The sequence below is a fragment of the Rhodamnia argentea genome, chromosome 9 (assembly GCF_020921035.1).
Source record: "Rhodamnia argentea isolate NSW1041297 chromosome 9, ASM2092103v1, whole genome shotgun sequence".
Taxonomy (NCBI): Eukaryota; Viridiplantae; Streptophyta; class Magnoliopsida; order Myrtales; family Myrtaceae; genus Rhodamnia; species Rhodamnia argentea.
The window spans coordinates 17,519,231-17,662,391 of record NC_063158.1 but is presented as its reverse complement, the minus strand read 5'-3'; the positions used below and the strand labels follow the sequence as shown (position 1 = coordinate 17,662,391).

The 143,161-nt window shown below is 39.3% G+C and overlaps 7 protein-coding genes across 18 annotated transcripts; 5 read left to right on the top strand and 2 right to left on the bottom strand.

Annotated features, from left to right (window-relative positions):
- Nucleotides 1–15,936: 15,936 nt before the first annotated feature.
- On the top strand, nt 15,937–18,831 carry LOC115732722 (sister chromatid cohesion protein DCC1). 5 transcript variants are annotated; one of them, XM_048285797.1, is made up of 5 exons: nt 15,967–16,066; nt 16,137–16,757; nt 17,044–17,253; nt 17,332–18,252; nt 18,351–18,831. In XM_048285797.1, the coding sequence occupies exons 3-5, from the start codon at nt 17,090–17,092 to the stop codon at nt 18,451–18,453; spliced, it is 1,188 nt and encodes a 395-aa protein (XP_048141754.1). In that variant the 5' UTR covers nt 15,967–16,066; nt 16,137–16,757; nt 17,044–17,089; the 3' UTR covers nt 18,454–18,831. The 5 variants fall into 5 exon arrangements, with proteins under 5 accessions (XP_030519267.1, XP_048141753.1, XP_048141754.1 ...); XM_030663405.2 differs by having other exon boundaries at nt 15,968–16,066; nt 16,137–16,369; nt 17,042–17,253; XM_030663404.2 differs by having other exon boundaries at nt 15,968–16,066; nt 16,137–16,970; nt 17,028–17,253.
- Nucleotides 18,832–72,069: 53,238 nt separating this feature from the next.
- On the top strand, nt 72,070–76,492 carry LOC115754393 (protein PIN-LIKES 3-like). Its single transcript, XM_030693393.2, has 11 exons — nt 72,070–72,350; nt 72,516–72,694; nt 73,334–73,413; nt 73,496–73,620; nt 73,795–73,916; nt 74,200–74,439; nt 74,661–74,753; nt 75,459–75,559; nt 75,719–75,771; nt 75,882–76,067; nt 76,334–76,492. Exons 2-11 carry the CDS (start codon nt 72,560–72,562, stop codon nt 76,456–76,458), a joined length of 1,260 nt encoding a protein of 419 aa, XP_030549253.2. The 5' UTR covers nt 72,070–72,350; nt 72,516–72,559; the 3' UTR covers nt 76,459–76,492.
- Nucleotides 76,493–80,924: 4,432 nt separating this feature from the next.
- On the top strand, nt 80,925–99,204 carry LOC115754406 (vicilin Cor a 11.0101-like). 2 transcript variants are annotated; one of them, XM_048284871.1, is made up of 8 exons: nt 80,925–81,670; nt 81,798–81,973; nt 82,074–82,154; nt 82,246–82,369; nt 82,409–82,545; nt 82,696–83,189; nt 96,990–96,998; nt 99,190–99,204. In XM_048284871.1, exons 1-6 carry the CDS (start codon nt 80,968–80,970, stop codon nt 83,182–83,184), a joined length of 1,710 nt encoding a protein of 569 aa, XP_048140828.1. In that variant the 5' UTR covers nt 80,925–80,967; the 3' UTR covers nt 83,185–83,189; nt 96,990–96,998; nt 99,190–99,204. The 2 variants fall into 2 exon arrangements, with proteins under 2 accessions (XP_048140828.1, XP_048140827.1); XM_048284870.1 differs by having other exon boundaries at nt 82,246–82,545.
- Nucleotides 85,830–115,154, top strand: LOC115754394 (DNA replication ATP-dependent helicase/nuclease JHS1). 5 transcript variants are annotated; one of them, XM_048284867.1, is made up of 36 exons: nt 85,830–86,559; nt 86,869–87,036; nt 87,114–87,335; nt 87,765–87,827; nt 88,003–88,203; nt 88,312–88,344; nt 88,435–88,496; nt 89,669–89,801; nt 89,970–90,080; nt 90,198–90,294; nt 90,507–90,589; nt 91,788–91,853; nt 92,282–92,437; nt 92,560–92,615; nt 92,710–92,767; nt 92,876–92,986; nt 93,064–93,120; nt 93,791–93,925; nt 94,012–94,266; nt 94,494–94,568; nt 94,642–94,763; nt 94,869–94,941; nt 95,041–95,145; nt 95,247–95,414; nt 97,711–97,780; nt 97,862–98,013; nt 99,940–100,017; nt 100,119–100,211; nt 100,288–100,422; nt 100,860–100,899; nt 100,991–101,064; nt 101,270–101,407; nt 102,599–102,718; nt 103,581–103,744; nt 105,494–105,498; nt 114,991–115,154. In XM_048284867.1, coding segments are annotated over exons 1-35 (4,257 nt in total). In that variant the 5' UTR covers nt 85,830–85,977; the 3' UTR covers nt 105,495–105,498; nt 114,991–115,154. The 5 variants fall into 5 exon arrangements, with proteins under 5 accessions (XP_048140824.1, XP_030549255.2, XP_030549254.2 ...); XM_030693395.2 differs by lacking the exons at nt 105,494–105,498; nt 114,991–115,154 and having other exon boundaries at nt 91,794–91,853; nt 103,581–104,194; XM_030693394.2 differs by lacking the exons at nt 105,494–105,498; nt 114,991–115,154 and having other exon boundaries at nt 103,581–104,194.
- Nucleotides 107,379–109,795, top strand: LOC115754396. The gene is made up of 4 exons (XM_030693399.2): nt 107,379–107,575; nt 107,712–107,808; nt 109,045–109,099; nt 109,224–109,795. Exons 1-4 carry the CDS (start codon nt 107,405–107,407, stop codon nt 109,411–109,413), a joined length of 513 nt encoding a protein of 170 aa, XP_030549259.1. The 5' UTR covers nt 107,379–107,404; the 3' UTR covers nt 109,414–109,795.
- Nucleotides 110,190–115,062, bottom strand: LOC115754399 (WD-40 repeat-containing protein MSI1). The gene is made up of 6 exons (XM_030693404.2): nt 114,566–115,062; nt 112,908–113,234; nt 112,546–112,698; nt 111,311–111,435; nt 111,081–111,176; nt 110,190–110,677 (listed from the first exon to the last, which is right to left on the bottom strand). The coding sequence occupies exons 1-6, from the start codon at nt 114,908–114,910 to the stop codon at nt 110,449–110,451; spliced, it is 1,275 nt and encodes a 424-aa protein (XP_030549264.1). The 5' UTR covers nt 114,911–115,062; the 3' UTR covers nt 110,190–110,448.
- Nucleotides 115,155–129,162: 14,008 nt separating the features above from the next.
- On the bottom strand, nt 129,163–135,295 carry LOC115754403 (NADH dehydrogenase [ubiquinone] 1 alpha subcomplex assembly factor 3-like). Of its 3 annotated transcripts, none has more exons than XM_048285464.1 (5): nt 134,982–135,295; nt 134,687–134,803; nt 133,886–133,920; nt 133,057–133,219; nt 129,163–129,523 (listed from the first exon to the last, which is right to left on the bottom strand). In XM_048285464.1, the coding sequence occupies exons 1-4, from the start codon at nt 135,143–135,145 to the stop codon at nt 133,062–133,064; spliced, it is 474 nt and encodes a 157-aa protein (XP_048141421.1). In that variant the 5' UTR covers nt 135,146–135,295; the 3' UTR covers nt 129,163–129,523; nt 133,057–133,061. The 3 variants fall into 3 exon arrangements, with proteins under 3 accessions (XP_048141421.1, XP_048141422.1, XP_030549267.2); XM_048285465.1 differs by having other exon boundaries at nt 133,070–133,219; XM_030693407.2 differs by having other exon boundaries at nt 133,119–133,219; nt 134,982–135,292.
- Nucleotides 135,296–143,161: the final 7,866 nt, after the last annotated feature.

Sequence of the window (143,161 nt, the reverse complement as noted above, 5' to 3'; positions counted from 1 at the left end):
TGAAGACCACCTCCGCAATAGGTGCCTCCAGTGAAATTGGGGGGCTTCCCTTCTCTATTTTTGAAGACTACCCTAGCACCGTTTAGTGTATATTCCTTGTGTGTTTGGCTGCTGTTTTGGCCGGTTTGGGTTACCTCTTTCGCCATTTGTTTGACCCGTTAGGTAGTCTTTGTTTTGGTTGGCTGCTGTTCTGGCCGTTCTCGTTTACTTGTTTAGTCATCTAGTCAACTGTTCGGTAAATGCGCTTTCGGTTCGTGTATCTTGGTAGGCCATTACACCTTTGCACCCATTAAGACACGCCTATGCATACTAATGGGTATGAGGTTTTTGTGTTCGGTCTTCTTTGTATTTGGCGCTTTGGTAAGTTATATATCTACTTACCTTCCAAAAAAAAAAATAGCATGTATCTTTTTTGTTCGAATGATTCAACCTCAACATGGCCACATAGATCTGTATGTACCAGCTTCAAAGGTTGTTTTGCTCTTCTAGCTTTCCTAACTGGACATGATTCTCAATGTTGTTTTCCAACGATACATCCTTCGTATGGATGATCTAGATAGTCAATTAAAGGCATATCGATCACCATCTTTTTCTAGACCAGTAGTTTTAGTCCACGAAAATTTAGATGCCCGAATTGAAGATGCCATAACTAGTTGTTGTCTTTCATCATTGCTTGAAAACTCAAGAGATTTTTACTCTAAAAAGTCATGGGGAACATCTGGTTCTTTGTCATCTGCACCGTCGTGATCAACTTATTATTGACACCTCTAATTATGCAAACTCAATTTTCAATGTGAACTTTGTGGCCTTTTTCGGAAAGTTGAAAAAGTCCCGGCATAAAGTAAACATCTGCAATAGCAACATTAGTACCATCTTTTGACTTGAGATTAATGTTACCTTTGCCCATCACGAGAATTTTTTATTTAGTAAGAAGTTGACTTCACCGCGACTCGTCTCATCCAACTATAATAATAATTCCTTCCAACCGGACATATGATTGCTTCAACCGGTATCCATGTACCATATGCTGGTGTCTACGATGCTCGAGTCATTCTTTGTACATGCTAGCACCATGTATTCTTCAGCATCAACGGTATGTATGTGCTCCGCCTGCTCATACATCGCTTTTGCATGGCATTCAGATTTGTAATGTCCAAACTTGTTGCACTTAAAACACTTCACTTTTAACTTTTCATGTGTTTTAAATTTTCAATGAAATTTGAATTTCTACCTCTAACTCAAGCTCCTATGCAGCCTTGACCGCCTTGATAGCCTCCTCGGCTTGATGGCGTGACCCGACTTTGCGACGCTTGCTTGGAAATTGAACCAACAGACTTTTGATTCATTCTTTGCTCATACGAGCACAATGAACCTATCAACTGCTCCAATGTTAAGGTTGATACATCTTGCCCTTCCTCCATCGCTATGACGACGTAATCAAATCTTTCAATCAAAGAACTCAACATTTTTTCTACGACACGTACAATGGTGTTCTTCACCATTTACCCTCGGTTGGTTAACGATGGTTTGTACATGATCAAAATATGCCGAGATTGATTCGGAGTCATTCATGTGTAAAGACTCGAAATCACCTTGAAGCGTTTGCGGTCGCACCCCCGGGACATGACCGTCACCTTTGTAGGATTTTTGTAAAATATCCCACACTACTTTAGCGATCTCCACACTCGATACCTTTTCAAATATCATTTCCTCCATGGATTGAAAGATTGCATACAATGCTTTCTGATCTTTCTTTCAAGACTCCACCAAAGATTCTTTCTCTTCCTTTCTTAAAGCCTCAAATGCTTCAGCATCAACCACTTCATTATAGCCATTTTCAACCAGATTTCACAAATCTTGCGATTTGAATAGAACCTTCATCTAGACAGACCAATTGTTGAAATTCTTTCTATTCAACTTTGGAATTGGCAACCGAGCGGAACTAGTGGATGTCACTTCTAGCTACGATACTAGATGTTGGAATCAAAATAATAACGATGGCCTTGGGAAATTTAGAACAATGGCACAAAATAAAGATCGGAAGGAGAAAATCTCTTATTGGAATGCTTTCTGATGGATACTAAATACAACACTCAACCTCACATCCTTATATAATAGCAGAACACATGAAATATCTTTCACGAAAACAGACCTTCAACACTCATTAAATGAGCCATTGAAAAACATCTTCTGACCAAGACTCACGAAAAAGGTCCATAAGATACACTAACAAAATGCCAAATAAAATACAAAGCAATAAATGAAATGCATAAAAGACAAGACAATGAATGTTGAAGAAAAACAAACATGGTCTTTTTTCTTCTTTCTTCAATAGTAGCCTTCTTTCATTTATGACAAATAGTGTATTTTGGCTGTTTACTTTTCTTTTGGGTAAGGTAAGTATTTATTGATATGTTAAAAGCACTAATTACAAGGTGTAGCCGTAAAAAAACTCGATCCTCTATGACCTTGTCCCAGGGGGCCATTATCGGCAATGCAAAATACAAGGCCACCAAACAATCAAAGGATCCAGAAACTAAAAGAAAACTAGCCAAATACCCAAAAAACCAACTTTATGTTATTCAAGGACAAAAAAAAAGCAAATGTCTTTGGGTGACCTCTTTCCCAAGGTCAAACTTGGCTCGAGATGCCCCAATGCCCTTGTTAACGATCCAGCCATTCCGATGTAGGCAACTTTCGGTACCAAGACAGGTGTTTGATGAACGGCAAAATAGGTCTTATGTCTAAAGAAGACATTCCTCACCATCCAACTAAAATGGCATAGCACCCAGAGAACGGAGAGGAGCACGTCCTTGAAAATTCCCTTGCCGTAGAAGAAGACGTCAAGGCTTTTTGCCACGGCCCACCCAAGGTAGCCCAAACTAATGCTAGAGAAGCGTATGGGCGCTAAAGAACAAATGATCAAGAAAGAAGATGCTGTACATTTTTAATTTAGGAAACAGTTTAGTGTAATAAGCCTGTTTGAGCTGAATCCATGTTTAGAATAAACGATGCAGACAATCGATACTACTAGGCTTGCCTGTCCAATGAAAGGTCGATAAAAAACTCCAATCGGAGGAATAAAAAAAAATTGTAAGAATGCCCTTATCTATTATTAGCATCGCATCCGAGACAGTAGGAGTGGCCACGTGAACACGGCGGAATGGCTCCATGCCGCGACAAAAAAAAGCCCGATGTAACTACGCAAACGGGAGATGTGGATATCCCAATTGAAAATAGCTACGCAAACTAGGATAGCGCACAAATCAAACCGTTTGAAATGCCCATCCTCCGCGTGCATGTCCATGAGAGAGCTCAAGACCAAGAGAGATGGTGGGCTTTGAGACAACCCCAAGTTTTTGCGCTTGAGGAATGTAGAGTGGATCCACTTGCACCAACACTAATGAGTCCTTGTTTAGTGACATGCAAGGCCATATGTGCTCGAGCATCATCGCCTTGTCAATCCACTAATCTCATACCTAGTCCCCTCTCTCCTTAGGGAGACAAATGCTACCGTCCAAGGGACCTTAGACCCTCTTTATAAGTGCGTCCCTTCCAAAGGTATTGTCTGAAGATCAGGGGCGAAAATACCAACAAAGGTAGGTTAACGACAGCCCATCTTGGATCGCCTGTAACAAAATTTTAAGGGTTGTAAACACCAGCAAATGATCAACCGAGTTAAAGTAAATCTAGCCGTGATGACATGACTAGGTTCAATTGTTGGCTCATATAATATACTATTGATGCAAAGAGGAACAATGATGATCGTGAGGATTTGGGTACCTACTTAAATGGAACAAAGAAGGTGATAAAATTGGGCCGAAGGGAAAATTTTATTGGAATTCGATTTCCACGCGGAAAATATTTAAGGCACTTCCTTAAGATAAAGCAATGTCAGGGACATTTTCGCTCGGCAAATAGGTGTACGTCATCGGCGAAGAAAGGTGTGCAAATATAGATTAAGTTTAAACCATCAAAAGAACTTAAAGCCAAAAATTTGAGTCTTAGAAAAGATAAGCTGACCATCAGACGATTCCATGACCAAAGTAAATAAGTATGGCATAGAAATTTGATCACAATTGTCTTTTTCTTTTTGAACTTTGAAAGAATCCATGGAGCTCACCATTTATAGCCCCGAGAATCTAGGTGAAGATTTCGACTATAACAAGCTTAATGAACCAAAAAGGCATGTAAGACCATCTCCAAAAAACCCCAATCAATCGTTTCATACGTTTTTTGGGGTCCACTTTGATAGGTCACTTAGGGAGGTAAGGCAACTTCATGATGTTATCTCAAAAGAGCTCTTGGGCTATCAGTTGTTATCACTATTCCTCCTCCCCTATGGATAAAGGAACTTACTAGCATTTAACTTATAGATGGCAAAACCATAGCAACCGATTGGCTAGTATCTTAGTCAAAGCAATTATCAAAGGGTGTTGGGGAGCTCATGAAAGCCAACATAGGAATTTTGGGAGCAAAGTGACCTAATCTATGGGCCTTTGCTATCCAAAAAAGTCCCAAGTTTAAGAACAACAATCATGGGCCTTACCTTGTGCTAGAGAGAGTAAGGTATTCGGATCTCACAACCTTGATATTCCAAATTAGCCCGAATAGCCGCAGAATTCCATCTAATGCATTGAATCCTCATTCAGAATACGGATGGGCTAAATGGACTTTGGGGTGTCGTTTGTTGACAAAGTGATGGAAGTATTTAGTGTTCCCCTCAGCGAACAAATTCTTGATTTCTATTTATAAAAGGAGTCCTCTTGGAGCCTTAGTTTCGAGAATAAAACAATATGTTGCCAAATCAACATTCTGAGTTCTTCATAATCACTAAGTTCAATTCTTAACAAGTTGTTAGTTTAGCTATTTTCAGTTTTTATCAAGGAAACCTGGGTGCGTCATCCAATAGTTAAAGAGCTTAAATGCTTCCTTGAACCCACAATTTTAATAACATTTGATCCAGTCCCTTTTACAAGAAAGACAAATAAAGCCATATTGAACATTCAATAAATGAGATGTATTCTTCTCTTCCTTTTTCTTTAGAGGAGATGGACTTTTCAATTTTCCTCCAATATCTCAAGTCCACCAAATTCTTCCCACCAAATAGAGGAATTCTATCGTGTCCCGGATGGCATTAAAATCACCGCCCACGGCATTTCCAAAATTCAAAACTGGAAAGAACAAAGTCCCGCCCAAAGAGAATGCCTAGCAACAAAAGTGTGCTCTCCATATACCATAAAATAAAAACGCAAGACTTGTTCAAGGCCAGCATACGTAGTCGGCAATGAAAAATTTTTTTGTATTAAAAAAAAAATTTCCGGGCAATCTCCATGGGGTTCCAACCAACCCAAATTCGGCCACGAGGAGAATAGGCGTAAATTAGCGGGCCATCCCGGAAGTATAGTAGAGGAAATATCCACAAAAAGGTCCTGTGATACTTTGGTCTCCAAGATTCCAATGCGGGAAAAACGATTAGATCTAACTAAAGAGCGGACTTACGCTTGTTTAAGGGGAGCAACTAAGGCCCTAATATTCCACACACCAAAAGCATATATACAAATAGGATAGGGAGAGAGGACTACCACTCTTTTTCTTGCTCCGCTTCTTCTTAGACTTAGGAGCAATACGGGAGAAGGGCACATGCCCTCACCAACGAAGGGCAGACACATTTTTTTTGGGGGACCGGGGCTTTGTCTGTTTGTGGCTCGGAAGAAGGATCGAGACCGTTTGCCTTTGACCTTGTGTAAGGTGGGGGAGGGTGGTTGGCTCAACCTCAGCTTCACTTCCTAAAAAAATGGGGGTTCTCTCCACCTTTTTCTAGTGGGGGAGGGGGAATTGGAGAGATCCTAGGAGAGCAAGTAGTTGAGGGGGGGCTTTTTTTGAGAATTCACTAGGTAGATACAGAGGGAAAGGGCAAAATTGGGGGGTTTGGTGTTTGCCCCCGCCCCCTCGGTCTTTTTTTAGGAGGGGGGGGGGGGGGGTTTCCCTTCTGGGTGGATGGGGATTCAGCGTTAGAGCTAGGGCCCCCCTTCTTTCTCCTAACTTGCCAATTGCAACTTTGGGGGGGTGGGAAGTATTGGTAACAATAGCATCTACCAAGTCTCCCACTTGGAGGGACAAACGAGACTCGGCACAAATGGCTGTCCGGGAGCTCCTTTAGTGTGACCATACAAGCCACAAACTTCAAACAAGACAAGGGTCTCCATTCATACTCCACCTCGATAGAGCAAATTTCATCATCCCGGGAGGATGTCAACCGTATCTAGAAGAGGTTGAGTGGCCAATATTTCAATACATACCCGAGCATAGAAAATTCTTCTCAATTGCTCTGTTTGTACATCCACATAAAGTGGTTTCCCAATCGCACTAGCTATAGACCCCGCCGCCAACAAAAAGGAATAGGGAAATTTTTTTTTTTTCCCCCACATAGGTAAAGCATTGTGTTGGCCCTTCTTCAGCACTAGTTTTAGGTGCCAGTTGCTGAAGCATTAGCGGCACCTTGAGAATCGTAATGGGACCCCCATCCACAATCCTCCGGACGGAGGCTTCAGGCTCCGGTATATCCGGTATATGAAAGAAGAAGAAACCGTTCTCATTCATCCTAATATCCACCACATTGCTACCCCAAGCTTTCCTAATTGCTTCCTCAATGAGTTTGAAGGGAAGCTTCCTTCAGACAAAGTAACCTACAAGGCATTCTTTCCACATTGGATTAACATCCTCGACAATAGCAAAGGTGATATCCACAAGGGGCCTGCCATTTACATTTCTAGGCGGTATAAATAGGTTTTTTTTTTTCCCTTCTCTTCTCTTTCCAACCCCGGCCCTTGGGGGAGGTTTGGTTTGTGGTGTTTTTTGGCTGTTTACTATTCATAAATAGTTTTTTTTCAATAGTTGTAGGAATCCTTCTTCTTTTTATGTCTTGATTCTCTTTTCCCGGCGCCTATCATGAATCAAGGCCACCAACAACCAAATCCAGAAACTGTGACAAACATGCTCAAATCCAAAAACCAATTTTATGTTATTCAAACAAAAAGAAGAAAATGTCTTTGGGTGACCTCTTTCCCGGTCAACTTGCTCGAATTCAATGCCCTTGTTGACGATCCAGCCATTCCCTCAGGCATTTCGGTACCAACACAGAGTTATCCAAATTTGGTTGTCAAGCATCCTCCACAGCTAAAATGGAAGTATCAGGAACGAGAGGACACGTCCTTCTCTCTTCCCTTGCCGTTGAAGAAGACGTAAGTGCTGCGGCCCACCCAAGGAGCCAACACTACGTATGCACGCAAGTAAAATGACAAGAAAGAGAGCTGTCTTTAGCACACAGTTGATAAGCCTGTTTAGCTGAAAATTAAACATGAGACAGCGTACTACTTTGGTGTACAATGAAAGGGACGATAACAAATGATCCTAGGAATAAAAAAAAATTGTTGCCCTTATCTATTATTAGCATCCTAGACGAGTGCCACGTCACCTGTCTGCCGCGACAAAAAAAAGCCCATGTAACTACGCAAACGGATAGCGCACAAGTTTTTCTCCTGCGTGCATGTATGAGAGAGAGAGAGAGAGAGAGAGAGAGTTGACACCTTGAAGCTTCCAAGAGGCTTCCATGGCCAATCACTGAATAGTCCTGGTTTAGAAGCCATGGCAAGCTTCGTCTCCACCACTCTCTCTCTCTCTCTCTCTCTCTCTCTCTCTGCTGGTAATGCTCTCGTGGGCATTGGACCTTTTATAATGCTTCTCAGCTATTCTCTGAAGTCAGGGGCGAAAATCGCATTAACGACGCTGGTTGCCTCTCAAAAGAAGGGGGTACTGCTGTCCAGTTAAGTAAATTTATACATTTGTTGGCTCATATAATATATTATTATCAAAGAGGAAAATGTTGAGTGTGCTTTGGACACTAAGGAACAAATGAAGGGATAAAATTGGGAGTAGAAATCATGGAATATTTCCACGCTCAATTTTAGAAACTTATAAAGATAAATAATGTCAGCAAAATTTACGCGCCAACATGTATATATTGCGAAAGTTTGCAAATATAGATTAAGAAAATATCAAAGTACATCCACCAAAAGATTTCAATTTGAAAAGATAAGCTGACCATCATACGGTTATGACATGATATGCTTGCCATACAAATTTATCACAATTTCTTTTTCTTTTTATTTGCCAGCCACATAGTTATGGCTGGCATTTGACCTTAAGGCTTGATTTCGACTAAGCAACATGCAAAATGGAAAACTCATTCCAAATGCATCAATTTTCCGTTTGGGGCTATTGATGGGTTTCGTGATGTGGGCAACTTCTGAGTTTCTCAATTTGTTTGAACAAGTTGTTCATTTTTTTTTTTTTTTTGGGGGGGTCGAAAAAGAACTTACTATCATTTAACTTTCAGTACTGGAAAAACAAACCGAGCTAGCATCTAGACAAAGTAAATCTCAAAGGGGTTGGGGGTTTCGGAAAGCCAACTAGGAGGGAGATGACCTAATCTATGGGCCTTTGCTATCCAGTCCGTACAACATTATGCTTCTCTAGAAGTATAGACAACCTTGATATTCCTTAGCCGGGCCAGAATTCCCTTGCATTCCTCAATCAGATTACGGATGGGCTATGGACTTTGGGCTTCCATTGATAAGTACTCCACTACTAATAAGCTATCGCAGAATAAAACAATCGGCAAATCACTTCTATTCTTCATATCACTTTACTTAACAAGTTGTTAGTTTACTATTTTCGTTTTTATTGGAAACCTCTCCAATTTAAGAGCTATCTTTACATTTTCAATTTTCCTCCCTTTTACAAAAGGACAAATAAGCATATTGAACATTCAATAAATGAGATGTATTCTTCTCCTCCTTTTTCTTTTCTTTTCTTTTCCTCCTTTCTCATCCACCTTCTTCCCCCCAATAAGGTCCGCCTAGTCGAGGCCTGCCCATTGCCTCGTGGCTTCCGCCACCTTTCTCAACACCTAATCACCCTCTATTGCATCTCTCTCTCACTCTCTCGAGCGACGAAGGGGTGATGGTCGGTGGGTCATCTCAAACGGTTGGCAGCGGCAAAGAATAATGAAGGCGGCGGCGATTGAGATGGTGGCTACTGTTGGTAGCTAGAAAGGTAGATAAGAAGAGAGAAAAATTATACTAGGCTCTTTGTTTGGGTTTGTGTAAATTTTTTCACAAAAAATTGAGGCCACTTACTTCAGTGTAGTTACTGTATCTTGGTAATGTGGATTGATCTGAAACCCTCAATTAATTGTTATGTGTTTTACATTTGAAGAAGCATAAGCCAAAATGTAAATTTACTCCCCTTAAATTGAGGGGATCCCATAGCTTAGTGCACTTCTTCTAAGAAGCTACTTCAAACATAATAATCACATAGAGAATATGGTGAGCAATATAAGTTATTATATACAACAATATGTTAAAACAATAACTTTTATGGGACATAATGTGAGTTACTTTGTTAGAATGAGTTTAACAATCTATCGATAAACAAAGCAATCGTAATATATCACAAAAATCTTAGGAGGTAACAACAAGTGTTTTCATCGATACCGAAAAAGATACTTATATGACAAATGATCGACTGATTACACCACATTAGCAATGCAACAAACACCTAAAGGTTCCTTTTACGGTGCAATCACAATAGAATTGTTATCATGTGTGTCCATAAAGCTCAAGGTACTGGTGTGGATGAACAACAAAGTATTCTATTGGATTCAAAGGTACTTATTAAAACAGAATAAATATCATTTTAGGTTCGTTGCTTGATCATTCTAATCTTAATTTATGTTATGATTGTCGGACATCCAGAACTTTTTGCACACCGGACTAGTTCACGCTGGACGTATCGACTATCGCATCTCCCGTATAACACGTAATACCGCGTCTCCCATGCAAAGCGTGAATTTTGAAGTACACAAGTCGGTATTCTTAATTGTGCCGCCAAGAGAAAGGAGGTTGGATGTCCCAATAATGCTCAAAAGGCTCTTTACAGCTGTGATATTATAAGGGACTTTGATCTATGGTACTTTGATAGAAATGGCGAGCTTATCACTTGCGAGGAGGAGGTGTCCATGATATCTCGAGAGATCAATCCACTTTTCAAGAGAGTCGTATCCTTAATGCATTTTGTCGTTTCTCCTACCCAAATCGCAAGCATTTCGAAGATGTTCGATAAACGGCTGAGATCTGTCCATTCATGATCCAACGGTTCATAATCTCCAAAATCCAATCATCTGGGAGATTCATTGAATTGTTCCACCGTTCACGGAGAGGAGTGGGCCGCCCTACAACAACTTAGTAGATACGGACATCGACTCCTCTGGTTTAGTGTTGGATCTGCTTCTGCCCCTTCCATTAATGAGTTTTGTAGCAATTTATGATGGTAAATGATGTTGAGAGCACCGCCACTCTCTCTCTCCTTTCTCCTGATTTTTCTAGTAAAAGTCCGTCAAGTTGGCAAAATTGGCCAACCATGCTTCACCACTTCTAGACAGAGAGATCTAGGGCACTATTTCTAAAGTAGAATTTCTGCTCCATAAGTGCTTGTAGAGAGAAATTCGTTTGGTTATGAGCCTTCATTTTTCTACTTCTGAAACTTTTTTTTTTTTTGTCAAGAAGTAATTTTGAAGCCACCTGAAGATACTTCTCTCAAATTTTGCTCAGAAGCAAAAGCAGAAAAATCAATTTCTATCAAGAGATTGATTTCTAAATTAGAAGTATTGCCATGCGCATCCCTAATTAACAAGTTGTTATGCAATAACTATTTAACATAGGAAGATATTCATATTAGAATATTGTCGAAAGCTAGCAAAGTCGGTGAATACAATAAATAGGAGCAACATGCTCCATGTGCAAGTGTGGAGTTGGAAGGACTCCACCTATCTTGGGTGTTGTGACCCTCATCGGAACCCTAATACTCTTGCAGAACTTATAGCCGGACGAGATGCAAATAAAAGGATTTCTTGTAATAATATAAAAATATGCTTCGATATATTTAGACACTTTCATACACATCTAAACGCATTTTTGTTGGGTTGAAAAAGAACTTACTATCATTTAACTTTTAGTACTGAAAAAACAAACAGAGCTAGCATCTAGACAAAATAAATCCCAAAGGGGTTGGGGGGCTTGGAAAGCCAACTAGGAGGGAGATGACCTAATCAATGGGCCTTTTCTATCTAGTCCGCACAACAATTTGCCTCTCTTGGAGGATAGACAACCTTGATATTCCTTAGCCGAGACAGAATTCCCTTGCATTCCTCAATCAGATTGTAGATGGGGCATGGACTTTGGGCTTACGTTGATAAGTACTCCACTACTGATAAGCTATCGCAGAGTAAGACAATTGGCGGATCACTTCTATTCTTCATATCACTTTACTTAACAAGTTGTTAGTTTACTATTTTCGTTTTTATTGGAAACCTCTCCAATTTAAGAGCTAACTTTACATTTTCAATTTTCCTCCCTTTTACAAAAGGACAAATAAGCATCTTGAACATTCAATACATGAGATGTATTCTCCTCCTCCTTTTTCTTTTCTTTTCTTTTCCTCCTTTCTCATCCACCTTCCTCCCCCAATAGGGTTTTCCTGGTCGTGGCCCGCCCATTGTCTCGTGGCTTCCGCCACCTTTCTCACCATCTAGTCACCGTCTGTTGCATCTCTCTCTCACTCTCTCGACTCCACAAAGGGGTGATGGTCGGCAGGACATCTCAACCGGTTGGCAGCGGCGAAGAATAATGAAGGCGGCTGCGATTGCGATGGTGGCTACTGTGAGTAGCTAGAAAGGTAGATAAGAAGAGAGAAAAATTATACTAGGCTCTTTGTTTGGGTTTGTGTAAATTTTTTCACAAAAAATTGAGGCCACTTACTTCAGTGTAGTTACTGTATCTTGGTAATGTAGATTGATCCGAAACCCTCAATTAATTGTTATGTGTTTTACAGTTGAAGAAGCATAAGCCAAAATGTAAATTTACCCCCTTAAATTGAGGGGATCCCATAGCTTAGTGCACTTCTTCTAAGAAGCTACTTCAAACATAATAATCACATAGAGAATATGGTGAGCAATATAAGTTATTATATACAACAACATGTTAAAACAAGATACTTTTATGGGACATAATGTGAGTTACTTTGTTAGAATGAGTTTACCAATCTATCGACAAACAAAGCAATCGTGATATATCACAAAAATCTTAGGAGGTAACAACAAGTGTTTTCATCGATACAGAAAAAGATACTTAAATGACAAATGATCGACTGATTACACCACATTAGCAATGCAACAAACACCTAAAGGGACCTTTTACAGTGCAATTACAATAGAATTGTTACCATGTGTGTCCATAGAGCTCAAGGTACCGGTGTGGATGGACAACAAAGTATTCTATTGGATTCAAAGGTACATATTAAAACCGAATAAGTATCATTTTAGGTTCATTGCTTGATCATTCTAATCTTACTTTTTATTATGATTGTGGGACATCCGGAACTTTTTGCGCACTGGACTAGTTCACACTGGACGCATCGACTATCGCGTCTCCCATATAACGCGTACTACCGCGTCTCCAATGCAAGGCGTGAATTTCGAAGTACACAAGCCGGCATTCTTAATTGTGCCGCCAAGAGAGCGGAGGTTGGATGTCCTAATAATGCTCAAAGGGCTCTTTACAACTGTAATATTATAAGGGACTTTGATCTATGGTACTTTGATTAAAAATGGCGATCTTATCACTTGCGAGGAGGAGGTGTCCATGATATCTCGAGAGACCAATCCACTTTTCAAGAGAGTCGTGTCCTTAATGCATTTATGTCGTTTCCCCTACCCAAAACATCGTACCTCGCAAGCATTTCAAAAGCTAGCGAAGTCGGTGAATGCAATAAATAGGAGCAACATGCTCCATGTGCAGGTGTGGAGTCGGAAGGACTCCACATGTCTTGGGTGTCGTGACCCTTACGGGGACCCTAATATTCTTGCAGAATTTATAGCCGGACGAGATGCAAATAAACGGATTTCTTGTAATAATATAAAAATAGGCTTCGATATATTGAGACACGTTCAAACACATCTAAACGCATTTTCATATGTTTATCTATATGGATCAGTTCATGATGCAAGTTAGAAATATAGTTTAGAGATACTCTAGATATCTTTCAGATATATTTAGGATATTTCCTCTGATTTTCTATATTTATTTTGATTATGCATATCTGATTTGATTTCTTTTTTATCTTCTTATATAGTCATCTAATAAAGCCTTTAAATAGGCTCTCTATGTGCTCTTTTCTATACATCAAAATTTACGGAAATTCATCAATACAATTTTCCGCATTATTCTTTAAATAGGCTCTCTATGTGCTCTTTTCTATACATCAAAATATGTGGAATTTATTCATCAATTCAATTTTCCGCATTATTCTTAACTGCACATGTGAAACGTAGTATGTCATTTAAACTACCTAACAAACGTGTCCTATTTGGGTTTTAGGTTTCAAAAAACCATGTCACCATTAATAAATGTGTCATGTGTTCAGGTTTCACTTTCACACAAGACGATTATGACACAACATGATACAACACGAAGAGACAAATTGCCAACCATACAAGACACCACCTGAAAATGGTGGCCACATTGCCTCTCTCTCTCTCTCTGTTTGGACGCTCAATACTTTCGTTGAATTTTTTTTATTTGTTTTTCATTTTGTTTTCTCCATTTTATTTTTTCAGCAAATATATATTCTGTTTGTGTATATCTATATCTAGAATTACAGCTCGTGTACCAAGCATAACCTTAGGGCATGCAAATTGAACCTGATTTAACGCTTTCGATGCAACTGTGGACGATAAATCTAGTCGACAGGAACAAGGCCCAAGAGAATTGAGAATCGATTAATTGTCAATTTATTATTGCCATGTCCCTGGGTTTAGTTTTTCCCCGGCTGACACACACCATGCAAGGGAAAGAAAGCTATTGTGGATTACATATGAGTCCTAAAGCTTTCAAAAAAATGCAATTAAATCCTAAAACTTGTTAAAAAGTGCAATTGAGTCCTAAAAAACTTTTGACAGAAAGTGCAATTAAGTCCTAAAACTTTCAAAAATTGCATTCAAATTTTAAAACTTATCAAATTAGTGAAATCACATTACCCTCAACACCTTCGATCACCATTGCTGTCCCGTTTGCTTATGAGATTAGGATAGAAAAGAGCTCCCAAACAGAGGGATTACCTTCTACTAGACTGTTGTATCTCGTAACGAAAACATGGCAACGCATGTTTGTTTGCCCCAAGGTCCTCGTTACATTGTTTTCCCGCATACGCTGCTCTTTTAGCACACATCACGGACAATACTCCGGTTCATCTCTTGTCAGGGTTTCAAATGCTGAAAATAGGTGTCATGAACAAACATGTTAGTGGCAACATAAAATTGCATAGGTTATGTTATTGAGCTCGACAACGGCAAGCATCGAGCAACCTCATCGCTTTACTCGAGCAACCTTCAATGCCCAGTTTTTGTTCATGAAATTGACGCTAGGCAAGTAGGTGAAGCTGTTTTAGGGACCTCTACTGTCAACACCCTCACCGAGTCTATGGCGTCGCAATGCGGGTCTCTCCTCTAGACCTTCGATCGGGGCCATCGTCGAGCATATCTTCCATGTAACCTAATCGACCGCGGAGGCTTTTTTGCCAATATCGGACGCAATTTCAACATGGATTTTTGCTTATTTAAGTACCTCTCTTTTGAATACATTTCTATGACCTGCTCTGCTCGTCATGTAACCAAATTAGCCCTTGATGACTTAACATCTCATTTCCTCTTTGACCAGAAAAAGAAAGAGAGCAAGAGCAATTGTAAAATAACTTATTCCAAGAGTCAAGAATTTAAGGGTGCGCATGGTAACACTTCTGTAAACAAATTCATGCTCCAGAAGTGCTTCCGGAGTAAAAATCTTTTTGGTAATTTAATTTCTAAAGTAGAAATCCGTTTGATAAAATTTTTTACTTCTGAAAGAAATTTCTACTTACGAAGTGAATTTTCACTTCTGAAGTTGTTTTTCCCCTAATTTGATAAGTTCAAAAAAGTAGCTTATCAATTCAAGAAGTACCTTTTGGACAAAAAAAAAAAAAAAACTTCACAAGGTACTTTTCGTCTTACCTTTTCATTACGCCCTCACTCTCTTTTCGATACGCCCTCACTCTCTTTTCGATCGGGCTCGTCTCCGCCGACTTCCATCACCGCCCACCGCCGACCATCGACACCCATCGCCACTAACCATCGCCATCGGCCAACCACCGTTGGCCATCGCCCGTTGCCGCCCATGACCATCGCCAACCGCCGACCATTGCCCACCACTTCCCACCACTCCCCATTGTCGGTCGTGACCACCGACCATCGCCGAGTGTCGCCCACTGCTTGCGGCCGCCCATGATTGCCGACCTCCACCGCCATAGCCCACAGCCCTCCGCGGTTGCCGCCGCCACCAAGTTGCCAAATTTGACCACCAAAATAAAAAATAAATAATAATTTTTTATTCTTAAAAAGTAAATAATATTTCTTAATAATAAAACTTATTTTTTAAAAAAATTTAAAATGAACTAGAAATTTTCGATCACCGACAATAATTTTTCATAGAAGATTTTTTGTTAATAATGGTTTAGAATTAGAAATTTTCAACCGTTACCAAACGAATTTCTATGATCAAAAATCAATTTCTAGAGCATAAGTAGAAAAATCAATTTCCTACTTCGAATATAAGTAGAAAAATCAACATCAACTTCTGATCATAAGTTGATTTCTAAAGCAGAAGTGTTATCATGCACGCCATAAACTTGAGCCTATTAAATTCACTATCTAGGTAGCTAATTGAAGGAAAAGCTAAACTTCAGGGAGCAAACTGCAATTTGGCGAGGGTGAAAATTTTGGCGCCAAAAGGAAACGCGCGGGAGATTAGCTGAACCCCCTCTCTCTCTCTCTCTCTCTCTCTCTCTCTCTCCTTACCCTCCTCGCCGTCGCGGTCTCTGTCTCTCGCGGCCGCCGCACACCAGTCGCGCAAGCAAGGTCAGCGCCGTGTCTTTCCTGTTGTTGTTGGCTCTGCCTCTTGTGATCTAGGGTTTTCCCCCAAATTCAGGGGAGAGAGATTGTCGAGCTGTTTCGATTCAAGCCCTAGGACACAAAATCTTCTCCCCCATGTGAAATTGTTTGGTTGAGTTGATAGGCCTGCTACAGAATGTTGAAGAAACTTAGTCGGGCACACCTGACGCTTCAGACAAATGAACGCCAGGTTTGCCAGAGAACGCCGAGTCCGGAACTGCCGGCGATCGATTGGAAATGACCCAGCGATTCGATAACCCTGGCTGTGGCATCTTTCATTGGTTTTAAGATACATCTATTGCTGCTTTTACGAAGGAAACATGCGTGTCCCTTACTATTCCTCGCTTGTGCCAACTCAATTGCTTTTTGTGCCCCCAAAAGACTTCTGCTTTTGTCCCTGGCTTCTTTCGATTAAAGAAGGAAGATGGAACAGTGCCTGTAGATTAACAATCCCTGTAGAGTGTCTCGCAAGCTTGTTGTAACACACGTCCCCTGTTCTAGTGCTTTATATGCTCTGGAGTCGCTGTCTATTTCTAGTTCTGAAGAGTGACTTGCAAGCTTGTTATACTACACGTTCCCTGTTTCTAGTGCTGTATATGCTCTGCTGTCGCTGTCTATGACTTGCTCAATGAGGATTAGACTGTTAGCAACATCTTAAGTAAGTTGTTTCCCATTGAGCTTCCCAATTTCTGGGATTAAGTGATTTAATACCCAGGAATGAGGGCATGTAATTGTGTTAAATCTAGTTTGACTTAGTTTAGTGAAAACTACAGCAGTATGCATGTCAGGGGACGGAAGAAGGTCCTTTGGCTCGCTTTAGAAAAAGAATGTGTCTGAAATGGGTTCTCTGGGTATCAAGAGTAAGAAGTAAGATATAATTCAACAATACTTTGGACGAATTGCTTATGGTCATTTTGGTTTTGGTTCTTCTTATATGGTGACAGGCTTTGATAAGAGTTGGCCAGAGAGACAGAGAGAGAAGGAGGGCAGATGGAACCGTGTATGCTCAGTATTTCGGGTGGAGCAGAAGCAGTTTTAGATCTTCAGGAAAATTCTTCAATCTCTGTTGCTTATCACCCTCTTTACGGCCCACATGATGACCTAATTCTTCTTGAGCTCGATGAGAAGCTTCTTAATGATGTCATTCACCAGAGGTAAGCAGTAGCTTTTGCTTGTGTCAAACAATTATACCATACGCGTTCCCTTGCTAATTTATTGGGTTTCCTTTCCAGGGTGTTCTTAAGGGGACATCCTGATGAAAATGCAGTTTTCTGTACTCAGTCTAAGACATATGCTGTGAAGTTTGTGGGTTCTTCTAACTCTGTACTCCTCATACCCTCTTCAAACCAAGTGCCAGAGGATGGAGATTCACAGTATGGTAACCAGAAGAAGTGCGATCGTGATGTTGCATCTGTCATCAAATTGGCACCGGGTCATTTGGAGCTTGTTGAGATTGCTCCTAAACTGGATAAGATTAAGCTGCTTCTATCAGAGAATCCTTATAAGCTTGAGGATGTTTCAGCAATGGAGATGGAAGAGACAGAAACAAAGAAAATTGGATTGTATAGATGGCATGATCTTGTAAATGAAGTCCAGGCAAGTGAAGAGGAGCTGAAATCTGGATTGAAGGCTCTTTCAGCAGTAGAGATCGGTGGACATTGGAGGTTGGTAGATGAATCTTGCATTGGCATGATCCTGAAAATGCTTTTGCACAACTCAGTCTTGAATGACTGGACGCTGAGTGCACTCGACGAAGATGAAGTTCTCAATGTTCTGGAAGCAGACGGTTTCCCTCGCAACATAGCACATCACTGTTTATCAGTGTATGGTGATAAGGTCAACAAGGGTGAAGGCAGATGTGTCTGGAGACTAAATGAGAGACGGGTTTGTGTGCATTATGCTAGAGATGTCCTTAGAGATGGGAGAATGAGAATTGATCAATTTATTGACGAGTGGAAGAAGAGGGTGCCTGAGGAGATGCTTGCCAATTTTGAGATGTTAGATGGCGAAGTTTTGAAGGAAAAGCTTGGGGTTGAAACATGGGTACGACCATTTAAGGTTTCTTCATTGCCATCTGACCCATCTGAGCGGTTCTCCATTCTTTTCAAAGAACGTCCCAAATGGGATTGGAGGGACCTAGAACCCTACATCAGGTTTGGGGAAATTACTTGTGCGTAAATTGATATGTTAATTTACCAGTGTTCGTTTCAAAATGTTTTAAGTGAAATCCATATTTCAATGTCTTTTACAGGGATCTGAGTGTTCCTGGTCTTTCTTTGGAAGGTTTACTCCTGAAATTCACCAGGAGAGTGCAAGCTAGCTCTGAAGCAGAACCTGTTTTCAGCGCAAGATAGTTGGCTGACTTAAGAAGATTGAAATTTTCTCAGGTTTGTCCTTTAGCATCCTTGTGAATATTCTGAATGCTCAAGGGAGGTCACCTAAATGAAAACCAAAATTCAACATCCTTCCGCACAAGAGAATGTCCATGCCTCATCATTTTGTTTAAGTTAATGGAAAAAATTTGTGTATGTGTTCTAGAATAACTGCTTAAAACTGACCAGGGCCAAAAGACGACTAATTATGCTCTCCTGGTGGGTTCTGTTATGGCAAGGCAAATCCGGAGATGTGGTTATTGTGTCAGAGTATTATGGCAATTGACTCCCTGTGGTGTATTCTGACTGTCAACTGTATGGCTTTGTCACAAATTGCTCTACACAATTCTGGGCAAGAAGCAACCTCTTAGTGCAAATTACCCATGTCTATTGGTTGGAACCACAAATTATTTCATAAGGCTTGAGACAGTGTGGATATCAATGATGTCTCACACTTGCAGTGATTCAAGGGCAAATCACTTCATATGTTTTAATTGTCCTTTCAACAAAAATGTTCGTCCTTGAATTGTCACGTGGAAATATAGTTCAACGTAAATAGAAATTTGGGAGACTGAACTGCAATTTAGAACACAGGTTAGGGACAAAGATATAGGTTCTTAGTTTTCAATTTAACTTCTTCTACTCGTATCTCTTAGTTGAGTTGGTAAATGATATCGACAAGTATTGTCAAGACTCTAAACAATTTTAAGTACTGCGTGTCGTGTGTCTGGTGTCTTCCTGACCAAATCGAGATGCTCGGATGACGGATGTTTCCGCGAAGCTCTTCAGTTCAATCTTGAGCCCTTCAAGATCATGCAGGATTGAATGATCAATGTCCGGATCATCGGAACTATTGAGGTGCTTAGATAAACCGTCAATCGGTTGTGCACGCTTAACGTAATATGATATGATCTTCGACCAAGAACATTTTCACCGAGAGCATGTCAAGCCATGCACCTGACGTCTGGCAACTCAGGCAAGGTTTGGTGGATACTTCTAGCCAGAGTCAGTAATGCACAATCCAACTTACGACCATCTATGTACTAGTAGTAACTTAATAATTTTTTTTTTTATAGATTTACCACTTGAAACTAAAATCTTAATGCCTTAATTAGAAAGTTTCCACTGAAATTAATAACTTCGGAATAGGAACATAGATCTGATTTGAAGGTACTAATAGTAACTTTTCGCTAGAGTAAGTAATTTACGATCTGACTTATGATTAATTCAATAGTAACTGTTATGCTTTTTTTTTTTTCACAAATTTACAGCTCAGAACAAATCTTAGCGGCTTAAATAGTAAGCTACCAGTGACAGCAGGTTTGTTTTGAGTAAAAGTAAGTTAACACTAGGGTAAGTAATGTACTATCCGAGTTACAACAGTCGATGTAATAGTAGATTATAAGTTTATCTTCTAACGAAAACTAAGTCTTAGCTACTTAAATAGTTAGTTACCATTGAAATTAATAGGTTACCAATATAGCTCAGCTTTAAAAGTAGTATTAGTAACTTATAGCCAGAGTTATCTTACGACAAATAGGACAGTAGCTTATAATGCCCCCTTAAGATGCTTTTGGGATGTTACGGCCACAACAGCCTTGGTTGCACCGTATTGGCTCAAAGCTTTACAACGAATAATGATGCCTCCTCATAGAATACTTTGTACATGAAGCATGCACACGGGAAGCCCAATGCTCATTCTCAGGTCCAAAGGCCGAGCCTGAGACTCTAGTGCTCATGCTCGATTTTCCGAATCTTGGGTCTAGGTCCATAGAGGCCCAACCCAAGACTCCAACACCCAAGCCCGGGTGATGTGGACATCGAGCCCTATCGAGGAGGAGGTGCTAGGGATCCATTATCCTATCCGCTAGGCCCCATCACTCGAGCCAGAGCAAAGGAATTCAAGCAAGCTGGCGGCGTCATGGTTCAAGATCTTTGGAATAGAGACAATATGGATTCGAGACTTAAAGATTTTGAAGCTCCTTGGCGCAACAATATCACTTTTTGGTTACAATGACTTCGAGACGCTTGGAAACGAGCCATCGATCAATACCCACTACTTTAGTAGTGATTGACGACGTTTTTTAGCGTTTCGAAATCATTTAGATGGACTTTTATGTCTTTTTTCTATTTTTAGGCGAATTTTCATTAATTAAGGATATTTTTGTAATTTTGCCTTATTAGGATTAGCACCCTATATAAGGGAGCTTATAAGTTTCTGATAACGCAACTTTGATTCAGAATATTATACAGAGAGATTTTCTTCTTTGAGTTCTCTTGAGGACTAGATCTTATCAAGGTTTCATTGTGGCGATCGAATTTAACTTATCGAGCAATATCGCAAATCCTCTTGTTCATGGCGTTATAGCGTTGATTGGTTGACACAGTTGCGTCAACAGGTCGCGTTCATATCGAGATTACCAATCACAGGTTCGATTGGGGGTTGAGGTTAGCAAATTTGCAACTCATAGATCTTCGTAGAACGATCAACTTCCGCAACGATTCACATCATTTGGTATCGGAGCTGGTTCTACAAGGTCAAGTTATCTTACTTTTACTGCTTTTCGTTCAAAAAACTAGGGTTTATAGAATTAGGGATTCATTGTTAATCGAATCAGAGTTTTGAATCTATTCTTGCTGTATTTTCAATTTTTTTGAATTAGGGTTTTCGGTCCTAAGGTTTCATATTGTATTTGAGTTCGCAAAAAAAAAAAATTCGCCCAAAAAAAAAAAAGCAAGACCGAACAAAAAAAAAAGTTTCGGTAAAAAAAAAAGGGCCGAAAAAAAAAATCAAGAAGGCGACTCGTTTGTTAGGTGGGACCGAATTGAAGTTTCAAAGAACGAAATTGAGTTTGAGATTTGAAAATTAGCAAAAGTTGTTGGATTGTTGAATTGAGTGCTATATTGCCGGATTGATTTCTGATCTTGCTTAGTGATTTAGTCGACTATTGTGAGGAGCTTGAAAAACTGGATCTAGTCCGATAAAGAGCTTGTGAGAAAGAAACGAGAGGTAAAAGGCAAGAGTGTGAGCTTAATTGAGGGAAGAAAAAGCCAAATTGAGTTAAACACAAGAGGAGTGACAAACACCTTCAAAGAAACACGTGAGGGAGTGTTTGGTGAGGTTTCTTTATCTCTAACGTTTTCTTGTAGGTTTAAGTTATGGCGGGTGATCAAGAAAGCGTGAACCAGAACGAGGATGGTTCCAAACAAAGGGACGAGGCGATTTTAGCAGCATCCAAGCAATTGAGCTTACAACTTGAAGCACTTAGCAATCGACTTGTGAGGTGTGAGACGAGGCTCGATGGTGATCGAGAGCCACCACGAGGGAGGCCACAAAATCACGAGATGAGCCTAGGGAACAACCTAGATGGCAGCAATTTGAAGATGAATATGTGTCCGATACGAAGATGATCGAGATGGCGGCTTGGGAGGAGGAACAACGCCGAGGGTTTAGAAATCGAGAAGATGATGAACTTGGTAACATCAAGATGAAGATTTCATCTTTCCAAGGAAAGAATGATCCCGATGCATATCTAGATTGGGAAAAATGAATAGAGATGGTATTTGACTGCCAACGATATTCGGAGCTCAAGAAGGTAAAAATTGCAGCTGTTGAATTCACCGATTATGCTATAATATGGTAGGATCAATTTGTGACTAGCAAGAGACGTAATGGTGAGGCGACGGTAGAAACGTAGGATGAGATGAAAGCGGTGATGAGGAGGCGCTTTATACCAAGTCATTACCACCGAGACTTGTTCCACAAGCTATAGAATCTCACACAAGGCAATAGGAGCGTGGAAGAGTATCATAAAGACATGGAGATTGCCATGATCCGTGCTAATGTGATAGAGGATCGTGAGGCTACAATGTCACGATTCTTGAGTGGTTTGAGCCGAGATATAGCAAGGGTGGTAGAGCCGCAACATTATGTTGAGTTGGAAGAATTGGTGGATAAAGCTATCAAAGTTGAGAGGCAATTGAAGATAGACCAAAATTACAAGAGCAATGGAGGTTCAAGTTCGAATTGGAAGCCCAATTGGAAGAGAGATGAGAAGCCAAATTGGAAGGGAAACAACTCTAAGGCCGAAACTTCAAAGGAGAAGGAGAAGAACGCAGAGTTGGTTCGAATCCGACTGGTAAACGAAAATCCTAACACTAAAACTCGTGAAATTAAATGTTTCAAGTGTTTAGGCAGGGGTCATATCGCAAATCGTGTCCTAATAGAAGGGTGATGATAATGACCGGACTTGGAGATGTTCAATCAAAGTGACAGGAGGAAGAGGATGTTGAGATGCCACCGTTAGAGGACGAGTGATGTTGAGATGCCACAAAGGTGAATTGATGGTGGTTAGGCGTTCTTTGAGTGTTCAAGTTAAGGAGGAGGAGCATCACCAACAACGAAAAATCCGCTCCATACAAGATGCTTGGTGAATGGTAAGATTTGTAGTTTGATTGTTGATGGGGGTAGTTGCACGAATGTAGCAAGTTGTACCATGGTAGAGAAGCTTGGATTAAGGCCAAAAGCACCCTAGACCGTATAGATTGCAGTGGTTGAATGATAGTGGAGAAGTGAAGGTGTCAAAGCAAGTCCGAGTCCCATTTGAGATAGGGAGATATAAAGACGAGGTGATGTGTGATGTTGTACCTATGCAAGCAGGCCATCTTTTACTTGGTAGGCCATGGCGATGATCGGAAAGTACATCATGACGGGTACACCAACCGATATTCGTTGGTAATGAATCGAAGACTTACACTTTGGTACCGATAACACCCTGAGGTGTATGAAGATCAATTGAAACTACAACGTGAAGTCGAGAGGAGAGAAAAGAAAATTCAGAAACAAGGAAAAGCAATGGTTGAAAAGAGTGGAGTGGTAAAAGCCAGAGAAAAGGAGAAAGGAAAGAAAAAAGGAAAAGAATTTCTTTACAAAATCGAGTGAAGTGAGGAGAGCTTTACTCGGATCGACCGATGCTTGTACTTTTGTACAATGAGGCACTGTTTACTACTAACGAACTTGACCCAAGTTTGCCTAGTTCTCATGTCTTTATTGCAGAATTTGAAGATGTCTTTCCCGATGAGATTCCCGGAGATCTACCACCGATTCGAGGCATAGAGCATCAAATTGATTTGATTCCCGGTGCGCCATTACCTAACCGACCCGCATATCGAAGCAATCCCGAGGAGACAAAGGAACTTCACGGCAAGTTAGCGAATTCTGGAGCGAGGATATGTGCGAGAGAGTCTTAGCCCATGTGCCGTTCCTGTTTTGTTGGTACCGAAGAAGGATGGGTCTTGCGCATGTGTATTGATTGCCGAGCAATCAATAACATTACGGTAAAGTATCGACATCCTATTCCTAGACTAGATGATATGTTGGATGAATTGCATGGAGCTTGCATTTTTACTAAAATTGATCCAAAAGTGGTTATCATCGATTAGAATGAAAGAAGGGATGAATGGAAAACGCATTTAAAACTAAATATGGGTTGTATGAGTGGTTAGTCATGACATTTGGTTTAACGAATGCACCTAGTACTTTCATGCGACTTATAAATCATGTTCTACGTGCTTTTATTGGCCGATTTGTGGTTGTCTATTTTGATGATATCTTGATATATAGTCGAAGCCTTGATGACCATATTGTGCATGTGCGAGCTGTTTTTCAGGTTTTAAGGGACGAACAACGTATGCTAACCTAAAGAAGTGCTCTTTGTGACTAACAAATTAGTATTTCTAGGGTTTGTTGTTGGTGCCGATGGAATACAAGTTGATGAAGAAAAGGTGAAAGCAATTCGTGAATGGCCAACACCCAAGACAAGAGGAGAGGTGCGCGGCTTTCATGGCTTAGCCGGTTTTTATCGCAGATTTGTGAAGGATTTCAGCACCATCGCTGCACCTTTAACCGAGATTATCAAGAAGAATGTGGGTTTCATGGGGGAGAAGAGCAAGAGAGAGCATTCAATCCTTAAAGGATAAGCTAACTAATGCTCTTTTGTTGTCTTTACCAAATTTCAGTGCTACTTTTGAAATAGAATGTGATGCTTCCAGTGAATTGGAGCAATGTTAATGCAAGGAGGACGTCCCATAGCTTATTTCGAGAAATTAATGGAGCAACATTGAATTATCCAACTTACGATAAAGAGATGTATGCTTTGGTGCGAGCTTTGAAGACTTGGCAACACTAACTGTGGCCAAAAGAATTCGTGATCCACACCGACCACGAGACTTTGAAGTACTTAAGGGGGCAGCAAAAGTTGAACAAAAGACATGCTAAATGGATGGAGTTCATCGAGACTTTTCCATATGTAATCAAGTACAAGAAAGGTAAGGAAAATGTGGTAGCCGATGCACTTTTTCGAAGATTCGCAATTCTAACTACTTTAGGAGCAAAGTGTCTAGGATTTGAGCATATCAAAGAATTATATACTGATGATGATGACTTTGGAAGAGTATTTGAAGCTTGTGAGCATCCTACGTTTGAAAAATTCTATAGGCATGATGGATACCTCTTTCGTGAAAACAAGTTGTGTTTGCCTAGATGCTCTTTGCGAGAGTTGTTAGTGCGAGAGGCGCATAGTGGCGCTTTAATGGGACATTTTGGCATAAATAAAACTTATGAAGTACTGCATGAACATTTTTATTGGCCACACATGAAACGAGATGTCACATGTGTTTGTGAGAGATGCATTGCTTGTAAACAGGCTAAGTCTACAACTAAACCACATGGCTTGTATACTCCTTTACCTATCCCGACGCATCCTTGGGTTGATATTTCTATGGATTTTGTGTTAAGATTGCCTAGGTCTAAGCATGGTAGGGATTCTATTTATGTGGTTGTAGATCGATTTTCAAAATGGCTCATTTTATACCTTGTCATAAATATGATGCATCGCATATTGCTGATTTGTTCTTTCGTGAGGTTGTGCGTTTGCATGGCATGCCTAGGTCCATTGTTTCTGATTGAGATACTAAATTTCTTAGCTACTTTTGAAAGACATTGTGGAAGAAGTTAGGTACACACTTTTATTTTCTACTACTTGTCATCCACAACGATGGTCAAACCAAGTAGTTAATAGGACTTTAGGGACTTTATTGTGTGCTATCATTAAAAAGAATATTAAGTCTTGGGAAGACCGTTACCTCATGTTGAGTTTGCTTATAACAGGAGCGTGCATTCACGCTACTAAATTCACACCGTTTGAGGTTGTCTATGGTTTTAACCCATTAACTCCGTTAAATTTAACCCCTTTGCCCGTTGATGAGCGTGTGGATTTAGATGGTGCTAAGAAAGCTGAATTTGTGAAGACTTTGCATGAAAAGACGCGGCTGAATATTGAGCACAAGACAGAGCAATATGCAAAGCAAGCCAACAAAGGGCGCAAGAAGGTAGTGTTTGAGCCCGGTGATTGGGTCCGGGTTCATATGCGCACAGAGCGTTTTCCCGAACAACGACGTTCTAAGTTGTTACCGCAAGGGGATGGACTATTCATGGTGTTGGAGAGAGTCAACGATAATGCCTACAAGCTTGATCTTCCAGGTGAGTATGGTATTAGTGTTACTTTCAATGTTTCTGACCTAACTCTTTTTGATGCAGGCGATGATTTGAGGGCAAATCCTTTGCACGGGGGGAATGATGTGGAAATCGAGCCCTATCGAAGAGGAGGTGCTAGGGATCCATTATCCTATCCGCTAGGCCCTATCACTCGAGCCAGAGCAAAGGAATTCAAGCAAGCTGTCGGCGTCATGGTTCAAGATCTTTGGAATAGAGACAATATGGATTCGAGACTTAAAGATTTTGAAGCTCCTTGGCGCAACAATATCACTTTTTGGTTACAATGACTTCGAGACGCTTGGAAACGAGCCACTGATCAATACTCACTACTATAGTAGTGATTGATGACGTTTTTTAGCGTTTCGGAATCATTTAGACGGACTTTTAGGCATTTTTCTATTTTTAGGCGAATTTTCATTAATTAAGGATATTTTTGTAATTTTGCCTTATTATGGTTAGCACCCTATATAAGGGAGCTTATAGGTTTCTGATAATGCAACTTTGATTCAGAATATTATACAGAGAGGTTTTCTTCTTTGAGTTCTCTTGAGGACTAGATCTTATCAAGGTTTCCTTGTGGCGATCGAATTCAACTTATTGAGCAAGATCGCGAATCCTCTTGTTCGTGGCGTTATAGCGTTGATTGGTTGACGCAAGTTCGTCAACAGGTCGCGTTCATACCGAGATTACCAATCACAGGTTCGATTGGGGGTTGAGGTTAGCCAATTCGCAACTCATAGATCTTCGTAGAACGATCAACTTCCGCAACGATTCACATCATTGAATGATGTGGACATCGAGCCCTATCGAAGAGGAGGTGCTAGGGATCCATTATCCTATCCGCTAGGCCCCATCACTCGAGCCGGAGCAAAGGAATTCAAGCAAGCTGTCGGCGTCATGGTTCAAGATATTTGGAATAGAGACAATATGGATTCGAGACTTAAAGATTTTGAAGCTCCTTGGCGCAACAATATCACTTTTTGGTTACAATGACTTCAAGACGCTTGGAAACGAGCCACCGATCAATACTCACTACTTTAGTAGTGATTGACGACGCTTTTTAGCGTTTCGGAATCATTTAGATGGACTTTTATGTCTTTTTCTATTTTTAGGCGAATTTTCATTAATTAAGGATATTTTTGTAATTTTGCCTTATTATGGTTAGCACCCTATATAAGGGAACTTATAGGTTTCTGATAACGCAACTTTGATTCAGAATATTATACAGAAAGGTTTTCTTCTTTGAGTTCTCTTGAGGACTAGATCTTATCAAGGTTTTCTTGTGGCGATCGAATTCAACTTATCGAGCAAGATCGCGAATCCTCTTGTTCGTGGCATTATAGCGTTGATTGGTTGACGCAGGTTCGACAACAGGTCGCGTTCATACCGAGATTACCAATCACAGGTTCAATTGGGGGTTGAGGTTAGCAAATTCGCAACTCATAGATCTTCGTAGAACGATCAACTTCCGCAACGACTCACATCACCAGGTCTACAGAGGTTGGGTCCGTGTCACCGGCTCCCATGCTTGTGTTCGTAGAGACCGAACACGGGAACCCAAGGCCTATGCTTCGGTCAACCAAGGCTGGGCTCGGGGTCCTCGACACTTGGGTTCAAGTCCACGGAGGCCCGACTTATGTCCAAAGATGACAAGCCCCAAACCTTGATGCCCGAGCCCGAGTCCATTGAGGTCGAGCTCGGATCCTAGTGTCCATGCTCGGGTCCTCAACACTTGGATTCGAGTCCACGAAGGCCGGACCTATGTCTAAAGATGACAAGCGCAAACCTTGATTCCCGAGCATGGGTCCTTGATGCCCGAGCCCGAGTCCATTGAGGTCGGGCTAGGATCCTAGTGTCCATGCCCGAGTCCATCGAGGTAGAGCCTAGGTCTATGAAGGTCGGACTTGGGCCCGGGATCCATAAGGCGGAAGCACATGAAGGTTGGGCCCTAGCTTAATTCCATTGAACCCAAGCGTGGAACACTTTCAAGGTCTTGAACTCGGTGTTGACGGACTCAAGCCCAAGCATCAAATCTAAAATGGGCACATGAGACATGGACCCGGCCTTGATGAACCCGAGTCCGGACACCGAGGTCCCAAGCGTGGCCTCCATGAACCTAGGCCCTATCTTAATGGACACAGGCCTAAGTGGTCACGGACACGGGTACAAGCACTAGGGTCTTAGGCTTGGCCTCTGTTAACCTAGGACCGACCTCCATGGACCGAGGCCCAAGCATAGGGAAACCATGGCAAAAGCGTCGGGGAGCCAGGCACAGGTACCAAGGTCTCGACCTTGACCCCCAAGCTTCAACCTATCAAGGCCGAACTTGGGTTCATAGAGGCCGTGCACCGGATCCTAGTGCCTGTGCTCGATTCTTCCGATTGTTCGTGCCCAAGTCACTAGCGCCTGAATAATGCATCTCTAATTAGGAAAGTACAAGAAGATTTTCCTTTCCAAATGACATTCGTTTTCAAATTCTACCCAAAGATCAGAAAATTTTATCATTCTTCTAGTCGAAAAATATTTTCCACAAATGTCAAATTCCCGGCGAAATAAACGGAGCCAACATATATCGTGGCTTTGGATCTCCACCTTGTTGGGAGGGAGCACAACCTCCCATGCTCACCTTCACCATGGGTAATATCCCTCTTAAATCGAACCGTGAAGGCAGTCATTTGGGAATGTTGCGTGACAAAAATGTCCTGGTTTGACCTAGAGAAGGTCAATGATGAACATGTGCTCCTCTTATCGAAAGGCCTTTTCATTCAACCTCTCTGCAGCAACTTGCCGGCCATTAGTCACCCAAAATAAAACCAGGGGGAATCGTTCCCCGTCGGACAGAAGGAGTATATTTCCTTTCTTATGGTCCATCTTTTCAAGATATCAAGAACATCAACTAAAAGATTGGTCGAGGGAAGGGAACTGAACCCATTGATTTCTCGTCTTCTTTTCAAGGGAGACGACGACAAACAATCATAGTTTATGTGGATCAAATGGCCGTCCACATTAATTGATGATTGATGATGGATGAACAACATGATCTCATATGGCAGTGTAAACAATAAAAACTAGTTGCTAATGTCATAAATCAAGTTACAAGCCATCCCACACTTACATTTTGTCAAAGCAGACGGGGTCCATCCATGTTAAGGGAAAAAAAATGAGATAGAGGGGTTTTCCTTTTTGTTACATAAAAAGAAAACTTTAACATGTGTAACACGTTCTTAACATGTCAAAGCAGACGGGGTCGATCATAGTTAATGTTACATAAAGTATCAGACAGTGCATTTTTTCATTCATCTAGAAACTTTAACATGGGTAACACGTTCTAAACATTCAATGATAGAACCAACTCTATATAATGAGAGTAGCACCTTTTTGGTGTTTGTAGAGATAATGGATCATGAGATTCCTGCCCGGGATATTCACAAATATCGATACACTTTGAGAGCAAGACATCAATCAACAATTGATTTTAACACAATTTGTCAGAAAAAAGTTCGACATCTTCATATGAGGACATTACCAAGAGAAAATTCAAGTCCGAATTCATTAATATATCTAACTGGATTTGCCTTCATTGAGAACTTAAATCAACAAGTTATGAATAATCTATATGTTAATTGTTTTAACTCATAACTAATCTCCGATACGAGATTTTACCATCACCTCTCAACAGGTGTTTCGACATAACGCGGATATGAAATATGCAATAACTGAATTGTTGCTATGTGTGCACTCTTTCATCTGTTGTACACCCACATTGGTTAACACTATACCGAAACACAATTCTGAGTTCTCCCATAAAACAGTCTTTCTGTTCATGATATTGGTAGATTAGTTCAATTAATGCTCATAGATGAATCGGTGAATTTGCGTCCACAATGTTGATTTTGATCACAAAAGTGATCGACGGCAATTTTGAACGGGTATCTTAAAGAGTAAAGTTGAACAAAGAATTTAAACTGAGGTTATTAAAGAGGTGTAAGTACCCAAAAAAAATATATATCGAAAAAGGAGGTTATTATATGCTCGAGTGAATTTCCGTCGATAGGTATAGTAATATTAGTAACAGCTCTACCCCTCTCATCTTCTTTTTAATGTAGTATCCACCCAAATAGTCCTCAGTAAATGGTTTCAAGTTACAACCGCCACAATGGAGGTGGCTGGAACCTATAAATGCTTGAAGTTCGCCGGGCCACATGATAAGCCTAGGACGAGGTGGTTGGAACCTATAAATGTTTGAAGGTCGACGATGGTGCAAATGATAATCATTTGGTTTTAGGGAGCTATTTATGGCAACAAATATATATTTCCAAGTTTATTCTCTGTTCGAGTTTCTGAGTAGATAAATGTATTTGATAACAGCATAAGATTTTTACAATTGTCGGCTACAAGAGACCAAAGGACTTGAGACTGGCGGTTGGAGAACCGTGACCGGCGGGCGACGGCCAACAATACAAGAGAGAGGAAGTGAGCGATAAGAAGAATGTTTATTTCTATTTGTGTATAGAAATAGAAAAGTAGAACATTTCTATTTCTTATTTCTATTACAAACATATTTCTAGGTTAAAAATTTGTCTCGAAAATAGAAAAATGAAATTATTTTACCAAACGGATTTATGTTGTAATCATTTTCATGGGAACAAAAAAATAGAGAAATAGAAAGATTATCATTCGCGCTCTTAGCTTCATGCTAGATCTTAAGTAGCACCGACACGGATACGGCACATGGGACACGACACAACACGACGTGCCAACATGTCATTTATAAAAAAATAAAGAATTTCAGCACGGTGCGACACGCTGTATAGTAAATATTTATTTATATTTATGTGTGTGTCAAGGAAAAATTATTTTTTCAGGCATGCAACAATCTTAGCATATTTTTAAGAAAAACTCATATTTTTTTAGAAATTGTCTTACGTTTATAGAATTCTAAATAGGGAAAAAACCACAAAAACCCCGAACTATGCCAATTGTGACACATTTACCCTAAACTCTTTTTTGTGACACCAAAAATCCCAAACTTTTTCTTGTGACATTGAAAACCCTAAACTTATACCCGTGTGACATATTTATCCCAAAATATTTTTTTGTGACATCAAAAATCCTAAACTTATATTCGTGCGACACATTTACTTCAAAAATTTGAGGTAAATGTGTCGCACGAATATAAGTTTGGAGTTTTTAGTGTCACAACAAAAAGTTTGGGGTAAATGTGTCACACAAACACAAGTTTAGGGTAAATGTGTCACATGCGTACAAGTTTAGGATTTTTTGTGTCACAAATAAAAGTTTGGGGTAAATGTGTCACAGCGGGCATAGTTTAGGATTTTTGTGGCTTTTTCCCTTCTAAATAAAGTATTCATAAATTTTCCTCTCTTGACCTCACCCCACCATATCTAGTCAACATTAAGTTATTGTCGTACAAGTTCTACAGACTGAGCAAATGACACGATGGCCAGGGTTTTGGGTACGAAAAGTTTGACCTAAAACACGATGGCCGGGGTTATTGGGGTTGGTGATGGGGAGCCCCTCCGAGCGTATCAAAAAGCAAAGACAGAGGAGAGAGAGAAAGTGAGTCAATGTGTAGCTCTTGTGGGGCCTAATACCTAAAAAACTTTCAATTTTAGTATTTGTGATAATTATATTCAAAATAGTTTTTGGTTTCATAAAAAACTTTCAACTTTTATATTTGTCCAACTTCTACCCCAAACTTTTACTTTTGTCCCAATTCTACCTACCTAGTACAAAAAAAAAAAAAAAAGTCTCAACTTTAGCATATGTCTCAATTATATCCAAAACTTATTTTTTTATCTCATAAAAATCTCCAATTGTTACTTTTTTTGAATTCTACCACCGTTAGCCTTCTCTCCATAATCACCATTAGTTAATCCTACGTAGCATTTCACGTTGTTAATAGATCATACCTCAACAAAATTGATATGAAAAAATCCCTAAGCTTCTCTTCTGTTGTTTGCTTCCTCTACATCTTACCGGAGATACAGAGTCATTCACGATGGCACGTTTCATATTCTCTTTGGCACTAGTAGCCCAAAAAAAAAGCTAGACATGAAGATATTTGGACTAACAATCTAAAATCTCGTCGTCCCCGAAACCTGCTATTTCTAAATTTCAAAAATTCATTGGTAAGTTCTGCGAGAAAACTCGAGTCACATAGGATTAACTAACAATGATTATTGATGGAAGGCCGACGTTGGTAGAATTGGGATAAAAGTAAAAGCTGAGGGTTTTTTATGGGACAAAAAAGTTTTGGATACAATTAGGATAAATGTTAAAGTTGAGGGTTTTTTTGGGTATTAAACCGGTAGAATTGGGACAAAAATAAAAGTTTGAGGATTTTGATGATACAAAAAAAAGTTTTGGATAAAATTGTCACAAATGCTAAAGTTGGAGTTTTTTTGGGTATTAGACCCTCTAGTAGTGCGTTGGAAAACAACGTTTGTGCATGGCGCAATCAGATTACAACTCCCAAAGCTTAACTTTTCATCTTTCATTCTTAGAGATCTACACGCTCTCTCTCCTCTCTCTTTTTCGTCTTCTTTCCCCGGCTCTCTCTCTCTCTCATCTTCGTCTATATGTTTATTTTATTTTTTAAAATCTCTCACTTGCCTCACCTTCCTCTGTTTTATCTTTGTCTCACGAAGCAAGACGACTATCGTGATTTTGGTTGTCTCGCCTTTCCTTTGCCGCTCTCTCGCTATGTTCTCCCGGGCTTTCTTGCTCTGTCCTCTACGCACACGAAGCCCATCCTCTAGCGTTGGCTCGCTCCATCACCGCCTCCCTTTCTAGATCCGTGCTAGCCAGCCCTCCTTTCCCACCGACTTGCTCTTTGCTGGCTCTCTCCCTCTCTCATGGTCCAAGATAGTGGCGCCCTTTTCCTCCTCTTCTCCCCTTTCCGACCTCCGGATCTGCGCTTCCTCTACCCTCCTTCCTCACCGACCGACGTGTCCTTGGCATGTCGCCGGTGTTGACCACGAGTAGGACCTCCGACACGCATTGACCGCTTGAGACCAGCCACGGGTAAGAAGGGAAAAAAAGTAAAAAGAAAGAACAAAAGTGCAAAAAAAAAAAAAAAAAGACATAAAGAAAAGGAATTTTCCCTTTAATAAAAATAAATGACAAAAATGTCCTTCCTCAAGCCTTCTTTAAAATAATGAGAGTACTTCAAGCCCTTATTGGAAATAAGATCCACTTCAGGCCCTTATTGGAAATAAGATCCACTTCAGGCCCTTATTTGAGAAAACGAATGCATTTCGGACCTTTCTTTGGAATTTCCCTTAACATTTTCTCGGATAATAATGTAAGGACTAGTTTTGTTACTAAAAGCAAAGAAAGAGGACTAAAATTAAGCCTTCATAAACGGACAAGGCTCAAAAGTGTAATTCTTTGAGAAACTTAAACATGTAGGTGCCATGTCTCGATTTATCGGTGTTGATTTAGCATATTCCCTACCCATTTTGATGGAAAGTTCAACGTTGTCTTTAAATTTTGCTGGACGAAACTTTAAGGATGAAATTGTAACAAATTGCAAGATGGAGAACAAAACTGAATTCGTGCAACAGTATGAGGAAAAATTTTGTAATTTCCCCTCATAATTATATTTAATTGTGAAGCTTTAGAAAGCAATTTTCATATGTAAGGACAAAATTTAGTAAGTTACGGTAGGAATGTTCTTCTTTACAACAGATATGGCAATAGCCCATATCTTACAACTTATTTTACCCCCCTCGAAGATTATTTTATACTACGTGTAATAACTTATGAGTATAAGAGAGCTGCTAGTCCGACAGTCTAACAATACTGTCGGTTATTTCTTACCACACGATCTCACAATCAAAAAGTGTTTTATATAAAACACGCGGTGATAGTGTGTGGATTTACGATTGATATACTATCCTTGACAAGATCTGTCGAAAAGCATTTCCCTTGTGAGGAAGAAGCATTTAGATCCATATCTTACAACAGAAGTGGCCTTGGTTTGACAAGCGGTGCAATAGCTTATGAGACCCGCTTACCGCATATGAGTTTTAAGGAAGTTACAACAACAACAGCATTGGTTATATAACGAGGCATAGTTTATACATATTACGACGCCCCCTCAAACATTATTTTCTACATGGAGTATGCATTCAAGGTTGGGAAAGTTACCCAATCAGTCTTAAACATACTATATGGCTACCAATATAATCTTAAATATTCTAATTTGGCTAATGTAGTTCTAAACATTTGCGGGTAATTTCAATGTAGTCTTTTCGGCCAATTACCGTCAGAAATCGCCGACGTAGAGATCCACAAGTTATCCATGGCGGTGTGTTACATAGGACAGCCGACAATGACCAAGGCGACAATTAGCCAGAACAACTACATTGAAATTTCAAGCAAATGTTTAGGAATATATTAACAAAATTGAATAGGTTATGAACCGAAAAGCAATATTCACTTGTTAGTAGTCTACGGTCTACGAGCAGAAATATACGGGATAAGTATATTAGAAGTGCCATAACTTTTGTATGGCATTCATTTGAGTGCCATAACTTTCAAAATATTCACTTGAGTGCCATATCATAGTAAAAGTGTGCGGTTGAGTGCTAATTCCGTCCAGTCATCCTACGTGTAAATTTGAATTAGTTTTTAATTCCTACATGTAATTTTTGGAAAAGGCTTGATTTGCCAACGTGGAAAATGTTATCCACGTCGACAGGAAGAGAGGACGTCATTTCTTTGTCTAATAGAGATGACATCGTTTTACTTCTTCTGCAACGATAGATTTAGGGCAAAATCGAGAGATTGGGGAGAGAATTAGGGCAAATCTCTATTCGTCATTCTCTGAACACATCCGTTGGTCTCTCACGCGAATTGGGACTTCCATTCTCACACCGAAAGCAAAGGTTTGTCAATCGCTCCGGATCGTGTGTTTGAATCAACCTTGGTGTTTAAAGCTCTCAAGCAAATGGGACTTCTCACGCGAACGAATCTCGGTTAATTGAAGGAAAAGGTTAGTCATTTGTTGTTTTTTTCCATTGACGACAAAATAATTCAAATCTTATTCAATGTCGTGTTGTTGACAGAGTGTAAAACCGGGGAAAACGAGATCGTTTCTCCATCCGTTGAGAGCCAAAATTAAGGGGTAAAGGTTAGTAAAAATTTTTTCTGTTCAATGGAGAAATGAGTGAAATTTTATTCAATATTGTGTTGGTGACAAAGTACAATAGCGGCGAAAACGACATTGACCGGAATAGGGGATGCTGCTAGTGTGTAAAGGTGAGTGTTCAAGTTCTGTCAAAGAAAGTGAATATAAGGTTCCGAAAGTGGGTCCTATATCTCGTAAGTTAGGGCTTACTGCATCGAAAAGTACTCCAAAATCCATATGATATTTGTCTCATAGATATGACATTTGATTTTATGATAATTCGGTGTCATACTATGTAGGTACGCGTGTGGCATGAGTATTTTTGTTGACTTTTGAACGTATTCTTGTGTAGATATGTAGAGAAAACCAAATCAATCATTTTTCCCACAATTAGTGGCGGAACCAAACTAATTCTCCTATTATTGCAGGCAGCTCTTGAAAAGGGTAAAAATGTAGAAGCGGATGTAGGTGGGAGCATTGATGAACAGGAAACACAGTGTTGATATGAAGTCTTCGTTAATGAACAAGAATCTATTAAAGCACCGACAATTCGGATGAATGAGCTCACTACATCTGCAAATATTGTTGGATGCGCAAGAGAGAACTAATCTCAAGCGCCCAAGTGAAGATATTGATAAAAGAATTCGAGCACTTAAGAAAGAGGTAAAACTTTGTGAACAAGATACTTCTCAACCATCAAGAAGATAAATCTAACTAAACTTCATCAATCCGCACTAAAACTTGTTTCTTGTTTGGTCTCACATGCATCTTAGGCATGTAATTTTCTACAATGGTATCTTAGATTGTTTAATCGTGTGGTTGTAGTTCTTTATTCTAGCCTAACAGCAATTAGCTATGGCTTAACTTTCTGCTTAGTGAGATGCTATGATAGGGCTAATTCATCCGAGATGACCACCCTAAGTTCTTATGTGCTATTTGAAAATTTATCTACCGCTCTCTATTGCTAAGGTTTTGATTTCCTGTTTTGGTTTAGAGACCGAGACCCTTCTAGGTGTGTATCATATCCTTACGCAGGTTCATCCATTTGTTTCATCTGTCTAATAGTATCATGGGGTAGCATTATGTTGTCCCTTTCCAAGGAACCTCGGATGGTGAAGCCCTTTTGTACATGCTTGTATTGCATTTATAGAGAGTATGTATTTAGGTTTGAACAAGTCATCGGTGTCTACATGTCCTTTGCTGTGAGCATCACTTAAGATCTTCACATATCAATGACTTTTATATTAGTGACCTTTATCATTTGATCTTGGAAGGAGGGTTTTATGGGGGGGTGTGGGGGGTGGGGGGGAAGGGGGCACGGAGGCGGAAGACAATTCTTTTCTCCATTATGCCTTGTCATCTTTTGCTCGTAGACTCAAAGAGATCTCCTTTCATTAGAAGATGACATACGAGTAATGAAAGATATATGGCTGGATACTGGTTTCTAGTTGAGCTGACAGATGTTTGGAGTGCGATTACCTTCTTATTTTATTTGCGATCGAACAACCCCTTTATGATGCTAGTGACATTCTTTTTTGTCATTGTTGCATTACTTTAATGATGCTACATTTTTTACAGGTTAAAAGAAAACAGAGTCAAGGCTGTAGGGGTGAGTAAAGGAACTAACTAGACCAAAAACAGAAAACGGACTAAACCGAACAACAGAGTTACCGAGCAAGTGATTTAGACGGCTGAAAGTGACAATTCTAGTGGTCATGTCAATATAACTAGTGAAGATGGAGATTCTAAACACAATGTCATCCATGTCAATGAGCTCGAACATGCGGACTACTTTAGTGTACCTACCTCGCATTTTTTTATGTCGAGGGGTCTCCATTTTCTATTTTTGGTCTAGTTCGGTTCCTATTGCAACCTGGGAGGAGTTCGGTGGTGCTGATATCTCTAGGACACCCAACTGGACATTCCGGTCCAAAAAGAACAAGAAGTTAATAGGTGCCGATATGAAAAACCTAGGAGGGTTTTTGTTTTTGATGGGCGGGGGTTGGTTGTTTGAGGTTTCTGTTTTTTATGGCAAAGGGTTGCCTCTATCTATTTTATTGGTACATTATGGATGACTATTGATTATTAAAGGGGATGTTGTTTATGTGTCATGGCATGCTATTCTAAAAGGTCATGAAATAGAAAGACACCATTTGAAATTCTTGCCTGCTAGATTGTAAGTTGTAGATGCAGCAATGATGGTTTTAATTTAAGAAAGCACCATTTTGCTGGCCCGTTGGAATATGTGCAATTGGTGAGTTTCATGATGTTAAGCTCTGAGGATGTGTTTGACAAAGTCGCACCAACATGTGTGGTTATTAGGAAGTTCATAGCACTTAGCTGTTCACTTTTACAAAGTTAATGAACTCAAGTGTTCACTTTTACGAAGTTCGTGAACTTAAGTGTTTACTTAAAAAATATTTTGGCACCGACATGGCCATTAGTGAAGTTATTGAAACTTTCGCAGGCTCGTCCACTTGTATAGAGCGAACAAGGGTTTTTTTCCCAAAATAGTGCCAAAAAAAAAAATATTTACGAAATTAAGTATAAAAAAAATTGCAAAGGCGAGACCCCACGTAGCACTATTTCATATGTTTTTTGTTACGTTTTCAATTATGTTAAATTTTCAGAGCCCACAAAAAAAAGAAATTCTTTTTTTTAGTGTTGCAAGCATTGTGCGCTATGCCCCTGAAACTTCTCAGGACCCAAAAAAATTACCTTATCTTTTGTATTTGTCGCCAATTTGCAACAATTTTAAGGACGAACTTTCTTAGCGGCAAATTCTACAATGAACATGTGGAAAGTTTCAAGTAAAATATCTTTGTTGGTCTAAAAATATAAAATTATTGAAAAATGTAAAAAAAAAAAAGAAATTACCTATGGAAAATTACCGATGAAAAAGAGTTCGTCGCTAATTTGTGATGAAACATCATATTTGTAGCAAATTTCATCGCAAAATTACATTTCCAACAACATGTTCGTCGCAGAAATCTTTGCTAATAAAGTTCATCCCTAAATTCGTCGGAAATTGGCAACAAATACTAAAAAAGATTTTTTTTTTTTTTGGTATTGCGAAGTTTCAAGGACAGTACTCGCAATGCTTGCAACGCTAAAAAACAAGAATTTCTTTTTTCTTTTGCTCTAAAAATATGAATATGAAATAATTCAAAAACATAAAAAAACATATGTAATTTTAAAAAAATAAAGAAAGAACAAGTGCGATTTGCGGCATATACTGCCGCATAAGGCATGTGCCAAAAGAACCCAGCAAACGACGCCGTGACCTTGAAATAACTCGATACGATGTCGTGTGGAAGCGGTTTAAGGTGGATCAAGACAGGCAAATTAGGGCAAAATCAATTCTTGTCCCAAAATTTCGAGTTAGGCCAAAATCGCTTCTCTCACGCAACTCTCTCTATCACACACTAGGTTTCAATCGATCAAGCAAGTTCAATTGAAGCTCTCAAGCAAATAGGGCTTTTGAGGTGGACGAATCTCGACTCTACACTAGTGAAGGTTAGTCATTTTTTGTATTTTTTCTTGTTTGTTGAATGACTACAAATGAGTGAGAACGACATTGATCGAACGCCCAAAATAGGGGTTACTACGAGAGTGTAAAGGTGAGTAACAAATTATGTTTGCCGTTAAAGTTTGTCCTTTTGGGTACACCGACCGTTGCCTAAATTATTGTTTTTTGAAAGTATTGCGGTTGTGGGGACTGAATGTTAAAGTTGTCGTTTTTATTTAAAGTGTGTTGTGGGGACAGATTAGAAGTTGTCCTCTATCTCATTATTTACTAAAAGTGTTGTCGTTATATATTGTTAAAGTTGACAATGATGTTTGTGTTGTTCTGCTTGCTATTGAAATGATTATTTTCCCTTGTTTGCGGTGTCAATTGGGTGATACAACGGATGCCTTTAGAGTTTGGATAGGTGATAAGTTTTTTTTTTTTGGAGGATTACGATTATGTAGGGGGAAATATGGATTTTGTCCTTGTCGACATTAGTATGCTGTCTTATAAAGACCTTGTCAAGGCTATAGCCGAACAGGGCAAATGCACAATAGGAAAAGTTTACTATCAAATTCCTGGTAAAAGTCTTAGGGATGGTGTCGGACATGTGTTTGATGTTTACTATCAAATTCCTAGTAAAAGTCTTAGGGATGGTGTTAGACATGCGTTTGATGATAACGGTGTGAGAAATATTGTCTACCAACATCTGCATAGTTATGAAATTTTTCCGTATGTTGAACGCAATGGTGATGAACATCGAGAAACATTGTTGGAAGCTCGTCTTGAAAGCGAAGTAGCCGATGATGCATGTCATGGAGGTCTGAGAGGGCGGGAAGGCGAGTCTTCTCACACACCTCGTGTCTTACAGTTATGTACGCAAGCTCGGGTAAGTGGTGGCATTGCTGACGGTGATGGATCAGTACTTGATGAAGAGACCTGAAGAAACCTACCATACTGGGATGTTGACGATGAGGATGATGAAGATGACGAAACACTTGTGCATACACTTTGCACAAGTGATGTCGATGATGAGGATATGGAACTGGCTAGGGCACAAGTGAGGGAATATCACAAAAAGATTAAACAACTATTTCGGGTACTTGATAAGGGTACTTTAGTAAACCGAAATGACAGACCTCCAACATCATTGGATGGTGATGATGGTGAATATAATGAATGTGATGGCAGTAGCTCGGAAGATGAGGATGATGATGTTGCGGTTCAGCCGCAAAGGAAAAGTAAGTTTCCCTTTTTATGATGCAACTAGTGCAAATCCAGTATTATGTGTATCGATGAAGTTTGATGATACGAAGCAATTTAGAGATGCTATTGTAAGGTACTTAATCAGTGAACAGAGGAATATTAAATTCATTAAAAACACCAAGGATTATGTTAGAGCAAAGTGTGCACAAGGTAGTTGCCCTTGGCATAAACATGTTGTAATGAACAAGAGGTCTCGTTCATTCCAAATTCGCTCACTGCAGGAGGAGCACACCCGTAGTATGGCTTTCGATAATCATAGAGTGACTAGTGTGTGGCTGGCCAAGCATTTCTTCAACACCATTAAGGCCAGGCTAGACATTAAAGGTCCTCATCTCAAACAGCTAGTTAGAGAGTAAATAGGTGTGAATGTTTCCAACACTCAATGCAAAAGGGCCAAGTACAAGGTGATACATACGTTGATGGGCACGTGCAAAGAAGAATATGCACAAATCCGAGAGTATGCTAGGGAATGCAGATACCAGAATCCTCCTAGTAGAATTCATATTGAAGTTGTGAAGAAGTCATTGCCTAGTGATGGGATGTAGTTTAATAGGATGTATATATGTTTCGAGGCATGTAGAAAAGGGTTCCTAGCTGGCAGTAGGAAAGTCATTGGTTTAGATGGGTGTTTTCTAAAAGGGTTATGCAAAGGTTGTTGAGAAAAAATCCCTAGATGGTTTTGAAGTTAACAAAACAATCCTAGTACTCTTGTATTTTGAGATAATGATGTGATTTACTTGTTTTGCGGATTATCTTTTGGTACGAGGATGCACAGGATTGAATCTAGCAAAAGGGTTTGGTTCGGATGTTATTTCTAAGAGTCTCATATGCTGGTTCGAGCTCGGACGTTGAGTGGGGATTGCTCATACATTGGAATGACGCTCAAACTCCGAGAGAAGTACTTCACTAGTAGTAATCAGAATTTCAAGAGAAATACAAATTAAGCTTAATTGATACATATCAACGGACGCCATCGAGCTGGATCATCCTTGATAGATTCTCATTGATTGAGATCAATCAAGAATGCGGAACCAAGAAGACAATTCAAGACTTTCTAAATGGAAGAAACCATCTATGGAAACCCGGGATCATAATTGTATGGGTGATTTGATCCAAACGGGGAAGACTTTCCTTTGGCGATCCCCAACGGCTAAGAGATCTTCTTTTTGCAAACATCTCGTCCAAAAGGGTAGATTTGGAGAGATCTCTTTTGGATGCCTTGCAACGGCTAGATTGGAGACGGAAGAGTATAAAAGACATCTCGAAGATGAAGGGAAGAGAGATCGGCGTAAAGAGGGAAAAGTGTTTATAATTCCTTGATAGAGTGTACTTCCTTTTAAACACACTTCTTGATCCATCCATTGTAATTGTGAGGAGGTGTACACAAGAATGTTGAACGCTAGGTGTGAAGTCCCGCATGTTAAGGAGATCACCGATTTGTAACCTCCGAGTACATTAATAGTGGAATCCAGCCGATTGGGTGTCAGCCGAAGAAGTGGACGTAGGCCTAACCAAAGCCGAACCACTATAATCCCTCCGTGCAGTTTTCCTTGTCTCTTACTCTGATCACTCTAAATATTTGGTGATATCTAAACTGCACACGGTTAATACGCATCGATCCTATTACATTTCTAGCATCAATTGAATTGCTTGAGCATCTGAGATTTCTCATTTACACTGTGTGATTTGAATTCCGCAATAAAATCTTAAAATCACACGTTATCACCTATTCACCCCCCTCTAGGTGAATTCTCTAGCCAACAACAATTGGTATCGGAGCGAGGTGCTTGTATTTTGTGAAGTGTTTTTACTTCTGAGCTAACGATCTTTATGGCTAGCAATTTCTTTCCTTCTGGATCGAAGGTGGAAGCAACAACAGGCCACCATACTTTGAAGGAAAAGATTATAGCGATCGCGTAACAAATTTAAAGCATTTCTCGGATGCCGGGATCCTCAAATCCGGGATGTCGTACAAAGAGGAGTAAATCCAGCGTCAGAGACTACAAGTGCTGGGGATAACACGATGGCTACTCTAACTGCAAATGAAATAACCAAGAGAGATGCTCTTGATGCAAAGGCCATTTATTCATTTTATAGTGCATTATCTCCTACTGAATATAGACATATTGCAGATTGCTCTTCATCAAAAGAAATTTGGGATAAGCTTCACGTCACCTATGAAGGAACAGACAGAGTAAAGGAGACAAAAGTCAACTTTCTACTCGGACAATATGAAGCATTCAAAATGAAGTCCGATGAGACAATGAAAGAGATGTTTGACAAGTTCATTGAAATAGTGAATGGTCTCACATATCACGGGCAACCGGGTTCTGGACCTATGAGAATCAACAAGCTACTACGAGCTCTTACAAAGGAATTGGACAACGTTAAAACTTCCATTCGAGAGACTCAAAGAATATCCCATTTGTCAATGGATGAGCTTATTGGAACTCTTCAATCTTATGAAGAACAAAGGATCAATGATGAAACCACAACTAGAGGTAAGAAGTCAATTGCCTTAAAATCTAATGTTGATTCCGATGTTTCAGATTCTGAAGTCGAAGATGATGAAGAATTAGCGCTCATGGTCAAAAGATTCAGACAAATAGCCAAACAAGGCAGGAGTTTCAAAAACAGAAAGGATCTCGGACGATTCAATCGGAGAAGATCATCCGAGACCAAAAATGAAAGCCAAGAAGTCATTTGCTTCGAATGTAAGAAAAGAGGCCACATCAAACCCAATTGCCCTTTGTTAAAGAAGAAGGACAAGGATGAAAAATCCAAGAAAGCCTCGAAAGCGAAAACTTAGAGCGACACCGAATGTGAAAGTGATGAAGAATACGCAAATGTTTGTCTAATGGCAGATTCGGATGATGATATCGAGGTAACTCACCCAAACATCTCTCCCGAAATATCTGCGTATATAGATGAGTTATGTTTAGAATACAAGGCTACTCTTAAGAGACTTTCCGAATTGAAGAAGGAAGTTGCCGTTTTTAGACGTAAGGATATTTCGTAAAAAGATAAAATCTGCTTTCTCGAAAAGGAATATTGTCAACTAAATGAGAAATTTGATTTTATATCTTGCGAAAATTTGCAATTAAAATCAAGGATAGAATCTTTCGAAAAAGAAAACGATTTCTTGAAAAAGGAAAGAAATCATTTTGAAAAGGAAAACATTTCACCGAAAAAGGAAAAAGATATTTTCGCAAAAGAGAATTCTGTTTTGAAAAAGGAAGTTTTAGAGATACACAAAAAATTCTCATCCGGTTCAAAAACTTTGCAACGCATACTTTCCATACAAGTTCCCTACTATAACAAGTCCGGACTTGGTTTTCAAAAGGAAAGTGATGAGAAAAATTATTTTCCAAACGTAAAAGAAAGACTTAAGCGGTGACCTTCCAAACGCGCTTATCAAAGTCATTTTAGGAAACAATTTGTAAGATTTGAAGGTCAACATCCCTCGGGATGTTCAAATTGTGGTGATCCGAAACACTCCAAGAGCTATTACTTAAAGATCAATCGATCAACTCCCGACATTCTTAGATACACTTCTACGACTAACCTCAAAGGACCCAAACAAATTTGGGTACCAAAGAAAAAGTGAGAATCTTTGATCGGTGCAAGTACCAAACAAAAGGAGAAACAAATGGTACCTTGATAGCGGGTGCTCTAGACATATGACCGGTGACACATCCATGTTCATTATTCTCGAAAAATTTGATGGAGGAAACGTGTCCTTTGGAGGCAACAATAAAGGAACGATTATCGGCAAAGGAACTGTGAAGATTGGCAATCTATTCATCAAAGATATTTCATTAGTCAAGGGTTTGAACTTCAATCTTGTTAGTATTAGCCAATTATGAGATATTGGATACAAAGTTTCTTTTGCAGAAAATAAGTGTTCAGGTACAAGTCAGGACAACTTGTCATCATTTATCGGACAAAGAAATGGAAACATGTACCTTCCGGACACATCATCCGAAGACGAAAAATGTCTTCTATCCGTCAAAGACGATCCAGAACTATGGCACAGAAAGCTGGGACATATAAGCTTCAAGCAAATAAACAAGCTCTCCAAAAAGAAGTTGGTGAGAGGACTTCCAAATGCCAGATTTGAAAAGACAAAACTTTGCGAAGCATGCACACTCGGAAAGCAAGTAAGAAATTCTTACAAACCCATTAATGAAGTCATCACTACCCATGATCCGCAACTATTGCACATGGATATCTTCGGACCCACTCAAACACAAAGTATTAGAGGTAAAAAGTATTGCTTTGTTATTGTGGATGACTATACAAGATTCACTTGGGTATTCTTTCTTACTCACAAGAGTGATGCATTCTCATTCTTTAAAACCTTTTTTAGAAAAGTTCAAAATGAAAAAGGTTATTCAATTACTAGTATCAAAACTAATCACGGAGGAGAATTTGAAAATAATTACTTTGCGGATTTCTGTGATCAAATGGTTTTCAACATAATTTTTCTTCTCCTTATACTCCTCAACAAAATGGAGTTGTTGAAATGAAAAATAGATCTTTGTAAGAAATGGCACGAACTTTTTTAATTAAAAGCAAAGCTCCACCTCATTTCCGGGCCGAAGTCGTTTTGATTGCATGTTATGTAATCAATCGTGTTTTCCTCGGACCATTGATTGAGAAAACTCCCTATGAACTCTACAAGGGAAGAAAATCAAATATTTCATATTTTCATGCGTTTGGTAGTAAATGCTATATTCTTAAGAATGCAAGTGATAGGACTGGTAAGTTTGATGAAAGATCAGAAGAAGGTATATTCTTGGGTTACTCCACTACTAGTAAAGCATACCGAGTCTTCAACAAGAACTCTCATACGGTTGAAGAATCAATGAATGTGAAATTTGAAGAAGAGCGGATTACTCGGACGATGGATTCGCAAGAAACAACAAGATCCGAAATTCCGAACACATCATCCGAAAAAGAAAAACCATCATCCGAAGACACGTAACTAGTCGAAACGTTTCAGAACATGGAAAACATCTTGCAAGGCACATCATATGAAGAATCAAATGATGAAGACCTCACTCGGACCGAACATGACAAATCAAATAGAGGCTGGAAATACAGATCAAGTCATCCCGCAAACTAGGTTATTGGGAATATAGATGAAGGAGTCAGAACCAAATCTAGACTCAAGGATACAATAAATGCCTTTGCTTTAGTTTCGAAGGTTGAACCCAAAAGAATCGAAGAAGCTCTCAAAGATGAAAGCTGGATCGAAGCTATGCAACAAGAATTACAACAATTTAAATCGAATGAAGTTTGGGAACTTGTACCCAAACCAAAGAATCATTCTGTCATTGGAACCAAAGAATCATTCTCTCATTGGAACCAAATGGGTTTTTCGGAATAAGTTGGATGATAAAGGAAAAGCGATCGGGAACAAAGCAAGGCTTGTTGCACAAGTTACTCACGGGAAAAAGGGATTGATTATGATGAAACCTATGCACCGGTGGCAAGACCGGAAGCCATCAGATTGCTACTTGCTTACGCTTGCCATCATGACTTCAAGTTGTACCGGATGGATGTTAAAAGCGCATTTCTCAATGGGTACATCAAGGAGGAAGTTTATGTCAAACAACCTCCAGGTTTCGAAGATCCAAAGAACTCAGATCATGTGTACAAATTGAAGAAGGCTCTTTACGAGCTGAAGCAAGCACCTCGAGCTTGGTATGAAAGGTTAAGTAACTTTCTAACTGAAAAAGGTTTCAAAAAAGGTAAAGTCGATACAACCCTTTTTATCAGAAGGGAAGGTAAAGACATTCCGTTTATCCGGATATATGTTGATGATATTATCTTTGGCTCATCTAACCAATATCTTTGTGAGAACTTCTCTCAAAACATGCAGAATGAGTTCGAGATGAGCATGATGGGTGAACTTAAATTCTTCCTAGGGCTACAAGTAAATCGGACTAATCGGGGCATATTCATACATCAAGAAAAATATGCCTTGTAACTAGTGAAGAAGTTTGGTTAAAACAATTGCAAGAAAACAGAATCACCTATGTCTACCTCATCCAAACTAAACAAGGATGAACAGGGCAAATAGGTTGATCAGAAGCTATACATGAGCATGATTGATTCTTTGTTATATCTTACTGCATCTCGACCTGATATTATATTCGGTGTATACATGTGTGCGAGATTTCAATCCGACCCTAAAGAATCTCATATCTCTGCTGTCAAAAGAATCATCAAGTATATAGGAACTAATCCAAATCTAGGATTATGGTATCCCAAAACATCAGATCTTATATTGCATGGCTATTCAGATGCTGATCTTGCAGGTTGTAAGTTGGATAGAAAAGTACTTGAGGCACATGTCAACTTCCGGGATCAATGTTGGTGTCTTGGTTCTCCAAGAAACAGTATACCGTAGCTCTATCAACTGCAGAAGCTGAATATGTTGCACTAGGAAGTTGTTGAGCTCAAATACTATGGATGAAGCAACAATTGAAGGACTTTGGTGTTGAAGCTCACAATGTGGAAATCAAATGTGACAACACAAGTGCTATCAACCTCACAAAGAATCCAGTTCTGCACTCACGAGCTAAGCATATTGAAATCAAGCATCATTTTATTCGTGATCATGTGCATAACTGTGACGTCAACATTCAATTTGTTGATTCTAAACATCAATTAGCTGACATATTCACTAAGGCACTCGATAAAAATACATTTGAGTACATCGGACAAGAGTTAGGTATTACCATAATTCCTATTTGAGCTGAGATCTAGACAGGAGAAATTTCCTCAGAACTTGGAAAGTATCATCCGAAGACCTTCAACAGCTCCAGAGCTTGAAAGCATCTTCTAAAGGAACTTACGGATCTCGGAACGTGGAAAATCAGCTGTAGACAACATCTTCTGAGCAGATACAACAAAAGATTTGATGGTTCGAAATCTTGGCGCGTAAGTCGTTTTTATTTTTGGCAACAAATAAGGTACGCATCAACACAATCTTCCTAAATATTCGGCAAATATTATGTGATTGTGCTGATTGCTCCGATTGAATATTTGATTGCCTTGATTGATTTTAAATTGGTTGAGTTGAAAATATTCTCAAAATCTTTTCTAAGGAATTCCCTTTTGAGAAAACGTTTCATATACCTTAAACCTTCTCCACTCGTTCAATCTTACAAATCGCTCCCTCAGCACTATGAAATCCAAAAACCCTAAAACCCCCGTAGCTCCACGATCGGGATTACCCAACAAATCTCATTCCTTATGGCACCCAAAAATCCCTCGGTACAGAAATCTTCAGCGACCGGTTCTCGCCGGTCCGGGCGCCTTAGACAAAGAACATCCGGAGATGCTCCGGCACTCACCACCTTGCCGAGCGAAGCCGAAGAGCAAGCACGAAGACCGATCGCTCATATGACGGAGATTTCGCCATCGGGAATAACCGAGGATAAACCCAAGAAGATTCAGCAACGAATCTCTTCTACGGTAATCCGTACCCTCGAGGAAAACGCTAGTCTTCCCGTTGATAAAACAATTAGGCTAGCTAGGGGTCCGTTGAATATTATTAAAGGAATGCGGATCAGTGGTAAGTCCGAAATTGATATTCTGGATTTTGTTAAAATAAATGGATTCTTTGATGAGGGAGAAATGCAAAAATTCTCTAAGATGCTCACTCGGATAGAAATCGGGTTAGCTACCGGGGTAGGGACAGAACTTCATAAGAGCAATCCTTCCGGAAAGGGAAAACAAAAGGTAGGAGAACCTATGGAAATTGAGCGTTGAAGTGCTCAAAAGAAGGACGTAAGAGAGGAAGAAATTTACGTGTCCGAACATCCGAGGGATGATGATGATGAATTGATTTATTCCTTCTTCAAGTCTGTGCCCATGAAATTTTTGGCTGATGAAGAAGAGCCGGACAGATTGTTCGGATCAAAAGAACATGAACAATGCTACAAGGCATTACTTGCTAGAGGAGTCATACCTAATGCACTTGTTGATTCGGACTTTTTCGAAAGGAATGGTCTGCAGATTCTTTATCCTCTCACAAACCCGCAGCTTCACAACTTCTGCTCCATATCCACACCAACTTACACCGAACCGATCGACTATTTCTACTCAAACTTCACAATGATTAATAGAAATGCAATTCAGTTTTCCTATAGGGGGCGGAACATCATTCCGAGTGCTGAAGACATGGCAAATATTCTTCGGATCGAGTTGTTGAACTTCACCAAAATCCATGTCTCGGATGAAGATGTCTATAAGAAGCTATCTGGTAACCCCGATCCGTCAAGAGCCAACAAACCACATGTTGAGCATCATCATTTTCCTCCGAGGACCATTATACTACATAAGGTAGTTATCAACCGCCTAAGACCAAAGGGTTCCTCAAAAACAGATGTCTCAAAGTATGAGGCAAAGCTTATCTGGGCCATTCTAAATGGACAACCCTTCTCTCTGCCTCATTTAATCTTTCTGCATATGTGGAGAGCAGTGAAGAAGAACAAGGGTCGGTTGCCCTATGGTTCTCTAATAAGAAGAATTTTTGAGTACCTGCGAATAGTGGTACCTCTAGAGCTCAGATCCATAGAGCTTCATCGTGGAAGTGTGGGTGAGACTATGCTCACAAAGATGGGTTACTGATTTGATATTGGAAGCTGGAGGGATAGAAAGAAGAAAGTGATCCTCCTAGACCTTCCTCGGAAGGAGGCTGCTGTTGAATCTTCACAGAACTAGTCTTCAGAACCATCCTCCGAGTCCACTCGAAAGAGAAGGATCAAGATGATTGTTCACAAATAACCCAGACCTTCTAGCAAAAGAAGAAAACTTGCTAAGGTGCCACTTGACAGAATTGAAAAAGAGCACATCTCGGATAGCTCAAAGAATGAATGATTCGAACTAGAAAAGCTGATCCAAACAATCGCAAAAACAACTTATGAGGATGAGACCGCCATTCAATTGGAATAGCGGGAAAGGGAAAACGAGGACACAAAAGCAGGAGGAGATAAAGAAAGAGAAGAAACATCATATGTTCCAGAATAGGGAACAGAGACAGAGGGGCCACTTCTACAAAAAGAAATGTCCGAGAGGGAGCAAGCCGAAATAGAAACCAATGCCGTTGAAATAGCAAATCTCCCGGATAGATCCGCTTCATCATCCGGGCACCATGCAAGGACTCAGGGGGAGTCAACAAATGTAGGAACTCAAACGGATGAAACAGATAGTACCTCAGACCTTCTTAAGGAAATAGCATAGAGGCAACAAGAAATGGACCAAAAATGGTCCGATCTTTGGTCCTCTCTACGTTCAGAAGTTGAAGGCCTAAGCACAAAAGTAGATGCTGAGGTTGCAAAAATTCAGAGAACCATCCATGATCGTTCGTAATTTCAACTGGGCTTTTTGGACAGCAAGATCCTCACTCTAAAGAAGGATCCGGATTTAAAGCTAAATCAACTATCAAAGTTTGTCCTTATTCAAATACCTGCGGACCAAGCCTCCACTTCGGTTCAAGCTACAACATCTTCTCATCCGGACCAAACACTAAAAGATTAATGTTTTAAAAGAAAATTTACTTTGATGTTTGGATCCGTACTTTGAATCTTTCTTCATACTCTATTCTTCTTTGATTGAAAGATCGACAATTTGAATGCCAGCATCTAATTGAATGATTCATTATTTTCCGAATGCTAGTATATTTTGAATAGATTGCATAAATGGCCCGAATAGGCATTGAATTCAGGGGGAGCAACGTTTTATTACTATCCGACTATGCAGGATACTCCCTATTGCAGATGACAAAAAGGGGGAGAAAATTAATGTTTTTGATGGTGTTATGATTTACATTTCATATGGTGTTATATGCGTGTGTATTCTGGCAAGTATCCTTTAAATACAGGATTTTAGCATTTTCCGTGGAATACAAAAGCATGAACTCTGGAAACATCATCCGAGAAGGAACATCTTCTCCTAAACGGAGCAGGTGAATAAGTTCCACTTTTCACATATTTGAAAGCTACGGCTAAACAGGACAAGTTATGAGTATCCAACAAAGCATGATGTTTTGAGAAGTTACAATCTTCATACTTGCTTGTATTTAAAATTGTTTTATATCTCAATGCACTTAGAATACAAACTTATCGATTGAGATAACACAAGTTCCGAATATTGCTTAACATAGTATATAAATGCATTCTTTCTCAGAACTTATTCTTGCTAAAAGTACAAGGAACGAAACTCCAAAATTATTACTTAGCAAGATTATCACTAGAGTAACTTTGTTGAAGTTGCTCATCCTTTTCTAAACTCAATTTCTTCATTCCTATAGTGGATCGTTTTGTCATCATCAAAAAGGGGGAGATTGTTGAGAAAAAATCCCTAGACGGTTTTAAAGTTGACAAAACAATCCTAGTACTCTTGTATTTTGAGATAATGCTATGATTTACTTGTTTTGCAGATTATCCTTTGGTGCGGGGATGCACAGGATTGAATCTAGCAAAAGGGTTTGGCTCAGATGTTGTTTCTGAGAGTCTCGGATGCTGGTTCGAGCTCAAACGTTGAGTGGGGATAGATCGGACGTTGGAATGATGCTCAAGCTCTGAGAGAAGTACTTCACTAGCAGTAATCAGAATTTCAAGAGGAATACAAATTAAGCTTAATTGATACATATCAACGGACGCCATCGAGCTCGATCATCCTTGATAGATTCTCATTGATTGAGATTAATCAAGAATGCGGAACCAAGAAGACAATTCAAGACTTTCTAAATGGAAAAAACCATCTATGGAAACCCGGGATCATAATTGTATGGGCGATTTGATCCAAACAGGGAAGACTTTTCTTTGGCGATCCCAACGGTTAAGAGATCTTCTTTTTGCAAATATCTCGTCCAAAAGGGTAGATTTGGAGAGATCTCTTCCGGATACCTTGCAACGGCTAGATTGGAGGCGGAAGAGTATAAAAGACATGTCGAAGACGAAGGGAAGAGAGATCGGCTTAAAGAGGGAAAAGTGTTCATAATTCCTAGATAGAGTGTACTTCATTTTAAACACACTTCTTGATCCATCCATTGTAATTGTGAGGAGATGTACACAAGAGTATTGAACGCTAGGTGTGAAGTCCTGCGTGTTAAGGAGATCACCGATTTGTAACCTCCGAGCACATTAATAGTGGAATCCAAACGATTGGCTGTCAGCGAAAGAAGTGGACGTAAGCTTAACCAAAGCCGAACCACTATAATCCCTCCGTGCAATTTTTCTTGTCTCTTACTCTAATCACTCTAAATATTTGGTGATATCTAAACTGCACACACTCAATACACATCGATCCTATTACATTTCTAGCATCAATTGAATTGCTTGAGCATCCGAGATTTCTCATTTACACTGTGTGATTTGAATTCCGCAATAAAATCTTAAAATCACACGTTATCACCTATTCACCCCCCTCTAGGTGAATTCTTTAGCCAACAACAAAGGCGAGGTCTTGGCCACCAGTGGGAGACATAGAAACAATCAAATGTTTCCAATAACATAGGCTATTGTGAAGGTGGAGAACAAAGACATTTGGTGCTGGTTTTTAAAAAATCTAATGGGCGACCTTGAAATAACTTATGGAAAAGGGTGGACATTCATGGGTGACCAACAAAAGGTATTGTCTTTGAACTTTTGCATTTGTATTATTAGATACTAACTATCGCTTAGACATGCTTGTTCAATGTGTAGGGACTTGTGCTGGCAATTGCTAATTTGATGCCGTATCTTGAACATAGAATGTGTGCTCGACACATAAATGCTAATTAGGCTAAGAAGTATAAAGGAGAGCAATTGTAGAGGCAATTACGGCTGATTGCGAAGACCACAAATATGGTAAATTTCAGAATTCAGAAACAAGCTATATTTACATTATTAGCAGAAGCTTTTGAAGCATTGTTCCAAACTAATCCAAAGCAATGGTGTAAAGCCTTCTTCAATGAAGAATTTAAGTGTGACGCCATTGACAACAGACTTTGTGAAGCATTTAATGGCACGATTATAGGAGCTAGGTCCAAGTCAATTATCGGTATGATGGAAGACATTAGATTAATAGTGATGATAAGATTGCAAAGGCTGTGGGATGAATGTTCAAAATGGCCTACATAATGTCGGCCTAGGATTGTGAAAATTTTGGAACAGGGCATTGCTAACAGTAGGTTTTGTCATGCAACTTGGAATGGAGACGATGGGTTCGAGATATTGAATGATGGTGACAAATATGTAGTCCATTTGGACAAAAGGAAATGTTTTTATCGAGCATGACAATTAATAGGAATACCTTGCTGTTGTGACATTCTAGATTTCGATCATTTTCAAAGCTTATGAATGAAAAGATATCTATTGATGTATTTCAATTAAATCTCACTCGGATTTGATTATTCTCGAGTTAATTAACTAAAAGGGAAAGACTAACTAGAGTTTAAGTACGTGGACTAAAGAACTCGAGTGTGGCTTAGCACTTTGACCATAAAGATTACCAAAGGAAGATTTTGAGCCATTAAAGGCCGATCTAAGATTGGTCCTAGAACGATTTGCTAGCGTTATACAATTGAATCACGGGTGATTCCGTTTGACCATAAGTATAATTTGCAAATTAAACTAAACCGATTCCTGACGATCGTGTCCTTAAGGACTAGCGATCAACCCTCGTAATTACATGACAACCAAAGTCGCCATGGCTTCAATAACTCTTAAACGTGACGTTAATAACGAGTCGATACGCGTAACTCATAAAAGCTGCCCGTTAGTTTGAGATGCATTGAAATTAGTATTCATGGATTTTAAGCATGAATTGGACTTCGAAATGGGATATCGAATATTCGAGAATTCCAACAGTAATATTTTGGACGTCACCTCATCGAGGTCAATTAAGATTAGGATTTGCCCCAAAGTGATCGAAAATGGACTGAGAATTGGAAATTACCTTTTACCCCTGATTTATGTTGATGCCTCCAAGATTAGTCAAGGACAAGATGATCAATTTGAAATCCTCCATGTGAATGAAAATTCAAGGGCAAGGTGGTCCAAAGTTATCCCGAGTTATTGGCTAGAGCACAAGAGGTGAAAAAGTCAAAACCCCAAAAAGCAACCATCAATCAAGCTTGTCTTTCCAACTTGTCAATCGCCCTTAGACATATCATTCAAGCTTGTCCATCCATCGCCTAGTCATTCTTGTCCCCCCACTTGCATGCTAGTTTCTTGAGAAAGCTTTAGGCAAGTTTGAAAGAACTCAACACATCTCTTTCTTCCTCTCCCTCATCCAAACATCTCTCTCTCTCTCTCTCTCTCTCACTCTTCTGTTTTTCTTTCTTCCTCTCACTTTACCCTCATTACCAAAGTCCCCTCTTTCTCTAAAGCCCTTGTTGTGAGTTCCATGGCCATTTGTCCCTATGAAACTCGAGAGAATGCCACAAAACAGTGAGCCACCGAGAGACCAAGTCAGCCACCAGTTCCCTGCATTGAACCATGGGTTTATGGGCTATTTTCGGAGAGTTCTTTGGCTTGGTTCAAGGTAAGAAACTTCCTAAGCTTAGTTTAGCATGTTAAGAGGTTGATGTTGAAGTTTAGTGAAAATTAGATGGAGTTTAATAGTTGGTTTTGCTTGATCTTCATGAACCAAACTAGTTTGCTTTTCTAGTCCAAAATCATAACCTTGGAGGCTGTTTAATTGCTGATCTTGCTTGAAACTTGTGGTATGTTATCTCTAAATCCTAGCTTGGTATGTTAGGAGTTTAGTGGTTGAGGTTTGATGTGAATTTAGGAAGTTTAATGGTTGGTTCTTGCATGACTTTTCCCAGAGGATGAATCTGCCATTTCTATCCAGTTGTTGGAACCGTGGACTTCACCGGTTATCTCGAGATTTTCACTTGCTCAAATCAAGGGTAAGTTATCCTTAAACCTTTGCTAGGACTCTAGGTTACTAATGGATGGTTTAGAATTTGAATTGGAGAGTTTTAAGGGCTCTTATCGTGTGAAAAACGTTATAAAACCCAAGAGCTCGTATTTCCGTTTTTCAGCACGCGTCAAAAGTAAAATGGCTCGTTTGAAGTCGTCCGTAGGCCGAATTGAGCTATGTTTTCTCCCACGCGACCATAAGATCATGAGGAACATGAATCTAAGTTTGGTTACTCAAAAAAATGAATAGAATCATGTCAGTTTTACTGGGTGTAGGTCTGGACGTGGAAACCTTTGAGGGGCCAATGTGTGTTTGGCTGTTTTAGAGCTTAAAATGTGAGACCCACGGCTAAATCGTGATGCTTGGTACTCGATAATGAAGTTCAATAAGGAAATAAATGGTTGAGTTGTGGCATGTGATCCAATGATTGAAATTCGAGGCTTAGAGGTCGAATTAAGTATATTGGATGGTGGAATTTCATATTCCAATAGTTTGGACATTGATTGATTGATTTATGAGTATATCTTCACATTTTACGCTGATACATTGCTACGCGGGGTTTGAGTATATCCTGATGTGTTAAACGCGGGATTTGACCTAAGGCATACTAACGTGGGTTTGAGAAGGGCATTGTAACCTAAGGCATATGAACGCGGGTACAATAATTATGTTAGCCTAAGGCATTAATACGCGGGCATAGCCATCGAAATTGGAACCACAATGAGTGAATTGCTATCCTATAAGCTTATGAGCTATCGAGTGCCTAAAGTACGAAGCTTAGTCTTAAATGAGTAATTGAATCCTTAAATTGTGAAAAGTATGTAGTGCCAATGATTCATAACTTTGATTACTATATCGATTACCATGTGTTTATCCTTGTTTAGTATTGCATGTTTTAAAAGTGTTTGGAGGTACTTTTGGCCTAGTTTAGGTTTAGGGTTAACTTGCTGAATCATAAACTCACCCCGCCATGGGATCAACTTTTCAAACCCTAAGCCTTAACCTAATCACCATGCCACCACATTTTGGGATACCGATGGACCTTGAGACCGTGGTGACCAAGTACCCAGTAGGCATAAACTAGGCATACTATAGGAAAGCTAGTACGATGCGGATGAACGAGGGAGGCGATTCTTGGAGACCCCCGACCTTTTTGGCTTGGGCCTATCAAGATGGAGATACGTATTTTGGGCCACTTAGGGAGTGTGTCATACCTAACGAGGTACTTGGAGTTGTGGACCCTGCTAGAGCTATTCACCTAGGTAGCGTAGTGGCCAATTCTAACATAGGACTTGTTGAGATGGAGCTATCGAGATTCGAGCTAGTTGGAGTTATGGCGCTGCCCCCCGACATTGATCTAAGAATGGACACCGAGGCTGATCCAGGACCGAAGAGTAAGAGGAGCACTCCTTTGGATTCCAATCCCGTTTCTATGGAGCCGAAACTATCGACTAACGACAGTGATGCCGATGTTTAGGTGTAGTAGTGACACCTACATTTTGGTTATCCTCTTAGGTTAGCGAAATTAGTCTTGGGTTAGTATACCCTTTTGATGTTATGTATCGTCTATTCCCGAATCTAGCTATATTGTATTCCCTATTTAAGTTTATTGTGTAAAACTAATTTAGTGTTATGATATGTATCATCATATGTTATCCTGAGTCATCTTGTTTTAAACTATATGGAGTTTTATTCGCTTCCGCTTGTACATCTCATATCATGTTTAAGAACACCGTCGTTGTATCCTGGGTTTAATTTATGAAGTTAACGACCATCGCGGGATGTTATCGGTTCCGAAGGGCTCGGAGCGTGACATCTCCGTTGAAGTGGTATCAAAGCAAGGTCAGCTCGATCCAAGTTGGTGGAGATCTTGAGTAATAAGGAGTGATGACCTTGGGATGGTTAGATAACGAGACCTTAGGGATTCACTAGAGTGAGGCACAATATGCATGGCATGTGAATTGGCGCTTGTGAATGACACACTAGATTGGCATCACCTTGAGTGATTAAAAGACTATAGAGCTTCGTACTTGGCATTGAATGTTGTTTGGCTGAAGTTTATCTAATGAGTGGATAACTTGCTGTGGTTATATTAAATTGCAGATGCATCCGGACTTGAGGTATGAATGTGAACTCCCTATTGTGATACCTTTGTTTGTTTGATGAGAATTGAATGCTTTGTTTGTGAATGCTGCTGTGATGAGTAGCATTGAACTGCTAAACTTAATTAGATGGCTTAAGTCTCTAATTCCTAGATGGAATCGTAGTGGTTTAGGTACTGTAAGGTATTCACGAGGATGAGCAACAAAGATAGAAGTACAAGGAGAACGTCTAGTTCAAGAGCTCAACCAATGGAAGACCAAAGGATTGATGGGGTCATCGGGGCACTAGACGAAATAGGGAACCTAATGGACAGACAAACTCAAGAAAGGACCGACACTATTGCCCGAGCCACCGTAGCTACCGTTAACTTAGCAAATGGACATAATGGAAATGGTAATGGGAATGGAAATGGAGAAGGAAATGGAAATCGCCATATGGGCCGCTTAGTAGAACAATTTATGAAGTTGAAACAGGCTCGGTTTGATGGAACCGGAGACCCGAAGGTTGCCCCTTGATGGATTGAGAAACTGGAGAAGACTTTTGAAGTATTAGGGTACACTTAAGAGGAAAAAGTGACCCTTGTTGTTTACCAGCTTAAGGGTACCACTAATGACCGGTGGAAGGCCACCAAGGGAGGAGTCTTCCCCGAAGGCATTGCTTTCAATTGGACCGCCTTTACTAAGGCGTTTATTGGCAAGTACTTTTCGGAAATAGCCCAAGAATAGAATATGGTAGAATTTCAACGGCTCGTTAGAACCGGATGACGATCGATCAGCATGTAGTGAAATTCGCAAAGTTGTCCAAGTATGCACCAAGGATGGTGGAGAACCCATTGGACAAAGCGCGGAGGTTCAAAGATGGGCTAAGGCCCGAACTCCACCGTCGGTTGATACTCTTGAACTTGAGGGACTATAACAAGATGTATGAAAGAGGGTCGGATGGTCAAAAGAGACATGAAGGAAAGAGTTGCTGCTTTTGGATCACGGTTTGCTCTAACAAGGGATAATCGCCGGTTTGGCAAGAGGCCGATGGCGAACAACAAGCGTTTTGTTCCTCCCGCTAAGAGAAATATTAGGAAGCCAGCTTACTAGTCCAACAAGAATTGTTATCGGTGTGGAAGGAGGCATGGAAGTAGACTTTGCCCGAGCGGGACATGTGCATGTTTCAAGTGTAGCCAACTGGGTCATCAAATGAAGAGTTGCCCAAGTCAAGCCCTAGGACCTCAATTTCAAGCGCAACAACCGCAGGCTAGAGCTGCCCCATAAAACAACATGAATAGGCCACCAGCTCAATGAAGAGCTTATGCTGTGGCACGTAAAGAGGTGGAGAATACGCCCGGTGTGGTCACAGGTACGATTACTTTATGTGATCATGTTATCTATGCCTTGTTTGATCCTGGAGTATCGCATTCGTTCGTATCTGCACGGTTTGCTGAGTTGGCTAAAATTGAATTGAAGCCGTTGGATGTGATATTGCATGTTGCTACCCCATTAAAGGATAAAGTGTTAGTCTCGTTAAGATGCCTAGACTATAAGATAATTATTAGTGGTAACGAAGAATGAATAGATTTGGTTGTTTTGACCATGTACAACTTTGATGTTATTATCGGGATGGATTGGTTGGGTAAATAAAGAGCTGTTTTGGATTGTGGTAGCAAGGTAATCCAATTTCATCCGATGGGTCACCCTAGATTCGAGTTTATAGAGAGCCGAGGAGGAATCTCGATCCCTTTAATCTCGTCACTTGAAGTAACTAAGCTATTGGACGATGGATGTCTAGCTTATCTAGATGCTGTGGTTGATCCGATGATCGAGGAGCCGACGTTGGAGGATATAGCCGTGGTGCGCAACTTTCCCGATATCTTTCCTCAATTATTGCCGGGATTACCACCCGAAAGAGAATTAGAGTTCGTGATCGAATTGGCCCCTAGGACGGAGCCGATCTCTAAGGCGCCCTATAGGATGTCATTATCGGAGTTAAAGGATTAAAGGTTCGGATGCAAGAACCGCTGGACAAAGGATTCATTTGTCCAAGCGCATCACCGTGTGAAGCAAATGTATTGTTTGTAAGTAAAAATGATGGGTCATTGCGTTTGTGCATTGACTATAGGCGATTGAACCAAGTAACCGGTCTAGAACAAGTACACACTGCCGAGGATTGATGACTTGTTCGACCAATTGCAAGGAGCATCGTTGTTCTCTAAGATCGACTTGAGGATGGTTTACCATCAGTTGAGGACTAAGAAGGAGGATATACCGAAGACGGCTTTTCGGACGAGATATGGGCATTACGAGTTTACGGTTATGCTGTTTGGTTTAACTAACACCCCAGTTGCCTTTATGGATTTGATGCATCGAGTATTTAAGGAATTCTTGGATCAATTAGTCATTATGTTCATTGATGATATCTTGATTTACTCGAGGAGCTCCGAGGAACATGAGCAATATCTAAGTGTAATTCTATGGACTTTAAGGGAACACTCGCTCTAAGCTAAGTTTAGCAAGTGCGAGTTCTGGCTTAATAAAGTGGCATTCCTTGGACATGTAATCTCCGGGAATGGAATCTCGGTAGATCCTGCGAAGATTGAAGTGGTTACTAATTGGCCAAGACCAACGTCGATTCTTGAAATTCAAAGTTTTTGGGATTGGCGGGTTACTACAAACGTTTCATGAAAAAGTTCTCCTTGATAGCTACTCCTCTAATGAAGTTGACAAAGAAGGATATGCGATTTGAATGGGTAAATAAGTGTGAAAGGAGTTTTCGGGAGCTTAAGCATAGGGCGACGACCGCACCAGTGTTGACGATACCCTATGGTCCTAGGAGGATATGAGATTTATAGCGATGCGTTCTTGAAAGGATTAGGATGTGTTCTGATGCAAGCACGGAAGGATAGTCACTTATGCGTCGCGACGCTTAAGACCTCATGAGATAAATTACCCGACGCACGCTTTGGAACTTGCAATGATCATCTTTGCATTGAAGATTTGGAGACATTACTTGTTCGAAGAGAAGTTTTAGATCTATACCAACCATCAGAGTTTGAAGTATTTGTTCTCCCAAAAGGAATTGAACATGAGGCAACATCAATGGATGGAGTTGCTTAAGGACTATGACCGTGATATCCTATATCATCCTGGGAAGGCAAATAAGGTTGCGGATGCGCTTAGTCGGAAGTTGAGCATCGCGCATTTGATGATTAAAGAATTAACCTTATTGGAAAGAATGAGAGATTTAGAGTTCAAGTTCGAAGTTTGTCATATATCCAGTTTGTTGGCTACAATGAGAATTAAACCCGAGATTCATGAAAGAGTTAAGGTTTTGCAATCTACGAACCCCGACATTCAAAAGATCCTGGAGATGGATGCTGAGAAAAGGAAACCTGATTTTTAAGTATCCAAGGACGGAATCTTGAAGTTTCGTGAACGACTATGCATACCCAACATTGAAGAGCTGAGGAAAAAGTTCTTATCGAAAGCCCATTGGAGCAACTATAGCATTCATTCGAGTAGCACGAAGATGTACTAGAATTTATGACAGCACTATTGGTGGAATGGGATAAAAGTGGATGTGGCTAAACACGTAGCTAAGTGTTTGACGTGCTAGCAAGTAAAAGCACCGCATTGTAAGCTCGGTGGTATGTTGCAACCTTTGGAAATTCACGAATGAAAATGGGAACACATCACGATGGACTTCCTGATGGGATTACCTAAGAGTCAGAGAGGTCATGATTTGATTTAGGTAATCGTGGATAGGTTAACTAAGTCCGCACATTTCCTGGCTATGGGAAAGGACTTTACCATGGATAGGTATGCTTAGTTGTATATACGACATGTAGTTCGTCTTCATGGAGTTCCAGTGACGATTACGTTAGATAGAGATCCGAAGTTTACAGCTACCTTTTGGAAAAGCCTGTAGAAAGCTATAGGAACGAAACTACAATATAATATAGCTTATCATCCTCGGACGGATGGACAATCCGAAAGGATGATTCGGGCGCTTGAAGATATCTTGAGAGCCTGTGTGATAGATTTTAAAGGAGGTTGGGAAGAATAGCTGCATTTAGTTGAGTTCACCTACAACAACAGTTATCGATAGAATATTAAAATGGCAATGTTTGATGCATTGTATGGTAGAGCTTACAGAACTCCAGTATGCTGGGATGAGGTTTGTGAAAGGAGTATAACGGGTCCAGAATTAGTTGAGCGATCGGTTGAGGCGGTGAAGGTTATCAAAGAAAGATTGAAAACTACGTAGAGCCGCCGGAAAAGTTATGCGGATAAGCGACGGAGGTCTTTGGAGTTTCATGTAGGAAATCATGTCTTCCTCAAAGTATCACCAATCCGAGGACTACCTCAATTTGGAAAGAAAGGAAAGCTAAGCCCGAGATATGTAAGTCCTTTTGAAATATTAGAACGGATTAGAACTTTGGCCTATAGGCTTGCTTCACCGCCAAGTTTGTCACAAGTTCATAATATATTCCATGTATCGATGCTGAGGAAGTATGAACTAGACATGACTCATGTTCTGGATCATGAAGTCATAGAGGTGGACGATAGAGTATCGTACATGGAAAGGCCAATATGGATCGTGGATAGGGAAGGAACAAGTCCTAAGGAGCAAGACGATTCCACTAGTGAAAGTGATCTAGAGAGGACCATAGAATAGGAGGAGCCACATGGCAAAGCGAAGAAACGATAAGATGACAGCACCCCCCTTTATTTGTGTAGTTGGGTTTGCTGTAAATTTCGAGGACAAAATTTCTGTAAAGGTGGAAGAGTTGTGACATTCTAAATTTCAACCCTTTTTCGAAGCGTATGAATGAAAAGATATCTATCAATGTATTTCAGTTAGATCTCACTCAAATTTGATCACTCTCAAGTTAATTAACCAAAAGGGAAAGGCTAACTAGAGTTTAAGTACGTTGACTAAAGAACTCGAGCGTGGCTTAGCACTTTGACCATAAGGATTTCCGAGGGAAAATTTTGAGCCATTAAAGGCCGATCCGAGATTGGTCCTAAAACGATTTGCCGGCGTTATACAATTGGATCACGGGTGATTCTGTTTAACCATAAGTATAATTTGCAAATTAAACTAAACCAATTCCCGACGATCGCATCTTTAAGGATTAGTGATCAACCCTCGATAATTACATGACAACCAAAGTCGTCATGGCTTGAATAATCCTTAAACGTGACGTTAATCATAAGTCGATACGCGTAACTCTTAAAAGCCGACACATTAGTTTAATATGCACTGAAATTACTATTCATGGATTTTGAGCTTGAATTGGACTTCGAAATGGGACATCGAATATTCGAGAATTTCAATAGTAATATTTTGGACGTCGCCTCATTGAGGTCAATTAAGATTAGGATTCACCCCAAAGTGATCGAAAATGGACTGAGAATTGGAAATTACCTTTTACCCCGATTTATGCTCATGCCTCTAAGATTAGTCAAGGACAATATGGTCAATTTGAAATCCCCCATGTGACCGAAAATCCAAGGGCAAGGTGGTTCAAAGTTGTCTTGAATTATTGGCAAGAGGACAAGAGGTGAAAAAGTTAAAACCCCAAAAGCAACTATCAATCAAGCTTGTCTTTCCAACTTGTCAATCACTTTTACACATATCATTCAAGCTTGTCCATCTATCACCTAGTCATTCTTGTCCCCCCACTTGCATGCTAGCTTCTTGAGAAAGCTTTAGGCAAGCTTGGAAGAACTCAACCCACCTCTTTCTTCCTCTTCCTCATCCGATTATCTCTCTCTCTCTCTCTTCCATTTTTTTTCTTTCTTCCTCTCACTTTACCCTCATCACCAAAGTCCCCTCTTTCCCTCAAGCCCTTGTTGTGAGTTCCATGGCAATTTATCGCCGTGAAACTCGAGAGAACGCTACAACATCGTGAGCCACCGAGAGACCAAGTCAACCACCGGTTCCCCGCACCGAACCATGAGTTTGTGGACTATTTTTGGAGAGTTCTTTGGCTTGGTTCAAGGTAAGAAACTTCCTAAGCTTAGTTTAGCATGTTAAGAGGTTGATGTTGAAGTTTAGTGAAAATTAGATGGAGTTTAATAGTTGGTTTTGCTTGATCTTCATGAACCGAACCAGTTTGCTTTTTCAATCCAAAACCGTGAACTCGGAGGCTATTTAATTGCTGATCATGCTTGAAACTTGTAGTAAGTAATCTCTAAATCCTAGCTTGGTTTGTTTGGAGTTTAGTGGTTGAGGTTTGATGTGGATTTAGGAAGTTTAATGGTTGGTTCTTACATGACTTTTCCTAGAGGGCGAATCTGCCATTTATGTCCAATTGTTGGAACCATGGACTTAACCAGTTGTCTCTAGGGTTTGCACTTGCTCAAATCAAGGGTAAGTTGTTCTTAAACCTTTGCTAAGACTCTAGGTTACTAATAGACAGTTTAGAATTTGAATTGGTGATTTTTAAGGGCTGTTATCGTGTGAAAAATGTCATAAGACCCGATATTTCGTATTTCCTTTTTCAGCGCACGTCAAAAGGAAAATGGCTCGTTTGAAGTCGTCCGAAGGCCGAATTGAGCTCTATTTTCTCCCATGCGACCATAAGGTCATGAGGAACATGAATCTAAGGTTGGTTACTCAAAAAAATGAATATAATCATGTCATTTTTACTGGGAGTAGGTCTAGACGTGGAAACCTTTTTGGGGTCAATGTGTATTTGGTTGTTTTAGAGCTTAAAATGTAAAATCCATGGCTAAATCATGATGCTTGGTACTCGATAATGAAGTTCAATAAGGCAATAAATGGTTGAGTTGTGGCATGTGATCCAATGATTGAAATTCGAGGCTTGGAGGTCGAATTAAGTATATTGGATGGTGGAATTTCATATTCCAATAGTTTAGCCATTGATTGATTGATTTATAAGTATATGTATACATTTTACTCTGATGCGTTGCTACACGGGGTTTGAGTATATCCCGATGCGTTAAACGCGGGATTTGATCTAAGACGTACTAACGCGGATCCGAGAATGGCATTGTAACCTGAGGTGTACTAACGTAGGTACAATAATTATGTTAGCCTGAGGTGTTAATACGCGGGCATGGCCATCGAAATTGGAACCACAATGAGTGAATTGCTATCCTATAAGCTTATGAGCTATTGAGTGCCTAAAGTACGAAACTTAGTCTTAATTGAGTAATTGAATCCTTGAATTATAAAAAGTGTATAGTGCCAATGATTTATGACTTTGATTAGTGTATCGATTACCATTTGTTTACCCTTGTTTAGTATTGTATGTTTTAAAAGTGTCTGGAGGTACTTTTGGCCTAATATAGGTTTAGGGTTAACTTGCTGAGTTATAAGCTCATCCCATCGTGGGATCAACTTTTCATACCCTAAGCCTTGACCCGATTACCATGCCACCACTTTTTGGGATGACAATGGACCTTGAGACCGTAGTCACTAAGTACCCAATAGGCAGAAACCAAGCGTACTACAGAAAATTTGGTACAATCCGGGTGAACGAGGGAGGCGATTCCCGGAGACCCTCGACCTTTTTGGCTTGGACTTACCAAGATGGGGATATGTATTTTGGGCCACTTAAGGAGTGTGTCATACCCGACGAGGAACTTGGAGCCGTGGACCTCACTGGAGCTATTCGCCTAGATAGCGTAGTGGCCGATTTTAACATAGGACTTGCCGAGATGGAGCTACCGATACTCGAGCTAGTTGGAGTTATGGCGCTACCCCCCGACACCGATCCGAGGATGGACACCGAGGCTGATCCGGACCTGGAGAGTAAGAAGAGCACACCTTTGGATTTCGATCCTATTTACGTGGAGCCGAGACTATCGACCGACCGTAGTGAGGCCGATGTTTAGGTGTTGTAGTAACACCTACATTTTGGTTACCCTCCTAGGTTAGCGGAATTAGTCTTGGGTTAGTATTCCCTTTTGATGTTATGTATCATCTATTCCCAAATCCAACTATATTGTATTCCATGTGTAAGTTTATTGCGTAAGACCGATTTAGTGTTATGATATGTATCGTCGTATGTTATCCCGAGTCTTCTTGTTTTAAACTATATGGAGTTTTGTTTCCTTTTGCTTGTACATCTCGTATCGCGCTTAAGAATACCGTCGTTGTATCCCGGGTTTAATTTATGAAGTTAACGACCATCGTGGGATGTTATTGATTCTAAAGGGTTCGGGTGTAACAACTAACATGCCATTTCTACAATCAAAAGGCAACAATTCAATGCAGAAGATTATGTGGACGATTGTCACAAGAAAAGCAAGTATCTTGCTTCATATGCATTTATGATGTAGCCTCTAAGAAGTAACAAGTTTTGGGAGAAAATAAATCATCAACCCCCAATACCTCTCCCAATGAGGAAGCAAGTTGGAATGCTTAAGAAGAAAAGATGACTAGAGGATATTGAGCTCTCATGGTAACAGAATGAGCGGGGCTGGTGGAACAATTCACTGCTCATTATGCCATAGGGAAGGGCATAATAAGACCGTTAGTCCAACAAAGAACGGCCAACAAGGACAGCAAGTCAACACACAATCGAGTAATGATGCGGGGGCAGGTGAGGACACCAGGGGAAGTGGTATTGGAGGACAAAGTGCCGAGACAACTCATTCGATGCGGAGAAGCAAACTTGAAGTAAGTTGTTTGAAAGCTGTTGCACGAAAGCACTTGTTTGTTGTTGTTGTTGAAATACATTAATCATGCTACATCATTTATAGGTTAGAAAAAGACGAGTCGGCCTACGGGGGCAGCTAAGAACAACATAAGAAGCAATGCTATAGAACAATGCGCGGGGACTAGTCAATCGACACACGGGAGCAATGTTGGAGTAACCTATTTGATTGGTGATTTTCCTTTTATGTATGTGTTGTTGCATTACATTAATTATGCTATGTCATCTTGCAGGTTCCCAAAAATCCAACTCAAGCTGCAGGGGTAAGTGAGCGCACCAAAAAAAGCAACGATGCGGGACAAAGCGCAGGGACAAATTAGTCGATACAGAGTACCAAAGTTCATGTGAGTTGGGTCATTGCTTGCTTTTGATGAAGTTGTTGATGCACTTGATTAATTATGCTAAGTACTTTTACAGGTCTTAAAAAGACAAAGTCAAGCTGCAAGGGCAAGAGCTGCTCAATCAAGAGAGCGGAGCAAAATTTAAGTAAACTTTGCAATTAGTCTTTTGACTTTTGACTTTTTTTTGTTGTTGCTTTAGTTTAATTATGCTATGTACTTCTTCAAGTCAAAAGAAGGCGGAATCAAGCTGCTGAGGTAGTTTAGGGCACCATAAGGAGTAGTGGTACAAGACAAAGCGCAAGGACACCTCGGTCCAACACGGAAGAGCAAAGTTCAAGTGAGATATTTAATTGGTTATTTTCTTTTTTTATATACGGGTTGTTACATTATATCAGTTATGTTATTTGATTGTGTAGGTGACAAAAACACCAACTAAGGTTGTAGGAGCATGTGAGGGAATCGTTGAAAGTAATAATGTCGAACAAAGCATAGGGCCAACCGAGTCAGACAATGTACAAAAGAGGGGGCCCAAAGATCGGGTACAATGAAAATTAAGTTAAAAACAATGCAGTGTATGTGCTTGGTGCATGAAGTAATTATGTGCCTTATGTAGGTTAGAAAAAGTATGTAGGTTTTACAAAGAGAGGCACCAAGACGAATACATGGTATAATTGGGAAAAGGATAAGAGAGCATAGCTATGGATTATTTACATACATGAAAACCGGCATGGTTATTTTCTATGTAAGGAATAGTTGTATGTATTATGTATTTCTAAGTTATTTCATAACATGGTAACTAATAATATGGTTGTATTGTAGCCTAGGAGGAGTTCGGAGGTACTAATATCTCAAGGACACTCAACCGGACAAGCTACACAAGCAAGAACGAGAAGTCAAGTGCATGCACCGATAAAAAAAATTAAACGATAACAACCCATGTACGATCGAAGAAGCTGCCAATGGCAGCTCCAAAACCGAGGGTACCAAGGCCACACCTCCAAAGCAAGCACCAAAAAAGGCCCCACCCCAACATCGGCTCCATCTCGATCAAATGATCCTCCAGCAGATAAGACAGTCAAAGAAGAAACACCATCTAATGATAATGTGCCTAGAGTTCCAATCCGAAAGAGTGCATGGCTCATGAATCGATTCAAGACAGTTCAATGTGACCGCGTTATTGATCTTTAGTAGTGAGGATGTTTTGAGGGCTGGCGATTTATGCTATGTCTATTTTTTCGTGGGAGGGGGTTGGGTTTTTTGTTTTTTATTGGAGCTAACTCGGTGGGTTTCTATTTTTATGGCAAGGGCCTTTCTGTTTTGTTAGTACATTATGGATCACAATTCATGTATAAAGGGGACACTGCAGCAACATGGTTTGATGCAAATGTAAGCTACAGCAATATGGTTGTATTCTGAAATTTTTGCTTGCTATATTGCAAGCTGCAGCAACATGGTTTCAATTTAAGGAAGCACGATTTTATGGTCCATTTTGTGCAATTGGTGAATTTGATGCAAATGTAAGTCATTTGGTGTGATGTTGGCATCATATTAATGATATTGCATGTCAATTTCTCAATCTATCGCCAGGATGCATTTGAGAAAGTGATACCAATATAGCCAATTATTAATAAGTTAACGCATCTATCCGTTCACTTTTACAAAGTCTAAGCACTTACGTGTTCACTTAAGAAAAAAATTAGGACTCATATGACCATTCGCAAAGTTATTTGCAACTTGTACCGCACTTGAACAACCATAGGAACCAACGAAAATCCAGCAACAGCTACCGAACAGAAATGGAAAGAGAGCATCTCTTGATGCTGCAGAAACTGTTCTACACATGTATGCCTTACATTTCTCGTCCATTGAAGCAAATATAATGCATAAATTGGACCACAAACAAATTGCTCAATCAGTAAAATCATAAAGACTGCCATTTCCACCAAAGAAATGCAAAATCTTTCAAGAAAAATGCAAAAAACATTTGTTCTTGCTGCAGCAACTATTGTAGACATGATGCAAGTCATTTATATTCTTGTATAAGCCAAAAGTTATGCACATATTGCATCATCAATATCCAAACCAGCCCCAAGATCCAAACTATCCCTATTGCTCATTCAATGAGATTATCAATCCACAAGATCGAGCACAACGCCATCTACTAAGGTAACACTCCAAAATAGGCCACTGTCATTGGCCGATTAGGGAACAACATCCAAAAACTAACAGTCATTGCTTCAAATACTAAAACTCATTTCATTATTCTTATACTATGGAAGACTAAATTGGTTCTTCCGAGAACCAATCTTGCTTACAAACACAAACCAAACCACAGCCATTACCAACAACACAAGCAACACTCGAAAAGTATCCCTTTGAATTTTCATCCTTAAAACTTATTTTTGCAAATGATTGACCAACGATTCCAGACCCTTGATTTTTGCTTGCATTGAGTCAGCATCGTCCACCTCATCCGGCGACACGGGTCGAGCTTTGCCACGTCCTTCCAATAGCTGCAAGATGACCTTCATTGCTTGGTTTGGAAATTTTCCATTGACCCACCCGAAATATCCATAATTGAAGCCTTCTCTATAACTACCGCATCCAACAAACCTTTGCCCGGGATTGTCTCGCGTCCACGCTATTCTTGTTGGACTCCGAAGCCCACAATAGCAGCAACTTGGACATTCATCTTCGCTTTGCTCGTAAAATCTTGACCCGCTTCTCCTAGTTCGACTTGCCATTGCAAATATAATGAGGTGAAAAGCTCCCAATTGGAAGAATTTCAAACAGGAGGCGCAATTAGGGTTAGGGTTCTTCACCGATTTCTTTTTGATTTGGCCCCAATTGTTAAATAAGTTTACTTCTTCTTCAATACGATATTGTTTTCCATCTCTAGTGCTAACTTCATTTTTCCGGCAAGCCACGTACACAGGTTTAATGTTAAAATAAGTCCATATCGGATTTCCGGCGTGCCAAATCAATGAGTGGCATTTAAGTGAACACTTTTTCAAAGTTATGGCACTTCTAGTGTACTTATCCCGAAATGTACGCACATTTGTAAATGGTAAACACAAAGTGATCATTTACTAAACACAAGTCGTAATCTACTATTGGGTCAAAGGACGACAAAACTAGTTTCTCATTGGTGCTTCCAATTGACCAGCTAGAGATGACAAAATGGGTCACAAAAATTAAAAGGGTTGCATTTAATTTTAAAAACAAGCTTAAGTGAATCATAAACGGGTTACTCGACAATTTAATGGGTCTTAAAAGAATTTTAAATGGGTCATAAATAGATTACTTAACTCCCTTAAGTGAGTCATAAATAAGTTTTCTGATTTTTTATTTTTTAAAATTGTTTATTATCATCGGCCGCCGCCGATCACGGATGGCTTGTCGTCGGCCGCCATTGCTGGTCGCCAATTTTCGACTATAGGTCATCTCCAGAATCTGTTCAAGAACCAACGAAGGAAGAAAGAAATCCGACGATTTCCTTAAAAAAAGAAAAAATAAATAAAAAACAAAAAGTAGAAATTTATAAGAAACAAATTATATTATGTATCCAACCAAAAAAAGAATTATATATTAAAGTGTTTTAGTAATATGGGTCGGGTCGGTGTGAGTCGCTAAATTTGTATTGCATGGAAGTGGGCCACGACGGTTTAAATAAGTCAATATATGCCGGATCATTTGCGATCCAACCCATCCATTTGACAGGTCTATCGGTGCTCGTAAAATTAGAACAATATGCAAAACCTACTAGTAACTCACTGTGGTAAGACAATTATAGCGTGAAAGTACTCATAGTTTACTATCGAAACATACACGCTAGTTGTAACTCTACAAACGCTTGGTAGTCTACTGGTGGGTTCGAAGATGGTACATTTGTTGTTCCATTGATAACTTACTAACAGTTGAACCGACTAATAAACACTACTCACAAAACTGGTGGGTTTGAAGATGGTTGGTAGTCTATTGGTGGGTTTGAAGATGGTACATTTGTTGTTCCATTGATAACTTACCGACAGTTGAACCGACTAATAAACACTACTCACAAAACTGCAACAATGTCAAAAATCTATAAGAATGTTATTTCGTTCGTATGTAACAACCGCTGACTTACGGGAAAAGTACATTAGAAGTGCCATAACTTTTGTACGGCATTCACTTGAGTGCCATAACTTTCAAAACGTTCACTTAAGTGCCACAACTTTTAAAAATCGTTCACTTGAGTGCCATGTTGACGTGGCAACCGGAAAAGTTGACGTGGCGCCGGAAAAGTTATTGTAGCATGCCGGAAAAGTTACTGTAGATGCCGGAAAGTTGACGTGGCACACCGAAAAGTTGACGTGGCACGCCGAAAAAGTTATTGTAACACTCAAGTGAACGATTTTGCTCCGGCGTAACACTCAAGTGAACGATTTTTGAAAATTACAGCACTTAAGTGAACGTTTTGAAAGTTATGGCACTCAAGTACACAAGTTATGGCACTTCTAGTATACTTTTCCCCTGACTTACAATGGTAAAATAGTTGTTCCATTCCTAAGTAAGGTGGCTAAGGACGCCACTAGTAAACTATGTACGCATTCCTACTCTACAATCAGAAATATGCGTCACTTGTAAAATAAAATAACCAAAATGTGATCTGTTATTGGTTTGTTTAAGATCAAATCGCTGTTTCATTACGAACAGTTACATTTCCACTTGTAAAATAAAAACAAGCAATAGTTTATATTGGATTCGTGGACGATAAAATTGCTATTTTATTGGTAACGTACAAATAGTGAGGTGCCCACTTGCAAATTATAGAAACAAGTGGTAATCAAATTTGGGCTTATGAGTAAACCGATGAGGTCCCATGTTCGATTTCCAGCGATCACGTCTTAGGGGACTTACTTGGTGGTATTGGCAAAACCCCCCACCATCCCGAGGAATAGTCCAATGCACGTGAGAAATCTTGGTTACAAAAAATAAAAAAAACAATAGGGCTTGTGAATGTTCCCTCCGGATTGAACCTTTTTATTTATCTATTGGCATATGGTTGGGTAGAGTCTCGATGTCAGGAGCACGGGCATGAAAAAAAAAATGGAGGAAAAAAAAAATGTTTCATTTTCGCCTTCTTGATTTCGACTCATGAGCAGACGAGAAATAATACGTGAAACATAAAACATAACCAGCAGAAAAGCAAGCGCCAGAGCAAAATAGATTGCCCTAAGGCCAAGTGACAAAAACTCGCTAGGGACTGGGTATCGGTGAATCGGGTCTCGACAAACCGTGCGACCGTGGCTCGTGCTCTCCGCCAAGTCATCATCATCGAGGTCCCTGCGAGCTGCTCATGAAAATCTCCCGATGCGTCGTCAAGAGTCGTCGGCTCTTCTCAAGGAATTAGGGGGTATGGCTGACGGAGTCGCCGTGAAGGGCGTGAGTATCGTCGAGCATCCGACAGCCGTGGCCCGTCATCCGTTGTTGAGAGGTGGATTTGTGGTGAGCAAAGAAGGGCTCTGATATATTCTGATTTAGGGCAATTTGCCCAGAAACAAACACAAGGTAAAAAAACAAAAGCAAAGGTCACCCTTTTTAATTTCCGGCATCCATGTTAGCACCAAACCATCCACATGGGACGGCCAGGGTTGATTAGGAATCCACGTAAGCATTTCTTCTTCCTAAATTGATCGAAAGGACTGAATTAGCAAAAAATGAAAAAGTTTAGGATTGAATTGGCAAAATTAAAAGGTTTATAATTAAATTGGAAAAAAATGAAAAGCTTTAGGATTAAATTTGCAAAATTAAAATGTTTATGACTAAATTGGCAAAAACGTAATAAATTGAACTTTTTTGACAGTTTTTTGGGAGACGGTAGAATTTTTATTTCATTGTTTAGTTATAAACAGTTAGACCCGCTTGTGAAATTTAAAAACAAGTCGTAATTTACTATTGGGTTTGTGGACGATAGAATTTTTATTTCATTTTGTAATTTATTAAGAACTTATACACTCACTTGTAAACTTAAAGAATTGTGGTAATTTACTATCGGTTCTTGGATGGTAAATGTAATGATGCTATTCCTAATTGATAGGGACTAAGAAATCACAGTCACTTTTTACTTTCCATCAATGTATAAAACTTACTAACGAAATTACATACTTTCCATCCAAGGAACAGAATTTCTTTTTTGGCAAATCGAATCTTAGAAATTGACTTTCACTCATACGCTTTGTTAATTAAGTTGGTAAGTGGGTTGTGTGGGTTAATACCACGAAAAATTCTAAACTGGTACGCCCTTGATAAATTTACCAAAAATTAATTTTTTTACTATAAAAAAATCCAAAATGGTATATCCGTGATAAATTTATCTTTTGTTAATTTCCATTAAATTTTACTATTAAAATACTAAGTTAAATGGCACGTAATGGTTGACGGATATACCATTTTATTTTTTTACCCTTCGTTTGTCACATGTACCAGTTTGGTGTTTTCATGGTATTAACCAAATTTAATAGAAACTAAAAGAGGGTGAATTTGTTACATGATGCGTACCAGTTTAGGGTTTTCGGTAGTCAAAAAATTTGTTTGGATAAGTTCATCACATATGTACCAATTTGTATTTTTTGAAAAAAAAATAATTTGAGTTAAGTTTGTCACAGGTATAACTATTTGGGAGTTTTTTGTGGCATTAATTCTTTTAAAAATTCAATCAAAAATGGAGGAAAATCTAGTCAATAAATGAATCATTGTCGTAGACTTACGTTACGTCAACAATCTCTCTTTCGTGAAAGTTAACGTGGTCTGTGTCTGGACTGGTGGACACAGTTCCATGGAGTCTCTCGACTTATATGGTGCAAACTCAAACGTTGTGGAGTGGGAACAATTTGTCTGCTTTAGACTGACCGGCGGTTGAAGACACCAAGCGCTGTGCGTATTTTGGATGTCATGCTTCCAATCATTGATTGCTGATTGAAGGCAAGTCCTCGATTCCAACTTTTCCACTGCATTCCACCTCAACCTTAATCTGTTTTATCAACTTGTTGCCAGAAGTCAGAGAAGAGCATCTTTCTTCATAAGCAAACGTCTGCTAAATTTGCCATTCTTGTAAGAATCAGTCAAGCCCATGAACGCTTGAATTTGTGCAAGAATTGGGAGTGAGTGAGTGCATCTTTCCTCACTAGTTCCTTTACATGTATGTCACCAACTTTCTTTACATGTTCAGGTGTCGTGAATATGTTTTCGTGTTCTGTGTGACGGCATAGTCGACACTTTTTTTTGTCTGGAAGAGTTCAGAATTTTCAGCTGCAACCTTGATCCAGAGCATGCATATTTTGGAACGAATCCGCATGTTTGTATGTAGGAATTGGTTTGTTCTGTGGGAAGTTTGGAAGCTAGAGAATGTTCCTTTTGTGTGGAACATTTGAAGCAGTGAAAGTAAAATACAAACGCAGCATCAGATGCGCTATAGAAGTTTTCATGAGAGATCTGAACCATCTCTTGTTCTCTTATTTTATTAGGTGGGTAGGAGAGATTCTACCTGAGGTTGAAAGAAACAGTTTCAATGGGTGTTCTCGATCTGTTCGTTGTAGCCTTGATGCCAGTTCTGAAGGTACTCTTGGTTACTGCTGTTGGCTCATTTCTCGCGATGGACCGCTTAAATCTCTTGGGGCACGATGCTAAGCAACACATGAATAATGTGAGTTCTCTGTGCACTCACTGCATTTATAATGTAATTCTTCTCTCCTCATGCTTCATTTTTGGAGAAGCACTTCGCAGAATGATCACCTGCTTCTGTCTTGACAATTTAGCAAAAAGCCAATGTCAAATTTGTAACAACACTGGTGTCAAACATTCTTTCTTGACCGACTTAAGCTCCATCTTTTTCCAACTCTGAAAAACCACTAGTGTAAAGTTTACTTTCAATCTTCTTCACCTTCTGAAAAACTTTACGTGCCAATTTCCCTTAAGGGGATAAGAAGAAATTGTTAGATACTTGTTTCTCTATAATACAGAGAGCAGGCATAAAATTCTCAAACTCCGAAAGATTTCTTTAGTAAGCAGTATGCTTCTCTGGTGTTATGTTTGACAATGATGGGACTCAGGAGAGGCTTTGGCTAGTCTGCAATTTCCAAATCCTCGACATCATTGTATGTGAACAGATAATAATGAGAGAGAGATCCTTCAAGTGCTTCATGGCCTTTCTGTTGTAAGGAAGCTGTTTCGGGCTTCTTGGTAGGCAATGAATCGGTCATTGCTCAGAAATCCGGATGGGCTTCATTTTGTTAGGGGGTCCTTAACGGCCACAGTATGTACTGATTCAATCATTCATGAGCAGTTGGTGTTCTACGTATTCAGTCCATCGTTGATAGCAGGCAACTTGGCCGACACGATTACACTCAGCAGTTTGGCTACCTTGTGAGTTTAACCCCCCCTTTGAAGCTACCGGAAACATCCTAGTACAAGAGCTGATGAATTCTTTGTCGTTCAATTGTTTTAGATGGTTCATGCCGGTGAACATTCTTCTCACGTTCATCATTGGCTCAGCTCTCGCTTGGGTATTGATAAAACTCACAAGGACTCCCCAGCATCTCCGAAGCCTTGTTATCGGTTGCTGTGCAGCAGGTATGTGTATCTGGAACATTCTCTTCCGGAATATATAGTTATAGCGGGTTGAAAATATTACAATTTTCCAAATCCAGAAAGCATATTACTTGTAGCGATATGATCGTTCTGAAATTCGATTCGCCTCTTTAATTTTTACGATTTACCACCATAGATCGTTGTTCATTTTCTTAGGAAACTTGGGAAACTTGCCCTTGATTATAATTCCTGCTGTCTGTGCCGAGACAAATAGTCCATTTGGTGATTCATCCACCTGCTCTACTAATGGCAAGGCATATGCTTCCCTGTCTATGGCGGTATTCCTTTCTATCACACTTTTGTCTTTTTCGTCAAATCCCTCGACCCGTACTTTAAAGTTTCAATGTCCGACGATCAAGTTGCCGTAAGTGGTGGATAGTCGAAGTAATATATTTGCTCTCTGTCTAATCTAACTTGTTGGTCACAAAGATACAGATAGATCATACTACCAATAAAAAGTATGTCGACATTTACCAAAACTTGCATTTGATTTGCTTCCTTTTAGTTCTCTGTACAGTCCCTTTCATCTTAGTTATTGAATCGTCTCATTTTCATCTTCAGATGGGCGCCGTGTACATATGGTCCTACGTGTACACACTCATGAGGATATCTGCAGAGAAGAGAGCTGAAGAAACGGACCCGAAGGACTCCATGGCAAGCCTAAATGACAATGGTGTAACTTCAGGTGGACTTCCAGAGATCATCACAGAACCATTACTTGCTCCAGAGGATTCTCCAAGCCCTAAGGACTGCATTAGCCAAGATGAAATTTACCAAACGAGGTTCGACGGAAGAACAAAGGTTCTTGACTTTAAATTCTTCAACGACATCGATTTTTTAAGTACTGCAAACAACCTCCAGTGTTAAATACTGTTTCCATAGGGTGCTGACCATTTGATATGTACTCTCCAACAAAAAGCAAGCACCTCTGTTATACCTTTTGCATTACTAGTGTGTTATGTAATTGTCCTACGTGTTTGCACAACCTTGATGAATTTTACTTGCTTTCATTCTTTTGTTAGATATCATTCTTCAAGAAGATCAGACAGCATATGACGACTATCACAGAGTATATCGACATAAAGAAGTTGTTTGCACCTTCTACAATTGCAGTGGTATGCTCACACTGCCTGTTACTCGTCAAAGCAAGCCAAAAAAGGGATACAAAATTACGGCCCTCTTTCGTTGGCCAGGAAAAGTTAGAGCAGTTGGACATTGCTATCCCAGGCTGACTTCTCACAGCTTTTAAATGCATGGTTCATGACATCGGAGTTCCGATTTTGCAAAGGATGTGTTAGAATGTTAGGATGCATATGAGATTGCATTCTGAATATGATCTGCATAATTTCACTAAAAATCTGCTGAAATTTGGTTAGACTATGTGCCTGTGTAATGACTCAACTGATTGTTTATACCTTAATTGTCTGCAAAAGTATACATCTTACAAGACGACTCAAAGCATGATTGACTCTATATCAGTCGGGTCCGTCTATCAGTCGCACTGGCCTCTTACATTTTCCAATTGACTAGTGCTTTGTACTCTAAACGCATAATGAAATCACAGAAAGATTACGAAATCAATGAGATAACAGGTAGATATAACTCTATTCTCCCTTTATGATCTCTCTAACCATATAACTGTATAGGCTTTGAAAACAGGCCTCGAGAGACATTTAAGACACAAGCTACTCTGTATAGTGTTTAAGTGCATTGAAGTTTAGTGAATTGACGAGCAGCATGCCATCCGTTCCTCATGCAGCACTTGCGTGCCAGCAAGAAACATTCACTAATGTGGCTGGCTCATACTTTTCCTTCTTCAGATTATCGGTTTCATCATTGGGGTAGCATCTCCAATCCGGAAACTCATAATTGGTGATGATGCTCCTCTGCGCGTTATCTACGCCGCAACAGATTTGCTAGGGTAAGATTTTCATGACAAGAGTTTGTGCTGCTTCTCATCAGAGTAGCCTGGTCTTCAGTAACCAGAGAGCGTCTTGCATGAAATTCCACACATCTGTTTCTTGCCTATTTAAAAAAGTAATTTCACATCCTCTAATTACTTCTATGTATGATTGCACAGGGAGGCTGCAATTCCATGTATCACTCTGATAATTGGTGCCAATCTTTTAAGAGGTAAAGTTTGAAGGCGAGTTTGATAAATGGCTCAAACAGTTTTACCAGTACTTCCAGGATCGAGTGACAGCACCGATACAAAAATCATCGTATTCTCTTTGACAAATCAGGTTTGAAGAGACCGAAAGTTAGCCCGGTAGTCATTATAGGGGTTATCGCGATCAGGTATATCGCCTTGCCATTGATCGGTATCGGTGTCGTTAAAGCTGCTCACCGTTATGGCTTGGTCGGATCAGACGCGCTATATCAGTTTACCCTCATGCTTCAATATGCCCTTCCACCCGCAATGAATGTCGGTAGGTCATCTCTTTCTCTCTCTCTCTCTCTCTCTCTCTCTCTCTCTCTATCTGTGATTTGTGGAAACAATTTATCCATTTGCCAACCTTCTCTCAGCATGCATGAGGACAGAGGCAGACCCACTTTAAACTTTTTGCGGTCTCTTCGAAACACAAACATTATCATGTCAATCTCACCTTCTAGCAGAACGAACCAGATCAGAACTGCAATGATCCACTGCAGCATACGGCTCTAGCACTGATTCTGCCTTGCGAAATTGTTGCAGGTACGATCACGCAGCTGCTGGAAGCAGGGGAGAGTGAATGTTCGATCATTTTGTTTTGGACATACGCCGTGGCATCCTTGAGCCTCACACTGTGGTCTACATTCTTCATGTGGATCGTCGCATAAGCACATTCAATTCGTTTTTCATTTTCCCTTCTCATAACCTTTAAACATTTTTATTTTCGTGGGATACTTCCATAGTAAACTTACTAACTTTTATTCGAAATTATCAACCTTAATTTGATTGATGTACCAATATTCGCCGTACGAAGATACCGAACTAACTCACCTCCCACCATCAATCATGCAAGTTTAAAATGTTCCTCCGTCAATATAAACCCTATATCTGTCGATTAGGCTGTTCTGCCATCGAATTGAGACGCGGAATTTATGCATGTTTAAGGTTGTCGTGCCGTCGAAAGAGGCTTTACGATTCATGCATGTCTTAGACCGTTGTGTTGTCGAAGTGAAATCCTAGATCTACACATATCATGGCCGTTATTATGTGAAAATGAACTACGAGATCTACGCTTATGGTGTAGAAATCATGAGTTTTACGTTAAAATCAAAATATTTTATGTCATTATGCTAGAATCCATGTTGTTGTTGCTAATATACAAATTGAAATCTTGAAAATTACCCGATCAGATCCGAGATATTCACCTTCCTTTCAGTCCATTCTTCTTCTAGTAGCTTGAAATAAAGTGGAACTAAAGGTCCACTGTTGATTAGATACGGTGTTGTATTAACCACATCGCCAAAAACGTCTTGGGTAATCATGTATATGTCCTCATACTTTCGGCATGGTCTTTCAGGGGTTTTGATCATCCTCTCAGCAACTCTATGTTGCTGTGGTCTATTGGGAAATGGTCTTGTCATCCTGATTTCATTATCTGCACAAAAAATGTTTGAATTCCTTGCAATCATACTCACCACTATTTTCAGACCTTAGACATTTGATCTTTGGGTCGGTCTAATTCTTTACTTTTTTTTTTTTTATAACCGAGGTTTCTCACGTGCAATGGACTATTCCTCGGGATGGTGGGGGTAGGAGCGCCAATGCCATCGGTTAAGTCCCCCAAGACACGGCTAGGGAGATTCGAACCTGGACCTCATCGGTTTAACTGTCTAAGGCACATGGATTTCATCAACTCAGCTAACGTCTAATTCTTTACTTCAGCTTTTTCGTCTCTCAAAAATAAAAAAACACATTAAATTTATTTTCCAGAAAAATAAACTTATACCTTCCCGGTGGAGTCGTCAATTAATGTGACGTGGTGGTGCGAGCCTCCAAGGGAATACACAAGGAATGGCCCAAAACATCCGTAGGAAAAATTACCAAAAAAGTCGTAAATCAATTGTTTTGGATGCCAATTCAGATTTAAAGCTTTCATTTTGGCTAATTTAGCCCTAAATCTTTTGACAATTTGCCAACGTGGTTCTTCCCGCCAACTTTGGCCAAAAATTGATAAAGTGGCATAGGCCATCCTACATGGCACATGCTCGCTAACGTGGACATTTTTTCAATAATTTAAAGAAAGCTTAATTTTTTAGAAATTTTTTACATTTCTTTTTCATTTCATTTTTTTCTTTTCATTGTGGTCAGCAACGCGAGGGCCTGAAAGCCCTCATCGGCCACAACAAGGATCACGCGGCCATCGTTGAGGCCCCAGCAACTGTTACCAGCCATAGCGAAACAAAAAAAAAGAAAAGAAATAAAAAATAAATTTATAAAAGAAAATTCAAATAATGGCCTAAAGTTAGGGCTTTTTTTGTCAAAAAAAAAATACCTAAAGTGGACATTATCTTAAATAGAATTGTCAAAACGGGCCCAAATTTCATTTAATAAATTATAAGCATTTAAATGGGTCATAAATTGGTTATAACAAACTTAGCAAGTTAGGATAATGGGTCCATAAAATAAATAAGCCAAAATAAATGGGTTATAAATGGATTCATTGTGAACCCATTTACAACCCACTTAAGACGCATTAAGAGGTTTAAGACTATTACAAATATGCCATTTGAACTTTTCCCTATCTAATAGCTTAAACTATATGCTTTCATTTGCAGACGGTTTATTTGAAGGAAGATTCGCCCGAAGATAATAAATATGGAGCTTTTGCCAAAGCGTCCGTCTATAATATAACGGTTGCTCCTAGTCAATTGAGCTCACATAACATATGGATTGCAAAGGGGCCTATAGATCAAATTAGCATGATCGTAGTCGGTTGGATGGCGAGTGATTAAATTTATTGGTATAAAGAAGGTGATTGTGATGGAAAAATCCTAAGAATTGTCTAAGTCTACTATCTCTCGTTTCATAGGTTTCTCAAGATCTCTATGGTGATACTCTTTCTCGGTTCTTCGTATACTGGACGGTTAGCTGAACATAATCGATGAATTAGCCACACGATTTTTTTGAAAAACCCGCGATGAAATTACATCAAAGTTGGCTTATTTGTTGGAAGTATTTGCCTCCCCAATGAATGTACTAGGCCAAAAAAGCCGGACTAACTAAACAACTAAATATTCCGACCCCAAAAAAGAAAAACCACTAAATATTAAACCACGCCAACTTGCACGTTTGTAACACATCAATCAAAGCTCGGAATGGAGAAAGTTTCTACTAACGAGATATGTAGAAAAGAATAGCCCCTAAGAGAAAGTCTAATTTAGCTACATGCAAACAAAATTGAGTTAAATACACTCAAAGCCCAAGCAGGAGCACCAAACTAGCATAGGGGTAAATCGAAGACAACTTTTCTCCAAATAAAACCCAAATCCGGATCTTTTACCGACCTCTCGAAGCATATCAAATGACATATCTCAATCTCATTTCTGAATGACCCCTCACAATTTTTTGGTCAAATTTCAAAGAGAACGTCATATAAATTTCAATGAGTAATTACTTGGAAACTGAGAATAGTCATGTGGCTATTGGCTATCTCCATTATTCTACGTCTTTATTGCCAGTTATTTGTATCCATTTTAATTCTGGAGATCGTGGTTGCAGTTATTGGAACGACCAGACTCGAGCATGTTTCTTTGTATCCCTTTTAATTATGGAGATTGAGGCTGCAATTACCGTAGCGACCTGACCTGAACCACTTGGGCCAAGCTCTCAAAAGGAATATTTTGAGTAATCACACAAGGTGAAGACACTTTAGGTTTAGTGTTGACTTAATGATCACTCAACATGGCCTAAATGTCATCAGTATATTGTGTGGATGTCAATTCAGTCCTAAATTTTTTAATAATTTGTCAATATAGACATCATGGCCAATTCCGTTCGAAAGCCGCTGACGTGTGTGCCACGGGTAACTCGATGTTGACATAAACGATTTTTGTAATTTTTCAAAAATTTTGTGGATTAATTTCCCTTTTAGTCAGCGAGGAACGCGATAAGCGATGACTCTAAGCTGGCTCTTGCTCCAAAATAAGGGTGTCATCGATTGAATATCCTTGATCAGCCCGAATTCAAGTTGAGAGCCCCAAAACGACAACGGCAGCACCAACGGTTCCCACTAAAACGACACCTCGGGGACCGATTGTACGCCCACATTCAGGATACCGCCCCATCCCATCCCTCTCCCCCGAGCTAAACGACGCCACGTGAAGCCCACCTCACCCTCCCCTACCCGACGCGTCGTTTTTGCATGTGCGACCCGTCCCGCCGGGTGACCAGCCATCGTCGATCGCGAAGGATGAAGGAACGAGGAGGAAATAAAAAAAAAAAGACAAAAAAGGAAAATAAATCAAAAAATTAAAAAGAAAGTAAAAAAATTTATTATAAAGAAAGGATGTGTGAGAAAGAGAAGTAAGGAAAGATGAGAAAAAAAATTTTTTTTCTCAAAAAAAGGAAAATATTTTATCTGCTTTTGAAGGGATTTTTTTTATAAGTGGAAAATATTTTTCTATATTAACTTATTTTTCGTGAATAAATGTCGAATTTTTTTTTCTGTCAAATAAATGGTGCAAAAAAATTTTTTTATGAAAATTATTTTTCGCGAAATAAATTCAAACTTAATATAAAAGCCAAAAACCTATTTTCGATATGGGACAATCATTCATCGTACGTCCTCATTCCAGATCCTGCCCGGGAGGCGACCTCCTCGTTTTCTCTCAGTCTTCCCCCCACAACCCAAAACCACTAAACGACGCCACGTGCAGCCCCCCCCCGCCCGACGCGTCGTTTTTGCATGTGCCGCCTCCTGCCCCTTCTTTATTGGAGTGTTCGCGAATTGTCCCTCCACTCGAATTCATTACGCTCTCTGATCGAGCTTTCGCTTACGCTCAGGCTTTGAACAAAAACACCACAGTGCCTTTTTCTCGAGCAAAGGGGGATTCATGCAGACGCTTTTGTCTCCTCTCCGGCAACAAGACGGGCAGTTTCGTCCTATCTCCGCCTTAATACGCGGCGGTCCACCCGCTCACCATGCCCGCCACGTCCCGCTTCCGCCGGCGACACTCGTCTTCGTGCATGCGCTTCCCTCCCCTGGATCCCCCACATGCTCATCCTCTTCCCAGTTCCCATCACTATCTCTCTCTCTCTCTCCCACCAACCTATATATACACGGGCAGACACTACCCTCGATTTGTGTCCAAGATTATCGACAGCACAATCTTAGCTAGATGGCGCTCAAAGCGAGCCTCGCGGCACTCTCTCTCCTCTCGCTCTCTCTCGTCCTGGCTGTGGCCTCGGCCAAGCAGGACCCGGAGCTGAAGCAGTGCCGGCACCAGTGCAAGGTCCAGCAGCAGTTCACCGAGGAGCAGAAGCGGCAGTGCGAGCAGCGGTGCGACGACTACTACCGCCAGAAGCAAGAGCGCGAGCGGGAAGAAGGCCGAGAGGGAGGTGGCCAGCGGTCTGTCGAGGATGACCGGAAGAAGCTGAAGGAGTGCCAGCAGCAGTGTGAGAGGCGAGAGCAGAAGGGACGGAGCAGGGAGCAGTGCCAGCAGCGCTGCGTCGAGGCGTACGGACGGAAGGAAGAGGACCAGCCGGGGAAGAGGAGAGGAAAGGAGGAGGAGGAGGAGAAGGAGAAGAGAGGGAGGAAGTGGGTTAGCGAGAGGTACGAGGAGGAGGAGGAGGAAGAGGAAGAAGAACAAGAGAGAGAAGGACGAGAAGAGAGCGATAATCCTTACGTCTTCGAGACAGAGCACTTCAAAACCCAATTTGAGACCGAGCACGGAAGGGACCTCGTGCTCCCCGAGTTCGGCAAGAGGTCGAAGTTCCTCCGCGGGGTCGAGAACTTCCGGCTCGGGCTGCTCGAGACCGACCCCCAGACCTTCGTCGTCCCGAGCCATCGCGATGCGGACGCCCTTCTCTTCATCGTCAAGGGTATGTAATATCCCCATCACAAGCTCACTGTTAGCTAGTTAGGGAAGTGAAGGAGGCTACGTGAACTCGACCTCGAACTGACCCAAGTTTCTTCTCTTGTGTGAATTGTGTGCGACCGCGCGTGCAGGAAGAGGCACGATCACGCTGGTGCGAGAGAACAAGAGGCACAGCATCAACGTAGAGGAAGGCGACATAGTTAAGGTCGAGGCCGGGACTCCGGTCTACATGATCAACAGGGACCGAAATCAGAAGCTCGTCGTCGCCAAGCTCATCAAGCCAGTGAACCTCCCCGGCCATTTCGAGGTGATCATCGTACTTATTGCATCAAATTCGTTTAAGGTTTCACTCTACTTTTTTATTATGGTTGATTTCTTTTTATGTCTTGGGGAATTCCTACTTGCAGAAGTTTTATGGCGCTGGTGGTCAGAACCCTGAATCATTCTACACAGCCTTCAGCTGGGAGGTTCTTGAAGCTGCCTTGAAGGTAACTCACGTGGAGATGAGAATCTTTGAACTCAAATTTTGATGACATGCCTTTAATACTAGTTTTGAGTCTAATCATATGCATTATGCAGACGGATCGGAACAAGTTGGAGAGGCTGTTCGGGCAACAGCAGCAAGGAGCCATAGTGAAAGCCTCGAGGGAGCAGATCGAGGCATTGAGCGGCCGCGAGGAAGGCGGCCGGTGGCCCTTTGGCAGCGAGGAAGGGGGCCGATGGCCATTTGGCGGCGGGGGAGGCTCGCGCTCCTTCAACCTCTTCGACAAGCGCCCTTTCCAAGCGAACCGGCACGGCCAGTTGTACATCGCGGATAGAGAGGATCTGAGAGAGCTGGAAGACATGGACGTGATGATCTCCTTCGCCAACATCACCAAGGCACGAATTCATTGCATTTTGTTCACTTTTAGTGTTAATTTGCGGATAGGTTTGAATTCCTTTAACATCTTTCCTTTAGGGAGTTGTATAATTTTTTTTTTTTCATCAGTCTCGTATCTAACTATAGAACTTGAAAATAATGATGGACAGGGGTCCATGATCGGTCCATACTACAACTCGAGGGCCACCAAGATATCCTTCGTGACCGAAGGCGAGGGCTACCTAGAAATGGCATGCCCTCACCTCTCTCCATCCCAAAGGCGCGGCGGACGAAGCTCCGGCCGCCAGCACCATCGGGGTGGCGGAGGAGGCCAGACTCAGGGCTTCCAGAAGGTGCGGGCCAGGCTGAGGCGCGGGAGCGCGTTCATCGCCCCGGTGGGTCATCCGGTGGCGGCGATCGCGTCCAGGAACAGCAACCTCCAGATCGTGTGCTTCGAGGTGAACGCGGAGAACAACGTCAAGTACCCGCTCGCGGGGAGGAGGAACATAATAAACCTGATGGAGAGGGAGGCGAAGGAGCTGGCGTTCAACTTCCCGTCGAGGGACGTGGAGAGGATCTTCAGGAGCCAGGAGGAGGACTTCTTCTTCGCCGGGCCGGAGGAGTGGCGAGAGGGGGAGAGGGGCTACGCCGACGAGTGAAGAGAGCTTAGGCGGAGGCGAGTGATCGGGTTTTGGGTTTTTATATGTGAAAAATAAGAAGGTGTACAGGAGGGGGGGAAGTACTCACTACTGCGAAAGAAAGGAAGATGTAAAAATACTACGAGAAGCTAACATAAATAAAGGACAGAATGCGATCCCGCCGATCTTTTGCCTAAGGCTTTTGGGTCTTCCTTCTTCTCTCCTCCCGACACCTCCGACTTTTTTTTTCAAAAGGATGACCTCTCAAATGAGCGAGATTGGCTTGAAAATGGTTTGATTGAGCTATTGCCACACAACACAAATTTAGTGATTCATCTATTGATTCATATTCAATTTATATCCGACCGAATTCATATTGATCAAAACATTTTTATATTTAATTTAATTTTAAAATTTATTTTTGTCCGATTGTTACCGGTGATGAGCGGACCATGGGTGATCGCTAGCAGTGACAAACGATCGGCCGGATTTCATAGCAGAAAAAGGAAAACAAAAAATTATCATATAATTAAAAAATCATAAAATTTATTTATGATTTATTTAATTCTTTACGACTCACTTAAATAGTTAGGTAAATTATTTATGATTCATTTAAAATTTATTTAAGATCTATTAAACTGTTAAGTAATTTATTAATGATTAAATGTAAACATGAATTAAAATATGGGTCTTACACCCATTTTTCCACCTTCAATCAAAAATCTCTCGAGTTCGTTCTTGCATGTAATCATGCGCGCGATAGTAAAAATTGATGTGGTGTCATCATTTTTCGTTGTAATTACAACTGGAATCGAAGTCCTCGCGATGACAAAGAAGTAAAAATAATCAGAGAAAAAGCCTAAATGAGTTGAGTTGAGAAGAATTGAAGAATGTTGAAATCAACAAAAGGGGTAACAAAGAAGATAGGAGGGACAAGTGCTCTCACTTTCTTAAATAAAAGTTTGAAGTGCTCTTATTTTCTTAAATAAGGGCTTGGAGTGGATATTGTTTCAAATAAAGATTTGAAGTGAATATTGTTTCAAATAAGGGCTTGAAATAGCCATATTAGTCTCAAAAAAGGCCTCTCACCAATTGATTAGAGGCATTTTCACCATTTAAATTTTTAATTTTTTTCTTTGTTTATTTCTCTTTTAGTTGTCTAAATTTTTAAAAAAAACTTAAAAAAAACACAAGCGGGAGGGGCTGCCTCCCGCTTGTGGACGCCACCCCATTGCCGGTGTTTTCTCTCTCTCTTTTTTTTTCTCTCTCTCTCTCTCTTTTGTATTTTAAAAAAAATTTAGTTTTTATTTTAAAATTATATTTTGACGAAAATGCCCCTCACCGGTTGGAATTTTTAGCCGGCCGGCAAGGTGAGGCCCTTATTTGAAACATGCATAATCACTCTAGGCCATTGTTTAAAATCGGAGGGCAATTCGAGCCTTTATTTGAAATAAAGATCACTTCATGCCCTTATTTGAAAAAATGAGCGCCCCTCACCGGTTGGAATTTTTAGCCGGCTGGCAAGGTGAGGCCCTTATTTGAAACGTGCATAATCACTCTAGGCCATTGTTTAAAATCGGGAGGGCAATTCAGGCCTTTATTTGAAATAAAGATCACTTCATGCCCTTATTTGAAAAAATGAGCGCATTTCGGGCCATTAAATGAAATTTCCCCAAAAAAAAATATTAAATACCAGGGGAATATTCTAAATAAGGATTTGAAGTGCTCTCATTTTCTCAAATAAGTGTTTGAAGTACACCTTGTCTAAAATAAGAGTATGAAGTATACTAATTATTTTAAAAAAGAGGCTGGCCAAAGGACATTTACTTTTTTGACTTTTTTTCAATTCCTTTTTCTTTTTTTTTTCACCCTCTCCTCCCCCGGGGCCATTGCTGGGCCACTAGCGTCGAGTGAGGGTCACCCGCCTAGCCCAAGCGAGGGCAACCTTGGCCCTCGCTTGGGCTGGCGATGGCTGGGGTCATAGAGAATGCAAAATTTCTGCATTAATTACAAAGTGTCTCTCAGCTGGGACGACTTTGCGTTCCATAGCAAAAGAGCTCTTCGAGATTTCTACGGTAGTTATGAGGTAAACGGCACACGATCTCGCGTCCGTGTCCGAATCGTTTTGAGGGTGTCTGTGGGTTATATTTTCGCCATGGTTGAAGGAGGAGCGAGATAAACTTGTGGATCTTGCTGAATTTGACTTGCTTTCTCTTTGTTCTTTCTTTGGCTCGCAATTTCGCTAACGGAGGAGGCTTGGTGGGGAGTCTGTGAATTAGTTCGTGATTACGGGGCCATTTCGGCTTTTCTGGAGATTCTATGAATGCTGCTACTGGTCTTCAAAGTTAGCAGCCAACCCAAGTCGTAGGTTTGAAGCCTGGAGGTGCGCCGGCGGCCCAAGCCAGCGCAAAGGTTGCCCTCCCTCTCGCTGGCGTTTGTATCGTCTACAAAATCGAACCATCATTTACAAAAAATATTTAAGCGTAACTTGTTGTCGACAAAAAAATTTTAATCGGTGTAATTTTTTATTTTATTTATCTATATCATTCATTTATCAGGGTTTGTTTTACTTTATGAAAATATGCCGAAATACAAGGTTGAAGCTGCATTAACAAAGGCCTTGGACCCCACCCAAGTCCACGTCATCTCTTCAGTCCATTTGGGCGGGAAGATTTCCCCATTTCCCGCACCTCAAAACCCCTCTCAGCGTCTATCTCTCTCTCTTTCTGTATAATCACACAAGCTTTGAAGGCGAAGCTGATGAAGTGAAGCATCGTCGCCATTTTCTTTTTTTCATCTTCGGGTTTTGCTAGAATGCCTCCAAGGAAGAGGGCCAATCCCTCTTCTTCTTCCGCGGCGAAGAAGCAGAATCAGAACCAGGCCTCCCAGCCTTCCAAGTACGGGATTCAGCGCTTCTTCGAGCGCCACTCTCAGAACGCCGCCTCCGCCTCGGGCTCCCCGGAGCCTAAATCCACCGCGAACCGACGCCGCCGGCCCGCCACGCCGAGCTCAGAGGGCGGCCTTGATCTGGGGGAAATTGATGGTCAGAAGTCGTTGCGTGATAAGGGGCGGGCGCGCAAAAGTTTGAGGGATTTGGACCCTAATGCTGCTAATTCAGATCTTCTAGTTGGCGGGGGTGCGTCGAGTTCGAGGGTCCTGAGCTCCGACATTGCTCGAGTGGAGTCGGGCTTTGAGAAGGCAAATCAGAATGGCGTGACCCAAACATCCGCGAGGCTCGAAAATGGGGTTGTTTCGAATTGCGTGTCGCAAAGTACACCATCGGATGACTTGTTGAGGACTGGGGATCATGGGGAGGATACTGTTAGTCCCCTTGTAGTCTCGCCGGAGACGATGAAATCTATGTCTGCTAAACGCTTCAAGTTTTCACCGGGAATGGTAAGGGCCACTTGTCATGCCTGAAGGTGTTACTTTGAGGAGGAATCACTTTTATGAGGTTAATTTACTTTTAGACTTACGGTTCTTCCGCTTTTTAAGTCATCAGGCGCAGCATACTAGGATTGTTATTACTGAAGTCGCCAAGTAAATTCAATGAAAAGATTTAAAATTTGAATTCGGATATGCAGGAAATGCATTTTTCATCTTGTGTTTTACGGCAATGGCCCATTGTAAGGAGTTCTTTTGTTAACGTCATTGCTTGTACAACTGGCTACTGACCATGAGTCTCCGGGGAACCTTGAATGACAGTTGATAAAGCAGAGCCAGGATGACGGGGGTGATGAAGTAACTTGGAAGATATCACCTGTAAATGAGCGATTGCAAACAGTTTCCAAGCACATGCCTGAGACAATAAAAGTTCTAGCAGAATCGTCAAGGCTAAACTCTTCATACATTCAGCAATGCTCCCAAATCAAGGTACGATTGCCACAGAGTTTTTTCTTGCTTTTCAAATTGTTTGGACTCTTAAATTCAATTGAAATAAGAATGTGCAGAGTACACGAGAAGCAGCTGGCAGTGATGGAATGTGCCTTTCTTCACCCTTCAAGAAGGCTTCTGCAAGATCTTGTTGTGCAAATTCATTGGGTGTGAAAAGGGTTAACCCAGATAAGAATATGGATCATGAAGGAAAATCAAGCGAAGTTCTTACAACTCAAGTAGCCAGTCAACAAAGTCCTTTTCAGACTCCTCCTTCCTTATCTTATTGCCAGGATAAGGTAGTTAATTTTATCTGTGCAAGATACCGGTTAGTTCTTTCTGATCTCATGATAAAAACAGAACGAGGGTCTACAAGAGGAAAGCAATTTTGCTTCTGAAACAGGTTGCTTAAGCTACAATATTCTTTTTCAACTGTTAGCTTTTTAATAGTTCTAGGAGATACTATGGCTTTGTTTGGGAACTAGGGAAAACGGGAGGATTGGAAGTTTGGGTGGAGAATTTTGATAATTTTAATCCTTTTTCTGAGTATGAAGTGAAGGGGAAGTTTAAATTAGGTCAATTTTCCTCTCGTTTCTTCAACTTCCACTCTCCCAAAGATAGCATAAAAGAATGAAAAGTTGAAAACCAATTTCCATTCTTTGCATTAGTTCTCGCTAAGGGTGTGGCAATTCTTCTTTTGATGTTTTTTCCTATGCTTTGTTGCGCAGCCAGCTAATGGCACTGCATGCAATGGGGTATTGAATGAGCTTGGGCTTAGGCAGCACAAAAAGGTTTACCAATTCTTCTTTTGAGTTTGTTCATTTTTCATTTCTATTTACCAATTTATTGCTGCTGTTTTCAAACGATATTCCAATTATAGGCTTCTAATATGTTTTGTCCTTACTCCTTAGGATATTTTGCTGGTCGCATCACCAGCCTTATGTCGTTTTTTCCTCATCCTTTTAGGCACTGATTGAGCTTTTAGATCAAGTTGAAGATGCCATCTCCATTGATGAATCACTACCTAATGTGCTCAAAGGGTGCTCATCAAAAGTTTGGAATGGCAAGTGTTGTGAACTGCCAGTAAAAATTTGTTGTGATGCAAGAGTTGTAGTGCCACAGAAGACCAATTCGTCATCTTTAGATGATATATTCCTAGTATTGGAGGTGCGTTGTCCTTCCATTTAGATGAGTTTCATCATAAAAAGGAAATGCTTCAAAAGTCCTCATTAAATTGTCAATGAAATTCTCTAATTCAGTTATTTTCTGAGCCAGGTGGCAGAAAACAGTGGGTCTACCCCTCACAAGGTCATGCAAATTTTCTTTCTGGCCATCTGGCTTTATGGAGGTGATAAATGGTAGTCATAAGATGTTACTCAATCAGCTTATTCATTTCAGGTTCTCCGTTTGTTGAATGAGCAAAATGGAGAGGAAAGGACTATCCATTTATGGGATGAGTGGTAGGTTGTTTGAGGTTTATGTTCTTGCACTTCTTTTTTAGCTGCTTAGCCATGATCATGATTTCTAGTGCTCACGACATTTTCCTTCTTTCTCAAACCATGCTAAAGGTGCATTTGGTAGTTCATTGGGTCTAGGTGACTTTGATGCAAGACAAAGTATTGCTGCTGGACTGTATTTTGGTATATTTGTATATCGCTATTTGTTTTTCTCTCTAAAATCTTGACATGACATATTATGAGTCTCCTTCTCCCGAAAAGCTTGATGTGACACCTTATTATACGGTGCCCTTTGAATTTCGCCCCATTATCTTACCCCGGAACAAATCTGGTGAGCCTAATCATGCTGAGAGATGTCCTTATTTTCTTGGACTGCATCCTGAGCCAAGGCTTAATCAATTACAATCTTTGATGAAGTTATGTTATGGTTGTTGACTGTCGTTTGTGTAGAAGAAGTGGGGACTCAATTAATCACACTCTTAAAATGCAAGTTTGTTTCGGAAATTTGGTACTACTTCCCATCGGAAAGGGGTTCCTTTGGGCTATGCCACCGTCCGATTTTCTTTTTTCTGTGCTTTACCATAAAGTTTTGAATATCTCTACCTGGATGCAATAGGTGAATTAATTGCCTAGAGAATAAAGAAAATTTAGAAGGTTAAGAGATGGCATAGGGGTTTTAAAGGTTTTTTTATACTCTATTATATTGCTGAATGTCGGATGCCTAATTGTGATTATTTTTTGTAGTTTTCTTGTTTTCTTATAAATAACTCTTTTAGGTGCCATCTCTCTTTCTTTGTGATTCTTTTAGTGGGTCGCCACTGGATTATATGATAGTTTTTTTTCTAGTCCTTATCCTTTTACTATCTTTTAATTTCTTTACATATATACCTCCTTGTGGTTTATGTTGATCTTTCAGTTCTCGGTTAGTAAAGTGTACTTGTACATGAAAACAAAGAGTTGTCCTGCTTGTTGCCTTGCATGCTGATCGAAGTTATCCTTGTTAGTTTACCAATCAATCTAAAACCTTCCATTAAATATTTAAATCAGCTGCCTGTCTACCTCTGTTATCTCATCCATGTTGTTTGCAGACTCCTTGTTGGACTGTGTTTTCTATTTGCAGTCTAGCTATAACCGACATGATCTATTCCTGAACTTATGGTGTTTTTCTTGGTCAGGTTTTACAGTATCATTTCACCTGGAGACACAGTAAATGTAATTGGGCAGTTTGGTGCCCAGGGGAAGTGTGATGTGAGTAGGGACAATAATCTTGTGATTGTTCACCCAGATCTCCTAGTGTCTGGAACTCGGGTAATGATTGGTTACTTATGTATGGTCTGAAATATTTTGCACAAGCATATGCAATCAAGTATTCTTATTGTCCTAATCCTCACTTCTCTTGCCCCATTTTGTGAGCTTTCTATGCCGGTTGTTATGCTGATATTATATAATTTATCTGGCCACATCATGTACTTCTAGGTTGCCGCAAGTTTTACCTGCCCAAGGCGAACTGTTCTGGATGAGAGATTAAAATCCTCTGAGTACTCAACTGCAGCATTAATTGGAACCTTGCTGCATCAAATTTTTCAGGTTTTATTCTGAAAACTTCCCTTGCTATCTTCTAGCATTTATCCAATGTTATCTTTATCAAATTCCTTGGAAAGTTCCCTTATGAAACTCATTTTCCACTATCGTGACCATTTGCAGGCTGGGCTAGTGAAGGAGGAACCTACCAAGGAATTTTTAGATGAGTATGCTGGTTTAGTGCTCCAGAGAAATGTTGAGAGCTTGTATGCTTGTGGAGGTAGAACCCTGTAAAATTGTTGCTTTGTTATGCTGACTTGCAAATATGTTGGGCTTTTTCTTTGATTGGGCTTAAGAAAGACTGTTTCACTAACTAATAGGCCTTTCTTTTTGTGAATATGTATGAATCTTTCGGTATTTGATTTAAGATTATCTCCTGTCACATCTTGACATGTCTTGTACAAAGTTCTTATGTCCTTTCTGGAATTGCAGTTAGTGAGAAAGATATGCTTGATACTTTGATTGAGGCAAACCCAAGATTATTGGACTGGATTACCCTTTTCAAAAATTCACAGGTATGATGAAAATTACCTAATTTAAGCTTCTCTTGATTGCTTCAACACTCCCTTCACATCCCATCCCCCCGTTCATAATTATTCTAATATTCAGATACTGGAGAGGGAGAGAGAAATACTCGAACTACTATATCTTTACTTGAAATGGCTTAATGAAAGATTACATAGGAGGCCTATATGTAGAGCTTAGCGACACTTACGTAAAATCCAAATATCTAGCATCTACCTATCGACTTATTTTTAATGCTGGTAAACATACTTCAACAGATTTTAAAATCCTCTTTTTGTTACTAAGTTTGGTTCGTCTTCTATATATACTGGTGAAAGATACTTGTGTGCCTGTTGAACGAGATAGAAGTTTGGTTGGTTAATTCCATGCATTTTTAGTTGAAAAATTTTGTGCCCTAAAATTTAAGCTGTCAAGAAACTTGCTCACTACGTAAATTTAATACACTTCTTAACACACTCCCTTGTGTGCCAGTCAATGTTGATGAGATAACTAGGGAATCTACAAGACTGGTGATATAGATAAAACTAATTTCCATAGGCCAAAATCCAACCTCTGCGTGAGGGGAAGTGGGGCAGTATTTACATCTTAAACCATGCCTTCATGTAAATGCTAAAACAATTTAGATTTTCAAGTTCCACAATTGTGACGATCATGATAGACGAAATTGCTTACTGATCAATCAACTCTGGAAATATTATTTAGTTTCTCTTTATTTGCTTGATGACAAAGCACGCATCATCAGTATATGAGGATAGGACTCTAAAAATATCTTGCTAATCACATGAACCAAGTAAGGGCTGAGCTAAACTCTTGGTGGGTGATTTAAACATGAGACTTTTTGATAATTGGGTCAATGGGTGATGCAACCTGTGCGCTGGCTGGCAAATGTCTGTTCCTTGATCAGCAAGTGAACAGATGGTGTTTTCTGTTCTTTTCTTTATGCTGATATCTGCCTTCTTACAGCTCTCTTCAAGGTTTGCTGGATCCTAATAAGGTGTATGAAATAAGTTTGTAATTATTCCCCCTCACTGAGGCACCTCAAATCCATTTTGGCCTATCAAATTTTTCGTCTTCTACAGCGAAGACTTGTCGTTCCGTTCATGCTCTTTGCATTGCATCTTCATTTATAAGAATAATTATACAATTATTAGTTGATTGGAATGTACGGAACTCATAAAGTGCTGCCAGTTTCAGAAAGCTCCCACAGTTGATTTTGGATCTGATGATGGGCTTAAGAAGGTCAACATATCCGAGGTTAGATGTCCATCCATCTCTTTTTTCTGATAGATCCTTGTTGATTGATCTGCTCCTCTGTTCAGTCACTTTACAAACTTATTTTTCAGGGTTCATATGAATGTTCGAGTTTTGTTGTTAAGTCCCCTTGGCATCTAATGCTACTTGTGCCTATTGGAAATGAATCCATGAGAAAACTGTTCTTTTAATTTTAAATAGAAGTAACTGTTGTTTATGATCGTTCACGTGTATTTTTTTTTTCCAGACAAGGGCCCCAGGGCCTCTTTCCTGTAGAGAAAATTATTCTAACCATAATCATAGTATGCTTATATTGTTTATTTCTTTTTCATGTAATTTAATGTGCATACTAGTTGAAAATTTGTCATTTTTCCTATCCTCTGTTTTTATGTAAGCGTGTGGTAACGCAACTCCGCAACCTTTTCATATAGGTGATTGATATAGAGGAGATGTCCTGGGCACCCAAGTATGGATTAAAAGGAATGATTGATGCTTCTGTCAGAGTAACAGTTGAATCAAATACTTACAGTGTTGTGGAAAAGATTGTGCCTTTAGAGTTCAAATCTGGCAAAGGTCCTAATGGCCAGGCATGTCTATCTGTACCATTGGTGTTCTTATGGATGTGCCAAAGCAGGACTCTTTTGCAAATCATTTATGATATTATCAACGGCATCCCAATCTTTCAATTCATAGTTTGTCATTTTTGCAGTCATCAATGGAACATTGTGCACAAGTGATATTGTACACACTCCTTATGTCTGAAAGGTTTGCTACAATTAGCCATTTTTCTGATATTCATGCCCTGGATCGGAGCAATGTTTTTTTATTGCTTTTGTTACTATCTTTTGTCTATTTACAGATACATGAAGCCAATTGATTCTGGTCTTTTGTATTACCTCCAGTCAGATCACACTCATGTAAGGTTAATTTTATCTTGGTGGTTTTGTTATTGGTTAAATTTCATCTTTGTGGTTATTTTGTTTTTAGTCTCCTACATGTCAAGTTTGCATTGATGACATGTGTAGGGAATTACTGTTCGGAGATCTGACTTGGTGGGCCTGATCATGCGTCGAAATGAACTTGCTACTTATATCCTTAAGGCGCTAACAACTCAGCAGCTCCCACCGATGTTACAGGTCAGCATATTTGCAATCTTTGACAATGTTTTGGTTTAAACACTTCTCTTAGATTTTGTTTACATCTGTTTCCTCAGAGTCCTAGCATTTGCAAAGGTTGTCGGCACATTGATGTCTGCACCCTCTATCACAAGGTAAACGTTATCCTTAAAACTCTGATGGTTTAGTTTTCTGTTTTCTTTTTGTTTTTTGTTGTCCAATCCATTAAGTTTTGGATAATATGCTAGGATGATGTATCCTCCAATAGCATTAAGCAAGATCAGATTCCATACTCCCCTTATGAGCCAAGTAAATCTTTTATCTTCTGAAATTAGTTAGCTTGAGCTTGTCATTTGTCTAAGTGCAGTTGCTCATACACAGATTTTCCTTATGTATAATAACAAATAGGATAATTCCGGTTTGTCTTGAGGTGTATGATGAGTGGAGACTATCATAAAGTGACAGATGGTGAAATTGTTTAGTTTTTGGCAGAAATATGGATTTAAAATTTGGAAACACTGAATCTGCCATCCAATCATCTTTGAATGGATCCTGGTTAAGACAAGCCAATGTTACTGGTCTCTTGATACCCATCCATTCAATGGTTTACAAATGACTGACGCTTCACGCTATATGCCTCCAATACTAGGCCTAAATCCAAATTACAGGATCCTAGTTTCTTTCAGATTTTGTGTCAACCAGGATATTTTCATTATGGCATGAAATTCTTGCTGCAATTTTTATTGCCTCGTCCAATGGCCAAAGAACACTAGTCACCTCTGGAGTTACCACCCTTGATCACTGATATGATGTACAACTCTACAGGCACATGGGGGAAGCACAGAAAACAGCGGACTGTCCGACCTTTTCAATGCATATACTTACCACTTAACAACTGTGCATTCTGATTTCTTGAGACATTGGGATCGGTTGATTGACTTAGAAGCTAGAGAGGCAGAGGTGCAGTTGATGATACCAAGTTGCAGTTGGTAATTCATAGACAGAGAAATGAACAGATGACCGACAACTGTATTTTGTTTTTTCAGCACAGGAAGAAAGGACTATGGAGATCACGAAATTCAAGGCGCGATGAGTCTGCTTGTTCCCTTTCTTCTCTTGTTCTCGACACATCAGATAAAGTGACAAGTCGCATGCCTTCGAGAGACAACAGGTTTACCTATCGGTTCTTGGGTCAGAAATTGACTTCCGAACAAGCGGAAAGATTTGCTGGAAATACTCCTAGTGCCAGAGATTCTACAACAACTGGTTTTGCTTGCAAACTTTCAAGGGGAGACATTGTGGTATCATTGTCCACTGACTTATGACATACCACTTTATTGCGTTTTCAATTAATGTCAATTGGGGAAGAATATGTCTCCATCTTAAAGGAAATGAACTCAATCATACATACTAAATTAGTGTGGTTCATATATTTTATAAGATTCTCATCATGCACAACATGGTTCTCTATTTTCCTTTACTACTTTCCTTTTAATGGTAATCATGATCTAACTTATACTTCATTTAGATATTGAGCACTGAATCTGGCCGGCGAGCAATTGCCAGTGGAGTCATTTCTGATATCAGCCGCTTCCATGTTTCTGTAAGTAATGTGTAGAAAGCTTCGTTTGGTTTTATCCTTTGTGAGTGATCTCTTGAAACCCTGCAAATTCCAGGTGTCTTTTTCCAAGCGTCTACGGCTTCCAGGAAGCAGTACTCTGTCTGAGGTACAAGATCTTGTAAACGAGGTATGGCGTATTGACAAAGACGAAATCATAACTTCCTTTGCTGTAATGAGGTACTTTTGTTTCCATTCCAATTTAGTTGATTGAGAATTTTCCTTCTTGTTGGATGAAATCATATGCTTTCATTCAACTGCATTTACCATTTTTTCAATTGGAAGGTTCAACCTTGTACAACTTTTTCGGCAAGATGCACGAAGTTCTCATCTTAGGAAATTGATTGTTGACCTCGAGGTGAGTTTGTCACCAGTTTCATATAACCTAAATTCTGCTGGTGTAATCTGCTAATTTTTGGCAACTGGGTGTTGACTTGCACTTGCCAATTTCACATAGCCCCCTAGATTTGACGGTGGATGTATATTTAGTCAAGACCCTGCTATATCCTACGTGTGGTCTGAGGAGAAATTGAATGACGACCAGCGTCGAGCGATAGTTAAGGTCCTCTCTAAAACTTAGCTATTCATTGTCGCACTTTTTTTTTCCTCTAGCTCACTAATCATTGAGTGGTGTTTTTCACAGTCGTAGTGATATTGTTTCAGATACTTACAGCAAAGGATTACACCTTAATACTAGGAATGCCTGGAACAGGCAAGACATCGACCATGGTGCATGCTGTGAAGGCCTTGTTAATGAGAGGTGCATCAATCTTGCTTACGTCCTACACAAACTCTGCAGTTGATAATTTGCTTATCAAATTGAAGGATCAGGTCATTATTTAATGCTTCTAACATTTTCTTATTCGCGCAACAAGCACATTATAAATGAGCAGACCCTTGTTAGAATTGCTAGTTTTCATTCTGTTTTAAACTTTTCACGGACCTTGTAAAGTTTAGCGGAGATGGAATGATAGAAGAAACATTCTGAAAGAGTGTTACTAAAATTTGGCATAGAATGTAATTCCGGTCAATTCAAAGTAAATACATTCAGCTGACCATCTTCACATTACTTGTTTTTCTCTTGCGCCACACATCACCTGTGCTGTGTTGACATAATTTTAATGTATCTCTATCCCATACAGAATTTAAATTTCCAAATGAAGTGTGAGGATATAAAGAAAAATTCTTCCTTTGTAAGAAACAAAAACAAGATGCCATTGTTTGAGCAGTGGGGTGGTCCATGTGAAGGTGGGTTTATTAACTGATATCTTTCACTGGTGGGATTCCTTATATCCTTATGGTGATGTCGTGGATTGTAGCTAATTGATAGCCGAAACTCTGAAGCATATAAAGCAGTTTACCTGTCTATATCTTGATTTATCATGTGTGTTGTACCCAGGACATCAGTTGGTATTTTTTTATTTCCATGGACCAACTCAAAAATGAAGTTATGATTATGTTAATGCTGAACTTAACTGTAAATGGACAAATATAACAAAGTTCGGAAAGTGGCAGCGTAGGTAGAGTCAATTAAATATTCATAACGCAAATAGAACTTAATATGTTGCAAAATCAGATATTGAAGCAATTTGGAATGATTAGGTGGTCAAGGGTAATGGTACTTCTCATCAAGATGAGTTTCAATCATGAAACTGCTGCCATATTGTATTGACTTGAACAAAATCAAGGCTTACGTTGGAAACCGGATAGTGTGATTTATGATGGACAAACTGTTAAGACCAAAAACTAAACAAGCCTAAAAGGTTGACTTACGTGGATTTCAAATAATATGATAAATTACAAAATAGATTAGTCAATGGACTTCAAATGATTTGGTAGATCTATCAGCAAATGGAAATATGTTAATTTAACTAAGACCTTATATATTCAATCAAGAGATATGAAGTGTTCGACCTTTAACTGAATTTACCAAGTCAATTGAGTTGATAATCAATAAGGTCCATTACTACTAATCGAGGAACTTGAAATTCAGATGTTTTTGTGCCCCTTTTGTTGCAGCAATAACCTACTTCATAATGTTGGAACCCATTTCATTGTCACTGGTTGGATGTCATAGACTGAATTGTTGAACACAAACCCAACATGCCAATTTGATTATGTCTTTGATTAGAAGGTAGATCCTGGGATTACAAAAAGAAGCAGTAGAAGATCTTGATGGGTTGCAATTGCTTTTGATTAAGGATCATTTAATTGCATATTGCACTTTTATGGGTCAAAAATATGGATAATTACGAGTTTGATGTTGTATAGGCATTAGGACACTTTGTGTCCTTTATTCTTACACTTCACAGTTTGGTGGTTTCAGTTAATTTGCCTTGTGAGTGGTGAAATTACTCATTGTCCCTCATCCTTAGCTTTAGTTGATACTTGAAGAAACTTGTAGAGGAGAGAGAGGTTGACTAAGTCTTTTAGCTCATTTTTCAAAGTATTTTCCAGTTTTCAAGGAGGACAAATACCCTGCTACTGAGGGAAATTTTCAGTGTTCAACTACTTTAAATCTCGACCAAAAAAAAAAACTTCTTTAAATGTCAGGATAAATTAACATAACCTTTTCTGACAGATAGTAGATTAACTGAAATATATTGTTGCTTAGCCTACAATCTGAAGTATGTATAGTGCAACCTTTTAATTGAAAGTGAGAAGTATAGTAATGCCAATAGTACTGTTAAGTTTCCTAGTAAAAACCTGGGCAGATTAAAGTTTATGACATGCTAGCAGATATTTTGATGATTTACATTTGATTATCTCTTGTAGAAGATGTAAAATGTTTCTGAGAGTGGAATTAATCAAATGTAAATTGTGATTTCTCAAAGTAGGGAAGGCCAAATCTAACTCTGCCTAAAGTATATGATACGAAGTGCAACTTTGTATACTCAAAAGTTAGGTATGTTTAAAGTCTTTGAAGAAGTGAAAAAAATGAGTTTCATCTGTGGGTAGGGGGAAGTATGGGTACACTGTCCTGAGTCACTCTTATTTGGGCCATGCTATATTGCCATATCCTTCTGACTGGTCCCCAGACATTTGGCACTAAAAGATGTGTGTGTTTGATTGTCCAGTCTTCTGCATGCATCTTCTTTGGCATGCTACTAAATATAGCTTGTTACAGGGCATTGACTTTGTTCGTATTGGAAGACCGGAAGTCGTGCATGAAGAAGTCAGAGAACATTGCTTTTCAGGTCCAATAGACCCCTCTCATAAGAGCATTGTTTGAAGTCCCTGTTGATATTTGTCATAATCTCTAGATATCTAACTTGCAGAAAAGGGCATGCAAAGTGTTGATGGAATAAAACTACGATTAGACCAGGTCAAAGTTGTTGCTGTTACGTGTCTAGGGATAACGAGTCCACTCCTTGCAAGCAAGAGATTTGATGTTTGCATCATGGATGAAGCTGGCCAGACAACCCTGCCAGTGAGTATTCTTAGTTCTGGTTGATGAAAAATTATCTACAAGATGACGCTTGCAATGTGACTAGAAAGTTGTTTGGTTTAGTGAGATTTCATTAATGTAGTTTGAATTCAAACTGATATTGGAGTAATGACTATGGATAACCTGGTTATTACCCGAGCAGTGAACTTAGTCATTCTAGAGTTAACCCCTTTAAAACAGCTAGTCTAAGATTTAAAATTTCGTTCTGACCAAAACAAAAAAAACCCTTTAAAATTTCCTCTTGTCCTTTATGCTGTAGATTTTATATGAAGTGTTTTATGTCCATTGTTATGGAGATGGCAGAATTTTGCACTCTGACTGTTTGTGTATGCAAGATTCTTTGAAGGATTCCCAATTGTCACTTCAACTTTCAAAAAAGAAGTTTACTGTGGGATTTAGAATTTCTGGAGTGAAAAGTCTTCAAAGAGGATACCAGGATTAAGCTAGCTTTTCCTTTTAGGGTCCCTTTAAAAAAACTGAAGTGGAAGCTTTCATCTTATTAAGAAAAAGAAATAACTGGAAGCAATCGGAGTATTGGCAGCAACCTGGCACAGAAAGATAATTATAATTGAACAGGACATTATGTTGGTGTTCTGGAAAAACCTCTTCTAAAGCAAAAGTATGTGAAATGCACAGCTACCCTTTTTAACTTATAGCTCTCTTAATAGTTTCCTGATGTGCAAAACTGAAATACCTGACTTCTCTTGCAAATTTATTTTACTGAGTATTTCTTACATATGGGGATGATAAGTTGTCTGAAAAGAGATGACAGGCTTGTGTGAAAGCAAAAAGGCTAGAGTTTCACAGAGATAAATAGTATTCTGGCGTAACGATGGGTAAGATTTCCAACAGTGGTTTATTTGAGATGATCATATAGTCCCCAATTAATTGTCTCATGTGTGTTCACACTATGGGAAAGCTCCTGAGCATGTGTTATTGCATTGCAAATTAGCTGTCAAAATCTAAGGAGAAGCTCAAAGCCTCAATTAAAATTCTGGTCTCCTCTGAGTTAATCTCTTATTAGGTCTCTATGAATTAAATATGAAAGTTTGCTCTGGATGTTTTTGTCCTTTGGAAGTTTTTGTGCAATGTCTTGGAAAGAATGGACTTCTGAAAGAAATTTCTCCTGTTCATTTCTTCGATCGTATGTCATGAAAGAGAGAGAGAGATTTGCTGCAGAATGGTGCTTTGGATGACTGAAGACAAGTCCTTGAAATGGACAAAGTAACAGTAGTTGTTGACTCTGATTGATTCGGGGAAGGCAGTGGTACAGATGAATCATGAGGGATAGCCATTTAGGTGTCAAAGGCATCATGAGACATTGTTTCCTTTTCCAATCATTGGTCTTAGAGCCATCTTGAAGAATTTTAACATTTTCACATTTGAATGCAGCAAAAGATTTTGTGTACTGCTTCTCTCTATCACTGTGGTTCATTTAGGATGAGCGTTAATGGTGGATATTCTATTTTCATATATTATATTTTCATATATTTTCAATTTCTTAATTTATTAAATATTTATTTATTCTATTTTATTTGTATTTGAATTCTATTTATTATTAAATATTCTATTTTTATTTTTGTTTTGAAAGAAAATATAATTCAAAAGAATTTGAATTTGGAATTCTATACTGACAAAAACCCGTGCTCAAAAATAGATAATATATTATTCTTTTTTCTTTATCGAGTACGGGTTTTTTCTGTCCAAGTGTATCTTGTCTTTACCACGAATTATTTTACTTGGTTAACAATAATTGTACTTGTGCCGATGTTCGCTCTCATGTTTTCTTTTTATTATTTTCGTCTGCTTTTGTAAAGCATTTATATCTTTACAGAAGTTTTATGGTGATGCCCTTTAGTTCATTTCCCAGTATCTGAAAAGATATGTTGATGTTATAACATTCTTCAGGTATCCCTAGGGCCACTGATGTTTGCTTCAGCATTTGTCCTTGTTGGTGATCATTATCAACTTCCTCCACTTGTTCAGGTGGCTATTGTATCTACTTTCATTTCAATTGCTGAAGTTTGTCCCCTCAAAATCCCTTCAACATTTTAATTATTAAAGTTCATGCGTTGATTGCATTCCAGAGCATAGAGGCTCGAGAGAATGGACTGGGCATCAGTTTGTTCTGTAGGCTTTCAGAAGTGCATCCTCAAGCAATTTCAACACTGCAAAGCCAGGTCGGTTGTTGACTAGATCAAGTCTATGCGCTATAAATTCTTTAGTTGATCACTAACAAATGATTTTATATTACAGTATCGTATGTGCCAGGGAATAATGCAACTAGCGAATGCCTTAATATATGGTGACAGACTGCGTTGCGGTTCCTCTGATGTTGCAAATGCCAAACTTAATTTTGCTAAGAAGCTCTATACATCTTGGCTAAAGGAGGTAAACTTCAGGTTATTAAGATTTATCATGGTTCTGTAGTAGTTAGAAACGTGGTGCCGTAAAGTAAGTATAAAAGGACATGCTTCTTTCAGCCAGTGCATATTTCACTACTTCTACTGTATGAAATGAGTGTGGGGTTTGATCTCTTACTTGCTTCCAGTCTAATGGGATGTGATGCCAAAGCCTGTTGTAATGTGAAACTAATACTTGAGTTTCTTCACCTCAACAAGTCGCAAGTATTATTTAAGGGCAAAAGTGAAGATTTTATAATGAATCATCATTGGGAATTCGTTCCAGTTCCATTTCAACACTTTACTCTGTTTTCATTTAGTCTTCAGGTCTTCTTCTTCACTAAGCTTAAGTTTGAATTTGCTGTTTCTGTATCTTCAGTAAACTCGTGGATGTAGAGATATTTACTAATGTACAACCTATTGTAGGTTTTGGAACCAGGTACACCAGTCGTATTTCTGAACACTGGTTTGTGTCAAGAACTCTTTCTGGTTATTGTGAATCATTTTGCTTCTCTCTTTTATGGCACCATTTTAAAATATTGTCCTTTAATGCTTAGACCTGCTGCCTGCTTTTGAAGAAAAAGATCACAAGACTTTAAAGAATCCAATAGAAGCCTGCATCATTGGGAAGGTACAATTTTTGCAGTAGCAATTTTATTTTGGCCAGTGCGGGAATGATATTTTCTTGGTCAGCAGTAATGATTAAGAATGGCAAAAAGAAGTAAAAATTAACTGAAAAAAGATTTTCTCCCTTTTACCTTTTCTTTGTATGAGTCATAGCAGTCATATGGGTTTGGAGCTTTCACCAAACCATCTCCTGGATTTGGTAATTGCAGATAGCAGAGGAACTTGTAGAAAGTGGAATCGAGGAAGAAGACATTGGCATCATTACTCCCTATAACTCCCAAGCAGGTCTCCTCCGTGATGCTGTTTGCAGAACCTCTGTGGAGATTCACACTATTGATAAATACCAGGTTAGGCTTGGTATAAACATGAAAAATTCTCTTTTATTATCATGACAGAGAGCTGAATCCATAAGATTTCAGAAATTGAGATAAACTTTTGCAGAGAAGACTTGGGGGTCTATTAGAGTACCAGAAAAGAAAAATATTGATGCACTTGCTGGCTCACTGACTTTTAATTGCATTTCAGATGAATGGCCTACTAATTAAAAACAAGAAGAAAGACGAGCAACCTGGTATCAGTAGACCTTCATATAGTAGTTAATTTTTACTCATACAATTAGTAGGCTGTCTAATCTGACCAGAAGACGAATGACCTGTATAGTGAATGACGTACGCATTAGTAATTTGTAACATTGCTAGTAAAAATGAGGTGTCCGGCAAACTTCATGGTCATTACCTTGTAAGTTAATAACCAACAATTATTTTAATTTACCAACCGGATTTGCTGTGGTCAAGTTGATGAGGAGGTTATTGACATCGATGAAATTCTATTTTAGCAAGTAAATTAGTAAATTAGATTAGAATGCAATAATGTGTAGTCATGTACCAAAGGGTACTTGAATTTATCAATGGATAAACTAGAGGTTCTGTGCACAACTGACTACAAAAGCTTAAGTTGTTGGAGTGCAGTGGTTACTTTTGCTCATGAAAAGGCGATTTGATGACAAAAGCCCTAGGCATGCAGTCCCGATGTGTGTGGGTGTAAGAATAAGCAAACCCATGACGGGTTGTGGGGGGACGGTTAGCAATTCAAGAACTCTAACTCCGCTATCAACTTAAAGTTAAATGTGCAATCATTTATTCTAAAAGTTCCAGTTGTTAAGAGTGCAGCACAAAATGAATTTGTCTTAACAGATATCAAACTTTATCAATATAAACAGCAGTAAATATTTGACAAAGTTACTAGCATGCATTCAAATTTCCTAATGTTCAACAAATTATGAATGTCTGGACAGTAACAAATTCGAATTTACAAAATAGGATAACAAGAAAACTTCCTACATGAAATAGGATAAGGGTTCCATAAATGTTCTTGAGCCTGCTGCGAGGGCACTCTTTAACAATTCCTTTGCTTGTGAAATGTCTGTTCTTTTCACCTCAGTGCTTACTTTTCCTCTTTCTTCTCATTCTTTTATTTGCCTGTAACTTTCTCGGAAACGGGTATAATTTCTCACTGAGCGTTCTGTTACTTTTGTTCAGGGACGTGATAAAGATTGCATATTGGTTTCCTTTGTGAGGTCTAACAAAGAGGGAAATCATTGTAACTCCTCACTACTTGGTGATTGGCATAGGATTAATGTGGCTCTTACACGTGCCAAGGTAAGCGAACCATGCCATTATACTTCAAAAGCTTTGGGTCTTAGAATCTGGTCTTTCCAAAAGATGGCTAGGGTCACAGAACAATGGTTTTCTCAACGTCCGGCTTTAACATTTACTAGTGATAGTGAAATCCTATTTAGCTGATTTTCTAAGAAGATATGTTTACTTCCCGCAGTATGGAATAGCAACCCTTTTCCCCTGATCGTCCTAATAGCAGGAATTTATTTGTAGTATACCACTAGGGGTGGAAAACCCAGTTGAGTTTTTTTCTAACACTAGGTTTTCAGACTCTGACAATTTTGTTCTTGTCCTTCACCAAATTCTTGTACATCTCAGGGAGAATAAATGTGGCTTTCACTTTCTTTTATGTTTCAATCTAGTTTTAGTATGTTGAAGTGTTAAAAACAGAGGACAAAATGTGTAGTCTTACTATGTTCTCCTCGTAATGAACACTTGATCTATTAGTTTCACAAGTTTCAAATGTCTGGCAACAAGCATTAAGTTCACAAAATATTTGGAAGTTTGGCCTGCTGGTTTACAACCTTATTTGAGAATCTCCCGACCCTAAGCTATCTTCGTTCAAGAGTAGTAAACATACTTGCTGATGATCTAACAAGTGGATAACTATTAATTTGGCATGAGATATAGTTGATTTGGTACATTAACAACAGTAACCTATGTCCATGTTTTATCAACTCGCACGGTGAATGAAACCATCTATTAGTTTGTGTCTCTGTAGAAGTTTGTGTTCTGGTGTGTGAGACATCCCTCTCCTTATTAAATGAGGAAAAAAAAACATCAGTATGATAGTCCTGTCGATATTCCTAGCAATCTCACTCGTGCAATTTGCTGTCTAATGTAGAAAAAGTTGATTATGGTGGGATCGCTTGGCACACTATCGAAGCTCCCTCTGTTGAAGCTTCTTATTGAGAATGTTGATAAGCAGTCGGGCATTTTGAGTTTGTCCAAGGAGGATTTCAGCCACACAGAATGTCTAAAGAGATGCTCTCATAGCGAGAGAAATTAGTTCACGACCCTTTCACATTTCTGAAAGGCAAGAAAATTTTGACTCTTCCTGACGGTTTTGTTGATTGAAATGAATAGATAGATGAAGGAGAAGCAGAGTACTGTTGTATGATTAGTCCCAGCCATGTATCTCTCTCAAAAAAAGCAGAGTCCTATTGTATGATTAGTCCCAGCCATGCATCTCTCTTGGTTGCAGCTGAGTAAGTTGTTAGGTTCCTCAATCCTCATGTTGCAAAATGTAATCGCTGAAAGTGCACATCGCTCATTCAAGTAAATAATAGATGATTATACTAGCTCGTAAATCTTTATGTAAGTCTTTAAATATTTACTTTGTGCTGAACATGTTCTATAGGTAGTGTTATCTAGCATATTTGAAAAATGTAAAGGATATGGTGGTAAGTTTGCGACATAATTATTAGATGTGTAATGTCAATTAACCAGTTTAGAGCAGTTTGATTAATTGAAATTAAAAGATACTGTATTTACATAGAAACATGAGTAGTTAACTGCACATGCGGCGAGTGATGTGCACATGACATGTATAAAAATAAACGACTTTTTTTTTGGAAACTAACAATCAAATTTGTACACTTGCTTCTTTTTCTTGGTCCGAAAATTCTTTATGAAACGTTTCTCTTACCATATTTATATATGTATTTGCAAAATTCGATTAGGTTCTCGCATGAAGGAAAATACAACTTTTCTTATTCTATTTAATTTTCTTGGATAAATTGAATATCTTGCCCGCTTTCCTAAAAGGGGAAGAGGTAATAGAAAGGAGATTGGAGAATAAAATATAGTGGTAGAAAAGCTCTTTTAGCCTTGCACTATGCTCTCACAAAACTAGCCTATTGACGAACCTGCAGTTCACTCGAACCTCCATTGCACTTCCGGTTAAGACACCAATTTTACCCACCGTTAGGGGTGACAAAATAGTTCATAAACTTGTAACTTGACTCATGTTTATCAAGTTGAGTGCGACATGAGTGGCTAAACATTTAAAATATGGGTTACAACGAGTCTAAGCAAAGCCCAATTAAGGATGAGTACTGATGGGTTTGCCAAGTTCCTTGACCACGGAGGTTGGGCCCAAATCCCTCAAGGGTGAGCCCAAGACCTGCCGCCCGTGTCGGGGTCCACAAACGTCGATCTCGAGTCCGTTGAGGCCGGGCTTGAGACCCCAGTGCCCATCCTTGAGTCCACATAGGTTTGGCCCAAGTCCCTCGAGGTTGGGCTAGGACCTCGGTGCCCATGCCCAAGTTCCTTGAGGCCGGTATGAAAGCCTATTTGTTTTGAAAAAAAAAATTACTTTTGCAAACATGGGCGCGGTGCTCACCTACATCATTATGTTGCTCATGTACCGCAAGAGGTTCTAGACCATGACCCAACTTGAGTATCTAAGCTGCATCACAGACTTGGTGAGCCAGTCCATGGAGTCGCCCATTCTTTAGTGTCCACAACTTAAGTAGTTAAGAATTTAAACCCAAGTTGGGTCATGTATGTGTTGGGTCCAAATCGGGTGTGGCTCACTAAAATTGCATTGCATAAAAATGGGTCAAGAGTTAAATGTATCAATTTAGATTGAACCTCCTTTTAAACCGACCCACACGTTCGACGGGCCTACCCATCTTCGCCATCGCAGGATCCAATTGTTGTTCCAAATGTACAAACTTCTTGCATTTTGAATAACTTGGTGTGCAGTTGCAGAGTTTCCTGGTAATTTGCTTACATCCGTCGTGGTCGGGTCAGGGGGGGTCAATTGGAAGAACTAGATTTGGATTGCCTTGGAGGGTTCCTCGATCCTCACTTTGAAAGAAGTGGGCTTTTTTCCTAGTTTTTGTTTTGCCCCGTAGTATAACCCTTACATGAACTATCTTTTCCTACTAGAGATGAAATTGAAAAATTTTCTTTGCTAATTCAACTTTCAGCGACAAAAGATGAGTAGTGTTGTGGCTAGGAGATGCAATCCATTTTAGGTATGACAATTTGTATAGGATTATTAGTTGAAAAGAAACATGCAAAAACATCGCATGATAGGGAGGAGCATCTATCTATACACAACGAAAAAAATTGGCTAAAAATGGAGTTTTGTAGCTAAAGACATTAGCACAAAGTTTCTTCCCCTCCTAATTCTCTTGACACTTGTTATTATTTACTACACACATTACGTTGGTTAGATATGAAAAAAAAAAAAAATTCAATTGAGCCTCTTAGACCGTATGCAAGCATAATAGTCAAGAAGTGCCTATCAACCAAATAGAAGATATAATATAGTTTTTATTTTGTATATACTTGATGGATAACGTCTCTACTATTATCAAACTAAGGGCTATGGAAATTATGTTAAGTCATATTCTAATGCGTGAGTGGGCGAGTGATTTCGATTGGAAGGTGTTTCTCAGACTTATGAGTTGCAAATGGTGTTGAATGAATGAAGTGTATGGGCTGTGTTAGGGGAATTTCATGGTTAAGTGTATGGAAAAGTGTTTAAGGATAGGAAGGGGACCGATAGAAACGATTATCACAAAGGCATAAAGGACGCACCATCAGCCAAGAATAGCAATCGGGATTGGATAGAAGCTCACCACCGCGCAGCCTAAAGGTTAAGCCACCAACCGAATGGATAAAGGGCTTTTGGCTCATCATCAAAGAATAATCCACTCTTCAAGGACAAAAATACCAAAGGGAGTTTAAACTTAATTCACGAAGAGGAATTCTCATTCATTCACAGTATGGCTTATAATGGAGAATCCTTCCTATATATAGAGGGACTCGAACATAGGAAACAGAAAAACAATAAAGACTCAAAGACCCAACAAACTAATAAAGACATGGGAACTAGGCAACATAGGGGCTAGACGACTTGGGAACCGTAAGGTATTAAACTCCTAGTAACTAGAACAAGCATTAATAACAACTAGAGACTAGAAAACATTAAATGACATGGAGACTTGCACTTAGACTCTTCAGCAAGTAACCTTCATGGTAAGACTCCAAATGATGAATGAAATAACTTATATAAGTCCTCCGTTGGAATATTATTGGTCCGCAAAAAAAAAAAATAAAATAAATAACAGCAGCTGACTTGGAAAAATAGAGCTTTAGTTGGCTAAGTTAGGCATCGGTAACTCTTTAGTCGGCTACTCGGGCCATGTTGGCATCTTCATTATTGCTCCTCCGTAGCAAGGTACAATCAAAGTCGGTTTTGGCTTGAATAATCAATGATGTCGTGGGACTAGCCGAAGAAATCAAATCAAAACCTAAGGATTGTTTTGATGTGTCGGATACTTCCACATCATATTGACTTCATTTCAAGTTACCGGTTTATCTAGAAATTTATTTACACGCAAACATCATTTCAATTTTTAACAACAAAGTGATAATAAAACTTTAGAGTATTGGGAAAATGGTCAATATCTAGTACTATTCGTTTTTAGCTTATCAAAATTAAGATATCAACTAATATACAACGCCACTACCTCGTTTTCGTGACAAGGGGGGCAAATTAGTTTGAGTAGAAAGAATGGACCAAACTGACAAAAATTTAAAATCTGAGGACCATATTGAATACTAACTGAAAGTTTCGGGTCAGTTTAGACATTGCCCAAATGAAAAACATTCTGCAACGAGAAGTGTAAAGCCTCGACCTTGAAGGAAAGAATGAAAGCTTGGAAAATGGCGATGACGAAGCCCATTCTTCTTCCAGAAGTACGGCTGGAGACGAAGAAGACTCCCTCAGACGGTAATGGTGGACTACTACTTCCTTCCACCACCATCCTTCAAAAGCCAGCGCTTTCCCTCTCTAAACCTTCTTGGGTTGTCAGGACGGAGGCAAGTCTTTTTTTCTCTGTCGAACTAACCCTCCTTGCATGACGCGTTTCGATTTCCTGCCTTGAAATTTACACTGATTCTCGCATTTCATGGTCGTGGCGGATGTAATTTCCGGGGAATTCTTAATGGGTCGCAGTCGAATGTGCGTAGAGAGGTTCAAAAGAAGCCAGAACCCCCTTGCGTTGTCTGCCGTGGGAGTGGAAGAATCGATTGTCACCATTGCCGCGGAAAAGGTCTCTCTCTCTCTCAGTGGCAAACCCAGATAGTTTTGTCACATATGAGCTCAGATTATCGGTGAAATTTCCTGAATTGTTGTAAGTAAATACTATTGCATCGAGTACCCTTAGCGGCCGGGAGCCGGCGACTACCACGAGCCACCCTCGGGTTTGACTTTGGATGTGTGTCATCGTGGGAACGGCCGTTCTGATGACAGAATCTTCGTAGGACCAAGTCATCCATGTTCATGGTGTAGCCTTAAAAGGAAAAAGAAAGGAAAGAGAAAAGAGGAGAGCATAATAACAATGACCTGATTCCTTGTTTTACCCCTTCATTGTTTGAATGAAGGATTAGTTGTTGAATGTGCTTGCTGAGTGTTTCTTTGCTGCTACTAGTCAATCTCTATTCTATTGTGTGTAGAGCATTGTTGGCAGTTTAGTCGTGGTAATTAGTTGTGCGAGCTCCTCCTCGTTCATAGATAGTGCCTCTATCCTAAATCTAATCTACTTGGAGTAATGCTGCAATTAATAGCTGGAGTTGTAAATTTTTTATGAAGTATGCTAGCTTTTGTCGAGGTCTTGATCAGAATAGAGATGTTGTTTGCGAGAGATTATGTGCATGCAACACTGTTGCAAATGTTTGCTTGGAGATATCTCGTGGGGATGAACTTCATTAGTCTCCAAATGCGAGGGCATAGGTCGACCTTATGCATTGTTCTTACAAGAGAGATTAAGTATAGTTCTCTCTTTTCGGTATTGGCAGTTAATTCAGACTTGTCCTAGCTAGGATGGGAGAAAGTATCTCTCTAGGGTGGATAGTGAAAAACACGAAAGCTACTGGTACCAAGTATTTTGAAGAAAGCCCATTGTATTACTAGTGATCTGGTTCTGACTTATGAGTTATGGACCATAACTTATGGTGGCTTGACAAGAGGGTGAAGCTCCACATATGGTCAAGCGCTGATAGTCAACTCTTTTCCGAGCAAAGAGGCCACCAAGCTTATGCCTATAGCTTCCATCGACATAAGAGTCTGTATGAGTAGTTTGTTATAATCACAGTGGTCTGCTTCAATGCTGCTTCTTGTTCCATAACAATACGTGCACTGTCGCTATACCTTCCCTGGAATTTCACCTTTTGTCGCCTTGCTTATTCTGCATCTCTTCTGGTTCTGGTCTCTTTTGTATGGTCTTACTTTATTTTGGCTTAGCTCAGTTGTCCTGATTTACTGGGCTCGTGCTTTTATAATGCCATAGGAAGGACAAACAATGTTCACTTGAAGATGCTTCCAAGAGGGGAGTGGCCAAAATGGTGAGGCATCCGACCCATCCATTCAATATGACCATTAATTCTTCTGACTGATGAATAAGCACAGTTTTTCTAACTGTAACTGTGAAAGTAGCATTGGTCTAAGATTCACCAGATTGCCTGGCAGGTGCCGGACATGTGGTGGCAGTGGCCTTGAACACTGCTCACGATGCCTTGGCACCGGAGAATACAGGTATATAATGGGCTTCCAGTTCATGAAGAGGGAGACTAAAGAGAGTGCAGACAGTGGAAGATATCAGAATGAAGCGAATGAAGATTGTCGAAGTACTGCAGATCGACTCCTCGATGGTGACTAGTTTGTGCAAAATTTCATTGCCGTGAAGGATGTGGTTCGGCTAACTTCGTCATTGGATGGGGCCAAATGTTGCAGCTCAAGTATCTAAATTATCGGAGGTTTGCCGCCTCTAAATGTATTCTTTTCAGTCTATGGGTGACATACAAATGTCATGGCAGCAGCACCGAGAATCATGAAATTCACTGGAGAAAAGCACACCCTTAAATCGGTCGAGGAAGATTGGCCAAACAGATGAGATGTAGATCGCATATTTCCTTACTTTCTAGGTTTGAGTTTGAGGATGGAAATCGTTGTTCATGGTGTGAGAGTGAAAACAGCTGCTGCTATGATGATAATATATTACTGATACTGATAAAAAGAATATTCAACCGCTGCTTCTGTTAGCCTAAAAACTGCTGCTATGATGATGGACCGAGTTTCCGAGTATGCTCTTCATGACTAAGATTTCGTTGATAACTCAAACCAGGGAGCTTATACGTCCTCATGGTTGTGAAAATCTCCCTTACTTTTTAGTTCTTTTTAACCGGTGCCTGAGGGAATTGAACAAACTTTTTGGTGAGCCGGAACCCACACCCGCATCTGTATTTGCTTATGTTGTAATCAATTTCTTGCGAATCCACCTGAAGAAATCTTTGATTAAAGACAGCCGACTACTTACTTTGGAATAGCTACACCTAAAAAAGTTTAAATTCAGGTCAGTAAAGTAGTCCGGTGGAAGGGACTCTTATCAAATGCGAGAATACATTTTGGGCAGCACCGAAATTCGCTGGCTTTGACCACACTACAGCTGCTAGTTGCTATTAAAGCCAGCTGAAACCCTTGCACTGGGAGTTCACAAAAAATAAATAGAAAGAAAGCGAATCCTTTACAGATGGTCATTCTAAAGACAGTAAAAACGCATTATCTAGCACAGCATTGCGAGATCAACAGACGATGGCGCACATAGGTACAGGTAAGGGCATGGAACAGGTTAACATAAATACGGCTTCAAGTTACTGCGGCTTTCACCCGGACTTCCGAATTGTTAATGATTAGGTCAGGATCCTTTATTAGACTCTTCTCCTGGAATATCATCCTCATCATGGTAGATATTCTCAGCCATCTGCCATATTTGAAGGATGTTGTCCTCAGCCACGCTGGATACGACCCAGTCTTCACACGGGTTCCATGAAAAGTCTGAAATTTTACTTGTATGGCCACCATGAATGAAGAGCAACTCGGGTGGCCCATCTTCAGCATCCTCCGGCGTCTGCTCTTCATCGATCCTGAAATAGAACCACCACAATATGCATTGGCAATTGTTACACGTCTCTTTTTACCATCAATAACACTTCACTACAAGGATAGGCGCAAACATGAGCATTTATCATCTTAAATAACTCTTCTACTCATAATAAATATAGGAAAGTTTGAGAAAAATCTAAAATTGTGGATTCATGATAAACATCATTAGGTCATTCAATATTATGACAGATTCACTTTTATTCGGAAGTCTGCCTTGATCAATCCTTGCAGGGCACCGAAATGAACTCCAGTGACAAAGGAAGTACAAACTTGAGCTGATAGAAAAATCCTCAAACAAAACCGCTATTTCCCCTGCACAGGTGAGCAAAACCTCCAATACAACCTGAAAGACAAATGTAGAAGCTACAAAACTAAGCTACAAACCTGCTAAGATCCCACACCATAAGGCGTCTACCAAGGCAGCATGAAGCTAAGATTGTCTCATTCTTCGGATTCCACCCAACTTGGAAAACTTCTTCCCTGAAACCATAATTGTTTTAATGTAATTCATCAGGCACAAAGTGATTATAAATAAATCAACTTTTTAAAGCACTTTCCAACAACATCTATAAAACAGAAACAGGGATCGTAGTAAACAAGGACCATGCTCTTACTTGTGAGCATCGAAGGTGTGAAGTGCAGTGCTGATCTTGCGTAGATCAAATAACTTAACAGTCTTATCTGTAGAACCCGTTGCAACAACCCATTCATTAAAGGGGTTGAATGCTAAACAGTTAACCTACATTGAACCATGGAAAACAAACTCATATGTCAATTCATATTGTGGAAATGAAACAGGGGCCGAGATTGTAAATGTCCAGCTCAAACCAAATAAAAGGGTTCTGTAAACAAGCAGGATAACTTGAAAATGTTACATGAGTCTTATGAAAAGATATACACATATCAAGATAGATACCTATGACTAGATACTAGTAGTGAAACCACTCAAGTGACCACTAGAACTCAGAGAACCAGTAATTTCTCAAGGCCTAGAAATTATCACAAAAACTAGAAAAGGCAAATTTGCTAAACCAATTAAACACTAGTATACCTTTGAGACAGATCTTATGTCAACGGAAAACAGCTAAATCACACAGACAACAGAATTTCTACCATGCAACTGAATAGCCTACCGCTTGATTCTGGTATAAACGGGAGAAGTTAATAAGCTTCTTTCATTTACAAAGCTCCTTGATTTCGCAGGGAACTTATAAAAGAGGGTCTGGAATGTCATGACTAAGCATAAATCTGGCACTATATAATGTGCTTACGTTGTTCATGAAGCAAATTGCTAAAGTCTGGAATCTGAATTTGAATGAGTAATTTCTTGATCAAGTGATGTCATGAATTCATGATTGGTCACATCTTCTTCTTTCCTCACAATTCAGGATGAAGCACATAATTTGATATCTCCTTCCAAGTTTATGATAACTAGCATCAGAACCCTGTGTTGCTTGGGGGTTTCTTACATCTGGTGGGGTAATTAAACTTCAGTGTAACGGTCAGAAAGAAAAATTTATTATGATTCTTTCAAATATTACTACTTTCTTGCTCATGTCCCCTTGATTAATTATAGTACAACCATTCATAGTTTACTTAAATATAAAAACAACCAATAGAAGTAATTAATGAACAACTCCCTAGAACCTATTTTTGCGCCGTAACTTGCAATTTAGGTGATCAGTGCTCCAAAAGGATGGAACATTGTCTAGTGTGACAATTCAAAGCAAAGAGACAAAATATAGTTAATGCTATGCAAAAATGCACCAGACAAATGGGATATGGTTTTCTTGGTTTTGCAGTGTCTCATCGAACGTGTTCTTAAAAGCTCAAAGTGCTCGACACCTACCTCACTCTGATGAGCAACTACAGATTGGACAGGCTTGCTAACTGATGGAGTCCGTAGATCCCATATTAGCAGGTATTGATCATCTCCAACTGAACCAAATAAATATTCATGTCTGAGGTGCCATGCTACATCTTCAACAACACCCTCATGAACCTGAATCACAACAACAAACCAGTATCATACATGGAACATGCAACTAAATTCAGGTAACTCCTCATTGAACAAGTGAATTTTGAGGCATGAGGCTTTTGACCAGCGTTATGATTTAGCTCAGAAAAACTTGCCAGGAGGCTACAAACACTAACTGGCACAAGGGAGCTTAAGATGGATAGATAGAGCTAGTGTATAGGCAAGAAAGGCACCTTGAAGATTTGCATGGCATCGAGAGCCTTGTTTTTAGGAGTTGCATTGATGTCCCATAAGCATATCTGAGCATCGTCTGAACCACTGAGTAGATGTCCTTGCTTGAACTTACTCCAAGATAATCCATAGCCTTCAGTACTGTGGCCCCTCAACCTTAAGTCAGGACTGCATGCACCATCTAGTGGAGGCTTAGAAGGGTGCTTGCTGTAATCAAAAACATAAACTTCTGCACTAACTGTCTTGGTTGCTATGATAAAGGAGTTTTGTGGCATGTAACGGGCTCGGTTCACCTCTCCGTCATGATTAATTTGCTGTATAATTTGAACCTGCCAAAAACGAAGTCTAAGAGGTATATATATTAATGGACCACGGGACTTTTCCCTGTTTATCATGAATCGCCAATCTTCTCACAAAATTGGAATGCTTCCAGCGAAAAGAATCACTTAGCTCGTGCAGTGGACAAATAAATAACTGCTAAATGGCATGATGAAGTATACAAAAAAGAACTCACCGAACAATACGACTTAAAGGCTAAAGATAATTTCGGAGTGCTAAGATGCACATGTGTCAGGATAGCACATGGACATTTATGATGCTACCTAATATGATGAATTCAATACAGGAAGTCTACGGGATGCATGACTTGCTTTTTTGCAAAATTTCATTAACCTGAGACCGCTTCAAATGTCCAGGGTACATTTGCACTTGTGCACTATTGCAACTCTCATTTGCTAAAGCATTTTGACAAAAAGTCACCTCTTTAAGGTTTTCACACCATTACTTCACCAACGATTTACGGACTACCCTGGCTAAACGCAATAGGCCTACAATACGAGAGTGAGAAAGCAACAAAAAAAAGTATATATTTCCCCTATTCAGTTAGATACAACAAGATCACACTTACTTAGACACATCAATTCAAGCTACATCGTTCCAACCTAAACTCCAGTAAGTTGGATGGTGATCCAGAGTACACCCGGGCAGCAATATCTTGAGCATACTCAGTCATGCCTCTTTCCACTCAAAGATCACTATGTATAACTATATTTTGCAACATTCAAGATTAAAGCTCATTAAAGTGCACTGTTTCATGCAAGGGAAACATTGGAAGGCGAGAAGTAAATTCCAGTTGGAACAATGCAAGAGATCAGCAAAAGCATCAATGCAGATGAAGAAGCCTGAGGGACACAGAAGCTTCAAATGAATCCAACCAGTTTCAAACTATCTAGAGAATAATTATTTCAACTTTGAGAAGTAATCTTCTTTAAGCACATACAACACAAACATAACTTCTAGCTTATTGACTCTTTATCCATTTTCACTGCACCTTATTCACGCGTTACGTACTACCCGGACAGATGCACATTCCTCAGGCCAAAAAGACCGACAGAACGGACAAGACAAAACACAGAATTCCCCTCCCCATCCCAAATCTTCAACCTTTTCACATATAGCAGCACTGCATGAAATGGAAGATCGATGTCAAGACACTGAAAAGAAGTGTATCAAACCAAGAGCCCCATGTGACGCAGTCTCCTCCGCAAAATTTGCGAACTTTACACAAGAAGCTCCCTCAATTTCTCCTGAACTCAAATCGAACCAGCAACGGGGACCTCCAAATTCACCAAATCGGCAGACAGCAAGCAAGCCAAATTACCTTGCCGTTCGCGCAACCAAACCCGCCGACGTCCGCGCGGTCGTCCTCGTAGTGCCGGGCGTCGTTCTCGGCGTCCTCGAGCGGCAGCTGGACCTGGGCGAGCATCAGGTAGTTGGGCTCGTTCTCGGAGGTGTGGGTCCCGAGGATGAGCTTCTGGACGGAGTAGTCCTTGCCGGGGGGCTCCTCCCGGTCGGGCAGCCACTCCACGGTGAGGGAGGGCCACTCGAGGGCGTGGGTGATGACGAGGTCGTAGAGGAAAGGCGTATTCTTCTTCCATATCTTGTACTCCTCGTTGATCAGCCGCTCCTCGATCTCCCCCCGCATTTCCTCCTCGTCCTTCCCCATTGCTTGCTTGCTTCGTCAGTGAATTCTTCAACCTCAGCTTCCGCTTGCACAGAATGCGTGGTTATATATAAGCGAGAGAGTGATCAGGTTCCCGCCAAGAGAGGGAGAAACCCTAGGCCGGTTAAAAAGAGCTTCGAGATTCTTGGGATGCAGCTGATCTGCGAGCGAGCCTACAGTGTGGAGAGACTGCTTGGGGCTTGGGAGGCGGAGTTGCTATCTCGTGCGGGCGGGTCCAGGGGGAGCGATGAATCTGGAACTTCCATACGCCGTCGGATTGGATCAACGCCATACGATTCTACGCACGAGTAATAAGTCCAACATGGTTAATACCATAAAAAAATCTCACGCAATCAATTTTTGTGTCTCAAAAAATCTCAAATCGGGGCACGAGTTTACCCTCGAATTGACTCTTGTGTCGTACAAATATCGCAAATTGATATAGCTGTGCCACGTTTATCCCGAACCAATTTTCATGTCACAAAGAATAGGGACTTTGACATATTTTCGAAACTCGAGGAAGCTCTTTGTCAAAATTAAGATATTTTAGCAGATTTTCCAATTTAATATTTTGGTAATTTACAATTTCTTGTGATATAAAAATTAATTTGGAGTAAATGTGGTAGGTAATGAATCAATTTGAGATTTTTATGACCAAAAGAAAACAAATTACGAAGATCAATTTCGGATAAACGTGGCACGGGCATCTTGTTTTGCAGCTTTTAATGGTATTAACCCTAAAAAAATATACATACAACCAGATTAACTAACTAACTAACTGCCTAACCCCAAGATGGACAAAATGACCCTTCAGATTTTCATATTTGCAAAGTTGCCTGCAATCTAGATATTGCCCTACGATGGGTTTTCTTCAAATTTTAATTCATTACTATCTTTTTTTCACAAAAGTATCATTGCTCCTATGGGGACTTATTCGTTCTGCTTCACCGTGACTTCATTTATTTACAATTTGATCAGTCTCAGAGAAAATATGTCATGTACTTTTTGTTTTTAGTATAAAAAATTAATGATTTTCTTTGATAATAAATGACACATATTTTCTAATAGTTTACCCCCAAGCTATTTTTTTAACCACCAAAAAAATCCTAAACTAGGTACACCTATAATAAATTTACCCCAAATTGGTATAACTTAGAAGCTAAAAAGGCCGTCCCTTGAATGTTAGCCATGAGAGCCTAGTATTGGGGATAGCATACATGCTTCAGGTTCAAGCTTGTCTCCGCTTCCTTCTTGGTATCGGAGCCATTCATCGTCGAAACCAAGTTAAGATTAGAGTTCGAAGTCGGGACCTGCAAAGTGAGAAGAACTTCACAATAATGGAATCTCTCTCAGAAACTTCACTAGTTCTTCATGAATCTCCGGTTTCTCTAGCCCCTCCACCTCGCCTTCGGAAATGTATCGCCTCCAAGATGGACTACCTTTAGGAGGTAGCCTATCTTGTTGAAGAAAGCAAGATCTCCGAAACCCAACTTCCTCTCATGAATTCTTACTCTACTTTTTTCAAACCCTCCTGCTTTTCCCCCATTAGATCCATTAAGCCTTTTCCCCCATCGGATCCATTAAGCATCTTATAAGGCATACTCCTCGCATAGTCAAGAAATATGTCCATTCCTCCAAATTCGATCAACATCCTATCATGTCCACTCAACAAGAGCGGTTTGTTACTCTTCAGATCCCTCAAGAGTTCCTCCTTCAATGGGCTCAATAGGGTCACACTCTTCCACTTTGGAACCATCCATCTTGCTCTTTTGCTTCATGGATGCAAAGGCTTGCTTGTTGTGGCAAGAGTTGCTTTGTCTGATACCCATTTTCTCGATTACCAGCATGCTTGTATTGACACCATCCATACCATCCTGAATGCTGGAATAGTCTTTGTGACCTTTTTCCCAAACTTCAATATTGCCCTTGTTGATCCTAACCTTCTTTTAGCACTTAAAGTACAATTATAGATCACCGAAGCATCTCAAACTCCAAGAACTACGAATGTTACTCTTCACTACCAAATGATTTATAGGGTTCAAAACCATGCCTTAGATCTTCATCTTCCCGACTTCGAAGATGCCCTATTTATCTCTATTGATCATGACCCGACCTTGTGTGTTCATGTGCCCAAGCAAATTCCCAAGGATCAACTTGTTAAACTTTTTCCCGATAGTTAGGTAACTAACTATGAAAAGTTTCACCAAAATACTAGACCAATTCAATCCTCTGTGCCCCGGTTTACTAAGAAGAAAGATAGTATTGTTACCATCAAATTCACCAAGAAAAAAGAAGACTCTTCTTCCACCTTTCCCTCTTTTCCTACTATCTTATGTTTCACCCCTTATCCAATGCCACCGGTCGGTATGGAGTGCCCCGATCCTAAGGAGTTTGTCCAGTCTTTTGATGCCAATGGACAACCTCACCATTATTTCAAGGATCCTATAGGACATTACTTTTGGGATATTGATTGTACTTGCTCTTCATGCTCTCGAAGAGAAGAAGAATATGATAGACCTTCTTCCAAAAGGAAGAAGGACTCTCTCAACCAGAGATACCTTGATGGTGACCTTACGGTGGGATCACTTGGCGAAGATGGTGAAAGATGGCAATACATGGTTGAGTACGGCTCACGTAAGCCTCCTCAAATTACACCACCACCACCACCCTCTTGTCCGGATGAACCTAAGCTAGCACCCCCTCCTCCACCGTCACTAAAGAAGTCGGTTACTTCTCCCTTCTATAAGCCCATTCAGAAATGGGTCAAAAAAAACTCCTATCCCATTGAGCTTCCTCGGCCTTATACATGTGCCCCAAAATCAGAACCACCCCCGATGCTACCCAGCATCTGCATGTTCCAACCTGAAAACTTCCCGCCATTACGATCTTTAAGTTCGAAATCCAGTTTTACTACCGTCCAATTTCCTCCACTAGAAAAGTTCTCTAATCCATAGCAGAGATATTACCATGCGCATAAGATAGCTGCATCCAATGATGTTGATGTGTAGGGAAGATGCAAGGATCTTACTCCTATTGAGACTATTTTAAACTAGAAAACAGAAAATGCACTTGCTCAGAATGTGGCATTGAGTAAAGTTGCTACCCGCCTAGAATGAGTGGATTAGACAACTGCTATGTCCAAGAAGATGTTAGAAGATTTTCAGAAGAGATTTTATTTGCTTGAAACAAAGCAAATTCCTCCCAACCATTATCCGGAAAATCAAATTCTTGAAGATTGAAAAGCTCGAATGCTAGATTCAGATCCTCTAGAATCAAAAGCCTCTCTTTCCTACCGAATCTCTTCTATTTCCTTCTCCAGACCTAAAAATAGAACCTTCCTCAGAAACCTCCTCATTTGCGGTTGTTCTTAGTTACGTAGCACCACCTCCCAAGACTAATATTCTAGACCTTTGAGAACATTTGAAAAAATGGAAAAAAGATAAAGAATCTTAGGGCAAGATAAAGGTATCGCCTCCACCTCCTCCACCTCCAGCATCTTCAACTCCTCCTGCACTCTCTCTACCTCTTTAGTCATTTATAGTGTCCAATCCTTTCGAAAGTTTCCTTAGACACCATATCCCTTTAATTTCTGCCGTAAATCTTACGGAGCCCACACAAGATGAATCTTCTAATTCTGATTCATCTGAGTCTAATTCATCCGATAACTCTTCTCATTCTGCCATTGTTGATATTATGATGGAAGACCGAGATCCCATTATAAAAGATGAAGAAATGACCTCAGAACTAGGAGTACTCCACATGCTAAACACTCATCCTATCGGATCATCTACCTCCTCATTATCTTAGGCATATTTCACTTTTGATGATCTTCCATATCATAAGTGGCCCGAACGATTCCAAGAATTCCATGCCTTGTTAATTACTAGGCACCTCATAGAACAAAGTACTTATGAAGTACTTCTTGAGTTCGCTAGTAGATTGATTGGAACTTTGAAAGATTGGTAGAAGGCAACACTTGAAAAAGATCGGATAATGTTCCTCATGGTGACTCTAGATGAAGCTATCCCGCTTATCCATCTATTCTTTGTTGGCCAACCTAATGATATAAAGGAACTCGGGCAAAAAGAGTTCTTTGAACGAAAATGTTGTTCCATAGCCAAAGAAGATCTTAATCGACACTTTAAAGAAATGATCAAACTCTTTTATCTACTTGGTGCGGACCCGAATCTCAAATCTATCTTCCTCTCTTCCATTCCTAAAGAAATTAGCCAAGCGGTTGAGAAGATCCTACAAGAAGGGCAGAGATCTTTAATAGATACCACGATTGAAGAACTTCAACAAGTAATTCATGTTGCTCTTGAAAAAATGTGCTTTAAAAGAGAACTTTTCAAAAGTTATTTTCGTGAGAATCGAGATCTTGATAGAGTATGTGCCAAACCCGATCCGAAAATCAAATGTTCTAAGGATTGCAATGACCCTTCTTGTTCGAGTTATAAGAAGAAGAGATATTTCAAGAAATTCTCTTTTAGCAAAAGAAAGCGTGACAAAGGTAAGTGGAAATTCCTTCAAAAGAGAAAGCATTCTTCTCATTCATCCCGAAGAAAAGCCAAATTTGACAAATGTTATATTTGCAATAAGAAAGGACACTTTGTTAAGGCTTGTCCTCAAGCGAAGCGTCAAGGCGATTACATGATCCAAAAGATAGCACAAAGCACAGGGATCTTCCTTGAAGATGATGATATTGAATAAATATTTTCCATTGATGATGAGCCATCGTCAGAAACCCTTTGTACCATAAAAGTCTATTCTTCTAATTTAGATGATCAATCCCCATGTGACATTTTCGCCTTCTTTTCTAATTCTCCTTTTGACTCCTTCCATATTCGACCTTTAGTCTTCCATTCTCCCTATGTCCCTATCCAAATATTCATTTTCAAGAATGAAAAACCCATTCAAGTGATAGCTCTTATAGACCTTGGAGCAATCGCATCTCTTATGGATGTCTAAGTACTCCCGGAAGAATTCTAGACACATTATACAAGGTATTTTAATTCAGCTTATGGTGATACTTTCACAACCAAATTCCGTAGTAAACCAATCACACTCTAGATCTTCCCCCAATGTTCTATCACTGAGAAGAAAACCTTGGATGCAATTCCCCTAATAAGGATCTCAACATTGGTTGGGATATTCTTGCCCAACTCCCACAACTCACAATTGTACCCACTAGCCTATAATTTAAAAATAATTTTAAGGAGTTTGTGGACATCCATAGACTTTTTATTATCTAACCGAAAATCCTTGATCCCATTACCCAAAGCCTCTTATCATGTTGTTACGAGTCTCACTCACAATTCTCTCAAGTCTATTCTCACCCTCTTTGGAAAAATCTAAACTTTTTCATGAGGCTTCCATTCAGAAAGAACAAAGATATCAATCTTACCAAAGTCGATCATTCTGGCATGAACCTAGAGCATCTTGTCCTTGCTCGGTAAGAATGTGCTGAATTGCTCGCCTAGGGTCTTATAGAATCCTCTAATTTTCAGTGGGCTTGTGAAGCCTTTTATGTTAACAAACAAGCATAGCAAAACTATAGCAAACTCCAGTTGGTAATTAATTATTAGCCTTTGAACCGGTTTCTTCAGGACAATAAATTCCCTTTGCCTCATAAAAATTTCCCTTTCCTCGGCGTTGTTCAGGCTAAGATATATTCCAAGTTTGATTTTAAAGTGGGATTTTGGTAGCTAGGCATCTATCTTGAAAACCGTCCGAAACCTGGGTTTGCATTCCCAATAAGCACTTTCAATGGACAGTTCTCCCTTTTGGACTTAAAAATGCTCCTTCCCTATTCTAAAAGGTGATGTGTTGAATTTTTCAGCCAATATTTGCAAATATCCAGATTTACATTGATGACATCTTTCTCTATAGTGCTGATGAAGAATCTCACTATAAGCTCCTCTCTCAGTGCACTGAGATTATTCAAAAGCATGGCATCATGCTTTCCCGGAAGAAAATGATCATTGCCCAAAAGGAAATAGAGTTCTTTGGAATGCATTTGAAAGAAAGAACTTATTGTCCAGGCCCCCATATTGCAGAAGAATTGCAAAATTTTCCTTTAAAAAACCTGACGGTCAACCATGTGCAAACATTTCTTGGGATAGTCAATTATCTTTGAGACTTTGTCCCAAAGATCTCCAAAGCTCTCCATCATCTTCAAAGGATGTTGAAGAAAAATGCACCTGTATAGGGACCAAAGCAGATTGAAGTAGTTTCCTATCTAAAAGAAATGTTGCAATACCTTCCCCCATTGCAAATTCCATCCACTGGCAAAAGGATCTTGCTGTAGATAGATGCAAGTGACAAGTATTGGACAACCATTCTCCTTGAGTAAATTAATGGTGAGCGTCACATTTGTGCTTAAAAAGTGGATGGTTTACTCCTGTACAAATCCATTACCATTCGACTTTCAAGGAGATTCTTGTAGTCAAGTATGGAATCAAGAAGTTTGAGTTTCATCTCATAGGACATCATTTTTTGATAGAAATGGATATGTCCCTCTTTTCCCCGGATGTTGAAATTCAAGCAGAAATAAATTTCTCATCCACAGTTGCTAAGGTGGGCAGAATGGTTCTAAAAATATTCTTTTGACACTAAACATTTTGTAGGAATTAAGAATGTTCTTGTAGATTTCCTGTCTAGACCTAAGCAGCCGATTTCCTCTATCAACATGTATGTGTGAAAATAGCCAATGCTTGACACATTCCATGTTGTTGATATGAGAGAAAACCAATGGAATAGTCACAAATACTCTCCAGATGTTCCAAATATGATTTGAGTCAATTAACTCACCCCTAACCTAAAGTTCCATCTCTAGCACTACCATTACCATATCTTTAAAGATTATGGTGGTTTGATATTAAAACCAAATGGTCTTCATTTCTAATACCCATTCATTCATCCCTTATAGTGGTATCCAGATCTTGAATTCCCTGAAGAGTTAAAATGGATGTTTTGGTATTTGTTCAACCCGTACACTGTATCCATGGAGTTCCCAACCGACAAGATCATTAGAATTTTGTCCAAAGCACTTGCAAGTGACTACTCCAACCAAAGAAACATGATTGATATGTTGCTATGGTTTTAGCCACTAAGTGCTTGAAAAGAATTGTTTAGGATGCAAAGACGTGTATGAAGATCAGAACCAGAAAGATACACAGTCATGATTTTCCACGGACCATGGATCTTCATCATTCCTACTAGAGATGTGAGATCGGATGCAAGTGAGATATGGCCATTAGATGTAACATATGCCTCATGGGACCAGGTTCACATGCATGACTCCACTCGAGAAGCCTTAGAGATCTTTCACCGGAACCAGCCGAGTCAATCTTCAATGGACACAAACTCCCAAGACCCATGGGGATGACCACTTTCTCAAGATCCTTATGCATACAACTCCCAAGATATTCCATCCAGTTCTAAGGATATTCCTTCTAGTTTTAGGGATATTCCTCTAGCTCCAATTATTGGCACCACCAGCCGCACGAGCTAGATTCCCAAGACCCGAAAAATAAGTACGAACAATAACATCTTTTGTATGCTTATAAAAGGTAAAAGGATGGCTCGGACAATCCGACAGGCTCAGAAGACAACACCGAATAAGGGTTCAATTATAAGCTATAAGGACTATCGGCCTTGTTGGCCACATGTGTGTATGTGTGTACCTATAATAATTGGCCTCTTCGTGGTCAAAAGGTTGTCCAATCATGTATCATTTTTGTCTAGTTTGTTTAGTAGTGTTGGTGGATCTGCGTATCCAATGTTTGTGTTTGTCCAGTAGTGTTTCCCTTCGCCTATATAAGGTCCCTTGAGTCATGTAACTAGGCAAATTTAGCCTCCCTCTGAAGATCGGTGTGAAGTTTTTTCTACGGTGAGTTTCTAAATTCTCCTCATCTCTTCTCATCCAAGCATGGTTCCTAGACTTTTAGAATCATTTTGTTAATTTGGTAGTATGATGTGGTTTAGTATGCTCATCACTTGCACCTTGGGTGGAATCTGTAAATTAGAAATTTCTAGCACCTTGATGGTTGAGCTTCAAGATTGAGCCTGGAAGCTAAAAAGGCAATCCCCTAAATGTTGGCTATGAGAGATTGGTATTGGGGATAGCATACCTACTTCGAGTCCAAGCTTGTCTTCGATTTTCATTAAATTGAGTAAATACCACGAAAAACCTCAAATATATATACCTATGACTAACAAAGGGCAAAAATCCCAAATGGGTGTGCCCATCAACCGCCAAGTGTCATCTAATATAGCAATTTAATGGTAAAATTTAACGGAAACTAACGGAGATTAAGTTGTCATAAGTATACCGGTTTAGGATAAATTTGTCATAGGTATATCAATTTAAGGTTTTTGGTGGTTAAAAAATAGTTTGGAGTAAATTTATCAAAGATGTATCCGTTTGAGATTTTTTATGGTCAAAAAAATAGTTTGAGGTAAATTTGTCACAAGTATATCATGTTAAGATTTTTTGTGGGATTAACCTATAAAAACACATAAACATACCTAGAAAAGTTATGCGCATTTAGGCACTTAGATAATATAATCGTAAACCTTTCATGAATGATATGAATTTTTTGTCAATCTAAAATGACTAAAATTTGTCTGTCATTCTATAACATTTTCTTATTTTATGCAAAGTTTTCATTTAATTACAATTCATCTTTTAAATATTCGCCTTGGGGAATATAATCGCGATTTTACATTGAAAAATCTTTAACATGAGCTTCCTTTTTTAAAAAAAAAAAATCCAATCAACCCATTATGTGCATATAAAAGATGACTGCGAAAAAAAAAATGATGGTGAACAAACATAATAGTCTACACATTTATTGTGATAAAATGTTTCTTCTGTTCAAATTTTATAGAACTCTACTTGACAATCAACCCATGAAATTTGTTCGAACACGCGAGAAGAGCTAGATTTCTTGGAAATCTCTCTTCAATAAAGCTCATGGGCATAGAGGGACAAAATAGAAGAGAAAACATGGTGTTAATGTACATGCTATTACCCATTTAAAATTTTAAACAATTCTCATATCCTTTGTCATAGCGACTAGATCATTCATAGAAATTCAAAAAACTAAAAAAGATAAAGCGAATAAGTTTGGGTTCCACAACTTTAAATTCCATTTGGAGGTTAATGGAAATTTTACCTTTCTAAAGAAAATTGTGGCGGTTTTAATTATATGGGGCGAAAATAGCCCTACACACATAAAAAAAAATTTTGTTGTGAAAAACACAATCATGTAGGGGTTCTGCATGATCGTCTCGAGATATTGTTTGGTATAGGGCTTGGGATCCCAAACCATGTGAATATCTAACAATTGCAAGTAACCAAGATCATTTGTTATCTCCGCATGAATCAAAAATAATTACAAGAAGCAAGCCTTTTGGCGTTTAAAATCTTCGCATGCACTCTTAGCATATTTCGAAACTAATATTTTAAGCTCTGTTGTTTCATGAAAAATGAGTGATTTATAAAATATTTTTCTAAGATTGATCGCATGTATCGCTTAAAATAACTAGTCAATGAATTTTTTTTTTGTTTTATGTTACCGATAAAAAATTGTCTCCGAACAATTGCTTAGATGATAAAAGCATTTTTCGTTTGTTCTATTTTTTAAAGAGATACAAGCTATCTATAATGAGAAACAAATGGAGACTTAGGGTGACGTTATTTCCATCTTTTATATGACCAACTCAATTCAATTTTCACTAAAGAGACAAAATTACCCTCAATCATTCAATTGTAATTTAAAATGAGGGTCTCGAATTTATTTACCTTTTTTTTTTTACTTTATCTATATCTAGGCAGGACCTTCTTATCATAATAAAAAAATTTCTCATGTCAAGTTTTTGTTTATGGTAGGTTTTCCCATTAATATTAAAGTCACAATGATTTTTTTATTGTTAGGTATCACTTTTCGAAAAATTAGTCTTTCCCAAAAGAGTTCTTCAGAACTCAGAAGCCTAGTTCTTCTTTCACGTTGTTGAACAAAATGTTGAGTAGAGTCTAGAAAAAAAAAAAATAGCATAGGCAACTTTTTAACACATTGACTTTTTTTTATTGAACAAAAAAAAAAAACATTGAATTTTTTTTTTTTATGTTTTCACTTTTGTGTATATCACCATTAAATCCCTTCTTGTCGATTTTCTTCTTTTATGTACATATACAAATAATGGGATCATCGAATTAAGCAACAGAAAAAAAAATTCCTCTTTAACTATTTTTCCAAATAAAAGCACAGCTACAGTCTCCAACGTGAAATTTTAGAAGATCAAATTTAATTAAGTCAAAACATTGCATAAAATAAGATTAATTTAAAATGTCCATGAAAATATGATTATTTTGGATTGTCGATAATTAATATCATCCATGAAATGTTTACTAAAGAATACCAAGATACCTCTTTGTGCATAATTTTTTTAGTGCATAGATAGATATCCCTCTACGTTTTACGTGATCAGTGGAATATCTTGCCTATATAGTAAAAATAAATAAATTTCTCTAATATAGTAAAAAATTATACATGATATATCCTAATGAAATTAAATAAGTTAAGAAGTTCACCAAGAAAGTGAGCTTTTGAGATAAGAAGAACTCCAAAAAAAAAAAAAAAAAGATAAGAAGAGTGGAAAATAGACAAGCTGTTAGAAGATCAATAATGAAGAACAGACTATTCAATTTTTTACTACATCCAAGAAATTTTTTTTTTTTGCTTATTAGGCGAGATAATTTTACACAGAGTATGTAAAATATTATAAGAATATCTAAGAATAAACTGAATAAACTTTTCTTTAATAATCTAAAAAATAGAATGTGTGAAATGCTTAATTATGTAATTAAATCCCAAATAAAAAAATAATGAATGGTTGAAGGCAAATGAATGATTCAAAGCCCCCACCGCTTTAACTAGCAATTGAATGATTGAAGGTAGTTTTATCTTTTTAGTGTACATGGCCAAATTGATTAGTCTTAGAGTTTGAGGACTAAATTAAACATTGGCTAAGAGTTTACAAACGGATTTTTACATTGCCTAGTTACAGTAGAAATCTCCATTTCCCAAATTGTCAGGCGACGATGTATTACCATGCATCTAGGAGTATTATCACCACAATAAGTTTATTTTAGACCTTACTTTCACTACCCAAAAATCCATTTATTTTTGCAGGTTAAAGAAAACGAGAAAAATTCCAAAAAAAAGCCTCAAATGCCCTTATTATATGCACGTACGTCAATGATAAAAAATAAAATAAAATAAAATCTCATTTAATCTAATTTTAGTCCTACTAATTCGATAGTCGTGATTGCAAACATGTTTGTAATATCGTCTTTCCGTTTAACGTCGTCATGTATTAGTTAAGATGTGTGACATCCCTAGGTTTATCATTGAGTTGGTAGTAAGACATGCACTAACACATTAGTACTTTCAAGAGAATTAATTGTTCCGATTAACCTCTAGGTCCCACAAGCCATGAGTGATATCTAGCAATATGTCATGACTACCTAGACAGTGTGAATTCTTTAAGAACATAATGAACACGTCGGCTTTGGCTACAATGTAATTTAATTCCTCTATCTTACTATATCCCAATCGAACAAAGACCATAGAATATTTGTCAAGTCACTAATTCAATCATATGCACAATTCAATCGATATGCATTTATACGAGACATAAATATTTTATTCTTGGTTACAACCTCGGCTGAGAATTTTAATGCATTATCACAAGTAAATCGCATAAGATATCATACCTTACATGTGACAAAGAGACAGATTCCATTTTGCACACACGTGTGACTTTGTATGTGCATGAGCTGTGACCATCAAGTACATAGACGGATTGACGAACCGCCAATATGCGTCTTTGTGAACTATAGTTATCCAACATATAAGTCAATATTGTGCCTCAAGTTTAAGGATTATTTACACAAGACCAAAGCATGAACGATTAGACATTGACCACGCTAAAAGCTTCCATGTCGCTACTCGTTCAATTTGTATCACGTTCAATAAATTTGTTTGGTACAAGCACCTATGTTCTAACTAGGGCATTGCAATACCCAATGACTTGTGACTCGTCATTCACTTAGGTATCCAATACTTAATAATGAAGTTAAAAACACACCGGTCTCAATATAATCATTGGTATCCATACAATGATCCATCGACTGGGAACAGTTTGAAAATTCAGTCTAATTGTAAATCCCGTCACACATATTCTCAACGTCTCAAAAATAGGTCCAGTCATAATTGATCTTATGTAATTTATTCATGTATTTAAATAACTGGACAAATGAATAAATACGTCTTTGCCATTAATTAAATAAAAAATTGAAAGTACAACTGAAATTCCTAACATGTAACTATTACATAGTTGCTTTAGGGCATATCTCTAACATAAGTTGGATGGTGATCCAGAGTAAAACCTTAAATGTAGCATATTTCAAAATTGATATTTTAGGGTGATGCTATTTCCACCCTTACATTACTAAGTCCAAACAATTTTCACTAAAAGGACAAAATTGACATTTATCATTCGATTGCAAATTAAAGTCATGGTTCCAAATTTTATTTACTTTCCATTTTTTAGTTTATCTATATCTATATGGGATCTACTTACCATAACTAAGAATTTCACATGTTAAGTTTTTGTTAATGATAGGCTTCCCATGTCTATTAATGGCATTATGTTTTTTTTCTTATTGTTGAGTTTTGCCGAAAAGAGAAATTTCCAAGAAATCTAGTTCATTTTTATGTTGTTGAGCAAATTTATGGATTGAAATGCTAGGTAGAGTCTAGAAATTTTTTTAGCATAGACAGTATATCACCATTAAACCACCGATTTTCTTCTTTTATATACATCTACATATAATGGGATGACAAAATTAAGCACAAAAAAAAAAAAAAAAACCCTCCTTAAAGATGTTCTAGAATAAAATCACAGTTTCATTCGCCAAGGTGAAATTTTAGGAGATGAGATTTAATAAAATCAAAACTTTGCATATAATAATTTTTTTTTAAATGTTGATGAAAATATGACTATTTCAGATTGACAATAATTAATATCATCCATGAACTATTTACTGAAAAGTATCAAAACGCCTCTTTGTGCATAATGTTTACCTAGATATTCCTCTAACGTCTTATATGCTCTGTGGAAATGCGTCTCACCAACATAATAAGGAAAAAAATATATTCTATGATCTAGTTAATGAATATCCATGAGTACATATTTTTTTCCTAATGGAATTAACAAAAATAAAATGTTCATTAATAAAGACAGCTTTTGAGATAAGAAGAACAAAGGATAGATAAGTTGTTATAAGACTGATTATAAAGAAGAGACTTTTCTGTTTTTTTACTATATTAAAGAATGTCTTTCTTGCTTACTACTAGCGGGATAATTATAGACAGAGTCTGTAAAATATGTGAAATGCTTAATTATGGTAAGTAGATCCTAAATAAAAAAGAAAAAAAACTGAAAAATAATAAATGGTTGTAGACAATTGAATGATTGAAGGCCCCTAGCACTTTAAATTGCAATTGAATGATTGAAGGCACTTTTCTCTTTGACCAAATTGATCAGAATTAAAGAAAATGGCATGATATATTATAGAGAATAAAATATTGGGCGGGGCTTTCCACCTACTAGACAAAATCCACCTCACTATACACTTTTTTTTTTTAAACCAATCTGTTCCTTCTAACTGATATGACAATTTAACTTAAGCATGAGGCTTACATTTGCTGACATGGCTATGTCCGGCCACGTTAAGGACATTTGACAAAAATAACCCAAAAAAAAAAAAAAAAAAGAGGAGAAAATTTAGAACAGATAGAGAGTGCGTGTGTTTGGAGGAGGGGCGTCGCTTCACCAAGGATTAGTGAGGGCTGCGCGCCCTCAACCCTGAGAAGGCAAGGGCCGCCCTCGCACTCACTGATGGAGCCACCACTCACCACCACGGAGTGACGATCGACGACTGCCACTCAAGAGCTAGCTGAACCCTTGTGCGGAGGTGGTAAGATATGGCGCCACCACCGAGCATGAGGGCTCCAGTAACGAGCCTAAATTTGGAAGACGGCAAGGGTAGCCAGCCAAGTGTTTAGGAGACCTTTGTATACTTTTGAGGTGAAGCGACGCATAATAACTCCCTCGGCCCAATTTTTCTACAAACAAATGGGGCTCACAGGAGAAATTGTCATGGGTTGGCCACAGATTAGGCGTGCTTCCAATCTATGTTCATCCAATTTTATTGCTTCATTTAGATCTTATGAGCCCCACATGATCAATAACCGTAATAATCCCACAAACAATTTCAACTGCGAGCCATTCAGTTTTATTCCGTAATAAATTCATCTCCATTGACAGATCTACTTATCCGCCTTTACAATGATGCTTTCACCGAATCTGCAAACAAATCGGCGAAAAGGTTTACAGATCAAGCACATCAGGAAAAGTGAGGAAGTTCCCATGGCCTTCATCGCCTTTGATACATCTTTAAGAAGTTGTTCCATACGGAAGCAATGCAGCAGCCACTATCCTTCCTTCCTCGTTCAGTATGTTGTAAGTTGATGAGGCGTTTCTCTGCAAATATAAATGACAAGCAATGTAATTTTACGGACTATTGACAAAATATTACAACATTACATCAACATGAGGATAACTATGCACGTTAAATTCAAGCCCCGAAAAACCATCACAAGAAGACACTTATCTTTTTCGCCCATCCATTTTAGCTGTTATCGTGCTGACTGAATATGAAAATACAAAAACTCAGAACCACACCATACTGTTTGGTTTAGCAAGCATCCAAATTAGTAGAATAATACTGTCAGTGATTCAGTAGAATGCAGCTTCATGTGTCTCAAGAACCTCTGATCCACTTGCATCAGGATATCCCGTAATAATGTTCACCTAATGGCTCTAAGCTTAATCTCAGTGCATAAACCAAAAGGCTTGGAATGGGGCAGCAATCATGTTCCAATTATCCAGAAAAAAAGCTGCGTCATCCATAATTAGTGAAGCTCATATAGATGATATTCATCCTTATGTATGGCGGATGTAGTGGAGGAAAATCTTGTGGATAAGTGCATTGGGAAAACTGAAATATTCCTAGAAGAATGAAAGAGACTCAACCGGAGGAACCAAAATGCACCACAACCACAGGTAGACATAACTAAGTTATCTAGTTTTCTGATTTCTACCGATGAAAAGAAATAGAACAATAGAAAAAAGTTTAGCCAATACTACCAAGTATTCAACTGAAACCGCTCAAAAATAGTTGAGATGACCTATTTTACACAACTTTTTTTTTTTTTTTTGTTTCATACAGACAAACCAGAGTCTTCAATGGTCTTTAAACATGTCATGCTAACAAAGCACACTTTCTGATGAAGAACTTCCTATGAATCAGCTTATAAAAAGACTCTTATCCATTTCTTTGGGCCCCACTTAGTAACCGCAGCTGTTGATTGCAACCAGTCATGCCAAAACAAATCAAGTTGCCATTTTTCAAGTGCCCTCTGAGACTCTCTATTTAAAGTAGGTATTATATTGATGGAGTGGATTCCACCACTCTAGAGGTAGACATAGGTAAATGGTAACTCCACTGCAACCCGTTGTTGAGCCAAGTACCTCATTTTTAGGGTCCTCAATAATCGAAGTTGGGAAAAAATTGCACGACAAGTCCTAAACTCCATGCACGGAATGCAATTGAGATTCAATCAAGTTTTAAATTTTCATAAAAGATTGGAATATAATTCTAAACCTTTCAATTAATTCACTTAAGTCAAAAACCTTTATCCCAAAATGCCATTAGGTTCTCAAATTGTGTTGAAAAGTGCAATTTAATGATGCCACATAAGCACTTTTTGAGGGACACGCAGCTGATTGTAGGCATTGTTCATCAGAATTATTGATCGTACATTTTGAAAAAAGTTCTGAGACTTAATTGAATCAATTGAAATGTTTAGGACTTGATTGCATTCTGTTCTCAAGATTTAAGACCCCTGGTGCAGTTTTCTCCCCGAAACTTCTTCGAAGTGGTTTATTTGATTCAGGAAACTAAGTATTAAGTTTGACCAGCCTACCCACTCAACTCTTGTTGGAGCCCTTTCCCCATAACACATGTAAGGGGAACCCACTTCCCTCCCACGCCCATGATGAAGCCAGCATGGTGTTGTCTAACTAACTATGCTCATAAGGCCATGCGCCACTATTAATAGTGGACAGCCTTGCCTTTGAATTAGACATGCTCTATTAATCACTCATCCAGATCAAACTTACAGAGGGAAATTACAAACACAAGCTGTCAAAGGCCTCATCCAACTACAAAATGCTAGTCCTTTTCTTTCCGGTCTACTTGTTGGTCAGCATAGCGAACTACATAATGCAAGACCTTTTCTTTCCGGTTAACTTGAACACTTGCAATAAGAAATTTCTTCATTCCAAAATTTAATTACAGCCCATGCTCCTCTGAGCAATATTTTGAGATATTGACAGATACGCTCTGACCCCTTCATGTCAATGCCACCTAGGTTTTGATAAAGCAGAGGAAACAAAAAGAGTGGTACAATATTCTAGGAAGAGTGAATCGTTTTGGCTTATAACTGTATCAATCCATTTAGCAGCTCGTTGCCGGGGACTGTTTGGTTGGGCTTCAGCTTTCTTGCAAAAATAAATGAATAACTTGTATTTTAACTTTTCTAAAATACAAAAAAGTCCAACTTACTTCAGATATTATGAGTTTCACATTTTTATATAATAAAAGACTTATCTAAATGAGTAAAAGTTCAAGTTAAAAGATAAAGTAAAAATAACTCCAAACACACAGCTCTTGTTGGCACTTCTAGCACTGGTCCAAGAAGCAAAGGTTTTTTCTTAAATTGGCCACAACTCCAAACACACAGCTCTTGTTGGCACTTCTAGCACTTGGCCCAAGAAACAAAGGTTTTTTTCTTAAATTGGCCACAACTCCTAACTTTGGACCAGGGAAGCAAATAGTGGGATGGTCAGTGGGTTGTATTCCTTTATCCAGTGGCAAGGTTTTGACTCCCTTTCCTTTAATTGGGTCAGGCAAGCCTTCACCAAGTGATGTTGAATAAACTAGCACTTGTGACAGGTCCACGTGTGGGAATGATCCTACAATGTTGACCAGGAAGCCACACCAAAAGAAATGCCAGAAGCTGGGTTAACAAGCTTCTGGCTTTCAGTCAAAAAATTATTCTAATACCATGAACTATAAAAGAAAATAAATCACTACGGGTTTGAGAAGTTCACTGCTGAAATTAGTGATTAAGTCATGGCTAATCACAAGTTAAAAATCAGATTACCAAACCCTTAGCCAAAAGCCAAACCCCACATGTAAAGCCTGGCCAAAAGCCTCAGCCATCCCAAATATAGCTCATCGAAAATTGGCTATAGACAGGAAATTATCTCAACATTTGGCAAAACTAGTATATATCACTAGGTTTTCCAAGATAAGATTCGGAAAGAGAATCTAGGGGTGCATTCGTTTTGAGTAAAACCATTCCCAGGAAAATGTTTTGAGACATTTTACCAGTTTTGGACACCGGAAATTGAACCAGTCAACAGAAAAATATTTCCAATTGACCAAAATTGGCAGGCTAGAACTTTGAGAAATGAATTTCCCTCCCGTTAAAAGGGAAATAAATTTCCCCGAAGAGACACCACTATCGTGCTGCCAATGCAGCACCAATAAGCACTAGTTTCTCTCTCTCTCTCTCTCTCTCTCTCTCTCTCTAAACTTGATCTACGTTACTTTTACCATAACTTTTATGAATTTGTTTGCTTCCTATAAAATTCTTCGAACACCGGAAAACTAATTCCCTCTCATTTTCATGCTCATAACCAAATAAGGGAAAATGAATCACTTTCCTTAAAATAAATTTCGTGCAAAACTATTTCCTTCAACGTAAAGTTTTTCATTAAACAGACACACCCTAAAATGAGTTTCTTCTCCAACTTCATTGACCTAGTCATCAATAATAATAAAGAATAAGTAATCCTTTCATAATCCTAATCACAACCACGAGCAACATTAGAGAATTTGGCTGCAGTTTTTAAGTACAGATGAGAAATAAAGGAGAATAAGTTACGGCAATTAGTTACATAGACGTGAGAAGTGATCTAGAAGATGAACACAAATAAAGTTGTGTACCGAGTCAAGAGCTTCCAACTTCATGCCAGTGGATCGAATGAAACGCCGAAGATTGGGATCAACGGGTTGTATGTGCCTCCCACAGCCAAGGATGAGAATCTCTGAAATATATTACGAACAATACTCAGATTCAGTATACAATCTGAAATATATTACGAACAATACTCAGATTCAGTATACAATGCCGATACAGTCATATAATGTGATGACACAAGAAGATGCCCACTAGATAGCTTATTAAAAAGAATTCCCACTATGGAGTGCCAGTTTATATGAAAAGTATTTCTGCCAGCATTCAATTACATACTAAATGCCTAAAAGCATAAATAGTACAACAGGCATTCCCTTCATGAGATGGGTTGCAATGTAGCACCCAGCTAAGAGATGCACAAAAATTTTACTATCCAACAGATTGAGACGGCTAATGAATGAATTATGCTACCAGCATTGCAGTTGAATGTTGGGAAAAAGCAATTTCCACTAAATTAAGTTGATGACCCTTAAACTGTAGGCAGTTCATAGTCCACGTCTACTTGTTGTTGTTAGTTCTTTAGACACTCAGTGTTTTCCGAAATTATTTTTAGATCTTTTTTAACATGTGGAGTGTTTATGAGAGGCACCTCTTGGTGCCCTTCTAAAAACCTAGTTATAGGGGGGAAAAAGAATAGTCCACACATAGTTCTACCAAATAAAGGAGTTACAATTGTAAGGTAAAACATGCACGCAGATTCAACAGGCCGGATCACACATAGTGCACAGATTCTCACCTGGTATGGGTCGAACAGTTTGGAAGATGGACAAGCTGCAGAAGAGAAGAAAAGCACACACCGTCGAATAGAGGTCAAAAGCTGAAAGAAATCTAGCCCTAGCTATGGATAAAACAAAGTTAAAAGAATTTCATATACATCCAACTCTGATGTTCAAGAATATCTAAGATAACATATACTCTAAATAATCAAATGAAATGTTCAAGGACCTCCAATGAGTCAAATCCCAAGAACTACCCCATAAACACTCCTTGCAGTATTCACCATCCTGTCCATTGTCAAGTTAAGGCACTAACAAATTCCATTTATAACTCATTCCAGATATACATGTTAGTCACTAACACACTATTTTTTGGCTTCCATAGCAGAGTGGCTTTAACATAGCAGGGCTTACATTTTGAAGACTTCATTCCAGCCACTTACCATGTCCCCCAACAACACCAACCATCCAAAAAACTCTTCTGAGGGACTGTAACCGCGCTTCTAAAACCAAAATCACTGCTTTGAGCAAGCACATAATTCATCATGCACTCATGGATAATGTTCTTCTGGGCTTGGTAATTAGATACGCTGTTTTCATGCGAACTCATACCATTGGTTAAAGAACGCATCCCCTTCACTGACAGATGTAATTCGTAAGGCAAAAAAAGAACAAAAATAAAAGAAATTCATCAGCGCCTGGTCATGACTCTTCAATTTTCCCGTCAAATTCATGTTCCAACCCAGACTCCCAGTTTTCTTGACCATGTGTGTGGCGTTTGGCATTTCAAAAACAATGATAGAGAGAAGATGAGCAATTGCCTGTCAGGAGTTATGTCAGAGAACTTCTGTGGGCTCCAAGACATTAGCAGATTCCCCACACAAAGCAAACTTCCCTCGTACATCACTCCATTCACCTTGAAACCCGTTTCTGTGTATCTGCGCATCGCAGGAAGAGCGAGCAAAAGACAGCCAGAATATCCCAAATGAGAAGACCTCCACCCCACAAAAAACTTCACCATAAAATAGAAAAAAAACGAATAACAGGTCGGCGGCGGACTCGGAGCGAAGGAAGTCCAAAAAAGTAGGGCAAGAGGAGGATTAGAGGGAGACGCACTGTTGAAACCGGAGTTGGTCCTCGGGGACGTTGTCGATGATGTTGATCTGATCGTAGAGAGAGAAGGCGCGTCGGAGCGAGGGGAGGAGTCGATTCGAGGGCCTTGGATTCAGCTCGCGTTTGAGGCTGCGAATGAGATCGGGAAGCCTCTGCCGCACCGCCATTGTTGCTCTGTGTTGCGAAGCTCTATCACTGCTCCTGCAGTTTTGCCGGAGGAAGAAGACGCCGTCGATTCTGCAAATCTTGTCTTCGGCCTCTCCTGGCAACCTTTGTTCGGGCCGGGCCGGGCCGAGCGGACCATGGCCAGGAAAGCAATTTTGGTATAAAAAAAGACAGAATGTAATCTGATCCGATTGGGACTAAGCTTTGTGAGTCAAATATAATGACTTTTTAGTCTTTTTCTAGTCGATTAGAGTTGATTAAATCTTGCTTTGAAAGTAATGAGATCCTAGCTTGTTGACACCTGATTTTTTAAATTTTTTTAAAAATTAAAAAATTCATAAAATTGCAAAACTCAACTTTGGAGCCTTGGCCAAGCCTTAAGAAACTATTTTTAAACAAAAAATAATTTTTGATATTTTTCGTATTTTTAGTATTTTTATATTACAAAAATACACACAAAATAAAGAAAAATAGCACTCGTGGCCACAAAAATACACAAAAATAGTCAAAATGTATCTTTTTATTTTATTTTCATTTTGTCCCTTTAAAATTTGAAAAATTCAATTTGGGGTTATAAGTCTCTTCATTAGGCATAACCTCAAATTGAGCCAAAAATTACATTTTAAATCATTTTATTTTCTATTGTCACTTTTTCTAAGTCTTGAAACTTGTCTTCAATACCTCACTTTGCATCCCAGTCCAATTGTTTGAAAAATTGCACGATTTTGGCAAAAAGGACCTACTTGAACTTTTTTTTTTTCGGTTTAGTCTCTAGATATCATTTTAAGTGCAATTAACCAAATTTTAGAGATGATCATGCAAAACCAAGACCACTATCCTATACTTTTCATCATTCTAAACCTATTGGTGGGGTTGGATTGGATTGATTCAATCATTAGGGGTTTGGATTTCTCAAAATTCATTTTTGGGTCAAAATAAAAAATCAGGGGTTTATTGCACAAATCAAAACCAATTTTGCCCAATTCTACCTTCTTTAGATGAAAGCCATGTCCCTAAATTCAATTTTGGGGTTTAATTTTACAAATTTTGGGATTTTCTAGATCAATTTGGCAAGTTTTTTGGATAACCGGGTTTGCCCGCGACCTAAATAATCATCTTCCCCAAATTCTTCTTTTCTCACGCAGGTACTCCCATGGTGACCAAGATTCAACACCAAAATTGAAGGTTCAGTCGACCACAATCAAACGTACCATGGGGTGGACATCAGAGGCCTCTTTGTTACGATCCTGTTGAGCCAAATTTCGTGGCCAGAGCTCCCTGGACGCGGAGTTTGGTGGAAGGGATTAATGAAGTTTTGTGTTTGCCTTGTCTGATGGATTTTTTATTGTCTTGTATCTTCTTTGTCGGTGTGTATCGGCGTGGTTTCCTTGGTATTTTGTTGTCCAATTGCCTATTAATGTTTGCTAGATCGAATGAATGGACTGCCTATTCGTTCGGCTAGATATTTTATTTGCTGAGCTTCAGCTCACTCCTTGTTGTTTCACCCATTTTTAGATACCCGGGTTCTTGCTATTTTGGATAATAGCACGCCAACAAAGATGAGGATGGTATTCGGGCGTAGGCGTCACCCTCTTTATCCTCCCAGTGTATTTCTTGTTTGTTTTTAAGAATATGTAATCCAACCCTTTATAAGTTAGATATAAAGTATTTTAAAACAATTTGCTAAATGATCTTATTGATTGGGTGTTATAGTGAGCCCTATTAGGGCCATACCCTCTAGGCATGCCTTCCATTTTCTTTTCAGCATGCACTTGTGTTTCGTATGGCCGCTGCTTGTTTCTAAATTCTTAGGCTTCTGCATGCACCCTCTATTATCTATGATATGAGGTTAAATCGGAGCTCATAATTAGTATCGGATGACGCCCTAGGATGTCGGGGCTCTGATTAAGGTACCGGGCCGTTTCATTACAAGGTGGCTCAACCGCGAACTAGTTTCACGTCCACCGTTTTTGTGGAACCGAAACTAACATCAATCACCCACGATCCTTTATTCCAAAGTTTATCATGCCCGTTACAACCATAAGGTCACTTGTTCTACCACGCTTAAGCTTGTTGATTCCAAGTTCACTTTTGCCACTTACACTCTCGAGCCCGACAATTATCACTTTGCTTGTCAATCCAATTCCGATAGAAATTCAGGTTGTCACAATCCACATACCTCATTAGCTATTTTACTTAATCATCCGACTTAACGGAAATTCCGACCTTCACAAGACGTATTGGCTAATTTCGAAATAGCCGACACGCAGTTTAAAGTCTATAATATGGGAAGTGAACCACATATGGAGAAGACTATTAGAAGCTTGGAAAATGCTTTTTTGAGTGGATTTAAAACGGTTCAAAGAAAGGAATGTTTCGGCGAGAATCACATATGAGTAATTCCATTGGTAACATGCTTGTTGTGCTATGCGAACCATGTAGGGATTAAATGTAGTTCTAGAAGTAAGGAATAAAATGAACCCAAAGAATGCTAAGATAAAGATCGTACCTGCTCTATGCCTCGTTTCGACGGGAAGATGAGAATAATTATCGAATAGGAATGAGAATGGGAACCTACCAGAATTGCATTTGAGAATCTCTTCGATCTTAGGGATCTTAAGGCGCGGGAATTTGGAGAGCAAAGGGGAGGGATCAAGTCTCAAAGGGGGTTATACCACTTGATCCTTGAATTCAACTCCGATGACGGTGGTATACTCCTCTAGCGTGAGTGTAATCTCCAAACCCTTGAAATTGAAAGTCAATGTATTTGAATCCCAAGATCGCCTTGATGCTAGTATGAGCACGGGTTGATACCGCACCTTGAAAATGATCCACAAGATGCCCCAACCGTTCTTTGATATAAATCTGGTTGACTTCATTTAGGTGATCCCACCATACCAATAGCTCCTTACGAGGGACGGAAATGACTTTGATATCAAATTTTCCCATTGAGTCTAGAATATACGAAAACAATTCCAAAATCAATTATCATGGATTATGATGCTAAATGCGTACAATGTTAATGCATATGCGATGCTTATGAGCTAATTTAGTTTCATACTTAGTTTTGGTGAAATAAGGGTCAAATTCTCCTATTTGACCAAAAGAGTCAAATAGGAGTTCTAAATCAGATTTCTCTCAAAAGAACTATGCAATTGATTAGAATCTTCAAATGATTGGGATAAAAGCCATTAACACATTCCATTGATGAAAGTGTATAAAACAAATACAACTCAAAAGATCCCTAATACAATCATATATGGGGAGATAGGGTACAAGGCATTGGACGAACCGGCCCGAGCCAACCACCGGCGGTGGTCCGACCCGAATATTAAAAAAGGGCAGGGGGAAGACCCACGGCCTTCCCCACGCCGGGCCCGCTTCCCCCCCTCCTCCAAACCCACCCAACGGCTTTTGGGCCGGCACAGCAGCAACCAAATGGCCATTTATAAAAAAAAATTGAATTATTTTTATTTTTGCCTATAAATACCTATCATCTCCCTTTCATTTTTCTCACAAATCCTTTCAACAATCCTCAAATTCTCTCAAATCCTCTCAATTGCCAAATTCTCCAATATCTCAATCCCAACTCAATTCGCCAATCGAATTTTCGATAATCCTCAAAATGGCAAGGAACAAAAGGCAAGAGGTGGAGATTCGAGATCCCATTCCTAAATATAATCCCCGTGAGTATACATGTTGGGAGACAACGACGATAATATCAACTATGTCCCGATTCAATGTCGAGCACATCCCAACACAAGAAAGTCTCATCCTCTCACGGTGTAAAAAACGCCAACGGCAAATGAGCCAACAAGGCGAGATAATACATCCGACTGTGGCTACATTTCACAAGGTCGAGAAGGCAAGGTAAGATAATGAAACGAAATATTGTTCGCAAACATATAAATTTACAAAAACGGTGCATTTGAAAAAAAACCAACCAAGGGACGACAAAGCAACAACAAATTCCGTCTACCACTATATTTCGACACGATGCACTTTATAAACAAACATTACGAATATGTGCCCTTGACATGCCCGTTTAATCCGGAAAATTTTAATATGAAATATTGATAAACCGTTGGTCCGCAAACTATTCCAAAAAACCTTAAACGCGAACTTTTCATCTTTATAAAAGAAAAAATCTTTAGCAAAATTTTTTGAATTCAATGACGTGTCATATAGATACGATATTTGGAGTGATCCTGGCAAATCATCTTATATGGGGCCGTGTCATTGATATGACGATTGATTATTCAAAAGACTTATTGCATTCCCGTTTTGATTAAAGACATTCCGCTCATAATATTTATAGAATAATTAGACAAGTTTTAGAAAATATAATTTGATAAATAAAGTATTTTCAATTGGTTTTGATAATGCCGCCCAAATACCGCTTCTATTCCCGAATTAGAAAATATTTGCAAACCCACTTTGGGGGACAATTTTTCACATTGGATGTGCTTGTCATGTTTTAAATTTATGTGTACAAGATGGTTTACGAACTCTTGACACTTCTCTCGCCCCAATAAAGGATGCAATTAAATTTTTATGGGGTTGTCCCCATTTTATGAAATCATGGAGAAAATTTTGTAAACAAAATGGGAGAATGGCAAGAAGATTTCCAAAAGATATTCCGACCCGTTGGAATTCTACGTCTACCACAAGCTTTTGATTATAAAGATTTATTATGTATGTTTATTTCACAAAATATTCCCAAATTACTTTACTTCCTCAACATTGGGACGTTTGCAAAAAATTTTTAGATTTTTTGAAAATTTTTAATGATGTTACTAAGACTTTATCTGGTATTTATTATCCTACTACGCATTTATTTTTAATAGAGTGTGTTAATATTGGTAGTGTTTTTAGTGAATATGAAAATGATACTGAATTAGCTTGAACTATTTTAGTAATGCGAGAAAAATGGTTGCATTATTATTTGCAAATTCCTCTTGTCTATTTAGTTGGTATTGTTTTTGATCCACGTATTCAATTAGACGGTTTACTAGATTATTTGAATGTGTATTATCATGATTGTTTACATTTAGAAGATTCAATAGATATTTCAAATATACTATGAGATGTTAAAGAATCTATAGTAGTATTATATGGAGAATTTTGTAGTAGATATGGTTTAAGTGATTCCGGATCTTTATAATCTATTGCCTCACGTAGCGAATGTGGTAGTTCACTTAGTAAAGGGTATAATATGCTCAAGAGTAGGAAAAAAAAAAAACAAAAAAGGGGCAACAGGTAGTATTTCTGAATTAGAAAAATATTTAAACACTCAATTTGAGTTTCGTGATGTAGAACATAGTACAGATTTTGAAATCCCGAAGTGGTGGAAGAGTCACCAAATCGATTACTCGCCCTCATCGCCGTTAGATATTATCAACCCCTTCTTCAACGGTTGCGATTGAACAAGCATTTAGTGCTGGAGGATTAGTTTTGGACTCTCGCCGTTCAAGATTAAGCCCAGAGTCCGTGGAAACTCAAGCTTGTGTCGACGATTGAACGAGGGCGAAATTTCGACACCAAGAGCTAGATCGAGAACACGAATTTTTTATCGATGATATTGGAGATACCACCGCCACGGGTACCACAACGGGTAGCGACGGTTGACGATGAGGTAAGTTGGGGTTATCAAAGGTAAAAGAACTACATGAGCTTTGATTCTTCTATCCCCAAGAAGATATGTAGGCGCTTAATGATAATTCATTAAGTTTAAGCCCATTCCTCCTCTCTCTCTTTTTTCCCCACATTTTATTACAATGTATAATTTGATTATATTTTATAATTTATAATTTATTATGTTTATTTTATTATTTATTATTTTAAAAATTAAAATTAAAAAAGGAACATGAATTAATCGGCGCAGAACCAATTGAATCGCCGATTCCGGTTCAATGCGTGGAACCGGAACCGGTCGCCTCTAGTAGAGAGGATCCTAGAAATGGGGGAATCCAATACATGATATCTAGAAATGTAATACTAATTAAAGGAATGTGATAAGAAAATAGAGATGGCCTAAATCTAATTCCCATGAAGTGATCTAAAGTCAATTAATCTAGATCAGAGTTTTCATCGGATAAAATCTCTACTAGGGCAAGAAGGAATAAATGACCTCCAGTTGGTAAACCAATGGCATTATCTTCTTCATGTGAAGATATCACAATGACTTCTACATTTTCGTTGGGATATTCCTTCTTTTTCAAAGGTGAATGCTTTGGGTCGGCTTTTGTTGTGCAACGTCATTTCCTCATTTTCATGCACCAATCGTGAAATTTCTCTTTTTCATGCTTACGCTCTAAGTCTTGTGCACATCGGGTGTAATAGCAATTATCGTTATGGATGAAATTGCGTCCTTTAAGCTTCCTTCCATGCATGAAGTGGGATGCATGAAATCTGTGGAATCCACTAGTAGCATGGTGTCTAATGGCGTTACGCTCACGGGCGAACACCTTGGGAATCTTCGATTGATTTGGGCAAACCATCTATAATCGATTTCAAAAATGGCTTTCAGTCCATCAATCGAAGGATTACAAGATGGTGTACAATATGCTCAACATGATAAAATGCATGATATGCATGATGTGAACAATTCAAAATGTATGGAAATGAATTTAGAAGTTCAAGGTTAGAAAACCTTACCTATCGGACCTTTTTTAATTTTTATTTTAGGTATATCAACCATCGACAAACATGCGCATGAGATAGGTAAAGTTTGATTCTAAAAAGTTAAAAGAATAGATATGGAACCTAAGGAAAAAGGCTCTACCATTCGGATCAATAGATTCGTTCACAATCACAATCGATGGAAAGTGGGTAGAAAGTGAGATCGGATATAGTCACCCTAGCACAAGCCGACGCTAGAGCTTCACATACCCAATTCCCTATTTATGGCTACCTAAAAGGTGAGTCGTGGCTTGGGTTTGGGCACTTTATATATGCTTAGTGTAGTGATTGTCACATATGCGGTAATGTGAGGGCCTATGCGGGGTCCGTCTTCCGTCCATGCTTTGATATCACCTCGAGATAAGCCCGCTCTTAAAACCCATTGAGAAGGCCCTGCGACGTCCTAGACCGTTGCATTGCTAACGAATTCTCACAATAATTTGTTATAAAATATAAATCGGGGACGCATGCGAGAAATGCTATGGAAGCCTTAAGGAAGGGGCACCACAAGAATCAAGAATATGTACGCATAGGCACAACAAGGGTTGGCTTTAATAGGGCTTACCTTTTACACATATCATACAATTAGATATTTACAAATAGCAGGCAGCCAGTTAAGTAATTATTATGTGTGTGCGCGCACGCGCTATTTACATTAAAGTTACTTATAAAGATCTAGGACATAACAAAATGCTACTACCACCCATTGACCACCTCCATCGCCATAACCCTCATCCAAGTCCTTATCATTCTACGACCAAGTAAAAAAGTATGTGCCGCTACTCATTTACCAAAAAGCTTGCCTATAAAGCTAACCACTCCATGACTCATCTACTACTCCACACCATGGTCTTTATCGCTGTCGTCGTCGGATGGCATGAACGACATGGGACCAATCGAGTCCAATAAGAATAGAGATATATGAAACGGGGTGGAATTAAACACTTTAAACAAACCCACATCTATCCATAACATTGAGATCAAAACATGAAACTGTTATGTAGGAAACTCGGGATCATAGTACTCTTCCCATATATGTACAAAGTTCACGGGTGCACTATAACGAAAGGGTAGGGATGGTAAGAGAAATTGTGATGCCCTGAAATTTCGACGTACGTAAGATAACTAGACTTAGTTTAGGTCCAATTATGAATTCCAGTTTGTTGTATAAAATTGGATTTTTAGGATTTAAGTGACAATGGTTGGATTATTCTCTAAGACGTCGGTCAAAATGGATTAGGCTTTGTTAGTTCGGTCGTCGAGTAGTAACTTCAAGAACCGCGCGCCCGAGCCTAATCCCGACCGAACCCTAGTCTCGAATTGACCAAAATACCCTC

What these genes read in the sequence shown, in the direction of transcription:
- LOC115732722 (XM_030663407.2), top strand. Translation starts at nt 17,090, where the DNA reads ATGGAACCGTGTATGCTCAGTATTTCGGGTGGAGCAGAAGCAGTTTTA. An exon ending in AATGATGTCATTCACCAGAG is followed by an intron (nt 17,254 to 17,331) that starts GTAAGCAGTAGC and finishes TTTCCTTTCCAG; the next exon opens with GGTGTTCTTAAGGGGACATC. An exon ending in GACCTAGAACCCTACATCAG is followed by an intron (nt 18,253 to 18,350) that starts GTTTGGGGAAAT and finishes TGTCTTTTACAG; the next exon opens with GGATCTGAGTGTTCCTGGTC.
- LOC115754393 (XM_030693393.2), top strand. Translation starts at nt 72,560, where the DNA reads ATGGGTGTTCTCGATCTGTTCGTTGTAGCCTTGATGCCAGTTCTGAAG. An exon ending in CACCTTCTACAATTGCAGTG is followed by an intron (nt 74,754 to 75,458) that starts GTATGCTCACAC and finishes TTCCTTCTTCAG; the next exon opens with ATTATCGGTTTCATCATTGG. An exon ending in TCCACCCGCAATGAATGTCG is followed by an intron (nt 76,068 to 76,333) that starts GTAGGTCATCTC and finishes AAATTGTTGCAG; the next exon opens with GTACGATCACGCAGCTGCTG.
- LOC115754406 (XM_048284870.1), top strand. Translation starts at nt 80,968, where the DNA reads ATGGCGCTCAAAGCGAGCCTCGCGGCACTCTCTCTCCTCTCGCTCTCT. An exon ending in ACCTCCCCGGCCATTTCGAG is followed by an intron (nt 81,974 to 82,073) that starts GTGATCATCGTA and finishes TCCTACTTGCAG; the next exon opens with AAGTTTTATGGCGCTGGTGG. An exon ending in CCTTCGCCAACATCACCAAG is followed by an intron (nt 82,546 to 82,695) that starts GCACGAATTCAT and finishes AATGATGGACAG; the next exon opens with GGGTCCATGATCGGTCCATA.
- LOC115754394 (XM_048284867.1), top strand. Translation starts at nt 85,978, where the DNA reads ATGCCTCCAAGGAAGAGGGCCAATCCCTCTTCTTCTTCCGCGGCGAAG. An exon ending in TCAGCCGCTTCCATGTTTCT is followed by an intron (nt 94,569 to 94,641) that starts GTAAGTAATGTG and finishes TGCAAATTCCAG; the next exon opens with GTGTCTTTTTCCAAGCGTCT. An exon ending in ACACTATTGATAAATACCAG is followed by an intron (nt 101,408 to 102,598) that starts GTTAGGCTTGGT and finishes ACTTTTGTTCAG; the next exon opens with GGACGTGATAAAGATTGCAT.
- LOC115754396 (XM_030693399.2), top strand. Translation starts at nt 107,405, where the DNA reads ATGAAAGCTTGGAAAATGGCGATGACGAAGCCCATTCTTCTTCCAGAA. An exon ending in CTTGGGTTGTCAGGACGGAG is followed by an intron (nt 107,576 to 107,711) that starts GCAAGTCTTTTT and finishes AATGGGTCGCAG; the next exon opens with TCGAATGTGCGTAGAGAGGT. An exon ending in TCACCATTGCCGCGGAAAAG is followed by an intron (nt 107,809 to 109,044) that starts GTCTCTCTCTCT and finishes ATAATGCCATAG; the next exon opens with GAAGGACAAACAATGTTCAC.
- LOC115754399 (XM_030693404.2), bottom strand. Translation starts at nt 114,910, where the DNA reads ATGGGGAAGGACGAGGAGGAAATGCGGGGGGAGATCGAGGAGCGGCTG. An exon ending in ATGCCATGCAAATCTTCAAG is followed by an intron (nt 112,699 to 112,907) that starts GTGCCTTTCTTG and finishes GTTGTGATTCAG; the next exon opens with GTTCATGAGGGTGTTGTTGA. An exon ending in TAGTTGCTCATCAGAGTGAG is followed by an intron (nt 111,436 to 112,545) that starts GTAGGTGTCGAG and finishes GGTTCAATGTAG; the next exon opens with GTTAACTGTTTAGCATTCAA.
- LOC115754403 (XM_030693407.2), bottom strand. Translation starts at nt 135,145, where the DNA reads ATGGCGGTGCGGCAGAGGCTTCCCGATCTCATTCGCAGCCTCAAACGC. An exon ending in GACCAACTCCGGTTTCAACA is followed by an intron (nt 134,804 to 134,981) that starts GTGCGTCTCCCT and finishes TGCGATGCGCAG; the next exon opens with ATACACAGAAACGGGTTTCA. An exon ending in AGTTGGAAGCTCTTGACTCG is followed by an intron (nt 129,524 to 133,118) that starts GTACACAACTTT and finishes TTATATTTGCAG; the next exon opens with AGAAACGCCTCATCAACTTA.